Source organism: Pinus tabuliformis, chromosome 9 (assembly GCF_031772625.1).
Source record: "Pinus tabuliformis cultivar Carrire ecotype Pingquan chromosome 9, CPIR1, whole genome shotgun sequence".
NCBI classification, from domain to species: domain Eukaryota; kingdom Viridiplantae; phylum Streptophyta; class Pinopsida; order Pinales; family Pinaceae; genus Pinus; species Pinus tabuliformis.
Genome location: NC_142307.1, coordinates 441,267,854 through 441,412,032, shown reverse-complemented (window position 1 = coordinate 441,412,032; position 144,179 = coordinate 441,267,854).

Genomic DNA, 144,179 nt, shown 5'->3' with positions numbered 1-144,179 from the left:
GCACAACACACATCTGTACCCATCGACACAGGTGGGCGTGCAAGTTGCTCCGTCCTTGCTGTCCGACTCTTGCTCGAAGCTGGGGGCTTCCAAACCATAGGCACATCATCCTTCTACATCTGCGCCAGTCCTCAAAATTTCCTTAATCTGTACCCCACCATCGTGCAGGTGTTGCGCGTAGTGCCCACTTCAAAGCATCGAACCACTGCTATTCTGGTATTGTGCTTTCAAATTTGTTCAAGAATTCATCCACCGCTGTCAATCCATCATATGTCGGTAGCTCTCTTGCCTTTGTTTTCATGTAACACAGTGATCTAACCATCATGTTGCAATTCAACATTGTCACCTCTTGAAACTGATTCTTCCATCGCTCTACTTCGTTTGAATCTAAAGTGCAGGAGCTTTCGCACTCCCACGAGATCCTCCCATTTGCAGTCAGATTCACCCAATCTTTGGTGTCTCGTAGTTATCTGGTAAATACAATCAAGATCATCATCGCTTTCATCGTCGTGCACTGTTTTAGTGTAGCACGCTCCTTCGGCTGGGTCTTGTGGGACTACTACCTGACTTTTTCTCGAAGGTCATTTTGGGCTTCTTTAGATTGATGACTCCATTCATATCGGTGGTCCAGTATATTCCTAACAACACAGGATAGGGATTGTTGTCATCGAAAATCTCTATTACTTCAAAATCCACATGCGCACTTGCGCCTTCAATATCAACTGTTACCCCTTGCAACCTCCCCATGGGCAAAATATTATGTTGGTTCACCATTCGGAATTGAATAGGGAACCATTGTAACACGGGCCTCCCCATGTGTTCCCATGTTTTCTTTGGTAATACATTCGCGTCCGAACCCAGATCTAGGATTACCTGATCCATTTCATATTCACCAATCTGCGCAGTCAACCTCATTTCCCTTATAATACGCGATGCAAGCTTCCCCAATTTCTGGACGACACGCGGTTCCCCTAACCCCATGCACCTAGTGATCAGTTCCTGTAGTCTTTTAACTGCCTTGTTGTTGCGCAGCAGTTTCATGCACGTCTCTACAAAGGTAGTGAGTATTGAAGGATCCATTCCTGGCTCTGGTTGATCCTTACTACCTGAAGTGGAGGCCTCTATGAAGCTCTTCTTAGCTTCCATGAATGTCTCCTTTCTGCGTTCTAAGTCAAACTCAGGTTCCTTCGCAAGAGCCTTGTGAACCCATGTACTTTCCTCGGGTTCCTTCCCCTTATCCTCCCACGTGGTCGCACCGCTTCTGAGCATCATGTTCACATTCGGGTCTTCCTCGCACATCTCAGACCTCATCATTTGTATATTCTGAGTCGAGGGAGGCTGGAATACCCCTTTTTCACACATCTTTGTGATCAACGTAGGAAATTCTATTGTTTCATGATCAAACTAAGAACAATACGAATAGGATATCCTCGCCGGGTTGGTACAATCGCGGGCATAATGCCTGTTGTTGGGAAAAGTATCCAATACGGAATGACCCTATCCCACTCTAAGGGTGATAGTACCTCAGCAACAATCAAAGCAAAGCTATTCGAGATTACTTCTTTATGAGATGTAACAGAGGGGAGAAAGAGATCCACTAACCAATGTCTTCCGCTAATGATTGATCCAATCTTCTCTCATTGCTGCTTGCCCCCAGCTCCTTGCTCTTTCACTGGCCCAGCTACACCAAGATCCTGCAAAATGACAAGAGAGGGAAACTACAAGAAGCATACATTCATAATTGATTCAAGGATTAGAATAAATCAAATACACAAGTATAACAATACACCATTGAGACACATGCATATAGAAGAACCTCAAATGCTTTATTAATGGAAGAAGTAAAGTTCAGGAAGTGATACAACCATAAGAGGCCCAATCCAGCATCACCTTCCCAGCAGAAAGAAATCTCCTCTTCACCTCCTTCAAAGCAAATCAGCCAATAGTTCTAAACTCAAACCAACAGCAATTCTTTACATTCACCAGATTCCAGCCTCCTTAGACCTCATGAGAGAGATCTATATATAGGAGTTTTGGAGAAAGGATGAGTCAGCTTGAGGCTGGCATGAAGCTGACTAGTGTCCTCTCTCACTTCATTTATTCTTCAGTTCTTGAGTCCACTTGGAGGTTCTTTCTTCCACTTGGAGATCTAGAACCTCTTACTCATCACCAGTCGAATTCCCTGATCCAAGTGTCATTTTGGAAGCTTCCTGGGCATTGACACCTTGAGGAATGACTGTGCCACATGTCCAAACTCGCCCAGCGCAGGTAGCCTTCTTTGCAGTTGACATTCAATGCAGGTAGACAGTGGAGCAGTTGACATTCAGCGCAGATGCTCAGTGGAGCAGTTGACATGATCCAGAATTGCCTTGTTTTTGAGTGTTTTCAGGTGGAGAACTTTTATTCAGTGCTGTGGTTTGCTGACCTTGTTCCTCTAGGGGTAGGAACAACATGTTTAGGGACTTTGGATCCCTTAGATTATGGACATTTCATGCTTCATGCTGTAAGGCACAAAAATGTCTCTAACAATGCCCTGGTCCTCCGCAATTGTAACAAATTAACTATCTGCGGCCCCTTCCTGGTCCCATTCCACCTCGTCCTCGACCTCGCCCCTGAAATATAGCATGCACCATCCCTGCATCTGGGTCGAGGGCTCACTTTTCAGTTTGCATCTTATAGGCTGGGGTTCGATCCATCATTAGTTCGTAACTGCGACAAGTGCGCTCATCGTGGCCTACCGACCTGCAGAAATTACAAAACAATTGTTGGGGTGTCTGTGTATACTTCTGCAACAAATGACAATTATCTGTAGTGTGTTTCCCTCTTGTCTGATAGATCGCACACCACAAAGCGGGTGCCGCACTTGGCCCTACCTATGCCTCCGGTCTCAGTAGCATTGGCCCTCCTCCTGCCAAGTAGTTCGTGAACACTGGGTAGTGGTCCTTGTCATGGCCCTAGCCTTTTCACTTTATGCACCATACTTCCTCGTGCGCCTCTGGCCGTGGTGCCCTATCCTGCTTCAAGCTTTGCATTGCCAAACACAAATTTTGTAGTTGTGCATGGATTTGTTAAACTCCCAACCCAGGGTCTTGTATCGGGGTCTCATGCAATCTCATTGCCATTTCCAACGCTTTGGCCTGGGTGGAAAGTTTCTTCTGTGACAACGCCGTCCTCAAGTGCGGTACCAGTGATGCTACAAACCATGTATGATGTTATGCATCTGTCAACATCATATTGGCTTCGTGGATCGTACTGTTCAACCGTTGGTCTAGATCCCAGGAAGTCTCACCCGGGAGCATCATGATCTCTTTAAACCTGATGATTGATTGTGTTTCTGACTTTGGTTTGTTAAATTACCTGTTCAGCGCATTCTGGATCTCTGCTATCCCTGCATTTGGTTAGTCGTTAGAATGTTTGATATACCATGTTAATGTGCAATCCTGCAACGCGCTCATCAATGTGGCCTTCTTAATATTATTGTCTGTGACACCTTTTGCTTCCCATACTGCTCTTACCATGAACCAGAATTGGTTCGGATCCTCATTCCATACTCCTCTGAATATTGGTAGTTTGATCGTGCTCGCCATAGTGAACCATGGAGATGGTGGAGTTGGAGTGGGTGGATATGGAGGTGAAGGAGGTGAAGTGGGTGGCAGTGTGGGTGGTAACCATGAAATCCGTTGCCTTATTAAACTGAACACGCTTCTCGGAGAAACCTTCCCTAGCTCATCCTCGCTCTCCCGTGAGGGTGAAATTAAGGAACTATTTTATAATTCTCCGTTACCTCCGCTTTTGTAGGTCTTTCCACTCCGCGTACTCCCAAACATTAATTTATTCGCATAACATGATTTTCATATAACAACATCTTAATCCAAGTATTCAAAGATTTAATATACTTACCTCGTGGTCCTTGTAGAAAGCGTCGCTCTGCCTCGCTGTAACTGACGGTCGTGTCCACCGCGAACTTAGTGATAAATCCTCCTATTATTTGGTTGAGCCAATGGTCCACAGCTCACACTACCTTATCTTCTAATGCTTCTAGTCTGCATACTAGTTCCGAAGTACACACTATTGGTTTGTCAAGCCTACACCTTCCTTGGCTGTCTGCCAACCTCGTGATCCACTCATATAGCTCTGATGGAAAGGATGCAAAGAAAATCTCGTGGATTTGCGTATACATGTAGCGATCCAACCACTTTTTCTCAGATACTTGCGGAGTTTTGTTTTCCTATATCGTGAACTTATGAATCTTATTGTCCAACCACTCTTGAATTTCCTTCTTTGTTGGGTTCCAGTGGCACGACATCAGACATCCCTTATGAAGATCCTGGTCCTGCCAACGGAACCATTTGTTAGCTTAGTGGGGCCTAACCTAGGTTTGGAAGTGATTTAGCCAAGCAAATCCCGGTACTACTCACCCTTTCGGCAATAGTCTGTGGAGCACGGACTGAGGTCTCACCTGAAGTAGTATGGGAGGGTGCTAGAACTAGGTTTCCACACCCTGGGGATGTCTGATATGTGGTGATTGGTACGCGGTCCAACCTTCACACTTGCTGTGCTACACGCACCTGCGGGCACCCCGCACCCTATGCTACTGTCTTCGTGCGGTTCCAACCACAGTGCAACCCATGTTATTTACCCAAGTCTTCCTTAATTAGTCTCCATTAGCTGATTACTTAGATTAAATTCACATATAATCATTCATAGGAGTATTCAGCAAGTGCATGCAGTAAATAAATAAAGTAAAAGTAATGAATAACATCAACATAAAGATTCCAAAATAGATGCACAGAATAAACTTCTCTTTATTATCTTTCAATCCCAAGTACAAACTCAACTCCGCCCTGCACACTCAGCTGCAGGGGTCCGCACACTCAGCTGCGGACTCTACTAGGCCTCTACGCACTCATCTGCAGAGCCTCTTCCTACCACTATGACCCAGTACACTTCAGATTCCACCCTAGGCTCTGACCATGCCTTCACTATTCTATCCATTGTCTCCAAAAACTTAAGCTCCCTTTACCCTTAGAGCCTCACTCTATTTATACAATCCCATGGTCTGCGGACCATGGGTAGGCCAACACAACTTTACATTAAATTACAATATTTTAGGGTGGACAACCCTATAACTCATCCTAGACTTTGCGCTCAGCGCCCGTACTTCGTGGAGTCTTACAATACAATTGACCAAAACTTGGGCTTTGAGACCCAAAACCTGTTGCGGGGGATCCCATGCCCAACACCAATTCTCCTTGCCTTTAATTAATCTGATCTCAAATTCAAACTCACTAAGAGTAGCCAACCATCTAGCTCTCCCAATATTCAGATTGGGTTGGTCAAACAAGTACCTTAGTCCACTATTATCACTCATAAAAATGAACCTCCTACTGAGAAGATAATGTCTCCACATCTTCAATGCATGAATGTTAGCTACCAACTCAAGATAGTGAGTCACATAGTTTTTCTCATGCTCATTCAACTTCCTTGACTCGTAGCATATACCTATCCTTCGTGCATCAGGACTCCACCAAGTCCTTCCTTGCAAGCATATTTACAAACGACGAACTCCTTATCAGGATCTGCAATCTTCAAAACTGGAGCATTTGTAAGCAAATGCTTCAACTACTAAAAACTAGTTGTGCACTCCTCAATTGATTCAAACTTCTTTCCTTTTCTCTGAAAGGATGTGATAGGATAGCCAATCTTTGAGAAGTTCCTAATGAAATTCTTGTTATAACACGTTAGTCCCATGAATGATCTAACCTCATCCACATTCCTAGGAGTTGGTCACTCCATGATGTCTTTAATATTTTCCATGTCCACTATTATCCCTTCCTTGGAAACAACATGTCCCAAGTAATTAATTTGAGACTAAAAGAACTGCACTTGATGAGATTAGCATACGAATAATTCTCTTTCAACAATCTCAACATTGCTGCTAGGTTCTTTGTATGCTCTTACTCATTCTTCGAATATACCAATATATCGTCAACAATAACTATCACAAATTTTTCCAGATATGGACGCAACACATTGTTTATCAAACACATGAAAGTAGTTGGAGCATTAGTAAGACTAAAAGGAACGACCACAAACTCATAAATCCCATACATGGTATGGAATGCATTCTTGTAGATGTATTCTTCTTTGATGTGCATTTGATGATATCCTTATCTTAAATCAATCTTTGAGAATATTTTTGTTTCCTTCGACTAATCAAACAAGTCATATATGTTGGGTTGTGTTATATTCTTTCCACAACTAGCCCATGTAGTTAACCAGGGGGTTAGAGGGGGGCAGAGCCCCCCATTCGTTGCGCCGATTGCATAGCAGGGGGGTCACAGGGGGTTTGAGGGGTGCAAGTAACCCCACTCTATGGGGTCCGGGGCAGCACCCCGGAAAATTTTGGTTTTGACCCGATGGTTTTTCGATCCATGGTATTTGATGCTTCGGCACGTATAAATATGTATTGTAACATTGAAAGGAACATAATGAAAAATTAAGCTGGTAGTCCCAGTTTTGGGATCCAGGGGAAAATCTCTATGTATATGTGTTTTATGTGTTATGCTCTCGCATTATTTATTTTCTATGTTTTAGAATTCATATGCAGGTAATTTTTGTACGAGGTTAAAACCTACATTTGGTATCAGAGTTTTTTTGGCTTCAAGGGGACGCCTTTGTTGCTGAGGGGTTTTGCTCTGGCCTGTGGTAGACCCTTTTCAGTGGGAGATCTATGAGATCAATTCTGGTGGTGAAAGAAGATGGCGAGCAATGGAAAGATAGAGATCGAGAAATTTAATGGTAAGAGTTTTGAGTTGTGGAAACTCAAGATGGAGGATCTGTTGGTGGATGAAGATCAGTGGATTGCGGTAGATCCGGGTACTAAACCAACGGGAGTGTCCAATGAAGAATGGAAGAAGTTGGATCGGAAGGCAAAGAGCACAATACGATTGTGTCTTAGATTCAGTATTACTAAATGTATCAGGGGAAGCTACGGTGAAGGAATTGTGGGAAAAGTTAGGGACTTTGTACCAATCGAAGTCTCTGGTGAATAAACTATTCCTGCAGAAAAATATATATAACCTGAGGATGAAAGATGGAGACTCGGTGACAAAGCATCTGAATGCATTTAATATTGTGGTAAGTCAGTTAGCATCTGTTGATGTTAAAATTTCAGATGAAGATAAGTGCATAAATGTGTTGTGTTCTCTACCAGATTCGTGGGATAGTCTGGTTATTGCAATAGGTAGCAATGCAACTGCCTTGTGGTTTGATGAAATAGTCTCATCCTTAATGACGGAGGAGATGAGACGGAAAAATATGGAGAGCTAGAATGGTGATGCCTTGTATGTACGAGGACGGTCCCAGAACAGAAACAAAAATAATTCGTCGAGTGAGAGATATAAATATCCGAGAAAACCTGTAAAGGTGGTGTGCTGGAAATGCGGAAAGGAAGGGCACTACAGAAGGGATTGTAAATCTAAATCTCTTGATAGAGGAAAGGGATCTGATGATGCTCCTTCTGCAGAGGCGAAAACCACCTTAGATGAAGGTGGGGATGTGTACTTGGCTTCTTCAAGTACACATGTAGATCATGAGGCATGGTTGATTGACTCAGGTGCATCCTTTCACGTCACTCCCCATAGAGAGTGGTTCTGCGAGTATGAGAAATACGATGGTGGTGATGTCTTCTTAGTGGATAATAGGAAGGCTAGAATCATTGGTTGCAGAAAAGTAAAGTTGAAGTTGAAGGTGGAAGGGTTAGAACACTTCCGGGTGTTCTGCATATTCCTGCATTGGCCAGAAATCTGATTTCTGTAAGCAAGTTAGATGATGCAGGTGTAAAAATAGTGTTCAAGAAGGATACCTGCAAGATGGTTCGAAGAGCACTGGTATTGATGCGGGGAGTTCGAATTGGAACTTTGTACAAGCTGCAAGGTAGCACTATTGTTGATGGGTGCAACAATTATGTGGTTCCTGAAAGTGGAGTAGAAAATCTAGTGGTCTCTGGAGAGAAGACCATGTTGTGGCATCAAAGGCTTGGACATATTGGAGAGAAGGGCCTTCGAATACTTCATGGTACAGGTATGGTAGAAGGTATGAGTAATAGCTCTATGGATTTTTATTTTTGTGAAAATTGTGTATATGGAAAGTAGAATCGGGTGAGTTTCCCCTCTGGTTGTAAGAGGGCGAAACAGATATTAGAGCTTGTGTACAGTGATGTGTTTGGACCTGTGAAGGTTCCATCACTGGGTAAGTTTGTGTACTATGTATCATTTATAGATGACTTCTCAAGGAATACATGGATATATTTCCTTAAGAAGAAATCTGAAGTCTTTGACAGGTTTAAAGAATTTAAGGCTCTGGTGGAAAACTAGACAGAGAAGAAGATAAATGTGTTGAGGACAGATAATGGTGGAGAGTTTTGCAGTAAGGAATTTGAAGAATTATGTAAGAAATGTGGTATAACACGGCATAATACTACTCCATATACACCTCAGCAAAATTGAGTTGCAGAAAGAATGAACAAGACGTTGATGGAAAGGGCAAGAAGCATGCTCAGTGGTGTCGGGTTAGGACAGGAATTCTGGGCAGAGGTGGTGGAGACAGCATGTTACCTGGTCAATAGATAACCTTCATTAGTGTTGGAGGATAAGACTCCACAAGAGGTATGGACTGGTAAGAAACCCTCTCTTTCACATCTGACGGTATTTGGATGTGATGCATATGTACATGTTCCAAAGGAGAAACGAACCAAGTTGGATAATAAATCTGAAAAGTGCATCTTTTTTGGGTATAAGGATGGTTTAAAGAGTTATAAGCTTTGGAACCCAGTAACAAGGAAGGTTGTGTACAACCGAGATGTGGTGTTTAGAGATGTGAAATATGTTATTAAACATGAAGTCCAACCAAAGGAACCTGGGAAGATAGACTTTGAGCTAAAGGAGGAAGAATCAGACTCTATAGTAGAGGAGGAATCAGAGGATGAAGAGCCAGAAACTCCGGGTGTGAGAAGATCAATTCGAGAAAGAAGGAAGCCAGAAACGTATAGTCCATCTGCTTTCTATTAAAATTTTTCTTTATCTATTACTAATGATGATCCCAGAACTGTGAAGGAAGTAGTAGATTTAGAGGATGGAAAAATTTGGAAAGAGGCCATGGTTGATGAAATGGCATATTTGCACAAAAATGAGGCTTGGGATCTGGTTGATTTGCCGGTTGGAAGGAAACCCATTGCCAACAAATGGGTGTTCAAGAAGAATACAAATGCAGAAGGAACGGTGGAGAAATACAAAGCTCGGTTGGTAGCAAAAGGTTATTCTCAGGTGCCGGGAATTGATTTTGGTGATATTTTTTCTCCTGTTTCCAAGGCGACTTCTATTAAATTACTTTTATCTATTGTTGCTGCTTTTTATTTTGAGGTAGAATAGATGGATGTGAAGACAACATTTCTTCATGGGGATCTGGAAGAGGAAATCTACATGAAGCAACCTGAAGGCTTTGCGATGAAGGGTAAGAAAGAACTGGTACGCAAGTTAAAAAAGTCTCTGTATGGGCTAAAACAGTCACCAAGGATGTGGTATCAAAAATTTGATACATTTATATGGGGACTTGGCTTCACCATAAGCAAAGCAGATCACTATGTGTATTTTAAATTAATTGGTGACCGTGTTATTTATTTGGTCTTGTATGTGGATGATATGTTGTTGGTTGGAAATGACAAAGAAATTATCCAGGATTTGAAGACCCAATTGCCCTCCAAATTCGACATGAAAGATCTTGGTGTTGCAAACTATATTTTGGGGATGGAAATTAAAAGAGATCGGGCAAAGAGGAAGCTCTGGTTAAACCAGAGGAAGTATGTCGAGACAATATTGCAGAGATTTAATATGAATGAAGTAAACCGATGAAGGTTCCTATTCCTGTAGGAGTAAAGTTATCTGCTGAATAGTGTCCCAAGATGCAAGAAGAGGAAGAGAACATGTCTCGTGTTCCATATGCAAGTGCAATTGGTAACCTGATGTATGCAATGGTCCATACTAGACCAGACATTGCACATGTAGTGGGAGTATTGAGCAGGTTTATGTCAAAACCAGGAAAGGAGCATTGGGCAGCAGTGAAGTGGGTTTTCAGGTATTTGCGTGGCACTAGTGATTATGGTTTATGCTACAAAGGAAGACCGAGATTGGACAGAGTGTTGGATATTCGTGGCTTTGTTGATGAAGACTGGGCTGGAGATATGGATCAAAAAAGATCTACAAGTGGGTATGTGTTTAACCTATTTGGAGGTGTAGTCAGTTGGATGAGTAAGAAACAATCTGTAGTGGCACTATCAACTACAAAGGCAGAATACATGGCAGCCACTCATGCAAGCAAGGAAGCAGTTTGGTTGCAGAGATTGTGTTCATGTATGGGGTTAGTACAAGGAGCTATAAGGATAAATTGTGATATCCAAAGTGAAATTTTATTGGCAAAGAACCTCACATATCATTCAAAGACAAAGCACATTGATGTTCAGTATCACTTTGTGAGGGATATGATAGAAGAAAAAAAGATGTTGTTGGTAAAGGTGGACACTTTGAAGAATACTGTAGATGCATTCACAAAATCTGTGAGCTCTGAGAAGTTTTCTTGGTGTAGAGAAACAATGGGTGTTGCAAGGCTGGATAAATGACTAAGCTCTCTTTTGGCCCCCTGTTGAAAGAAAATAACATGTGGGAGAATGTTGGGTTGTGTTATATTCTTTCCACGACTAACCTACGTAGTTAATCGGGGGGTTAGAGGGGGGACGAAGCCCCCCATTCATTGCACCGATTGCGTAGCGGGGGGGGTCACAGGGGGTTTGAGGGGTGCAAGTAACCCCACTATACAGGGTCTGGGGCAGCGCCCCGGAAAATTTTGGTTTTGGACCCTATGTTAGGTTGGGTGGACCCACCTATGGTTTTGCGCATGATTTTCACACATGGTTTTGGATGCGATGGTTTTTGGTCCATGGTTTTGGACGCGATGGTTTTCAGTCCATGGTATTGGATGCTTCGTCATGTATAAATATGTATTGTAACATTGAAAGGAACATAATGAAAAATCAAGCTGGTAGTCCCAGTTTTTGGATCCAGGGGAAAATCTCTGTGTATATGTCTTTTATGTGTTATGCTCTAGCATTGTTTATTTTCTGTGTTTTAGAATACGTATGCAGGTAATTTCTATACAGGGTTAAAACCTACAATAAATTCGTGGAAATGGATACTTGTTCTTGATGTTCACCTTATTAAACTTCCTATAATCAATGCACAATTTTATAGTACAATCTCTTTTCCATACAAACAACAATATTGCACGCAAGGCGATACACTTTGCCTTATGTATCCCTTATCAAGAATTTCCTTAAGCTGCAACTTCAGTTCCACCAATTCCGGATTGCTCATCCTTAAGGTTTCTTTGATGTTGGTGTTGCTCCTGGCATCAAATCAAAGAGAAATCCACTTCCTTATGAGGTGGAAACTCTGGGATATTTGCGGAAAAGACATCCTGAAACTACTGTAAAATAAGATACTTATTTAGGACTCCCTTATCCTTAACATCCTTCTTGCTGATGTAGGCTTCTTCTTTCCCTACAATATTCTCCTTCTCCATAATCATATAGACACTTTATAACCTTATCATAGCAATCCACTTTGGTCTTGTGAATGAATAGTCAGTCCATGCCAGCAATCATAATATATGAACCCAAAGGAAACACATTTAGATGTGTTTAAGTAGGCATACCATTCAAATCAAATGCACAATATCTCACCCATTGATGAACTATTTTCTTGGTCCCTGTGTCCAATTGCACCAACCAAGATTCTGCATGCACTTCTTTACTCAAGCCATACTTGTCCACTAGGTTAGGACTGATATAACTATATTTAGATCCAAGATCAATCAAAATGGAAACAACTTGATCACACAACTTACCTTCCATATCGATAATGGATGTCCAGTGATCTGCCTGCCTATTATCCACTGCTACATAAATCTGAGAGATGCTCTAGCTAACATCTCCAACTGTATGTGCCTCCTGAGCACCATAAATTTGAGGCCTGCCACCCTCGTGTGATGGGCACTCACTCTAGTGATTCTCTCCACCCCAAGTCCAACACCTCAAATGTTTCCTGCCATTACTTTTATTCTACTCCTTGGGATAAGACCCATGTCCTTTGTCAATTGCATTAAAATTCTTATAAGATGCCACATTCTCCTTGTCACCTACATCCTGAAGTATTCCTCGCTTCTTAGCCCACTTTCCTTTAGTATTCTCATTCCCTTTCCAATCTTGTTTAGGCTCAAACTTGCGCTTTGACTGTTCACAACAATGCTCTAGCTTTCTGACGGATTCCTCAAACGACTAAGTCTCATTAAACTCAATATGATATTTGAACACTACTAGCAACCCACTGATGAACCTTTGAATCTTTTCTTTCTCATCCTTAAGATAAGACACATACCTCAACAACTCCAATAATATGTTAGTGTACACATCATCTATCATAGAACCCATCTTCAGCTCATAGAATTCCTTAGCCCTGTCATTATAGTATCTTTTGGACAAGTGTTTCTTCTTGAAGAGTCTCTCGAAATCATCCCAAATGAGCTCCTCTTCTTTAATTCCTATAACATTCTTCACATCTTCCCACCATCTTTCCCTTTGATACTGAACATGGCTATCTTGGCTTTCATATTCTCTAAATAGTCATGCAATATGAAGAACTTATTCATTCCAAGCCTTACAGTATGTTGTATTCCTTGTCCTTGATGGCTTGGTCATGAAATGTGGCAATTTTGTATTTTCTTATGCTTTAGCACTTATAAAATATTTTGCATTCATGAACTACTTCGCACTTATATATTACTTTGCAAAATTACATTCATCACTTAAACACATCATAAACATCCTTAAACTTCAGAGTACTGAAATAAAGTGCAAAAAATAATCAAATCAACACATGAAGACACAGATCTTACCGTGGTTCATCCCAATGTCAGACTACGTCCACAAGAACTGTTGCTTATAATAGAGAATTTGGTACAAAAAGTAGTTCTACACCTGCACACAAAACTACAGGTTGTCTGAACACTAAGTTGCAGACCCAAGCCTTTGCACACTCAACTACGGATCCTTGCCCCCTTTCTCCGAAGTATAGATCACAAAAATACAACCATAAACATAGATCTGGATCCAATTCATAGATTCCTTCCTTCTTTATTATTCATCCCTATATATACTATTACATTGAGGGATTACATCACTACATTACCATGGACCCAATACCATGGTTTCCAAAATACAAGGGACTATGGTCCAAAACCATTCAACTTTTACAATATTATATGCTTTTACAAAAAGGGAGGGGCTTCACCGCGAAGCCCATATACTGCGCGATGAATTTATTGTGACGTTCTCATTGTGCTTTGTTGTGTGGTCCACTTTGCACTATGCGACATCCTTTCTACTGCGTGCTCTATCCACAAAATTCGGATTCCTTACCCAAAATCTAGCCAAGTTAGGCTTCTCCCAACATGCCCCCAACACTCACATGTGACTCGTCCCAAGTCACTCAGTTACTTTTCCTCTAATCTTGTCTACAATGTTGTTGTATTCCTTTTTGAATTATTGCAGAATCTATGCCAGCTACTTTTTCGTGTTGCACACTTCTTTTAATAATTATTTTGTGACATGTTCTACAGTCTTCTTTACCAATTCTATCTCCCTTTATTGAAGTTGTTGAAGCTTATCATCCACTGCCTATGATAGCTGGAGGGCCTCATCCTACCAAGGCTGATTCCTTTCTTGCAATCTCTACTCCTCCTTCTTCAACTCTTCGATTTTCTTTTGTAGCTCCTTTGACTCATTAATTTTTGCGAGCCTCTACGAGATTGGCAAAGTATTCATAGCTGCCCGAGTCTCCTCCAATTGATGTTGCCTTTGCTGCATTTCCTCCTGCAATTTTTGAACATTTGGATCTTCCTGCAGCAAAGTCCAAATTTTCATGCTCTCATCCAGCAATTTTCCACAACCTTCCAATCCTGCAGAGATGCTGGCCATCCAAGTCTTTAACTCAACCTCCCTCTGTTCGCACACTTATGGTGGCTTGGTTCGCTGCAAATTTAATTTTAGCTCACTGATATTTACCTCATATTCGAACTGTAGATCTGTAATTTTATTCTTGGATTCCTTGACTACAAGGCCGAGCTTTGCGACCTTATCTTTCGTGGATTCCTCTTCGCGAAAATCCATGTCTGGAACTAGCTAGGTCATTCTCGAAGTTTACAGCATACAAAGCTTCTCCTCCATTTTGAGAAAACCTGCCAGAAGAGGTTCAATGCATGTTTTCATATCAAAACCCACACTGGCAGTGCTAGGTCAAAGAACTACAACCTGCCATCAACATGGGCAAGAAGTGGAGAAAAGAGTATTGGTCCTAAAATTTAGGGTTTTAGTCAACCTTCTCCAGAATTGACTCAGGGCAGTTTTTCTTCCATTCTTTGGGGATGTTTCAGTATGTGTTTCATGATGAATACACTTCACAGTTGTCAACATTTTGGCACTTCGGGATGTGGAATAGGAAGTGAATAGGAGGTGTGACAAAATACTGTGTAACACCCACCATCTAGCATGGAATACGTGTCCCATGACCTTGGGCTTATTTTATTTACATGGAAACTCAACCAAGGGTTGTTACATCCCACATATTCAAGAACTCACATCAACCAAAATGCTTCATAGGTAGCTTCAAAGCTTTATACTCAGCTTCAATTAATGAAAATGAAATAGTTGGTTGCTTCTTTCTACTCCATGCCATAATCCTATATCCAAGGCTAAATGCATACCCCGAGGATGATCTTCGGTCATCAAGATTTCTAGACTAGTTTGAATTGGAATAGTCTTCCAACTCAACATCAAAGTCATCAATATATTTAATTCCCAAAGTTAACAATTCCTTTCAAATATCAAAGGACTCTCTATGTTTCTTTTCAATGGATTTTAGGAGGCTTGGCCATGAACTAAATTAGGATGCTAATGAATATGCTATACCTGGCTTGGTTGTATTGAGATAGTTTGGACTTTCCACTAGCTGACGATGTAGTGTACCATCCACCTCCCATGGTACATCATTACTGTAGAGTTTCACATTCTATTCTAAATGTATTGGTATTGCCATACATTGGTCCATTTTAAACCTTTTGAGTAGCTCCCTTGTATATTTTCTCTGTGTAACCAATGTATGAAAAATTTCTCTCAGTATTTCAAGACCTATGCAATAATGAAACTCACCAAGGTCTTTCATTTCAAACACCTAGGATAGTTTTCCTTTAACTTCATCAATTAACTTAAAAGCATTGCATGTTATAGTAAGATCATAAATACACAGAGAAATCATAATGACATTCCCCTTTTGATTTGACTTGATATATGGGTTAGGGTCACTCTTGTTTTTCATAAAGCGTTTGTTAAGAAAGAAAGAGTCAATCTTCACATACCGAGATCTTGGTGGTTCTTTTAATCCATATAAAGCTTTCTTTAATTTTCAAACAAGGTGATATTCACCCTCCTTTATGAATCCTTCAGGTTGAACTAGATATACTTCTTCTCTTATCTCCCCAATCGGAAAAGAATATTTAACATCTAACCGATGTAGTTTCCATTTATATTTTGTAACTAATGCAATCATGAATCTAATTGTGTTTAACTTAGCTACTGGTGCAAAAGTTAATCAATTCCCTCATTTTGCAGGTAAACTTTTGCTACCAACATGGCCTTATATTTATCCATGCTTCCATCAATGATAAATTTGGGCTTTAATAACCATTTGGATCCTAGGTGTAATTTTTTTGAGACAATTATGTTAATTTCCAAGTATCATTTTTCATTATGGACTCATATTCTTCCTTCATTGGATTTCACCGTTCTTTATGCTCATTAGCTTCTTTGAAATTCAAAGGTTCTACGACATTCATCACTTTAGTCATTAATAAATAGTCTTTAAATATTATCGGTGATTGAGTTTAACTTGATGGCCTTCTTGGTGCGTCATTGCTTTCAACTCTTCTCCTACTTTGTGGTGAATCATCTCTTCCTCTTGGCATGTTGTGGCTACTATAGGTGTCCATGACACTTGATTTTTTCTCCTCTATTTGTTCATTCTTATCATTTTCTTCCTCTTTGACATCATCATAATCATAAGGAATGTCCCATGCATCATACATGTCATCCTTATGGCCTTAATTTGCATGCTCATGAAATAACACATATCTAATTAGAAAAATTGTATCTGTGTAAGGATCAAACAAACTATATACTTCAAGATCATAACATTAACCAATGAAAATGCACTTCATAGCTTTTGTATCAAGTTTTCTCCTATCTTCTTTCAGAACATGAGAAAATTATTTGCTTTAAAATATTCTTAAGCAAATTATTGTTGGTTTATAACCATAAATAGCTTCAAAAGTAGTCTTATAGTCTAAATTTTTAGTTGGACATCTATTTTTAAAATAAACAACAATGTTAAAAACTTCAACCTAGAAGGCGTTGGTAATATTTTTACCTTTCAACATGCTCCCGTGTTGAATTTGTAACTATGTTCGGTCTTTGTAATGTATATTTGGTCACTTTATGTACTTGTATTTATTATGATAACGCATGTTTAAAATGCCACAGTCAAAAGAAAAAAAATTCATGAGTCAAAGTCCCATTGCAACTTTTAAAAGAATAGAATTTGAATTTTTGAATTGTAAATTTTTGGCTCCAAAAGAAGTCAATTTGGCATCCCTCCAAGTCAAATCGGACCTGGAAAATGACACCCATCTTGCCAAGACAAATCACTATATAAAGGCATCTCGACCTCCTCCTCAAAGGAAATTCCGCATCTCTTCACAAGACATCATCTAGGTAAGCAAGCAAGGAACAATGAGGATGTATAGGATAAAGAAGAAGGTGAATTGGCTCTCTCTTTCTCTCTCTTGCAATTGGAACACGTGAATACATTCTTTTCTTTCTACTTCACAATTTTTTGAGAATTCTATTGCAGGAGGCTGAACTTTTAGGAAACTATAGGGGCCGAATTTATGGAACAACTGGAAGCTGCAAGAGGGTTAAATTTTTTGGGGAAAATCAAGCAGAGTGAATTTCTGGATCAGGCTGGGAGATTTGACTTGGAGGGAAAACCAAGTTTGACCATAGATCTAGGCATGTTACTTGTTGAAAAGTTTAATTTATCTATTGAAAAGGTTGTTTGGTTTTTCCCCTTAGTGGGTTTTCCCAAGGTAAATATTGTCTCTTCTTTGTGCATTGTGATCTCTATTATTCTATTGTTCTTTATGGTTGAATTTTTGAGGTATAATTACTAAATGATATATTTGAATAAAAGTAAAAGAAGATATACATCAAAAGTAACTATCAAATTTTCAAAAATACTATGCTAGTTGGTGGGCTCCAGTATTGTAGCAATAATGCTACAACTCCTGGAGCTTCCTGTCTCTTAATTTTATCAACCCGGTAGTTCGTACAAACTTGGAAGCGACGGTGTTGTATGCACAAGTACTAGCTCTTGTCGCAGTTGTCACTTGGTTAGCTGGCACAAGTCCGCTAGGGCTCAAGCCAACTTATATAGGCTCACAGAAGAAGCTTTATGAATGATGGACGAAAGCTAACTCAAAGGAGACTAGTCTAATTGCAGAAAGTAACTGGAAACCAATAAAGCATGAAAACCCTAATAAACCCTAGTTTGACTAGCTAGACCCTAACTATGCAAAACTGTGAATGAAACAACTACCAATGATGCCATTACTTGCAGTGAACTGAAATACATGCATCTAAGCTACTTGCATCTGAAAAGACATGTTTTTGTATTTTTTCATTAAGTGGTTGGATTTATTGTGATGATGCTTTTGATTAGGGTTTGGTTGTGCAGGAGCGGTTGGAATGGAAGGAAAGCATGGGCAAGGTCAGGATGGCTAAGGGAGGTCCCAGAGGGTCTCCAGCATCAGTCCACAGAAGCCTACCACGTTCGGATGCTCAGCAACCGAGTTTGCAGGTTTCTACAAGAAGTCTGCAGGGGATCCTACAGGAAACTCAGGGGTTTCTACAGGAAGTCTGTGCAATTCTACAAGATGTTTGGCCGTGGAGGTTTTGGGAGATGGAGAAGTGTTGGAGTGGTGTGGAAGGATAGGTGAGATGGAGATGGAGCTGGTGATGGCTCAGGAGCAGAGAAATCAGATGGAGGAAGAGTGTATGTAGTGGTTTGATGGTTGGAAGGATGGGATCAACGAAAGTTGAAGTAAATGGAGCTAAGTGAATAATGGATGAGTTGGAGGGTAAATGAGCTGGACAGAGGCTGAGTAGGGCTTAAGGAAAGATCAAGAAGAAGAAGAAGAAAGTGGAGTGATAAGGAGCAGCGTAAATGAAACAAATGACTTATGCACCAAAAACGAGAAATTCATTAACCTATGATAACTGTGCCATGAAACCTATGAGCAACAATGGAAAACCAAGAAATGAAACTTATGCGTGGAAGTGGAATGTAGAAGTATGCTTCAATGTCAAAATGCATGGATGGATCTTCAACGAAAATGTCTATGTTGCAGCTTGCATGGAAGTGAGAAGAACTGCGTTTCTTCTTGGTGGTTGGTTATGGACTGCACCCCAATCCCTAACAGAGATGGCAGTGAGCCTTTACAACCTTTTTGCTGGAGCTCCACTAATTTATAACTATCCTCCTATCGAACTTAAGCAACTGAAAGCAAATCACCATAAACTAATCCTATCTAAGCTCATGAAAAAGACTAAATTAACAAACTGTAAATTCGAATTGCATGTAAAGTAAAAACTCAAAGTGCTGGAACGAAATGCAACAACATTACAACACCGAGGAGATCTATTGCTCTCAGGTTAGGCCCTAACCTGAGAGCTATAGCTCCCTTAGAAACTCAGAATGAAACCAAAATCTGACTGCCTTTATTCATAAACGAAAGTCTGATTACATGACAAATTGGCTTACAAAAGGAACAAAAACCCGAGCTGTAGCTCGTACTTCCAAATTACAAGAGTAATGCCAAGGTTCAAAAAGCTTCTATCCAAGGCTACGGCCTCAGTATTTATGCAAAATGATCATCCAACAGGTGTCCTTGATTTTAGGATCTCGGCTGTCCAACTGAAGTTTAAACTGCTGATCCTGTAGGACAGTCATAACTGTTGTTCCTGTAGAACAGTTATAACTGTTGTTCCTATAGAACAGCTGGCTACTTCTAAGCTCGATGGGGAGATGGATTGGAGCTCGGAGCTATGGTGGGAATCACGAGGAAGGTCCCCAAGACCATGGACATCCTCTCCTAAAAACCAGCAGTGCCATCTCATTGTCTCCTTGTCTCCTTTTTCATGATCTTTGCTCCCTCTTAATGCCAAAAACCTGAAAGCATCGTGCATTAGTCACGTAGATAGAATGTCTACCCTTCTTCCTATAAACAACACGAATAAACCAAGAAATGAATGCATAAGCAATAAAAAATGAATGGTTTGAGCAGAGCAAGTAGGCCAAATGAACCCAAATTGTGCCAAAAATTGGGGCTCATCATCACCCCCCAGCTAAACTATTTGCTCATCCTTGAGCAACTTAGTCCAAATCTTCATCCTTCATTGCTTTCACTGCTTCCCTTGTATCCCAAGGCTCTGTGGTGGTGTCTTCTCTGTGGATATGAAACCTTGCTTTCCTGTCCACCTCTTCCCATTGTTAACTGTTATCTTCCTCTGTATTGCCTTCAGTCAGTCCTAGCAGTAGTGGTGGGCTGAGTTTAAGGCCAATCCAGCTGGCCTGGAGGCTTTGCATGGATTTCTTGTAAAGTTCAACCCTTTCCAAAGCTTCCCTCATCCGAATGGGGGTATGGTACTCTCTGATTTTCAAGCTGTGTGCCAGGGTATTCCATCTGCGTGCACATGCTTGGGCAGCACTTTCTCCCAACAACCTTTCCATGTCTTCAAAGTGGGCTATGGCTTGGGCCTGTTGATCCATAAATCTCAAGGAAGCTGTGGGATCTGTAGCCAATTGTTGGTGGGTTGAGATGAGTGCCACCGGGTCCTCTACTTCTGGTCGAATGAACAGGGGTTCACTCACTTCTCGGTTCATGACCGATTTTGCTTCAGCTGCTCTCTGATCCTCATGGTTTAACCATGAGGCGAACGCCATCAATTGCATATCACCCAAGGCAACATTGGGATCCCAGGAGACTTCATTAGGCAAAGCCAAATTGTGGAGATAAAACTCTGCTAATTTGGCTTTGTCCTCAGATGAACTAGTACTGCACAATTCAGAAAATTGTTGTGGGCTTTGGATATGTGAAATACCTCTTTGTGCCAAGGTGTTTATTTGGAACTGCAGCCATTGATCTTTTAAGAACAATCCATAGGCTTTTGCAGGTGTTCTGCACTGAATTGCCTCCATGGCCCAACTGGCCATGCAGGCCAATTGTGCTTCCTTTTGTTGCAGCTGTTCTCTTAGGGCTTGCACTTCAATTTTTGTTTGCTGCTCTGCTTCCTGTAGAAGTGTCATTGGCCCTTCAAGGCTGGTGGCCAGCTCCTTGTTGCCTTGTTGTTCATTTGTGATGTCCTTGGAGGATGTTCCTTCCCCTGCCTTTAGTTCCTGTAGCTGCAATCTTAGCTTCTGATTTTCTTCCTGTAGAAGCACACGTTGGCAATTAGCCACATGTTTAGCCATGGTGAATTCACTCCTGACCTCTCTGAGTTGATCTTGTAAAGGGCCTATGTCCGCCACACCCTTTGATTTGGCGATCTGCATCCATGTGTGGGAACGGACTCTTTCCTTCTCTAGTTCAAAAAAATAGAGGCACAGTAAATTTCTGCGGTATGATTTTGCCCGCCTCTAAAAAGGTGTAGTATGAATTCAGATTAGGTGAAGGGCTAGGGTCTGGTATATGTTCTCTTTGTATCTCTTCAGGTGGTTCTACCTCACCCTCCCTTGGTGGTGATGAGAGTCCTTCTCCTTCCTTCTTTTCTGTTTCCTGTAGCCGGGCCAGAGTATCCTGTAGAACATTTTCAGCTTCCTGTAGCCGCGTTTTTTCAGTCAACAAGTCTAACCTTTCTTGCCACGTATTTTTCTTTGGACTCCCCTTCTCGTAGGTGACTGTGATCCTGGAGGGTGACTTTTCTCTGGGAGAAACAGATGTATCTTCGATGACAATCGGGCTGCTGGATTGGGCCTGTGGCTTGCCCGTTTTTATCCTAACACTTCTTCGAGCCTTAAAGTATAGTGGGGTCTCCCTCTTCCTCTTTCCTTTTGGCTTAGGTGGCGTGCTGAGGCCAGCTAATACAGCTGCTGCCTCCCGTGCCAGAATATCCACCTTTCTCTCCTTGGGTTTCACCTTTTCGGGGCTTCCTGTAGAAGCCTGTTTCTGCATTTTTGGGCTTCCTGTAGAAACCTTGGTCTTTGCTTTTGGGCTTCCTGTAGAAGCCTGCTTCTTACTGATCTTCGGGCTTCCTGTAGAAGCCTTTGTTTTTGTTTTTGGGCTTCCTGTAGAAGCCTGTTTTTCAATGATTTTCCGGCTTCCTGTAGAAGCCTGTGTTTGTGTTTTCGGGCTTCCTGTAGAAGCCTGCTTTTGCTTTCCTGTAGACACAGGTGTCTCCACTTCCGCTTGCTTGCCTGCCTGAATTTTGCTTTTTGCTTTGGGTGCAGGTGTTGTTGAGGTACTTGGGCTGACGTGGACCACCTCTGCTTTGTCCATTCTACTCTTCATCCTCTTTTCCCTTGCTGGCAGGATAGGTGTGCCACCCTTTTCTTTGTCCTCCTTTTCCTCATGCTTCTTCCTCTGTTCTCCCTTCTGTACTGTTGTCGGGGTCTCTTGGCCTTCTTCTCTCTGTTCCTCGGCCACTGCTTCGTGTTCCTCACTGCTGGAGGAACCCGTTTCTTCGATCAACATTTTAATGTCCCCATCTTTTGTCAAATTCCGGAAGGATTCCCATGAGAGGGGAACCTTATATGAATACAATGCATCCTCCACAAGAAGCTTGATCAGCCCATGATGGGCTATCTGATCTGGTATTCCCTCTTTCAGCTTTGTAGCACACTCCATTAGAGACTGCAGGAGGTAATAAGGGATGCTCAGTTTTTGTTCTACAGGGAGGTCAATTCGGTGCCTTAACTCAGTGAGCAGCCGAAAGTGATATGCATACACGATGCTGAAACGACCTTCACAAGTAATATATTTCATGATTTGCAAACTGACTTCATTCCAAGGTGGTGACAGGTTCGTTCTTCGCACCCCGTTTTTGTCCTCCGAGAATTCTTCCTCAGGTGGAAAGAATTCTTTCTTTGCCTGCTGACTCAGCTTTCTCTCCTCTTTATCCCACGGCAGACCCATAGGAAGTTCTGTGATCCGACTGATATGTTCTGGGGTGAGCTTGAGGCTTAGACCTCTGAAGTTTACTGTGGCCAGTGTCTGAGATTTAGGCTTTAGAGCCTGCAAGAATTCTTCGGCCACTTCATCATCGTAGCCCTGCAGCTTATCACAAAAAGGGATCCATTGTGCTCTGGTGAAGAGCTCTACCACTGCCGGGTTTCTCCTTAGTTTAGTTGAATCAGTGGGTTCCCGTCTTATAAACCCACCCGGCATGATGAACACGGTCGTTTTAATTAAAGGTGGCAAATGCAAAAGAGATTTGGTCTATTAAGACAGAGCATGCACATACAAAACTCAACACAGTCTACTTATACCGACATCCTGTAGAACGGTAGCATAGGCACAACAAACAACAATTCCACCAATATCTTTATGACCCGACTGTGGACGATGGTCTTGCCACTTATACTAACCAGTTACATGAAGAGTTTCAGGGTTACCTCTTTAATTGGCCACCTTTTTCGTGAGGCACCCGCTTTCCTGTAGATGACTGTGTTCCTGTAGACTACGTTCCTGTAGACTGCGTTCCTGTAGACTGCGCTCCTGTAGAACTGCGTTCCTGTAGAACTGCGTTCCTGTAGAAGCAGTGCGCAATTCTCGGGGAGGACTGTAGTTGGCCCGCGCTCGAGGTGTGCATTACCGGCATTCTGGTAGCCAACAGCTCGGCGTATCAAAGTGCAGAGGAGATCATAATAGCCACCCGAGTTTGAAGTGTTAGATTATAAATGCATGCGCATGATCTAGCCGATTAGATTTTGAATCGGCGCAATCCGTGGCGCGGGGGATGAGCTGTCCCCGTCGGACCGTTGGGCGACGTCATCCATCATTCGCCTGCGTATTCACTTGCTGCTGCATTCATTCCCACAGATTTGCTGCCGCCTTTTCCTGTTAAACTCATGCTTCTGACGAGAGTGTTCTCACGTGCGTGCAGTTCATTCTCTCTGTCGTGGCCGCCACCCAAACATCCAATTACACTTTAACTAGCCGACGTGGCCAGTCGACTGGCCATACGGCCGCTCAACCATTCAATTTTACGCCATGCAAACAATTTCAAAGTAAGATTCATGCGATTTGATGGAAGGAAGGGTTGAGACACTTACCTGCGTGGCTGCACACGATTTTTCCAGTTCTTGGACGATGGTGAGTGGATCTACCTGCCGCATGCGACTTACACAGACCCGGAGGCTCGTGGTTACAGGCTGCCGACGATGGAGTGGATGTTTTGCTTGCATGCGCCCGCGTTTCATTTCAGATGGCGGTGCTGTGAATGGTATCCACTCGAGCAGGTTGAACTGTTACAGGATTCCCGCGAGGGGTCTCGTAACAGTCCTTTCTCCTTGGGTGCATGCTGCACGATGGAGGTTCTGGTCGTTCAATCACGTTCCCGGAGCTCTTTGATGCCTGCGGTAGGAGATCCAGCATCTGTTTAACTTTGAAAATGGCTTTTCCCGCGAGAACTCATCGATCTTCTTTGTTGGTGCAGGGAACTTGGCCGCATGTCGACAAGGATGGTGGAGCAAGGTGACAGCAATGTGCAAGGGTGCCAACAGAGGCTTGCATGCATCCAAACCAATCCATAGTCGCGAAATCTCTTTTTAAGATGAATTCTGGCCGTCCAAAACTCCTACAGGAAGTTTCCTGTAGAACACAGAGCTTCCTGTAGAAAGTTCGGCCTTCCTGTAGAAAGTCTGTACTTTCCTGTAGAAAATCCGCGCCTTCCTGTAGAAAGACTGCATCTTCCTGTAGAAAGACAGCATCTTCCTGTAGAAGATTCAAACCATGATAAAATTGCACATACCTTGAAAAAACATGGGTACTCTTGGAGGAGGTGCTGGTGAGGTTCCTTGATAGCATGATAAGGACCCTTGGCTGTGAGTTGAAGGGCTTCCTCTTCTCCATAGAGCATCTGCAACCTGCATGCAATTTTACCATATTTTGCTTATTTTTTTTTTTTTTTTCTTTTTTCTTTTTTCCCTTTTTTTTGAAAGATAACAGGGGCACCTCACAGAGGTTTTCACCCGTGCCATCTGCCCTGAGCGCCTCAGAGAGGTTTTCACTCAAGGATCTTTTCGCCTTTTCTCCTTTTTTTTTAAAGACAATAGGGGTGCCTCAATGAGGTTTTCACCCCTACTACCTGCCTTGGGCGCCTCAGAGAGGTTTTCACCCAAGGATCTTTATTTATTTTTTTTTTTTTTTTTTTTCAGATATTTTTTCTTAAGGGTATGCCAGAGGCAGAACCCTTCTCTATGACCAATACAGATTTCTCTATAGTCTTGATGAACTCTTGTCTTGAGAGAGGTCTCCTGTAGATCTTCAAACGATGCCCATTGACAAGCATGGGAATGGCTTCCTCATCAATGGTTCGAATGAGGACAGATCCATTGTCATGGCATTTCTCCACTGTATATGGTCCTAGCCATCTGGTTCTCAGCTTCCCCTTGAAGTCTTTGTATCTTGAGTCATACAACAAAGCCCAATCTCTCGGCTGAAATTGCTTGTCATGGAGATGTTGGTCATGCCACACCTTTCTCTGAAGTTGAACCACTTCTGAGTGAAGGAGGGCCTGCATTCGGTGCTCATCCAGGCCATTCAGCTGCAACAGCCTTTCTTGTTGTGCATGGCTGAGATCTAGATCCAGCTGAGCTGCCATCCTCAAAGTGTTGTATTCAAACTCAATGGACAACAAAGCTCTCTTCCCATAGACCAGCTCATACGGTGTGAAGCCGGTGGTGGTCTTCCAAGTGGTGTTGTAAGCCCATGTGGCTTCAACCAGGAGATCTGCCCAGTCCTTTCTGCTGCTGCTCACCACTTTAGTCAAGATCCCCTCTAATGCTCTATTGGTGACTTCCACCTGCCCATTTGCTTGAGGGTGATAAGGGGTGGAAGTCCTATGCTTGATCTTGTGATGAGCTAGGAGATCTTCAACCAGGTTGGAGGTGAACTGGCTCCCTTGATCGGTGACCAGCTCTCTTGGATAGCCAAACTTATAGAAGATGTTCTCTCTTAGGAACTCGGCCACCTTTTCTTCTGTTGCTGCTTTGATTACTTTGGTCTCGGCCCACTTTGTCAAATAGTCAGTACACACAATGATGTAAGTCCTTTGCCTCGAAGAGGGGTTGATTGGGCCCACAAAGTCCATGCCCCACTTCTCAAATGGCTCAAGAGTCACTTGAGGTTGGAGAGGCATCTCATCCCTCTGGGTCGGTTTCCCCATTCTTTGGCATTGGTCACACTGACTGACATATCTTCTGACATCTTGATGAAGTGTGGGCCAATAGTAGCCTGCCTGCAGGATCTTGAAGGCAGTTCTCTTTGCTGCAAAATGCCCTCCACAAGGCACATCATGACAAGTGAGGAGGATATCAAAGACTTCCTCCTCCCTTACATAACGCCTTAGGATCTGATCGGGGCCAAGCTTGAACAGATTGCCCCCGATCCAAGTGAATGAGGCACTTTTTCTGATGATTCTGCTCTTCTCTCTGGAAGATAGGTGTGGAGGGAACTGTGCTGAAACAAGATAGTTTGCTATATCAGCAAACCATGGAGAGAGTACTGAAATAGCAAACAGATGTTCATCAGGCATCTGGTCGTCCACTGTTCCATCCTCATCTGCAGACAAATCCAATCTAGATAAAAAGTCAGCAACTACATTTTCTCTACCTGGTTTGTCAACAATGGTCAAATCAAACTGCTGCAATAAAAGTAACCATCTAATAATACGAGCATTCACATCTGGTTTATTCATTAAATATCTAATAGCAGCATGGTCAGTATGTACAAAGGTCTGGTAACCAGTAATATAATGTCGGAACTTGTTCAATGCATGGACCACAGCCAAGAATTCTTTCTCGGTTACAGTGTAATTCAGCTCAGCTTTGGACAAGTTTTTGCTAACAAAGTAAATGGCATATGGAAGTTTCTGCTCAACTTGTCCTAAAGCTGCACCTATGGCTTTGTTCGAGGCATCAGTGTGGATGTGGAAAGGTAGGGCCCAGTTTGGACCTCTCAGGATTGGGGCTGACACCAACTTGTCCTTTAATTCATTTAAAGCCCTCTGACAATCGTCAGTCCAATTAAACTCCACAACTTTTGCCAACAGGCCAAACAATGGCGAGGCTAGCTTGCTGAAATCTTTAATGAATCTCCGGTAGTATCCTGCTAATCCCAAGAAACTCCGGACATCCCTGACCTTTTGAGGAGGTGGAACCCTCTTGAGGAGAGCAATTTTGTTAAGATCCACCTGCAATCCTTGGCAAGAAATGGTATGGCCTAGCACGGTCCCTTCAGTCATTAGGAATTCACATTTTTCAGGACTAAGGGACAAGTTCATCTCGGTGCATTTGGTTAGGACTTTTCCCAGGTTGGACAATGCTTCCTGGAAGTTGGCCCCATAAGGAGTAAAGTCATCCATATAGATTTCTACTGCATCATGGACCAGCTCCGAGAAGATGCTCAAGATAGCTCTCTGAAAGGTAGCAGGAGCATTGCATAGCCCAAAGGGAAGGACTCGATAGGCAAAGGTACCCCAAGGACAAGTGAAGGTGGTCTTATCTTGGTCTTCCGGGCTGATTTGGATTTGATTGTACCCGCTAAACCCATCCAGGAAAGAGAAGAACCTCTTTCCTGCCAGTCCATCCAACACTTGATCTATGAAAGGTAGAGGGAAATGGTCCTTCTTGGTAGCTTTGTTCAGTTCTCGGTAGTCCACACAGATTCTCCATTTCCCATTTTTCTTGGGAACCAACACTAGAGGGGACACCCATTCACTATCTGAGATGGGGTAGATGAATCCGGCATCCAACAGTTTTTGCAATTCTTCCTTGACAATGTCCTTAAGGGCTGGATTCATTCTCCTCTGAGGTTGCCTAACCGGTTTACAATCCTCTTTGATGTATATATGATGGGTACAGACCGAAGGATGGACTCCTTTCATTTCCTTATAGCTCCAAGCGAAAGCATCAAGGTGGTTGGCCAACAGACTACACAGCTCCTTCTCCTGGGAAGGAGATAGGGAGGAGCTGATCTTCAATGCTTTCTCGGGGCCGAACTCCACATTCTTGACTCTGGGAGTAACAGGGTTGGTTGTACAAAGATCCACTAAGGTGCTAGCTTGGGCATCCTCCACCAACTTCTCTAAGGGTAGTGCACTGGAAGGTGGATTCTGGATCAAGGTCTCGATTAAGTCATCCTCGGTTGGGGGGTCTCTTCTAGTTGTATCTAAGGTGCACAGAGGTGCTGAGTACACCTCGTCTTCCTCTCCTTCTTCCAACCAGAGTGGTAAGTCATGCTCTAAGGAGGGTTGGGCAGGAGGGTATAGGACTAGCTGCTTGGACATGGGACCATTTTTGATGGTCATGTTTCCTGCACGACAACTTATGTAAGCATCTGCAGTAGCTAACCAAGGCCTTCCCAAAATGAGAGGATATCCAGTAAGCTTGGCCTTTGGTTGCAGAACCAGGAAGTCTGCAGGGTATTCCCACAAGTCAATAGAGACCAAGACATCCTCCACAATCCCTTCGGGAGTCACGGTGGAGCGATCTGCTAGTTGCAGTACTGTCGAGGTCTTCCTCAAGGAACCCTGAAGATTAAGCTTAAGCATGGTATCCCTGGTCATCACATTAATGGCGGCCCCCAGATCAATCAAGGTGTGAGGTATAATGGTGCCATTGATGTGAACATCTACTACAGGACTTCCAGGATCTAGGTACTTAGGGCAGATGACTTGTCCTAACATAAGGTCAGACAGTTGTCCTATGACATTGATAGTTGAGGCATCTTTCTTCCGTCTGCCTGGGTGTTTGAAACACTTCTCCTTAACCAGCTTGTTGTATATTGGCACATCCTTGATGGCTTGGAGAAGTGGTATTTTTACACACAACTGCTTGAGCTCACCCAAAAGCTCTTCCTCCTCTGGGTTGGGTTGTGTGGTGGCTGTTAGTCTCTCAGGAAAGGGTGGAATAGCCTTTGGTTCACTTTCCTGTTTATCTTCCTCATCCTCTGGGGGAGGAGGTTGGCGATCTGGTAGAGTCTTTCCAGATCGAAGATTGATCTCCTAGATCTCCACAGCATAGGTAGGGCATGAGGTTTCCCCAGTGTATACCTGCTGGGCCTGTCTATTGTTGGGGTTCGGGTTTGGTTGAGCAGGCATTTGAGGCTGCCTTGGAGGAGCAGGAGGTAATGGCTGAGGTTGAACTGGTGGTGGAGGCAAGATGGCGGGAGGAGTGTTGTATTGGGGCCTCCACCCCGACTGAGGTGCATTCCATTGAGGCTGTGGCTGGGCATGTGAGTGATATGAATGAGAAGTAGGTTGAGTGGGGTACTGAGGTGGATAAGACCATGGAGGAGGCATGGACCATGAAGGATGAGCAGGGGGACCCCAGGAAGGCATAGGAGTCGATTGGTTGGGGTTGTAATAAGCTTGAGATGCCCCTTGCATCCCCTGCTGATAAGGTCTAGATCCCTGTGGCCTCCTTTGGTTGAGGTAATAGAGAGGCTCTGTGGGAGCTTTTGTCCCTTGGTACATGGCTTTGAACCCAGGTAAGGTTGGACACTGATTTGTGGGATGGTCCTCCTCACAAACGAAACACACTTCAATCGAATGCAATGGACATTCGTTCTTAGGGTGTCTCCTTGTGCACCTAGGGCAGAAGACAGCCAAGGCTCTCTCAGCCTCTTCTTTCTTTTGCTGAATCCTGAAGGTGTCAAGCTGCATGGAAATGGTTTGTCTCACCTCACTCTTAAGATCTTCTAATTGATTTGCAAGCTCATGTTTGGAGAAAGGGACACTAGTTGAGAGGTGGTTTCCTCTACCTCGTTTCCGAGCTGCCCTGGAGTGGTTTCTAAACACTGTCTTGATGTCCTCATAAGGCAGTTGGTAAATGTCCCCCCCAACTAACATGTGAAGGGTATCTAAAAGGTCTTCAGGGACTCCTCGGAGCAGGACCAACTTGAGGGATTCAGGGTCAAGTGTGCACCTGGCCCGCTTATAGCTTAGTTGGAACCTCTCCTCATAATCCTCTAAGGACTCATCATTTCCCATGGACATCCGAAAGATTTCCCCCTTTGTTTCCTTGGACCTACAGTAATCCCGGTACTTGGTGTTGAAAGCTTGCTGCATTTGAGCCCAAGTGGTGATACTATTCCTAGGTAAGCCCATGAACCAGCGTAGTGCTGCATCCTTGAGAGTGGAAGGGAAAAGTTTCAACTTTTGCTCATCTTCAGTATAGTCATAGGTTCTACAAAGGACAGCAAACTCAAACAGGAAGGTGTCTGGATCTTCAGTGGTCAGCCCATGGAAGTGAGGTAAGGCGGAGGGGCTAATGTTCTTCATTTTCATCTCTCCATTAGTCTCTCGGATGGGGAAGGCACCTTCTATTCTCTCATCTTCTCTTCTATTGTCAGATATAGCTTCAGATGGATTGGTCTCTAACTCTTCTTCTACTATAGGGTCTTTGGATATCTCAGGTTGCTCACCTATAGGTTCTTCTGGGTCACTGTCACCAAAGAAGAGAGAAGGGTGACTCAGTGATGTGGTGGGGGTGTTTGGTAGGAATTTGCCTGATCTATCTCGGTTCCTACGAGGCATGAAATGGAAAAGACTTTCTTTTTCTTTTTGATTGCTTTTGCTTTGCTTTTCTTTTGGTACCTGCAAAACTGAGACAGATGGATCTACAACTAACTATGAAAGATGCAAAATTAACTGAAAGCAGGAAAGAACTAATCTACGTTGCTCAAAGGAAATTGCAAGAATGGAAATGCTAGTCTACGCTTGCAGAAAGGAAATGTTAATCTAGGAAAGCAGGAAATGCTAATCTATGAAAGAAGGAAATGCTAATCTATGAAAGCAGGAAATGCTAATCTATGAAAGCAGGAAATGCTATGCCACTTTTGCAGAATGGAAATGAAGTAAACTACTTAGCAGAAGGCAAGAGTAAGGAAGTAGAAGAAAAGCAACAATTACTAATACTCTGACGCTTCCCCGGCAACAGCGCCAAAAAGATGGTGGGCTCCAGTATTGTAGCAATAATGCTACAACTCCTGGAGCTTCCTGTCTCTTAATTTTATCAACCCGGTAGTTCGTACAAACTTGCAAGCGACGGTGTTGTATGCACAAGTACTAGCTCTTGTCGCAGCTGTCACTTGGTTAGCTGGCACAAGTCCGCTAGGGCTCAAGCCAACTTCTATAGGCTCACAGAAGAAGCTTTATGAATGATGGACGAAAGCTAACTCAAAGGAGACTAGTCTAATTGCAGAAAGTAACTGGAAACCAATAAAGCATGAAAACCCTAATAAACCTTTAGTTTGACTAGCTAGACCCTAACTATGCAAAACTGTGAATGAAACAACTACCAATGATGCCATTACTTGCAGTGAACTGAAATACATGCATCTAAGCTACTTGCATCTGAAAAGACATGTTTTTGTATTTTTTCATTAAGTGGTTGGATTTATTGTGATGATGCTTTTGATTAGGGTTTGGTTGTGCAGGAGCGGTTGGAATGGAAGGAAAGCATGGGCAAGGTCAGGATGGCTAAGGGAGGTCCCAGAGGGTCTCTAGCATCAGTCCACAGAAGCCTACCACGTTCGGATGCTCAGCAACCGAGTTTGCAGGTTTCTACAGGAAGTCTGCAGGGGATCCTACAGGAAACTCAGGGGTTTCTACAGGAAGTCTGTGCAATTCTACAGGATGTTTGGCCGTGGAGGTTTTGGGAGATGGAGAAGTGTTGGAGTGGTGTGGAAGGATAGGTGAGATGGAGATGGAGCTGGTGATGGCTCAGGAGCAGAGAAATCAGATGGAGGAAGAGTGTATGCAGTGGTTTGATGGTTGGAAGGATGGGATCAATGAAAGTTGAAGTAAATGGAGCTAAGTGAATAATGGATGAGTTGGAGGGTAAATGAGCTGGACAGAGGCTGAGTAGGGCTTAAGGAAAGATCAAGAAGAAGAAGAAGAAAGTGGAGTGATAAGGAGCAGCGTAAATGAAACAAATGACTTATGCACCAAAAACGAGAAATTCATTAACCTATGATAACTGTGCCATGAAACATATGAGCAGCAATGGAAAACCAAGAAATGAAACTTATGCGTGGAAGTGGAATGTAGAAGTATGCTTCAATGTCAAAAATGCATGGATGGATCTTCAACGAAAATGTCTATGTTGCAGCTTGCATGGAAGTGAGAAGAACTGAGTTTCTTTTTGGTGGTTGGTTATGGACTGCACCCCAATCCCTAACAGAGATGGCAGTGAGCCTTTACAACCTTTTTGCTGGAGCTCCACTAATTTATAACTATCCTCCTATCGAACTTAAGCAACTGAAAGCAAATCACCATAAACTAATCCTATCTAAGCTCATGAAAAAGACTAAATTAACAAACTGTAAATTCGAATTGCATGTAAAGTAAAAACTCAAAGTGCTGGAATGAAATGCAACAACATTACAACACCGAGGAGATCTATTGCTCTCAGGTTGGGCCCTAACCTGAGAGCTATAGCTCCCTTAGAAACTCAGAATGAAACCAAAATCTGACTGCCTTTATTCATAAACGAAAGTCTGATTACATGCCAAATTGGCTTACAAAAGGAACAAAAACCCGAGCTGTAGCTCGTACTTCCAAATTACAAGAGTAATGCTAAGGTTCAAAAAGCTTCTATCCAAGGCTACGGCCTCAGTATTTATGCAAAATGATCATCCAACAGGTGTCCTTGATTTTAGGAGCTCGGTTGTCCAACTGAAGTTTAAACTGTTGATCCTGTAGGACAGTCATAACTGCTGTTCCTGTAGAACAGTTATAACTGTTGTTCCTGTAGAACAGCTGGCTGCTTCTAAGCTCGGTGGGGAGATGGATTGGAGCTCGGAGCTATAGTGGGAATCACGAGGAAGGTCCCCAAGACCGTGGACATCCTCTCCTAAAAACCAGCAGTGCCACCTCATTGTCTCCTTGTCTCCTTTTTCGTGATCTTTGCTCCCTCTTAATGCCAAAAACCTGAAAGCATCATGCATTAGTCACGTAGATAGAATGTCTACCCTTCTTCCTACAAACAACACGAATAAACCAAGAAATGAATGCATAAGCAATAAAAAATGAATGGTTTGAGCAGAGCAAGTAGGCCAAATGAGCCCAAATTGTACCAAAAATTGGGGCTCATCACTAGTTTCTATTGCACTTAGAAAATCAACATCGTATCAGAGCTTTGGTGAAGAATGGAACTTTCATAACACTTCTGAAAAAACCCTAATTTGTGATCATCATTGTTGAATTCCTTCTTGTTTATTCACATCCATGGCCTCCTCTATGAAATCTGAGAACAAGTTGGAAGGAGCATCCAACTTCATAGCTTGAAAACCTAAGATTTATCTTATTCTTAAATGAACAAGGTCTTAGATATTGTAACAGGAAAGGTTGTAGAACTAGCAAAAGCTATAGGAAAATAGAAGTTCAAGGAAGATGACATCACTGCCATGGGTCTTATTGTAGACTCTGTTAGAGATCATCTAATTCCCTGCATTGCAAAGCTTGATACTTCCAAGAATATGTATGAAGCCCTAACTAATATGTTCACTATGAAAATTGACGGCCAAACCATGAGTCTAAATAATGAACTTTGTGATGTAAGAATGAACGATGATAACACCATGGCTTCATACTTCGTAATAAGTTCACAAATAAGAGATCAACTTTCAACAATTGGAGAATCTATATCTGGGAGTGAGCTTGTGACTACAACACTCAATGGTCTACTTAGATTATGGGATGCATTTGCAATAGGTATAAGCAACTAGAAAGAAGCTCCTACATTTGAACAACTATGGACCTCTTATGCTCAAGAAGAATCAAGGATCATATTAAAATATCTAGGAAGGAATAAGCTACTCAAGCATTTGCAACTTGCTTCATGAAAAATAGAAGGAAGAAGAAGGGTGGATCTCAAGGCAAAGGATCGGGAAAGAAGAAGGACATGTCAAGAATTCAATGCTATGGTTGTCATAAATATGGTCATTTCAAGAAGGATTATCATGAATTGGATAACAACAAAAAAAGAAAGGGAAAACAACATGCTTTTGCAACTGATGTTGAAGGTGAACACCCAAAGAAGCCCAAAGGTGACAAGGGTTTCTTCTACTTTAATGTGTTAACATGTTCTATTATAGATAATGATGATATATGGTAGGTAGATAATGGAGCTTCAAGGCATATGACTGGAGTGCATGGAAATATTTCTAGAATAACAATAAAGAGGTTGTCCCAAAGGGTGGAGCTTGGAGACAATCCCAGCTATGCAGTTAAAGGAGTTGGAAAGGTGTCAATAAAGTTGGAATCTGGTAAGAATGTGCATCTCAACAATGTTATATATGTACTAGGTTTGAAAAGAATCTTGTCTCTATTTCATGTTTATAATATCGAGGAGATAGCGCAGCTTTTATGGATGGAAAAATATTTGTATGATCAAGGGCTCTAGTATAGATGATGCTAAGGTTATTGGGATTCATGAAAGGAAGATTGTGTGGGATTGTGAGTTAGCCAGCTAAAGCCCTAGTTCATGATGAAATTCATCCAAGTTATCTATGTCATAGAAGGTATGGATGTCTTCATTATATAGAATTATCTAAATTTAATCAAATAGTTTTGAGCATCTCTGAGTTGTAGATAGGTCATGAAGGTGTCTATAAAGGTTGTACTCTTGGGAAAAATATTAAGAAACAATTTCCAAATAATGATAATAGATCTAAAGAAGTCTTGGATTTGATACACTCTAATGCATGTGATTTGATTCCTGTAAGATCACTTGGAGGTTCATTGTACTTTGTGACACTTATTGATGACTTCTCGCACAAGTTATGGATTTATATTTTGAAGACTAAGGATGAAGTCTTGTGAAAAGGTTTCAAGAATTCAAAGTTGAAGTACAAAACTTGACAGGTTAGAAGATAAAGATTCTAAGATTTGAAAATGGAGGAGATTACACCTCAAAAGAGCTTGTGGTTTTCTATAAGAAAGTTGGGATTAAGAGGGAGTTGATTGTTCTCTATAATCCACAACATAATGGTATAATAGAACAAAAGAATAGGTCCATTAAATAATTTGTCAAGGTGATGACGCATGACCATGATTTGACATTGTTCTTATGGGGAGAAACATTGTTCACAACCACATATATTCAGAAAATAATTCCTCATCATGTTCTAGAAGGTATGACTCCTGATGAAGCATTCTCTAGAAGGAATCCATAGGTTGGTCACATGAGAATATTTGGTTGTCCTATTTATATCCATGTTCTTAAGGGTAAGAGGAACAAATACTTGAGTCCTCAGTTAAGAAAGATATATTTTTCAATGACAGTGAATCATATAATGCCTATAGAGTCTATATTCTAGAGAAGTGACGGATTGAGGTCAATGGGGATGTCAATTTTGTTGAGAAAGTGGCATATTAGAAGTCAAAGGAAGTTTTCATGGATTTCCTTGATGAGGTGAAGCATGAGGATGAGAATGTGAGTAAAACAAAAGGTCATGTAGAGCTAGAAGGGCATCATAAACCAGTAAAACTAATTGTTGTTCCATAGATTAGAAGAAAACCAACATGGCCTGAATCTACATTGGGAGAAACAGAATAACATGCAGATCCTAATGGCACATCCAGAGAAATTAAGAAACCTAAGAGGCTCTCTATCTATTAAAATCTCATGACTAACCTAATTCATTCGAAACATTCCATTTATGAAGAAGCAACCAACCAACAAGTTTGGAAGGAAGCTATGAATAAAAAATATCAATTGATCATGAAGAATGATGTTTGGGAAATTGTGCCAAGGCCTAAAGAGAGGTCAATGGTGACTTCCAAATGGATATACAACATCAATCATGTTACACAAGGCACAATTCGTGGCTAGAGGGCTCTCCCAGAAAGAGGGAGAATATTATGAAGAGACCTTTGCTCTAGTTGCTAGGTACACCTCCATTAGATCTATCATTTCTCTTGTTGTTTCATTGGGGCATGAGATAGATGTGAAGACTTATTTTCTCAATGGTGTAATTGAGGAAGAGGTGTACATAGAGAAACCTCAAGGCTTTGAGGTAAATGTAAAGGAATCTTATGTCTATAGGTTGAAGAAGGCCTTGTATGGACTCAAGCAAGCTCTAAGAGCTTGGTATGGTTGTATTGAAAGTTATTTGATGAGGTTGGGATTTACCAAGAGTGATGTTGATCCAAACATTTATTTTAAGGTTGTAAATAATGCACCTATGATCCTATTACTTTATGTTGATGAATTTATTCTAACAAATGTTAAGCCTCTTATTATTCAGTGCAAGAAACAATTGGCTTCTGAACTTGACATGAAAGATCTTGGGTTGATGCATTATTACTTGGGACTAGAAGTATGACAATAACTTGGAAAAATGTTCCTTGGTCAAAGAAAGTATGTAAGAGAGATCCTTCAAAATTTCACCATGTTGGATTGTAAATCCATGACTACTCCCATGGTGACTAACTTGAAGAAGTTGAGAGGCTATAAATCCAATTTGGTAGATCCATCAATGTATCGACGATTGATTGGCTTATTGATGTATTTGGTTAAAACCAGGTCGGGCATCTACTTTTTTGTGAAATCCTAGAGTCAGTTCCGTGTAGAACCAAGATATGAACATTGGATTGTAGCAAAGCACATTATGAGATATCTTCATGGTACTATGAACTGTGGCCTCAGATATGTTGCAAACAAATATGTACAATTTAAGGGATATACAAATTTTGATTGGGTTGGTTGGGTTGGGAGAGTTGATGATAGGAAGAGTAATTTAGGGGTATGCTTCAGTTTGGGCTCCGCTATGATTTCTTGGATGGGAATGAAGAAATTATTTTTGCAATCAACACCACATAAACATAATATATTGCATCCAATGAAGCATGTACAAAAGTAGTATGGCTTTGGAAGTTGTTTCTAATATTTTTCGACCAAGAGTTGGAACCGACAATAATATAATGGTGCATAGCAAAGCGGTGAGGACCAAGTACATATCCATTGATGAGAAGATAACGAACATTTTGATGAAGTTGTTTCCCCAAGAAAAGTTCATGTACTTTAGAAAAAATTGGGGATTGTGGAGATTACCCCTCTCATTGAGAGGGTTGAGTGAGGTCTAATAGCATCTAGACTAGATCACTCCCCAGGAGAGGTTTGAGTGAGGTATTTAAACATTAAGGCCTAGAGTGCTCCCTAAGAGGGGTGACGAAGCACTCCCAAGAGGGGTAAGGAAGTACTCCCAAGAGGGGTGAGGAAGTTCTCTCCAGGAGGTTTGAGTAAGTACTCACCAGGTGGGTTGAGAAAGTACTCACCAGGTGGGTTGATTGAGTGCGTGTTAGTACTCTCTAGAAGGGATGATTTTAAACTTCTAGGACCAATCATTCTGGACAAGTGAGTCTTGATATGTTGATGGTGAACCATGGATTTGGTACCACCCAAAATATGGCTACTAGAAGATGTTGAAGATAGATGATGATGTTGATCTTAATGATGATTTGAGATAACCTTTTCTTAGACAAATTTTCAACTTGAGAACACCTATGATAGTGATTATGAATACCTCCCTAGTTAAGAGGGAGTGTTGAATTTGTAACTATGGTAAGTCTTCATAATGCATATTTGGTCACTTGATGTACTTGTATTTATTATTGTAAAGCATATTTTAAATGCTAGAGTCAAAAGAAAAATTTATCTTGAGTCAAAGTCCCATTGTGACTTTTAAAAGAAGAAAATTTTAATTTTTGTAAGTCAAGTCGACCTCCCTCTAAGTCAAGTCATCCTTGGAAAAAGACACACCCATTCGACCAAGAAATATCAATATATAAAGGCATCTCAACCTCCTCCTCAGACAAAATTTCACATCTCTCTCATAAGACATCATTTGGGCAAGCAAGCGAAGAACGAGAGCAAGAACAGGACAAAGAAGGAGACAAATTATCTCTCTTTCATTTCTTGCAATTTGCATGTGTGGAAATACTCTCTTCTTTCTGGTTCATAGCTTTTCTAGGTATTTTGTTGCAGGGAGCCAAAATTTTGGGCAACTGTAGGGACTGAAATTTTGGGGCAACTGGCATCTGTAGGAGGGCTGAAATTTTTGGCTCAAATTAGGCAGAGCAAATTTCTAGATCAGATTGGGAGACTTGACTTGGAGGGGAAGACTAGGTTTGACCATATGTTTAGGTGTGTCTCTTATTGAAGAAAATAATTTCTCTATTGAAAAGGTTGTTGGGTTTTCCCCTTTGCGCGTTTTACCAAGGTAAATCATGTCTCTTCTTTGTGTTAGTTTTTATAGCACCAAATAGGTGTTCTAGTCTTGACTTATGTTAGAGAGGTTAAAGAACAAAATATATCCAAAACCAAGAAAATGTTTCGAGAGAAAAAAAACCTAGAGATGTATCAATTAATTTAATTAATCAATAATTAAAAATGCCTAAGTCTAACTTAGGAAAATTAATTAATTAATAGAAATCAATTGAGAAAGATCGAGAAAGCTCTAGAATCTCACACGAATTGAGTTTGAGATGATCTTAGTCATTGATAACAATTTATCATGGTCATTAGTGCTCCAATGGGAGATTATAAGAGAAAATCAATGGGGATGGAGACAAAAACACTTGAGCACATCGAGCAAGAGGGAGAGTGAGTTCCTTGAGCAGATCGATCTATCAAGTTCAGTGATTTAGTAGGAAGAAGAGCTCAAGAAAGAGAAACAATGACATGGAATAGTAGAGAGAAATTCCTCCATTACAGAGGAATTTCTTAGCGATTTCTAGTTCGAGAGAGAGGTAGAGAAGACACTGAAATATTATATAGAGAAGCCATCCAGGAGGTGAGAATTAGCCAGTCCAAGTGGACAAATTGTTGAGAAGAGGTAGGATCAACTGCTGGAGGCTAAAAAGTCAATTTGAAAGGTAATGCAATTTTTTCCGGTGGCAGGAGAGGGCTAGATGGCCTAGTTTGGAGTAGTTTCAGAGGTCGTACAAATTGTGCAGGCTAGGAGCCTGAGCAGATAGTTTGGAAGTGTGACCAGGCTAGAGGGAGGCTCAATGATATTACAGAAGGGAGAAATTTTCTCCATTATATTTTGTCAATATTATTGTTGGAGGATTGCTAATAAGGTATCTAGATTATTGCACTCAGATTTTACTGCTTCAAAATAATGAATAAAACCTCATATGCAGCACTAATTTTCCCTTCGGGGTTTTTCTGAGGATGTTAGTCCAAAAATATTGGTGTCATTTTTAATGTGTGTGTGCATCTATTTTTTAGTTCAAATTTTATTTTCCACAATGTAATTTTGTTGTGAAGAATTGAAGTGTGATTTATTCATTATTTGTTGTAACAAATAAACTACTAGTTAATTAGTTAGGAAGATAAATTCCAATTGCTACAATTTGAGGAAATTTCACACTTTGTGCATTGTGATCTCTATTGTTATAATGTTCTTTATTGTTAAATTTTTGAAGTATAATTACTAAATGATAATATTGGAATACAAGTAAAAGAATATCTATATCAAAATTAATTATCAGTTTTTCATAAATACTATGCTAGTTTCTATTGCACTTAGAAAATCAACACCATGCCCATTCTACTAGGGCTTTGTTATTCATTTTAGCTACTCCTTTCTATTGTGGAGTATGTGGTACTGTGTATTGTTGTAAAATTCCATGGGATTTGTAGTATTTGATGAATTCACTTGAAGTGTATTCCCCCCTTTGATCTAACCAGAGGATCTTTATGTATTTTCTTCTTTTCTTTTAAACCAGATTTTTGAACTCTTTAAAATATTCAAATACACCACTTTTATTTCTCATGAAGTAGATATGCCGATATTTTGTACAATTGCCTATAAATATCAAGAAATAATATGCTTCACCTAATGATCTTGTTTGCATATGACCACATACATATGTATGCACAAGTTCTAGAATATCCCTTTTTCCTTTATCTGTATAAGGAGGGAAATATTCTCTATGCATATTCCCTAATGCACACCCTTCACATGCAGAATATTCATTCTTAAGTATTGGAAGCCCTTCTACCATTCCTTTTTTTGAAGTAGCAATAAATCATAATAATTAATGTGGCCATACCTTTGGTTCCAAAGAAATTTTGTTGTCATTTTTGTGGATGCCAATGTTTGATGATTTTTTCTTGTCACACTAATATTATATAAACCTCAAATTCTAACTCATGTTGCAACGACCTTGAAGTGATCCTTCATATCTTCACCACATTGTGAATTTACAGATTCTACCTTCAAAACTTGATTTGTTATAGTAAAAACCAAGATTAGATTCTGCATAATACAAGGCACATACATCACATTGTGAATTTTTTTAACACTACCATTTGGTAATGTCACAAATACATCATCATACCCTTTAATTTCATGTGAATGATCATGCACAAGATATATATTTTCACCATTATTAGTTTCATGAAAGTTCTCATACCAATGCTTATTATTGGACATATTGATGGAGGTTCCAGAGTCAACAAACCATGTATTTGGGTCATCTATTTCAATAAACAATGCAACATTTGTAACAAAGGGTCTACAATTTTTGACACAATCATTCATTGTTTCTCCTTTATTAGCAAAATGACCAGTGTGACTTTTGTTTCTATGTTTGGACGCATGATGCTTCCTTTTCGTGCAATCTCTAGAGTAATATCCAAACCTACCACAGTAATGGAATTTAACATCAACCTTCGGAAATGTCATACTTGATTGTGCTTTGGCAATGATGGCTTGTAAACTGATGGCTTTCCATGTGGTGGCTTTCCTCCTTTATTACTTTCCCAAGGCCTCCATTTTAAAGGTTGTTTCCTTTTTGTTGCCAATGTCAAATCAAAACTTTAAGGTTTAATGTCCTTTCACGTGTCTTCCTCCTGCATGAGTATACCTGCCAACTCATCAAAAGTGGGAGCCTTCTCCCTTGCTGCAAGACCTATGATGAACATTTGATACTCATCTAGCATTCCATTTAAGGTTATAGTGACTAGATTAATGCTATATATTGTTTCACTTATATCTCAAAGTTATCTATAATGTCTTTAATTCTCGAAATAAAATTATTGATGCTTTTATTTTCTTTCCTTTTAATAGAAATAAGCTTATTCTTTAGAGACAAGAGTCGATTTTTATTCTTCAACTCATACAAATATTTCAGCATTGTCTAAGTCTCATTAGATGTCTTGCAGTATCTAGTACGTTGTATAATGTTGTCTTTTCATAAATTCTCAGCAATACATTTGCCTTAGTCCCTCACCTCTCCCAATATTGAATTGATGTAGTTGTAGCTCCTATAGTAGCCTATGGCTTCACTTCATCACCACATGCTATCGTCCAAACATTGTAACCTTCCATCAATGTCTGCATTTTAAACTTCAAATTCACATAATTGGTGCCAATCCAACTTGGTTGTTTCATTTAGATATGATTTTGCAAGAAGATTAGCCATTTTGAAATAGAATTTTCTTCAACTTCAAACCAATTAATATTTTTTAAGCCACTTCAAGGGATGTAAAACAAATTTTAAAAAAATCAAGTAAATAGTGTAGTGTCAAACCAAGTCTACACAATTCCATTATAGTGAATTCTATAGCAGATTTATACAAAAAATCCATGTAGCATCCTTGTTTCACAATCAAACTTTGGCTAATAATTTAAATTATGCCTTGCTAATTTTGTACCAACCTTTATACAACAATTCCAACTCTATAAAATAACTTTGATGGTTCTATTCCAAAGTTTGTTCACAATCAAAAATGATTTATAATTGTAACCAATGTTGACACTCTGGGGAGTTTGTGGTATTTCACAGCTCCTTCAACGAATGTTTTTCAAATGGTTGACAGTTCTAAAAACCATTGGCGGCCAACAATAGACGTTTCGAAACCCTCAATCCCTTGGAAATCACAACTTGGCATGTGGTATTCACCTGTTATGGCCCTTGTTGTTGGGAGGGTGGTCCAAGTAAAATAATGTCGTTATTTCTATGCCTTGTGGAAAAGGGCCCAACTTTCCCACAATGTTAGAATCTTCCACGCAAATTCTACATTCTTCTATCTAGAACAAACTACGACAACGAAATAAAAAATCTCATAATATGATACACGACCATAGTGTTCCACACAAGTTCCAAGATTTTCCACAACACGTTTATGCACAGTCTTGAGGTCTAAGATGTCCATATCTACTCCACGTGTAGCTTCATGACACTCTTCCATGTTGGTTCTAGGTTCTTTCACAACAATTATATGCACAAGCTTCACGACTTGAGATTTTCCATCTCAACTCCACACATAGGTCCCATTCTTGATTACCACAATTAAAATGCACACAGTAATGAGGTTTCACACAATCTAACTATATAGCATAACATTCAGGCCTCAGCCTTTAATACACAACATAACAATCATTCCATAGCTCTGGTGCCTCCAATGCACATGTAACAACCCTAGTAAAAAAATCCATGTAAAAATTAATAAAGGAAAAATAAGACCTTGGTCATGGGACACGTATTCGAAGATGAATGTTTGGAAAACATCCTATTGTGGGTATTCATCTGGTTTATTAATGGCTATGGAAAAGGCTTTGGAAAGGCGAAGAGGCATTATTTGGAATTTTATTTCCGAAAATGATGGAAATCATGAGAAAAAAAGGTGAAAGGTCACAGGTTGCATGTGAGGAGGAAAATGAAAGAAAAATAATGGAAAATGAAGAAAATAGAGGCCCCATTAATAAAAAGGCTTAGGAGGATCAGTTCATGGCTTTTGATCAGTTCAGTTTTGGAGCTTTCATTTTTTTTTCTCTCTCCCTCATACTCTTTGACACTTGTAGTTTTATGGGAGTACTCTTGGAGGAGTGTGGCATAATTGGGATTTGGAGCAAGAGGGCAAAGGAAAAGTAGGAAAGTGCAAGAGGGCATCGAGATTGACAGCTACAATGAATTTTTATGCATGTATTAATTTGCATGTATGATTTCCTTGCTATCTTTGGCATGCATGGCATATGCATGTGGTTATTCAGTTATGATGTGTCATTGGCATGGAGGATTGCATGGATTGGCAGTGGTTTTTCCTAGCCTTTCCATTTCCTAGATATCCATAGTGTTGTGTATTTTATCTTTGTTTTCTATTTGGTGTTCATGTTCCTTTGGATGTGGGTTAAGTTATTAGTCCCTGGAAGCCATGGTTGGACAAACTCTCTGAAATCTCTTAGTGGGTTGAGTTACTAGTCCTGGGAGCCCTTGTTGGACAAACGCTCTGGAAGCTCGGCGAAAGTTGTGGGTTGAGTTACTAGTCTTGGAAGCCCTGGTTGGAACAAACGCTTTGGAGCCATGGACAAATTGGGTAGAGACGAATCTGGTGATGGTTAGTGATGTATGAGCATGAAGTGGAATCATTGGTTGAGGGTTGAGGTGGTTTGGCCTCTGGAAGCCCTAGTTTGGTTTTGATTGATTTGTTTTATGAGATCCCACAATCACTCTTGGAATATGGCACGAGGGTGACTCGCTGAAAGAAAGATTTGGTTTAGCCTATTCTATGGTCAGGTGGTTCGAGGAAGTACCATACCTGGTCGACTTATGCAATAATCAAATAAGATCTCTTCCTCCTTTGTATTTTATGGGTAAATATACTTGTTTATATGTAGCTTATATGGTCGTTATATCCTTGATATTTATATTGGTTATAGGTTTGTTATGAGTGAGTTTTGTGACAGTGAAAATGTATGGCTTTCATAATATTTTAGTTAATCATTGAATGTACAATGAATATATGGCTTAATAGATGGTAATGCAGTTATTGTGATGAGCTAACAATGATTCTTAGTGATTCTTAGATAAGTGTGAGACCCTTATGCTTAGATCTATTGTTTAAACCATATAGAATGCATATTTGTGACATGTTTGAAAAAATGCCTATCATGACTAGTAGGGGTCCAATCAAGTCCTTTTTCAAGCATTTGAATTTTTATCATTGCTTTGATGTTATTTTTAATTTCTAGAAGTTTCATGGATTTCTAAGCAATAGCCTGAGTTCTAGCCCTTAAAAAGTGGCACAAAATCTAGATTCGTTGGGACAGAACTACCTAGGAAAGTCCCTAGTTGTAGGCATGCCTTACTGTCGGAGCGACTCAAGGTTCCCAGTCACATGCATGCCCATGTCAAGGGATAAAATGAGGCTTTAATGCATTAAATGTCAGTTTGTTTCAGGGATTGGTCACTTGGATGGGTTGGATGGCTCCTGGGGGTTTTGTTGCATGTGTAGAAGGCCAGGTTAGTTGTTTTTTGTCGGTTCCACTTTCTTAACTGATACATAGGGAGTTGAATCATATCATAGTAACTCTTCGTCACATGTTTACCAAAGTTGGATGACTACTTGGGTAGATGTGGGAGGAGGGTGTTACAGAGTCGTATCAGAGCATGGTTTCTTTCTCCTTGGGCGATGTCTGGCTTTTTTTTCCCTTGGGTATGTTGGTTGCATATAGGTCCTTGTGCTTGTGGCCTATGTTATTTTTGTGTATGCATGGCATTGGTCATGATTACAGTGGCGTCGCCATATGAAAGTTGATGGTGTCATTATTGAATGTATTTTTTGTGAGTATATGTCAGTCATGCATTGGTTATGTGTGTCAGTGTCTATATGTTGTTATGCATACATTGGTTGGATGATGGTCGTTGTGCATGAAATCATGGTATGTGGTCAGCATAGTCAGGCATTGATAACTGGATAATGGCTGAAAATATGCTTATATGTTGATCTAATTATGTTTATATATGTATTGTGTTAATCTGGTTGGTCTTCCGGACTAGACATCCTCCCTGAATTATACTAGGGTATGCTAGTTTGTTTATGATTTGGTTTAGCTGACATGATATACCTTACAGGAAGAAGAGATCAAAGATGACTAGTAATATGGTAGACTACAAAGATTCTCTCTACGAATGAGATGAGCAGTGTGGTTTTGGGCACTCTTATGACTTAGAAAACACACTAATGAGTTTGAAGGAATAAATAAGGAGTTGAAAAGTAGACAATGATAAGAACATACAGGCACAAGAGAAACAAGTAGAAGTCAATGCAGTAATTCTTCAGAGTTTGTCGGAATTGCAGAGACAAGTACCACTTCAAATCAGATTTGGACAAGAGGATAGGACTAATGGGGCCTATGGAAGTAGACCCCATAGTGGGAAAAGGTCAGATAAAGATGATACGATCAGGGATGACAGGTTCTTGGATACTCCGGATAGGAAGGGTGATGGAAACATGTACTATTCTAGATATGGTTCTGATAGGTACCATGGTCATCATCATTATCATCCTTACAAGAGGAGTGATAGGGGATATTTTCCATATGAAAAGCCACCTACATTCAATGGGGAAATGAAGAAAAGACAGGATGCAAAAGATTGGTTGCTTGGAATGAATAATTTCTTCAGATTACATGATTACTCAGAGAACAGGAAGGCGAAAATAACTACATTCAGTCTTAAAGGTAAAGCAAATATCTGGTAGGAATATGTAAAGAATGTCAGAGATATTTATGAGGAATATTTGACTTGGAGTGAATTTGAGAGACTATTCAAGAAGAAGTATGTATCGTAGAGGTACTATGACAATAGGGAAAAAGAGTTTTATGAGCTAAAGATGGGCTCTATGACCGATGAGGAGTACACTAATAGATTTCTGGAGTTGTTGATATATGTTCCTTCCCTCAAGGAGGAGAAGTCTAAGATTCAGAGATTCAGCAGTTGGTTGTTGATAGCATTAAAATATAGGATTGAGTTTGATGAGCGTAGATCATTGGAGGAGGCCATTTGGAAGCTAAAGCATCATTATGAGCAATCAAAGAGTAGATATGAGATTAAACCAGACTGGAAAGGTAATGCAAGGAATAAAAGGAAATGGGATAAGAAGAAAGCAAAGCCTCAAGACACAGGTAACAAAGAGAATGCAACACTGCATAAGAAGTTCAATGCATCTGAAAAAGGGCAGGGATTTTAGTTTGAGGAACATAACAAGGGTACAGGTTAGAAGTCTATATAGTGTTGGACTTGTGACAAATATCATCACAGGAGAGATTGTCCATAACATCAGGGTGGTAGACCGCAAATCTACAGTGCTCAGGAAGCGCAGATAGTGGGGTATGTTGGACACAGTGTTCCTTAGATTTATGCAGCATTGGATAACAGGCAGTCAGATCATCGAGCTTCTATTATTGAGATGGACAATAAGATTTGTGATCAATTTTTTTCTATTTTGATTGACCCTGGATCTAATTATAGTTATGTTAATCCTGACCTCGTGGATAAGTGTGGTTTGAATAAAAAAGTTCATGCAAAATCTTAGTTAGTATAGTTGGCTACATGTACCAAGAAGTGAGTTCATCATTGGGTAAGAGTTTGTGCATTTGAGTTGGTAGGTCTACATCAACACATTTGAATATATTTCCGTTAGGTTCATATAGCATGCTTTTGGGTATGGATTGGTTGTATCTCCACAGGACCAAGGTGGATTGTTATGACAAAGCTGTGGATGACAATGGAGAACAAAGAGTCTTGCAGGGTAAGAAGAAGGCAACATCAGTTAGAATGGTGACAACTATGCAGGTGAAGTGTAGTTGCAAGAAAGGGTGTATGTTATTTGTGGTACATATTTCTAGTGACAAAGGTAAGGAAGTTGACGATGCAGATGTTTTGAGCGGGTACTCGGTTTTACAATAGTTTCAGGATGTATTTCCTGTAGATATTTCAGAGTTTTCACCTCACAGGGAAGTGGATTTTTCTATTAAGTTGGTACCAGGGGCAACACCAGCATCAAAAGCACCAACCAGGATGAGAAATCCAGAGTTGGTAGAGCTGAAGTTGTAGTTGAAGGAAATGTTTGACAAGGGATACATTAGGCTAAGTGTATCACCATGGGGAACACCAATATTTTTTTGTGAAGAAGAAGGATGGTACTCTTACGTTGTGCATTGATTACAAGTAGTGTAACAAGGTGACCATTAATAACAAGTATCTGTTGTCAAGGATTAATGCTTTTCTCGGTCAGTTAAAGGGAGCAGAATTGTTCTCGAAGATTGATTTGAGACCAGGATATCATCAGGTACACATTGATTAAGATGGCATTCATAAGAGAACTTTACGAACTAGGTACAAACATTATGAGTTTGTTGTAGTTCCATTTGGTTTGACTAATGCTCTAGCTACTTTTATGTGTTTGATGAATAGTGTGTTACATCCTTATCTAGACAAGTTTGTTATTGAATTCATTGATGATATATTGGTATATTTTAAGAATGATGAATAGCATGCCAAACATTTAGCAGTAGTGGTGAGATTTCTAAGAGAGAATCAGTTGTATGCTAAGCTTAGAAAATGCAGTTTCTTTTAGACATAGGTACATTACTTGGGGCATGTTATTTCCAAGGAAGGCATAGCATTAGATCCAAAGAAGATAAGGGCTATCATGGAATGAGAAGCTCCTAGGAATGTGGATGAGGTAAGATCATTTATGGGGTTAGCAGGTTACTACAGGAGGTTCATCAGGAACTTATCTCGTATTTCATATTGTTATCACCTGGATTGAACCTCAGGCTGAAGGAAGGCAAGCCAGGGTAACCACAAACCATGCTTAGCCAAGTAGCTAGCCCTACTAGGCCAGGAGAGGGCTCTCTCTATAAGGATCTCAGCTAAGATGACTAGATCAGGTCAAGGATTTTAGGCTAGGTATAGTAGCATGAAAGTTTTGATTGGATTTTTAAAGGGTTTTGCCGGATCAGGAGGAGTTGGACAGTTTAGGTCTAGGGAATTAGGTTAGAATTGTAGGGTGTTCAATGAGGCAATGTAGGCATAGGCTTTAGCACTCAAGGGTTTGATGGGATGAGATGTTTTAGACTGGTGAGAAGCTAAGAAGGGCATGTGAAAACCATGGATCCTTCCTAGACTGCAGAAAACATGAAATGGTGAATGGTTTCCCAAGGCAAAGCATTGATGCAATGAATTCGACCTATCAAACTTGAAAACATTCAACTAGAAGCAATGAAATGATTAAAAAATCATACAAAACACATTAAAATATGAATACAAAAGGAGAAACTATACTAAAACTCATACCACATAGCTGTAATTCTTATTAACTCCTGCCAAACTGCTTACAAAAGGTGTACAATCAAGATCTGAGCCTCCAGCTGAGTCCAACCCTTTACAATGAGAAAGAAGAAGAAGATATAGACATGATTTCAACCTCATCCCATCCTTGTGGTCGAATCCTTAATATGAGGAGCTAATCTAACTAATACTAAACAAGAAGCAAGAATATAGGCATCATGAACAACTTGCCTCTAAAAGTGAAAAACTGATTCATTTGAGCTAAAACTAACTTCTAAAGCAATGAATATACCCTCTATCACTATTTATCTATCATAATTACATACCAAGTCATCATTTACAATGATAAATCATCCACCATGTGAGAGAATCCATTATTACAGTAAAAAAACTGGAAAAATAGCAACCCTGAGCAAAACTGCCAAAAGCGCAGCGCCACTTTCAGGTCCCTTTTGGAGGCCTTCCCGGCATCCAAATTGAGCTCATGATAGCTCATTGGAAAGGTATTCAAGTAGAATTTCCAAAACACCTAGAATTTATGAATTTGAAGCTCATTTGGCCCCTCAAAACTTGATTCTCCCAAGACTTCTTTTGTGTGTCCAAAAAGTGGCAAAATGGTCATTTTTAGGGTGTTTTTTGACCTTTTGGTGGACCCATTCTGCCCCAAAAACTTTGAAACTTTCTAGGGTGCATGTCCTCATCACTCTGAATCCAAAAATGCAAACCATTTCTTCATTGGGTGCCCCTAGGCAGTTTTTCTGTGTATTGAAATCCAAAATTTGAAAATGACAAAACTTGCTCCAAATTTGCCCAAAATTGGTGAGAAGCACCATCATCATGTGATATGATGAGCCAAGGAAGCTTCATCTAGCATCCTAAGTCTATCCTCCTCCCTTTTTCCTTTCAAGGCCCGCCTTAGCCTAGTTTTCATTCTCTTGACCCTCATATTGCAAATCTTGTTTCGGGTCCTATAATGATAGGCCATGTGTCTGATCATCTGATTGTCTCTGTTGGCCTTCTGTAGCAGCTTCTCAAGGTGCAAGTTGACTCTCTCAAGCCAAGTTTCTCTATCCTCTTCAATCTCCTTCTCAATAGGAGTCAAAGTGACAGGTGCCTCTTTGCCACTTTGTCGTTTCAACTTGAGCATTTCTAGCTCCATGAGGACTTGTTTGTCACTCAATTGTTTGTTTTCTTGCTCCAAATATGTGATGACATATTTGGCCCTCTCCAAATTTTCCACCAAATCTTTCACTTGAGCCTCCCTTTCCCGTATGATGATGTCTTTGATGGTTTCTTTGTCCTGAGCCTCTAATTCAATGATTTCAACTCCATGACAAGTATAACGCTGCTCTGGCTCATCATGCTCAGTCAAGTAAAAGTCCCTTTCCTCCTCATCATCCAAACTCTGCTCTGGCATTTTTTCCTTCCCTTTATGCAGCTATTGCGCCTATACCTAATGTGCCAAAGAAGAAGGCAAAGCCCCTTCCACATCTTGTGGAGCTAGCATTTGCCTATGAGCTGATGAAGAAGGCAAGGTCCCTTCCACATCCCGTGTAGAAAACACTTTCCTATCTGTTGCAAATAATATCCTTGTTCCCCTCTAATATGTCATATAAATGGGCACCTCAGTATTTCTTGTCTCCTTTCCCTCCTCATCTATTTTCACTTGGCCTGAAGGTTCTCCTACTTCTTGAGACACTAGCGGAGGAATTTAAGGACCCCTGAAGATATCATGAGAAATAAAGGTCTCCCAAGAGATGTTAAGGAGACTGAGATGATGAAGCACAATTACCTTGATCAAGGAGTAATGATAAATACTACTCATCTAGTGAGGTTATGGCTTCCTTTGGACAATATAAGCCATCTTCTCAATACTCCTGAAGAAATAGTAAGGGAGGTTTAACATCCTCACCTTAGTAAAATGCATGAGGAGCCTGATGTGATAAGTGTATAGCCTGGAGAATCTACCCTCACAAGTGAAATGCTTCATGATGATTTTCATCATGGGGACATATTTTCTTTCAAGAAATTTGAAAGGAAACAGTCTCTTCACCTCATTTCTATATCGAGGTTTTTTATAAGGCTCATAATAATGCTCATCCAGGTCTTGGCCCTTGAACCATTTCTCCCCTACATTAGGAATCCTGGTGGCATTTGAAATGATGGAGGATGAGATGGTGAATGTTACCCCAGCAAGAGTCACCATGTTGTCCTAAAGATGGGTTGCAAAAAGTCTAGTGAGCTCCAGGTGTATTGAACTCTCTCTACCTGTTCACAGAATTCATAGTAGCCAAGGTATCTGAAACATGTGACAGCCAACTCGGAGGCTTGCAATTCCCTAAGGTTTGATGGCTCTTCTCTGATAATCCTGCCTCCCTTGTGTGGTTTTCTCAGTGTCCTAGATCTATCTGCTGAAGTGTCACTGTCTGTGTTCTCCTCCTCATAGTCTCGGTCCTCTTGGTCCATGTTTGCAAGGTTGAGGTGTATGAAGGGAATGAGTGGAAGTGTTTTTAGGAACGAGGGGATGGGAGATGAGCTTGTGACTATGAAATGAATGGAGGAGTAGGAAATGAGGGGGAGGGCCTATTTGCTTGAGAATTTGCTTTTAGGGAAGAGGGTTAAAGGGAATGGGAATGATATGGAATAAGGGTAAAGGGAAAAAGGGATAAGGTGATAGGGGAATAGGGATAGGGGAGTTTAGAGCTATAGGGATAGGTACTAGGATGAACAGTGAGGATTTAGGGTTTAAGTATCATTAGAGAGATTTTAGGGTTTCATATTAAACATGGAAAATGATGCTTATTGATTGGATTTACAAATCAAAACCAAAGTGAGGGATGGCCACTTACTTGTAATGATGAAAGGAGAGAGCAATTTGGAGTTTCTTTGAGGGTTTGGGGGTTTTTAAGCTCTCCTACCAAAAGCGCAATGCCATCGCTCAGAAGTGCAGTGCCAGTCTAAAAGCACAACACCTGTGTAAATTTTCACTATGAAATTCGGCCAAAAGCACAACGCCAGTTTCCAAAAGTGCAGTGTCGACCTGCCTTACACAAAAGCGCAACGCCACTATGCCAGAAGCGCAGCGCCAAGCTTCCTTCACTCAAAAACTCACTCAAGCTTGCCCTTTTTCCTCACCTTTTGACTCCTTGCTTGGAAAATAAGGATAATGAATTTGAAAATGAAATGTGAGGGCTTAAATAGGAGTAGAATTTGATTTTTCACTTGAAAAACCCACTTTCTAATGTTTCTTGTCCTTCTTCAAAACTCTGTTTAATGTCTTTTTCTTCTTTGTTCCTTTGCAAGTGGATAAATGCTCAATTTGACATGATTTTTGTAGTGTTTATTTGTCTTGTAGCAAGGAGAGATACTCTGGTGCAGCTGGGATTAGTTATTACATATAGTGACTTAAAATTACATATGAAATACAAATAAACTTAAAATACTCTGTTTTCACCCTAACAACATATTTTTGAGGTGAAAATTACATTAGGTTAAAAGATAATAATTTTGGTAGCTATGACTTATAAGCCATCATGCTTGATTTATTGATCATCCTCATGCCTTTGCTAACCTTTATTTTCACTTTAAAATCAGGCTCTTGACCTTGGTGATGAAACCCTAAGACATAATGAAATCACACCATATGACCTAATGAAATGATGACTGCAGATTGACCATGAAACCGTAATTGAAGACAACCTGAAGAAGGGTCAGAAAGTATACTCTGAGGAAAAAATTGTACTTTTTGAAGAGAAGACAACCATTAGAGGATCAGTTTGACATGACCTAATGGAATGATGCAAAATTTTCAGAATGAGACCCCTAAAATGACAATGCAAAGAGCATATTTGATCCCTGATGGAAGTATGCAGATACTGACACTAACATTGACCTTATTGGGGATGGTAGCTCCTTGGAGGTGTCAAGAACACCATATACCAAGTGCCTCATCCATTGGGCAATACAGTCAAAACAAAAAAGTGAGAAAAAAAATGACTCAATACAAACTGAAAACTGACTCATAACCAATCTAACTTTAAACTTGACTTAGAAACCAAATCAATCAAACTTGACACTAATCATTCAAACTTTATAGCCTTCACTTTGGGCCCCAAGCTTAGATGACAGTGTACTTGAAACCTTGCAATGGAAATCAAACTGGTATATACAATGAAGGTGAAGTAACTTCAGGGAACAATCTCAAAAGCAGTAGTGCTTCAGGAGCCTACCATTCACTAGCCCTCCTGAACAATCTTGACCATCCATTTCCTTAAAAAAAATGCATTTTGCCCCCGATAAGCTGAAATTTTGTACAGTCCTTTCCATATATTGTCAAACTTACCATGCTTTCCCTTTTCCTCATTCCGTGCATCCCACCACAGAACTACATCCTCCAGCTGAAACTTTTCTGCTTTGGTTTTGCGGTCATAAATCTTCTTTATTTTCTCTTGCAACCAGAAAGTGTTTTGGGAAACCTCTTCCCTTGTTTGCTGAAGGTGAATCATTTGATTAATTCTGCGCCGAATATCATCCTCTTCGCTACCAGCTTCCTGTAATAATCTCATGACTGGGACTACAATTGATGTAGGAAATACAGTATCAGTACCATAAACCAACTCAAAAGGTGACATACCTATGGATATCTTGTTGCTCACTCGGTCGACCCACAAGGCATTAACAAGCTTCCGATGCCAATTCTTCTTGTTTGCCTCCAACATTTCCTTGATAATATTCACCAGTGATTTATTTGATGATTCATCCAGCCCATTGTCTTGTGGGTAGTATGTCGTGGAATAACGAAATGTAATATTGTACTTGTGGAAAAACTCCACCATCTTCTTGGACTTAAATGTTGTTGCATTATCTGTTATAATCTTGTGAGGGAACCCAAAATGAGACAAGATATTAGATTCTAAAAATTGGATAATTACTGTATCCATGGCTTGCCTTGTCAGAATGGCCTCAATCTACTTGGTGAAGTAATCAGTAGCTGTCAAGATCCATTTGTGTTGTACTGACGATGTAGGATGGATTTCCCCTATGAAATCAGGTCCCCATTGCTGGAAAGGTGCATTTACTTCGACTGGTTTCAAAGGAAGAGGAAGCAACTTTCTTTTTCCTTGAAAAACTTGGCATTCATCACAGCTCATCACTGTCTTACACAAATCTAAAAATAAAGTCGGCCAATAATATCCTGCTCTCAACACTTTGTTAGCTATTGTTTTCCAAAACAAATGACCACCACAATCACCTCTATGAAAATCATTCATTACCTTCTGAGCTTCATCTTCAACCAAACAATTAAGAAGAACTCCTCCTGGATCTTTCCAATAAAGAGCACTATTTAAAATGCAAAATTTTGCAGACTTGAGTTTAAGTGATCTACCTTTACTTCTTGACATTCCAGGAGGAGGCGAAAGATGTTGAAGAACATAAACTATATCAGAATACGAAGGTGATTTGAGAAACATTTCCGATACTTGAATGAGTAAGCCACCATATTCATCCTTTGACATTGTTGCAATAAGATTTATGTCTAGAGCATGCAAATTTGATTCGGCCATCAACTTTGCCAAGCCTTGTCCTTTGATCAGTTTGGTAGGCTTAATCTCAAGATCATATTCCAACATTGTTGCAATCCACTTACCTCTTCTTCCCTCTGGATCAGTTTGCATGAGAACATCCTTGACTGCTACATTAGGAACATATGCTATAGTATGTGAATGCAGAATGTATACTCTGAAATCCTTCAATGCTTTTATAAGAGCCAGTGCTTGTTTTTCAATGATATTGTACCACAAGGCAGCATCTCGAATAGTCCTACTGAAGAAAGCAATAGGTTTCTCCACTTGATCCCTCTTTTGCATCAATACTGCAGCCATGGGTATAATCAGGACTAATCAAGACTAGGGTTGTAGTCAAAGCAAACTTTACCAGATTGAATGACTTCATGGCATCCTCGGTCCATTTTACAGCGTTGTCCTTCTTCAACATATTAGTTATTTCACGTAAATGTTCAGCCAAATTTGGTATAAATCTGTGTAATAAATTCATCTTACCATTGAAAGCTTGGATCTCCTTTTTATTGCATGGAAAATCTATATGCTGAATGGCCTCCACCCTTGAAGGATCAATGTGAATACCATCTTTAGAAATGATATGACCAAGGAGCTTACCCTCGTCCATGGCAAAAAGACTTTTCTTCGGGTTGAGAGAAATCCCGAACTTCCTACATTTCTGAAAGACAATCCTCAAGTGGTGCAAGTGCTCATCATCAGAACCAGAAAATACCGTCAAATCATCTAAATAAACAACCAAGAAAACATCCTTCTCATTAGAAAAAACTATGTCCATCATTCGTTGAAAATTGGCTCCAACATTCTTCAATCCAAATGGCATTTTGGCATACCTAAAAGTTCCCCAAGGTGTTGTGAAAGCAATTTTGTCTTGGTATTTTTCATGTACCAAGATCTCATTATAGCCTGAGCAACCATCAAGTAGTGACATCTGTGATGCTCCAACTACTCTTTGCAGACAATGGTCCATCTTAGGAAGTGGGTAATTATCCTTTAAGGACACCTTGTTAAGGTTCCAAAAATCTATGAACAATATTATCTCTCTGGTCTTCTTTCGTACCGGGACCAAATTTGAAATCCAACCAGAAAATCTAATTGGAACAATGATGCTAGCTTTGAACAATCTATTTACCTCTTTCTGGATTGATGGCAGTAGCTTTGGGTTGATCCTTCTCAACTTCTATCTAAAAGGCTTTTGATCCGGCTTGATAGAAATAGTACGCTGAATGATATCCTTGTCATATGCCTTCAAATATGAATAGTCCCAAGCCTTCAAATATGAATAGTCCCAAGCAAAGACATCATAAAATTCATAAAGTAATCTAACATACTTAGCCTTTACCTTGAGAGACAATGCTTTCGATAAATTTACAAGCTTGGACTTATCAGCTGTCCCAAGATTTACATCTTCAACTCCTTTGTCAATAAGAACCAAGCTCGATTTTCTTGCCACATCATCCTGATCAAAAAACTCCTCTAAAGGTATGAGACTTCTAGGAATAATGTTATCCTTCAGCTGTAAAACCTCCACCTGATTTACCTCAATCCCTTGGTCATCAAAATCACAATCATCATCAATGGAAGCATTTTTAAACTTTCCTTCATTCCGCAAAAAGGCATTAATTTCATTATCATCCCAAAACACTTGCCAATACCTCAAATTATCAAGGACAACAAGCCTATGTTTGACATGGATTTCAAATTTGTTGCTAGAATTCATTGGAATCTTCAAATTGTTGGTTGTAGTGGCAAGTGAATCTACAATGATGTTTTGAGTCCAGGGTACTGCTGTCAAGGTATATTCAGGAAACATCCTCAAAATATCCAAAACTGCATTTCTATAGGCCCTCATACGTGGATGCTTTGCTTGATATTCTCCTTTTACCTGTTTAATGACCAACTCTAAATCTCCATAAACTGAAATCCTTTTCACATTGAGCTTCTTCAAAATTTTAAGACCTATAATCAAAGCCTCATACTCTACTTCATTATTAGAGCAATCAAAATCTAGCTTGTAGGAACATACTCTAACATTACTTGGAACTTTAGCAGGCTAGAAAGCAGGGCTTCGAATCCAAATTCCAATACCAGCACCGTCCTTACCCACAACGCCATCAAAGTCCATGCTCCAAAGGCCAGCTTCATCTTCTAGATGCTGAAATTTTGTTTCCTTCTCTAACTTACCTTCGCTGATCACTTCATTTTTCTGATCTTCACTGTCCTTTTGCTGCTGTGTAGGCTACTCAGAAGAACTTGCTATTTTTTCTTTTCTTGATTAAGGTTTTCTCTAAAATTCTCGGAAATTTCTGGTACATCATCTACTTCTATAAGCTGAATATCTACATCATTCAATCCACTATCAGAGTACAAAACAAAGGACTCTAAATCAATATGTACAACATTTATTGGATGATTCACAAGCTTCTCTTTGCTAGTAATCATGTACTTCATTTTCTTTTCCCGGTAAAAATTCTACAATTGACCAAAAACAGGGATGATAGCATAAGAGAAGTCAAGTTGTAAAGTGCCTTTGAGCTTACCACCCCACGATCTAGATAAGAGCATACTAAATCGAGGCAGTATATCAACAACTACCACATCCATCAAGAAATTTTTGGTTGGGATTTGATCTAAAGACACCACCAAATCTTTGATGAGACCAATGCAACGAACTATACCGGAGTCAAAGGAGTATAAATCATGATATTTCCAGGTAATATCAAGGCCCAACTTTTCCATAATGGCTTTAGGCCTCAGATTATGAGAAGCTCCGGAATCTAACATAACATTATGGAGAATGTACTCATGCAGTCTAAGACTCAGATAAAAGGGAGGGACTTCACTACCTTCGGGTTGACCTTCTATAGTTGGACCAAAAATGAGTTCAGGATGATCATCCTCGACATTCACCATGTTTGACAAAGGATCAATTTGCCATATTCTAGATACATGGTGTTTATAATTGTTATTCTTAACCAACTTAGTCAAATGAATGGACAGTTTAACTTAGCAATTTCACTTTCTAAATTAAAGGATGAAACTTTTTCTACCTCTTTGACACCAATGTCCTTCTTATCTACTTGCTCTTTCGCTGCACTATCTTTTTTCTGATTGTTCTTCTCATTTGCAGTGACACTATTGATGGTACTTTGCTAGCACTTGGATCAGCGAGCTCTTTCCTTTTCTTCTCAGTGTTTGAGGAATCATTTTTTGATTGCACATCCTTTCTTTTCTGAATGGGATTGACTGGTACATCTCTACTCCTTAAAGAGTACTGCCTTTACTATGAAGACAAAGCATTCATATAACCGCATTGATAATCATCAGATTCAACCTCCAAAACCACATCATTTGCTAAGATGTAATCTTCATCCCTTTGTATGTCTGAAACTTCTGCATATTCTTCATCTTCGATCAGAAATATAGGCATACCATCAACAACAAAAAAAAATGATTTGTTTCAATTATCGTATCTTCATCATCTTCTTCTTCCATACCTTGAACATAATTTTGCTGTAGGGGAGTTCTGATCTGCTATTGTTGTGTTGGTTGCTCAGGTGCTACTGCTTGATTCGGAATTGGGGCTGCTACTGTCCTCTAAAATTTAGATTCCAAATTGGAGCCTCAGGTCTATCTGTGATGGTTAATCGTTCAACCATCCTTTCTACTGTTCGAATCAATGTATCCATCTGAAGGAGATGCTTCTTCTTTCATGGTCACTTTTTTCTCTGATCTCATTCTTTCTCTTTTGGCCAGCAAGTTCACTTCTATACTCACGACATTCTTTTGCATGTCCTCTAGTGTGGTAGGATCACGTTCCCGCAACTAATATGCCATATCAACATTGAAACCGTCTGGAAACTTGAGCAAAGCCAATCCCTCAGTGGTTTAATGTTGGCTGGAATAGCATTGTATACTGCATTAAACCTCACACAATAATCTTGCACACTTTCACCAGTATTTATTTTGATGTTCTCATACTCGGAAAAAATCTAAAGTGGATTCTTCTTCACCTCCCACCGACCCAGGAATTACCTATGGAGGATTGGTAAAGTGGTGATAGAAGTAGTTGGTAAAGCTTTGAACCATTTTCAAACTTCACCTCCAAAGCTTTGTACAAACAATCTCATCGACACATCTTCAATTTCTACTTCATGAAGGTCAAAGAAATCATTCATTCTATCAACATGTTGCTGCACTGAAACGGTTTGAGTAGCATCAGAGAAAGGTATCTTGGTTTGATAATCAATGGGCATGGCACCAAGATTCTGAGGCAAAACAAGGGGTGCATACCGAGCAGCCATAACTCGAGGTGGATTTAAAACAAGGATTGGGCTACTAGGAGTTGATAGAGTAGTTGATGGAGAACTGGGAGGAACAGGTGAGTGATGGGGAATGATAGGTTGATGGGGAAGTGAAGGTATGAATGGAGGTTGGGAATGAATTTCATATGTTGAAGGGAATAATGATGAACTGAGGGTAGTGGACATTGATTAAGAAAGCCTAGGGATCTTAGCAGTAGTGAGGGATGATTGAGGGGAATTTAGAAAATACTCATCAATTAACCAGTTTTCCTTTTAGACTTCGAGATCTAAAAAAATTTCGGGTCTAAAAATATATCATCAAGTGCACTTTCAGACTTGGTTCTGAATAGGGAAAGGTCAAATGATAGATCAAACTGGAGGTCTTCTAAAAACAACCACTCGTCGGGGCAAGAATCTACTTTTATCGAAGGTGTGGGATTGACTGAACTTTCTTGTTTCTTGAATCTTCTTGAAATCAGATTAGGATTATCCACTAGTAGGGCAGGATTTGGATCGAGATTGGCCCTCGTGTACTTTCTTGAAGCCAGTGTGCTCAAATTTCGAAGTTTTATATATTTCTTTACAACTTTCCAATTCAGCCTAGTAAATTCTAAAACTCATCATCCATAAGCTTAAGATTTCAAATGAAATATATTACTGGGGTGATTAGTCTTTCGTTCCCCAGTATGGTACCCACTATGTTATCACCTAGATTGAACCTCAGGTTGAAGGAAGGCAAGCCAGGGTAACCACAAACCACACTTAGCCAAGTAGCTAGCCCTACTAGGCCGAGAGAGGGCTCTCTCCATAAGGATCTCAGCCAATATGACTGGATCATGTCAAGGATTTTAGGCTAGGTATAATAGCACGAAAGTTTTGATTGGATTTTTAAGGGGTTTTGCCAGATCAGGAGGAGCTGGATAGTTTAGGTCTAGGGAATTAGGTCAGAATTGCAGGGTGTTCAATGGGGCAAGGTAGGCATAGGCTTTAGCACTCAAGGGCTTGATGGGATGAGATGTTTTAGATTGGTGAGAAGCTAAGAAGGGCATGTGAAAACCATGGATCCTTCCTAGACTGCAGAAAACATGAAATGGTGAATGGTTTCCCAAGGCAGAGCACTGATGCAATGAATTCCACCTATCAAACTTGAAAACATTCAACTAGAAGCAATGAAATGATTAAAGAAGCATACAAAACACATTAACATATGATTACAGAAGGAGAAACTGTACTAAAACTCATACCACATGGATCCCATAAAAATAGCTGCAATTCTTATTAACTCCTGCCAAACTGCTTACAAAAGGTGTACAATCAAGGTCTGAGCCTCTAGCTAAGTCCAACCCTTTATAATGAGAAAGAAGAAGAAGATATAGACATGATTTCAACCTCATCCCATCCTTGGGGTCAAATCCCTAAGAAGAGGAGCTAATCTAACTAATACTGAACAAGAAACAGGAATATAGGCATCATCAACAACTTGCCTCTAAAAGTGAAAAACTAATTCATTTGAGCTCAAACTAACTTCTAAAGCAATGAATCTACCCTCTATCACTATTTATCTATCATAATTACATTCCAAGTCATCATTTACAATGGTAAATCATCCACCATGAGAGATAATCCATGATTACAGTCAAAAAACTGGAAAAATAGCAACCTTGAGCAAAACTGCCAAAAGCACAATGGCAGTTTCAGGTCCCTTTTGGAGGCCTTCTCGAAATCAAAATTGACCTCATGATAGCACATTGGAACGGTCTTCAAGTCTAATTTCCAAAACACCTATAATTTCTGAATTTAAAGCTCATTTGACCCCTCAAAACTTGATTCTCCCAAGACTGCTTTTGTGTGTCCAAAAAGTGGCAAAAAGGTCATTTTTAGGGTGTTTTTTTACCTTTTCGTGGACCAGTTCTGCCCCAAAAACTTCGAAATTTTCTAGGCTGCATGTCGTCATCTCTCGAAATCCAAAAATGCAAACCATTTCTTCATTGGGTTCCCCTAGGAAAAGCGCGGTGGCACTCCACTTCTAGGCAGTTTTTATGTGTATTGAAATCCAAAATTTGCAAATGAAAAAATTTGCTCGAAATTTGCCCAAAATTTGTGAGAAGCACCATCATTATGTTCTCTGGTGAGCCAAGGAAGCTTCAGCTAGAATCCTAAGTCTATCCTCCTCCTTTTTTCCTTTCAAGGCCCACCTTAGCCTAGTTTTTATTCTCTTAACCCTCATATTGCAAATCTTGTTTCGGGCCCTATAATGATAGTCCATGTGTCTGATCATCTGATTGTCTATGTTGGCCTTCTATAGTAGCTTCTCAAGGTGCAAGTTGACTCTCTCAAACCAAGTTTCTCTATCCTCTTCAATCTCCTTCTCAATAGGAGTCAAAGTGGCAGGTGCCTCTTTACCACTTTGTCATTTCAACTTGAGCATTTATTTTTCCATGAGGACTTGTTTGTCACTCAATTGTTTGTTTTCTTGCTTCAAATATGTGATGAAATATTTGGTCCTCTCCAAATTGTCTGCCAAAGCTTGCACTTGAGCCTTCCTTTCCTGTATGATGATGTCTTTGATGGTTTCTTCCTCCTGAGCCTCTAAGTCAATGATTTTAACTCCATGACAAGTACAATGCTACTCCGGCTCATCATGCTCAATCAAGTCAAAGTCCCTTTCCTCCTCATCATCCAAACTCTACTCTGGCATTTTTTTCCTTCCCTTTTTGTAGCTGCTGCACCTGTACCTGTTGTCCTGAAGAAGAAGGCAAAGCCCCTTCCACATCTTGTGGAGCTAGCATTTGCCTATGAGCTGATGAAGAAGGCAAGGTCCCTTCCACATCCCATGGAGAAAACACTTGCCTATCTGCTGCAAATAATCTCCTTGTGCCCCTCTGATATGTCATGTAAACAGGCACCTTAGTATTTCTTGTCTCCTTGGCCTCCTCATCTATTTTCACTTGGCTAGAAGGTCCTCTTGCTTCTTGAGACACCAGCAGAGGAATTTGAGGACCCCTAAAGATATCATGAGAAATAAAGGTCTACCAAGAGATGTTAAGGAGACTGAGATGATGAAGCACGATGACCTTGATCAGGGAGTAATGATAAAGACTACTCATCTGCTGAGGGTATGGCTTCCTTTGGAAAATATAAGCCATCTCTTCAATACTCTGAACAAGTATTAAGGGACGTTTAACATCCTAACCCTGGTAAAATGCATGAGGAGCCTAATGTGATAAGTTTACAACCTGGAGAATCTACCCTCACAAGTGAAATACTTCATGATGATTTTCATCGTGGGGACATTTGTTTTCAAGAAATATCAAAGGAAACAGTCTCTTCACCTCATTTATGTATCAAGGTTTGATATAAGGATCATAATAATGCTCATCCAGGTCCTGGCACTTGAAACATTTCTCCCCTACATTAGGAATCCCGGTGGCATCTGAAAAAATGGAGGATGAGATGGTAAATGTTACCCCATCAAGAGTCACCTTATTGTCCTGAAGATGGGCTGCAAAAAGTCTAGTGATCTCCGGGTGGTGTTGAACTCTCTCTACATTTTCACAGAATTCATAGTAGCCAAGGTATCTGAAACATGTGACATCCAACTCAGAGGCCTGCAATTCCCTAAGGTTTGATGGCTCTTCTATGATAATACTGCCTCCCTTGTGTGGTTTTCTCGGTTGCCTGGATCTATCTTCTGAAGTGTCAATGTTTGTGTTCTCCTCCTCATAGTCTCGGTCTTCTTAGTCCATGTTTGCAAGGTTCAGGTGTATGAAGGTAATGAGTGGAAGCGTTTTTAGGAATGAGGGGATGGGAGATGAGCTTGTGACTAGGAAATGAATGGAGGAGTAGGAAATGAGGGGGAGGGCTTGTTTTCTTGAGAATTTGCTTTTGGGGAAGAGGGATAAAGGGAATGGGAAGGATATGGAATAGGGGTAAAGGGTAAAAGGGATAAGGTGATAGGGGAATAGGGATAAGGAGTTTAGAGCTATAGGGATAGGTACTAGATTGAACAGTGAGGATTTAGGGTTTAAGCATCATTAGAAAGATTTTACGGTTTCATATTAAACATGGAAAATGATGCTTATTGATTGGATTTACAATTCAAAACCAAAGTGAGGGATGGCCACTTACTTGTAAGGATGAAAGGAGAGAGAAATTTGGAGTTTCTTTGAGGGTTTGAGGGTTTTTAAGCTCTCCTGCCAAAAGCGCAGCGCCACCGTCGGTCTGAAAGCACAGTGCCTGTGTAAATTTGCACTGTGAAATTCGGCTAAAAGCACAGTGCTGGTCTCCAAAATCGTAGCGCCAACCTGCCTTACCCAGAAGCTCAACGCCACTATGACAGAAGCGTAGTGCTAAGCTTCCTTCACTCAAAACTCACTCAATCTTGCCCTTTTTCCTCACCTTTTGACTCCTTGCTTAGTAAATGAATATAATGAATTTGAAAATGAAATGTGAGGGCTTAAATAGGAATAGAATTTTATTTTTCACTTGAAACCCCACTTTCTAATGTTTGTTGTCGTTCTTCAAAACTCTGTTTTAATGTCTTTTTCTTCTTTGTGTCTTTGTAAGTGGATAAATGCCCAATTTGACTTGATTTTTGCAATTTTTCTTTATCTTGTAGCAAGGAGAGATACTATTGTGCAGCTAGGATCAGTTATTACATATAGTGACTTAAAATTACATATGAAATACAAATAAACTTAAAATACTCTGTTTTCACCTCAACAAAATGTTTTTGAGGTGAAAATTACATTAGGTTAAAAGATAATAATTTCAGTAGCTATGACTTATAAGTCATCGTGCTTGATTTATTGATCATCCTCATGCCCTTGCCAACCTTTATTTGCACTTTAAAATCAGGCTCTTGACCTTGGTGATGAAACCCTAAGACCTAATGAAATCATGCCCAATGACCTAATGAAATGATGACTGCAAATTGACCATGAAACCATAACTGAAGACAACCTGAAGAAGGGTCAGCAAGTATAATCTATGAGGGAAAAATTGGACTTTTTGAAGAGAATACAACCATCAGAGGATGAGTTTGACATGACCTAATGGAATGATGTAAAATTTTCAGTATGGGACCCCTAAAATGACAATGCAAAGAGCAGATTTGATCCCCGATGGAAGTATGCAGACACTGACACTAACACATATCATATCATGCTCAATGGATAGAAGAATGTGTAACAATTTTTGAGCATTTGAAATAATTGTTGACAAATTCTCTACACTACGGACAAAGAGTTTACGGTATGCACAAATGCTTGCAAGAGAGGAATTGGTGGAGTTCTTATGTAGGAAGGATAGGTAGTATGCTATGAATCACAAAAACTTAATGAGCATGAGTAGAATTATCCGACACATGATCTTGAGTTGGCAGCAATCATCCAGGAATTGAAGATGTAAAGGAATTATCTTCTTAGCAGGAGATTTGTACGATGAATGATCACAGTGGATTGAGGTATCTATTTGACCAAGTGATTTTGAACACTAGGCAAGCCAGATGGTTGGCCACAATCGACAAGTTAGAATTTGAGATCAAGTACATTAAAGGTAAAGAGAACAAGGTTGTAGATGCTCTTAGCAGCTGGATACAGGTGAGCCACATCACCTCTATGAGTTCTTATGGGACAAATTTATAGGCTCAGATCGTACAGGAAAGTCACCAATATAACAGGTACATGGATCTTAGGCATAGCTTACAACATAGTACAGGTACAGGCACATGTACAAGTACAAGTATAGGTGCATAGTGTTGTTGGGAAAAGTATCCAATTCGAAATGCCCCTATCCCACTCTAAGAGGTGATAGTGCCTTAGCAACAAACAGGTAAACTTATTTGAGTATTCTTCTTTATGAAATGTAAGTGAGGAAGAAGGATCTAACTAACCTGTATCTTCCGCTAGTTTGTCGATCCAAATCACTCCTCTCTTCAGTAGCTCCCAGCTTCTTGCTCCTTCATCGGCCCAGCTTCACCAAATTCCTGTAAGATCACAAGAAAGAGAGACTACACAAAGATACAGATATACATTCATAAAAAGCTCAAGATCAAATTAAGCTAAACATGTAAGCATAACAAAATATCATTGGTACACAACATGTAGTAGAAACTCAAATAGTTTATTGATGAAATAAGAAAGTCCAAGAGGAGATACAACCAAGTGAGTTCCGATCCAGCATCTACCTCCCAGCAAAGGAATCCCTTCCTCTCCTCCAACAAAGCATAAATCACCCAATGTGCTAATCTCAATCTCAAACCAATAGCAATTCTCTGCAAAATACAAAATTCCAGCCTCCTGAACCTCTGGGTGAGAGATCCATATATAGATGTAAGCAGAGAGGATGAGTCAGCTTATGTTTTGACTTGTGGCTTCTCTCTGTCAGTTCTTGCTTCCACTTGGAGGTTGAGAACCTCTTACTCATCACTAGTCGAATTCATTGAGGCAAGTGTCATTGGAGAAGATTCTGGAAGCTTCCAGGGTCTTTCCACCTCGTTGAATGAGCTTGCCATTTGTCATTTCCCATTCAGCGCACCCTGGTAGTGCTTCTACCTGCATTGCAGTGCACCTAGCCAGTGTAGACTTTGCATTTCAACGCAGGCAGCTAGTGGAGCATCTGAATTGATCCTGAATTGACCATTTCTGAGTGGTTTTTGGTGGAGAACTTCTGGGAGAAGCTGTCATTGGTTGACCTTGTTCTTTCAGGAGCTGTAACAACATCTTTAGGGACTTTGGATCCCTTGAATTATGGACATTTCATGCTTGTAGCTGTAAGGCACAAAAATGTCTATAACAGTTGCCCCCTAAAGTATGAGGCCGTTTATCGGGTGAAATGCTTTATTAGGAGGATTCGAAGTTCATTCAATGCTGGGAGGAGACCTGTAATAAGATACAATACAATACATTATTTTTCATACTGTTTTCATGATCTAGCTGAGGCGGGCACTCCCATGCTCAGCTTTATAAATTCATTTTTGTGTACATAGGACAGGCAATTGTCTGATGATAGACTGATGATCCTGCTGAAATCATCATCCTTTGGTAGGATGATTGTCTGTGCTGCAATGTTGTACATGTCAATGTTTTTATTTTTCCTGAATATATATCGCAGCCTGGATGGATGAAACTAGATCCGGGGTCTTCAAACTCGTTCGATCTTCACTCTAAGTACAAGTCGATCCATGTGAGAGATGTTCTGAAGTCGAACATGGAAAGACATCGCTTGATTACCGGTCAATGAGGTAAACCGTTAACAAGCGCGAGAGGAATCACCGATAATGATAATGACCCTCAAGGTATTGCAGTACAATTCATGTGGTGTGAATAAAGGACTTGGCGTCGAACACCACGCAAAATCTTTCGGTCGAAGGTCATTGATGTATACCTGTCGCCGAAAGTGAGAAACTTGCCATTGAGGCATGCAAGCTTCAAAGTACTGAAGGGGTTGTTCCTAGATCAACTTCTTGGATAATGAGCTGATGTCGACAAGAAGCGATCCGTCAAAGGAGGGCCTTAATGTATCCCACATTAGTGACATAGAACGGAGCAAATGATTTTGATGGAGGTGAAAACGATCTGATGATATATGGTTCAGGGTGGCGGTCATGAAAGAATGAAGGATAATGTATGGTAGTGGATGGGACACGGTTGACTTCTCTGGATGACTTCTCTTGAACATATCGGCGACACTTGTGTGATGGATTGGTAGCATTTACCCCAAAGGTGGATGGTATGGCGAGACCATGGTGATGTGACCGGTGAATGAAACAACCCAACCCGACTCAGGCACGGAGTGGAAGTGTCATGCTCAAGAGCGACTTGCTACCAATAAAGTTCTTTGAGCTTCTTCCCAATTTTTCCCCAGTCATTGTTGACCAGTACCTCTTTATTTTTTTCAAGCTTGAGGAGGATAACATGTGCTTGTTCTATAATTTTCCCTTCGGGCAAACCCATCGCTATGTTTTAATGAGCCTAGCGATAGTGAAGCTCGTTCTCGTCTAAAGACAAGTTTGTCGCTATTTAATGCTTTTAACGAGTCTAACGACAAAGATAACTCGGTCCTTTTCATTTTTAGAGAGTCTAAAAAGGTACGTAAAGTCAACTCCGAAAGTCCTTTTTCGTCATCTAATCCCTTAAGTCCGAAAAAGTATAAAACAATACAGAAGGGATGAGTTTTCGATAGTTTTAACGAGCCGAACAAAACAAGCGCTCGATCTTTTTGTGCAATAATCCCTCAGGTCCAAAAATATTAAAATCTAGAGGAGGGATAGCATTTCCGGTTGCTTTAACGAGCTGGAAGGCCAAAACTCGGCAATCTTTTCATTTTTTACGAGTCAGATGAAAAGAGCTTAAAGAAGACTCGTCTTTTGAGGAACGAGTGATGAAACGGGTTAGCAGCTGATTCCAGGTAAGGGTTGGAATTTTCTAAGCACGGCAGTGTCACAAGGATGGCTTGTGAAATCACTCTTCGCAGCTGTTCCTCAAAATGGGTAAACAATCATATGGAGGTGAATGATCGGCCAATGGAAAAGAGGAGGTGACGGTGCAAACACGACGAAGGCTTTAATGGCTGATAATGTTACATTCACGGTGGTTATTTACCGGAAGATAGTTCATTTTTTAACGAGCTTAAACGCGGAAAAACACTGCTCAGTCTTATGTTTATTTTTTAACGAGCATGAACTACGTGCTAAAACTGCTCAATCTTATGTTTATTTTTAAACGAGCATGAACTATGTGCTAAAACTGCTCGATCTTATGTTTATTTTTTAACGAGCATGAACTATGTGCTAAAACTGCTCGATAATCCAATCATATGATAAGAATGTCTCATGTAAGATGCCATTTTTATGGAGCTTGCGCCTTACCAAAGCTATGCCCCGCATCCTTTCGTTATGCAAGTTCGGAAACGACTAATCCTACGAGTTTAAAGGGTTAGACCTACAGGTTTAAAGGGAGGACCTAAAAATTTAAAAAATAAATAGTCGCCCCTTGCTTGCACTCCAAAAGGTTTGCATGCCCCCAGGTATAAAGTACGATTTCAAGGTTACCCCACAATTTGCAGATAAAACATTTGTTCTACCAGGAAAGGTCTACCTCTTTCAGGTTACCAAAGATTGTCTCATTTGCGCAGCAAACAAAACATTTCCTCGGCGGTGTCTACCGAGATAGACAAAGGTGAGTGACAACGAGTGCCAAACACATAACTTTGACAAAAGAATCTTATTCTAGAATAACCCCTCTTCCAAGACGGACGGGGTACAGACTAGTCATATTCTCCCGCGGAAACCTACTCTATACCCAAGGTTTTCCTGCCGAAGCAGACCAGGACGCATGCCCCCTGGGTTCCAGTCATATCCTTCCTAATCACTCGCGCTCATCGGGAGGACGGACCGTGGGTTGAGACATTTCTTGCGTGAAGAGACCATTTAGGGAAGGTATATGACTATTTGCGATGCGTGATCCGGGAAATGAAAGCTGGTCCACGATCTTGACCACTCTTCCTTCGTGCGGAAAACACATTACTCTAAAGAGTGAGGAGACGATGGCTCCCATGCAATATATATAGTCTCGTCCAAGGAGTAGGTTATAATCCAAGGGTCCTTGAACGACCATCACGTTCATTTGAACGGTCTTCCCTCTCAATGTTATGGGCACATTGGGGAGGATCCCTAAAGGTTGACTGGTTCCTTTATCAAAGCCTGTCAGATTTCTCATTTCAGGCAAAAGCGCTGGCGAACCAAGCGCTTTCCAAGCAATAGAGGAAAGGATACTCACAGATGCCCCCTCGTCAATGATGGTGCTAGCCATGACCATTCTGTATATTTGGACGATAATTCTGAATGGTATGCTTGCTGGCAAACGGGGTCTGCCTAGTTGGTTACAGTCGAAGGAGACAACTAGGTTGCTTGGTGGTGGGACCGAGTAAACGGCCGGGTATCGCTCTGACGAACTTCCTTCCTGCGATAAAGGAATGGGGGGAGTGCCCCCGTGCTCGTCGGAGTCTGTGCTGATGAAGAGAATTTGGATGGTGTCATCTTTATCCTCTTCAGTGACTGTATCATTCGAAGATAAATCCTCTGAAGGCAAGACCGGATCAACTGCCGCCTCGACCTTTTGACTTTCATCGGGTATGGATTCAGCTGGTTCATCTTCAATGACCGACGCTTTAGCTTACCACTTGAGCGGGCCAGCTGGATTTTCAACTAACGAAGGACTCGGAAAGATTTTTTTATATCCAGGGGGAAGTCGTAACGGTGAAACCGGACGATCATCCAAAACTCTTTTCGCTTCATCTAAGAAGGGACAACGGTGGATGGCGTGGTTGCCTTCGCACAGTCTACAGGGAGATCTAGCTCTCCCTTTTTGTCTAAGGACTTCACTCTCGCTAGTTGACGATATGCATTCAACATGGCTATCAGAGGTTGATTCCACCGGATTGTGCAAATGGGGAGACCAGTCCCTTAGTATCCGAGGGATGCAGGGACAATCTCTGTGGAAGTGATCTCCTTTGCATATGACACATGGCGATTTAGGCCTAGTCAGTACTGTGTGTGGATTTTTGTCAGACGACACTTGTTTGCCCCCAGTCGCTTTTGGCTCCTTCTTCTTCTTCTCTTTCTTCTTCTTTTCCTTCTTCTCCTTAGGAACTTGGTTCTTTGTTTTACCAGTTCCGTCAAACGAAGAGGAAGGAGGAGAGGAAGAATTAGAGGAAGTAGAAGGCTGGTGGGCAATTCTGGACTGGTCTAACTGTTGATTCGACTGTTCAGGAATAGTGGTGTTCTGAACGACATTGGTTGAGAGGAGCCAGACTGGCAAGCCAATTGTCAGTCCTGGAAGCGACAATGTGGCCATATGGGGTGCACCAACATCTCCCCAAGAGGAGAAGGGACTAGGATTTCCACCAAGGGGAATTCCTTGGTTGGTGGGTTCCATTTTCTCAACCTAAAGATCAACGCAGGAAAAAGGGGTGATTGTTCCATTTAAAATAAATTTTAACGACGCTTTAGACACAACTTGCTTTTTCAGTTTTTAAAGAGTCGAGAAAAAGCTAAAGATGACTCTAGTCTCCTTCGATGTTTTAACGAGCCCGAAGTGACAAATGCTCGGATGGAATTTTTCCGTTATAGAGTCTGAAAAAGGCCAAAAGGAACTGCTCTGGAGTTCTAGGTAGAGGGTGTGCCAAACTTTTCGCAAAACCGCAGAATAATTTTTAAGGTACGGGCGGTCAGTCTTCCCGAATGCTGTGTGTTAACACCCAGGTTGTTCCCTATGACTCCCAAGGGAATACGGCCGGGGTAACCACTAACCAGTCTTTGGATTTCAGCTTCTAGCCAAGCTGTCATCAGAGAGGGCTCTCTCTTTAAAGTTTAGCTCTGTTTTGATAGTATTTTAGGCTAGCTATGATGTTCAGGTTTTGTTTTTGAAATGTGTTTGGTGATGATTCCTAGTTAATACATATATAAGTATTTACTAGCATGTCTTAGTCCATTGGGCATGGAGTCAGTGGTCCTTTAGTTTGTCTGATACTGTGTGATACCTTAGTGATGCTGCAGAGCCAGGTTTGTGTCTGAGGAAAAACGTTCATAATAGTTATTAAGTGGGTGTATTCAGTTTATGTAAGGCAATTAAGAATCTCACAGAAAAACTGCTGAAGAAAAGACAGTGGGAATGTCAATCTAGAAGCAATGAAGAATTTCTAGTTAACATTAACACATATAGAATTAATAGACACATGAGCAGTTAAGAATTCATGTATATCGTTAATCCTGAAGACAAACATTCACAGCAGTAAAAATTGAGCACAAGGTGTAATGAAACAAATCCTGTACTATTCTTTTTCTTTACTGCTAGCTTAGAACAACCTAAGTATGGTTTGATAAACATAAGAAAGACAAGAAACAGAGATTTGAGAAAAACTTGTTATTTCATCAGACAGCACAGGAATTCTGCATCAGCACATCTAGCATCATCCATACATCAAATACTTCAGGAAATCACTGAGCTGGTCCAGCCCTCTGTATTAGATAAAACTGAAGGTATACAACAGATTCTCCTTGGAGTCAAAAATCACCAACCCCTTATGCGTTACTAAGGGGAGTATTTATACAAAATTTACATGTAAAAAAATATCAAGAAGAGTAGTTAATGGCTCATAAATGTTTATGCCAACTCCTGGAGCTTGGTAGCTGAGGAAGTAAAAGCTGTAGTAACTTGTTATTGCTTTAGCTGCCAAAAATAGTCAGAAATTGATGACTTGGTGGGTGTCGAAGTCGGCTGAGGCTAAGCTGTCCAAATATGCGCATTTGCTTATCCTTTAGGCTAGCTGTCATTTGTATTTATGCTGAGTCACCCTTTGAGCTGCCTTTATTTCTAACTTTGTCATGCTATTTGTCTTGTAGTGACCTGGAGTTGGCAGTGGCCGAACAACTGAGGCTACCGTGGCAAAATCTGAAGCATCGCTTGCCACCAATCCTCCTTAGGCATTTGATGTCTCCGAATTTTAATTAGGGTCTCATCTACCTCTGTATACCTATAAAAGTTAGGAGGAGTTTCAAACAGATGATTTACCTCATTTTCAATGAAGAACAGGCCTTCAAGTTTTTCATACAAGCTCTGTCCTGTGGGGGGGCATGTTTGCTCAGATGTACTGCCAGATGCAATAATCTGATTTTCAATAGTGGTTGCCATTCTGTTGGCAAATTGATCTCGAGAGATCAGTCTTCCTGCACCACTTAGGAGGCTGGGCAGTCCCTTTTATTGCAGCACTGCCATCTTGACTTTATATTCCTTCACCTCAGCTTGTATCTCATAGCACTTCCTCTCCACAGTTTGTACATAGTTCCTGAGAGTTAGTACCTTTTTAGCAGTGAGGACAGCCTCGGTTCTGTTGGCAATGCCTATTGCTGCCAGTTCCTCCTTTTCTTTCCTGTTCAGGAAGTCTATCATCCTGTTGGCCTGTTTTGGCTTGTCTCCCAGTGTTGTCTTGGCCTTGTGGATTTCTACTTGTGCTTGGCCCATTAAGTCCATCTGTTCATGTATTGTTTTGATTGACCTCCATTGTTGATTGATGGAATGGCCAATTTTGTTCCATAGAATCCTCTTTATGTCGGCTATGGCAGTCTCTAGATTCAGTTCCTTCTCTAAGGCCTTGATCTTGTCTTTTAGGGCCTTTATCTCTCTGCCCTGCTCCGCTACAGTTACCTTTGACTTGTCATATTTAGCATCCAGTTCTGCCAATTTTTCCTTGGCCTTCTTTATTTAATTGGCCTGGAGCTCCATTTCCTTGATGGCCTTAGTCAATTGTTCTACACTTGTGCTGGCATCTGGAGCTGCTGTTGTTCCTGCTGCTTCTGTTGTGGGGGCCACTGCTGCCCCTGAAGTTGTTTCTGTTGTTGAAGTAGTTGGAGGAGCTTGGGAAGTGGATTCTCCCTATTTATCCTGTAATGCTCCTTCCAACTCTTTCTCCAAATCCCTGATCCTCTGGTCTTGCTGCATTAGGAGGTCTAATTGGTCATCAACCTGTTTTTGCTTTTGAAGTTCTGCGGTTTGAGGGTGCTCTGTGGGCTGCAGCTTCAACCTCTTCTTTAATGCATTCAGGTCATCATCTTTCTTCTTCATAAGGGCCTTCACACCCTTTGGATCACTAGGATCATGTCCTAGATCAATTATCATGTCCTCAAGAGACTTTATTCTATTGTCTTTGGCCAAGGAGGACATTCTCTCAAAGTCCAACTGTGTATTAGTGTTTTTTAGGGACTCTTTCAGCTCATGGGCCATGGTTGCCCTCTCCACCAAGGTTGCATAAACCATTTCTCCAGCTTGCTTGTGGAGTTCTATTTGGTCCATGGGATGAATGTCTTTGGCCATGACCTCCACCCTTGTCTTCACAAAATCTGCAGCTGACTTAGGCTGCGGTATTGTAGGCTTGAAGTGACTGAGGATTATTTTTTCCTCTTTAATGTCATACACAGACATTAGCCTTTCTTACTGGGCTGGTGTTGCATCTATAAATTGCTTGTAAACCTCAGCCCTCAGCAGATCATTCTGAGCTTTTATCTGTTTGAAAGAAGCCTTAGTGCTCTTGGGCTTCTTGCTCTGCTGGGAGGAGGAAGACACCTCCAAACCAAGTTGCAATCCTTGCTCCTGCTGAAAGGAGCTTGTCCCTGTGTGCTGGCTGCCCTCCCTGTTTTTCCTTGAGCTGTCAAGGAATTCTTCAGTGATGTCTTCTACCTCTGGGGAGTCTAGCCTTTGCCTTTTGGCTCCTGGTTGTTGGGAGGATCCACTAATTGGAGTGGACTCTTCTCTATCTCTTTTCATACCCCTTTCTTCATGTGCTGGGGTCTGCAAACTAGGAGCAGTCAATGGCTCAGTCTGTGGAGGTGGAGTTTGCATTACTGGAGCTGCTGGTAGCTCCGTTTGTTGAGGGGCAGTCTGCTCTTGCTGCTGTTCTGTTTGCTGCCCTTGTTGGGGCTCTTGATGCTGCTCATTTGCAGGGGCAGGCTTTTCTTTCACTGTTTCCTCCTCTGCCCCCATTATCCCTTTGCCTTTGTCTGCAGCTGGTGCTGCTGTGGAGGGTGCTTGTGTTACTGGTGCAGTCCTTGAGGCCGAGGTCCCTTCTCCTGTTGAATAAGGTCGCTTGAAAGGTACCTGCTGCACAGAGTCTAGGTCAATGGTTTTTTCAAGATCCTTCATATTTTTTACCATTATCTCTTCTTCAGTTAGCTTTTCAACTAGAGTACCCTGCAGCCATTCTTGTTGGTTGGCATATCTCTCAATGTGTGGGTATTGGCAATGCCTATAACCTAGAAGCCTGTATTTGTTTCTCCTGGCAGTAATGAAGCCCTCAGGGTCATAAGGGACCCACCGGAAACTGTATGATAGTTTATATTTGTCCTTGAGGATGAGGTCAACATCTTCCCATCCTTCTTTTTTGTTCATGATGAAGGGGCCCAACTGGTGTTTGAACTTGAGGTGGGCCTTCTTTCTGGAGCTGTGGAAATGGGTGAGGTCAGACTGAATCAACTGCCTATAATATTCCAAGGCAAATATCCTCATGGGCACATACTTTGGGAGTCTGTAAGGACAGAGCTCACAGCCATAGACTCTGATGACTGTGTGATCCTCATATAGGTACCAATCACCTATTTTACATTTTTTGGAAAGCTGCAGAGCCTTCTGTATCTCAGTTGACATCCTGGGAGGAGGGGACCTCATCAATAGGCAAGAGACTGGATACACAAATTGGTCAACAAACTCACAATAGGAATAGGGTGAGTTTGTGACTTTGTGGTAGACAGAGGTCCAGAAGATAACAGACCTTCTTTCCCCTCTATAATCCAGCTTTTTGATATAGCATGGAAAAGCCTCAGACTGATAGTACATAAAGAGGTGATAGATATAGGCCGAGTATTTGAAGACCCCCTGCCTATCCACTGCACCCAACTGATCGTGGATTTTGTTAGCAATGAACTTGGCAAAGTTATATTTGCGGGCAGGGGGTTGGCCTGGGCTGTAAACAGCTAGTAATACTAGCATTGTCTCATCCACATGTTCGCTGGTTTTGTATCCCAGCACATAAGCAATCATGTCCAGGAGCAATCTGCCTACTTCAGTGAAGTAGACATCCAAATAAGGAGGTGACCCTGCAGGCTGGCACTCAGGTCTCATGAATGTCCTGGTGACCTTTTGAATCTCCTCACTGGTCATCTTGGCACCAGTGTCCAGCAGATAGTTCATGGAGAATGGGATTAGCAGCTCTGTCTGATCAAAATGTAGCATTTTGTTGATGGACTCTGGATTAATGTAGAAGAGGATCCTCCCAGATGGGGTGCTGATGGCTCTGTGCTGCACATCATAGTTTTCAGCACATAGGCGAATGATTTCAGGGAACACATTTACAGAGGGGAGACAATAGTATGGCAGGTTGGACTCCCATATGCCATATGTATCATGACCATTCAGGTAGTCCTCTCTCAACTGCCTGAAGGTCTGCAGAAAGTCCCTGTCTACCACACAGTCTTCAATAAGGTAGTCCTTGTCAGCAAGAGGCAAGGACTGCAAGTCTTTGTTGGGTGGATTTAATGGAGCAAAACTGAGAGTTGTGGGTGCAGGGGCAGCCATTGTATGATTTGATTCTGAGTGAGATGAGTGCAATGGTTTGCAAACCTCCTAAGAGCTCAAATGATAGGCCAACTGTGGACAAGGTCTGAAATGTTTCTTTAAAGTGGAAAAGCAGGCTTGCCTCTGCAGATTTTGGTAAATTCACAGGGGTCGTGAATTGCTGGGGGTATGCGAGGTTATGGGAGGTTTACTTAGGAAAGCAGCTGCAGCTGGTCTACACCCGGCAAAAGGGAACAATGTCGGGCCCCTCGAGGACAAATTTAGAATCTTGGTCCGCGTTTTAACTGTTTTTAGTGTTAAATTATGGTTCCGGGGTAATGCAGGTTAACTTAGCTCACTTTTAGGTAGTAGGCAGAGCTTGTATGGAATTTTGACAAGTGCTTTAATGGTGATTTTTACAGAGAAATGGTATGCATGGGCCAAATGGAAGAATTACGGTGAATACCTGGATAAAACGCTTGAAAAGCCTGCGGGCCGAACTGTGGAGGCAGAATTGATGAGTTGGTACGGTTGCAAATTTGAATTTGGAGGTCTGGAGGCGCTTTGGCAGTGAACCAGCTGCAACGGCTATGTCTTCTTTTGCGCGAAAATGACATAAAAACGGCTTAAACCGTGATTTTAACGACAAATTCGGAAAAAAATAGGTAATTGGCGCCTTCCCGCCGATGACGTCAGCATGACGTCATGGCGGGCCCAGGTACGGGGGTGACGTGGCTGCTGAGGTGTGGGCCAGGGTGGCAGGACACAGTGGCGAGTGGATAAGGTGGCAGGACTACGTGGAGGGCCACACGGTGCGGGGGCGGGGAAGGGCGCTACGTCATGATGACATATGCATGTCGTAAGGGGGAGGTGGTAACGGGATGGTGGTAAGAGGTTTCCCCGCACCACCTTTGGGGAAAGGCGGTATCGGGGAGGGGGGCTCTGAACAACCCCGTCGCCTGCCACGCGTCCCGTGTACAGGGCGGAAAACCACCGTTCCCCAGACACTAAAGGTCGGCAGATCCGACAGTGAAAATGCCCGCCCACCGTTGGATCATGGATGGCAGACGATCGACGGCTGGCGGGGCTTCCGACGGATCGTGCAGGTTTGGGGGGGGGTTCCGCCAGCATATTAAAATATTCGTTTAAATAATCTGGGCAGAGAACCTTAGGTTTAGTGCTTTTTGTGGGTTTTTTCGGGGCAAGGTTAATCCAAGGGGGGAAAAGAGGTTTAAGAGTGGGTTTTGAGCAGAGGGAGGGGGTTCTTGTGGAATTTATTGGGCAGAGGTGAGGTGATGGCTTAGGGGAAGGCTGTCACTCCAACCTGAGGTCAGAGCAATCCCATGACAGGGTTGACCATGGTCCCTGGTGGACTAATGTCTCCCTTGACAAACTTATTCAGCTATAGTGCTAAAGGGAGGATATCTATACAATGCTGGGATTTATACACCATAGTGTTATTATAGTAGGGAAAGGGGGACATAGGGGATTTAGATAGTAAAGTTAAGGGTTAATATGGATAAAAAGAGGTGAATGAGGAATGAAATCACTAAGTTTATTTGAAAACCACTTAGTTTTAGGGAGTAGATCAAAATGAAAAGATTTTTAGACAAGAAATGTGGCTTTTTAAAGGAATAAGCACCAGCATAAAACCTCAAATTCTCTTATGAACACAACTGTTGAAGGGATGTTAGTTATGAATGGGAAAAGGGAAAATGGAATGTTAGGCATGCTCCTTTGCTTTGCTGCCATCTGATGGAGAAGAAGAGGTTCTCAATCCATTGATGCTCCTTGGTGAATAGGTTAGCACATTTTCAATTGTAAGGAATGACATTTCTGCAACCCCATCTGCTTACCCATCTATTTGCCTAGCATTTTTTGTTTCTTCATGGAGGGTGCACTTAGACTTGCAGACCCTTATTTGCCTTTTCTTTTCTCTTGGCCTTTTCTTTTGATTTCCTATCTAGAACTACCCTTATTGCTTCCAAGGTCCCAGATTAAGCAGTTGGGAACCTTAATTCTCTACCTAAGCTACTGGCCTGCCAAGATTAAACAGTTTGGATAGACTTCTGTCTCTATTCTACAACTGAAAATTTAAAACATGGCATGATCCATCTTAGGCTGTTGGACCATCCATCAAAATTGAGTACACATCAAGCTATATACACACAGTGTCTTCTCTTGGAAATATGGGATCTTTGCATCATCAAAGTAGAGCATATTTGGAACTTTCTTTGCCAATCATGAAATATGAAACCTATTGGTATAGGTAGCTAACACTGTGTTCAGTGCATTGCGATCAGTAGGGCGGCCGACACGGCTTCCTAAGGATAAAGGTTTTATGCCTATAGGGGTCTCCCAATATATACTCGACGGTACGTGGGAGCACAATCCGTACTGGCGCTATCGTCTCTCAGGAGGAATCACCCAACCATCAGTGAGATCGACAGTCACCAGGTTTTACGATGCCGGAACACGTCTCTAGCCTAGACCTCTATGTTGTGCGTTAAGTTACAAAGCGTTGTTAAGTTCATTCAATTTATTTTAGGTTGATCTTTCTTAGAAGTTTGCCTTTTTGGATCACCACAAGATGTATGATACAATTCCTAAATGCAGTCTAAAGATGATAAGCAAGCTTTTATATCTTTTCAACAATGAAAATCCTAGCTACAAGGGGAAAAGGAAGATACAAACTTTTCTCAAAGAGCATAGAGCACACTGTAATGCACTTTTCCTAAATCAAAGCATGCAAACTATCAAAATGCAAATGCACCAATGCATGTATTTGTTTTCGCTTCCTTAATATTGATGCCTAAAAAGAAAGCTGTTGTACAAATTTGAATTCGATTTCAAGTGAAAACATAAACAAGTTCTTTTTTCAAAATCAAAAAGACGATTACGACACTTTATGATTTACTTGTTTCAACACTAGAAATGCATAAATTCAAACCAAACGACAAAAGTAAAAGCTCAATCAACTGTGAACAGCAAACAAACTCACTCCTAAGATCAAAACGACACTTATGACAGGTCTAGATCTAAGGGCGACAGTATGACTAGTTTACTTTTGTAATGGGAAACTGCAAATGATGTAACAAATACACAAAGAACAAATACAGTTTTTTTATACAACTGAGGCGGAATTGAGGCAAAGAAAAGGGGTTTCAGATAGGTACACTGACTGATAACAGGCTGCAAAAAACAGAGATAAAACTGAGCAAAAGGAAGCAGGGAACCACAGCTGCACAAGGCAAAGGCTGATCAGCGCACCCTCAGCACAGAGAATCTGAACTTCAGCGTAGGTATCCTTCACGGGACCTGCGTTGAAATGCAGAACCTCTTCACAGAGTCTGCGCTGAAGCAAAAACGAGAGTTGTTTCTAGGTTCTGGGTCACGGTTTGCAATTAAATCTACAGTTTTTGGCCGGATCGAAGCTATCAATTAGGTACAATTAGGAGGATGATTTAAAGGAGGACTAAGATCTATCACAAAGGGCTGTTAGAGCACTTGTGGATCAGTTTGTTCAAATCATAAAAACAGGCCCAGTGAGGGGACTAGAGTGGCAGATCTCTACTTTGCATTTGAAAATGGCAAATGCATTTCGATTCGGCACTCCTGAGTTTATGAGAAGAACAACAATAGAAAAACAAATAAACTAACAAGATAATCTCCCCGGTGGAGTCGCCAATTTGTTGTTGGGAAAAGTATACAATTCGGAATGCCCCTATCCCACTCTAAGAGGTGATAGTGCCTTAGCAACAAACAGGTAAACTTATTTGAGTATTCTTCTTTATGAAATGTAAGTGAGGAAGAAGGATCTAACTAACCTGTATCTTCCGCTAGTTTGTCGATCCAAATCACTCCTCTCTTCAGTAGCTCCCAGCTTCTTTCTCCTTCACCGGCCCAGCTTCACCAAATTCCTGTAAGATCACAAGAAAGAGAGACTACACAAAGATACAGATATACATTCATAAAAAGCTCAAGATCAGATTAAGCTAAACATGTAAGCATAACAAAACATCATTGGTACACAACATGTAGGAGAAACTCAAATAGTTTATTGATGAAATAAGAAAGTCCAAGAGGAGATACAACCAAGTGAGTTCCGATCCAGCATCTACCTCCCGGCAAAGGAATCCCTTCCTCTCCTCCAACAAAGCATAAATCACCCAATGTGCTAATCTCAATCTCAAACCAACAACAATTCTCTGCAAAATACAAAATTCCAGCCTCCTGAACCTCTGGGTGAGAGATCCATATATAGATGTAAGCAGAGAGGATGAGTCAGCTTATGTTTTGACTTGTGGCTTCTCTCTGTCAGTTCTTGCTTCCACTTGGAGGTTGAGAACCTCTTACTCATCACTAGTCGAATTCATTGAGGCAAGTGTCATTGGAGAAGATTTTGGAAGCTTCCAGGGTCTTTCCACCTCGTTGAATGAGCTTGCCATTTGTCATTTCCCGCTCAGCGCACCCTGGTAGTGCTTCTACCTGCGTTGCAGTGCACCTAGCCAGTGTAGACTTTGCATTTCAACGCAGGAAGCTAGTGGAGCATCTGAATTGATCCTGAATTGACCATTTCTGAGTGGTTTTTGGTGGAGAACTTCTGGGAGAAGCTGTCATTGGTTGACCTTGTTCCTTCAGGAGCTGTAACAACATCTTTAGGGACTTTGGATCCCTTGAATTATGGACATTTCATGCTTGTAGCTGTAAGGCACAAAAATGTCTATAACAATAGGATGTGGACTATCGTTTCATAGTATATGGCTTGGTCAGATTTACGGAAAGGATATATGTGCCAGATGACAACGAGCTCAAGAAGGTTATCTTGAGAGAGTTTATGTGAAACTATATTCAGGTCACCCAGGATATCAAAATACATTGATAACGGTGAAGAATTTCTACTACTGGTCGAACGTTAAGAAAGAAGTGGCAGAGTTTGTGGCGAGATGCTTGGATTGTCAACATGTAAAGATAGAGTGTAAGCACCTAGGTGGGTTACTACAAAGGATCTCGATTTCAAAGTGGAAATCAGAGGTCATTTCCATGGGCTTCATCATAGATTTGTCGAGGACATCTAGACATCATGTCTCGATTATGGCTTTGGTTGAAAGGTTGACAAAGGTAATGCACTTCATTCCAGTAAAGTCTACCTATTTAGCCATTGATGTAGCCCATGCTTTCACCAGAGATTTAGTGTGGTTACATGGTGTCCCGAAGAAGATTGTGTTAGACATGGATGCTAAGTTCACTTCTAGATTCTAGAAAGAGTTATTTATAGGTTTGGGTACAGAGTTGGTCTTCAGCACAACTTATCATCCATAGAAAGATGGACAAACAGAGAGGGTCAATAGGATATTGGAGGATATGTTGAGGATGTATGTGATGCATCAACAATGAAAGTGGGAAGAGTATCTTCCACTGGTAGAGTTCACTTACAACAATGGGTATCAAGAGTCTTTGAGGATGAGTCTGTTCGAGGCACTCTATGGTCGGAGTTGTAATACTCCTATTAGTTGGAGTTATCCATTTAACAGGGGATTGATAGGACTAGATATGTTGGAAGAAATGGAACAGGGAATGAAAGTAATCAAGAAGAATCCAAAGGTAGCACAGGATAGGCAGAAAGGTTATGCAGATCAGAACAAGTTGTTAAAGGAGTTTCAAGTTAGGGAACATGTGTACTTGTGCATCAATCCCAAGAAGAGCTCCTTACGGATTGGATCACGTGCCAAGTTGGCACCTCGATTTTGTGGACCTTTCAAGATTATTGAAAGGATTGGACTAGTAGCCTATCGACTTGCACTGCCTCTGACCATTAAATTACATGATTTTTTTCATGTATCATTTCTTAAAAAGTATGTTAAAGATGTTTATCATGTGATTAATTGGTATGTATTGCAAGTGGATCCAGAAGGAGAATTTTGTTAAAATTGGAAACCAGGGCAAAACTTCATGTGGGTCATCTTATTCATGGCTAATAATATTTTTATTAGATTCCTCTCGTCGAGAGGTGTAGGATTGATATAAATATCATCCAATTCCGATAAGTATTCATGGAGATATGAATTTATTTTGATTATGGAATTATTATCAAGCCGACCTACAACTCATGTAGGCTCAAAAGCCCAACATTCGCATCTATTCACCCACCAACGTTGTGTATAAATATAAGAGGACTTTTCCTCATTTGGACTCACTCATCTCATCACATCTCTCTCTCTCTACTGCGCAGATATGAGTCTCTTCTCTACTGCGCTGAAATGGGTCTCTCTCTCTCACACATGTGAAGCCGGAAGCTGTTGAATTTGAAGCTGCAACTGCAGAAGTAAAGATTGACTTGCGTGGCCTAGAAGATCTCCTCTTTGGAACTACACTGTAGGTTCATCTGAACCTCCTTTGAAAGCCGCAACTTTTGGTGGTGGAATGAAGTCAATCCGACGAACGGTTTGCAAGATATCAACTGCCCTAGTTTGAAGCCGGAAACTGCTGAAACTGAAGCTGCAACTGCAGAAGTAAAGATTGACTTGCGTGGCCTAGAAGATCTCCTCATCTGAACTGCGCTGTAGGTTCATCTGAACCTCCTCTAGAAGCCGAAACTTTTGGTGGTGGAATGAAGTCAATCCGACGGTCGGTTTGTGAGATATGGTCTGCCCTAGTTTGATAATGAAGCCGCTAATGCTGATGCTGCTGATCTAGGGTTTGCTACTACTGATATGAATCAGATTTATTGTACTATTTCTCTCTGCTGAATTATTAAAGATAAAAGAAGATTTGATCAAAGGGTTTCCCCACACATTGTGGGGTTTGTCCCTGGCTAGGCGCCACATCTTGTGTCTCTTGTCTTGGCTTGTTTTCTATCGATCGTTTAATGTTCTATCTGCACTTTACTTTATGTACATGTGATTGCTAATCGGTGGAATATAATAAGAAAAAGAAGTAAACTGTTATAAGCATAGAACATACCATAACTTAACATGGTATCAGAGCTGAGGTGAAGGCAAAGCCCGAGCAAGAGCAAGAGCAATCATTGAAGAGAAGATTGGCAAGGCTATCCTAAAATAACTATGGGGTCCTCAACACTCTTTCCTGCCGAAGACAAGCTCCGTGAGAAAGCTGACTATCACGGATGGAAGATGTCTATCGATCTAACCCTTGAAGATCAAGGAGTGCTAGACCATGTAAGAGGCAATATTGTTGAGCCTTCATCAAATGCATCCGTTGCTGCCTGGAACAAATGGAAAAATGGAGAAGTCAAAACAAAGAAGATCATCTGGGACTCTATCGACAAGCACTTGGTGGCCTACATCTTTGAACTGGACACCTCCAAGGAAATCTACAATAGACTAGTGAGTTTATTTTAAATTTAAGATGCAAATCAAGTTTTGTTTCTTAGAAATAAGCCGAGGGAAATCAAGAAGGGTAAAGATGAGAGTATGCAAGCATACTTCTTAAGGATCACCGAAGTCAAGAACGATCTCCTATCTATTGGGGAGGCTATTACTAACAGTGAAATGGAACTCATGATTTTTGGAGGATTACCATCTGAATGATACGTGTTCAGGACTACTCTTTTGAACAATAATGTAATTCCTGGTTTCGAGGAATTAATGGCTAGATGCATTCAAGAAGAAACAAAGGTAGAAGAGCAAGAAATTCCCTTGCCTAAGATCCTCCTGTTGCCTTTTCTTCTCATGCTAAGAAAAGAAATAATTCTGGGACTAAATCAAAAGGAAAGGCTGGACCTAAGGGTGGAAGAAAAGGACGATGTTACATTTGCGATAAAGCAGGTCACTATGCAAGGGAGTGCCCTGATAGAAAGGACTTACACCGGGACGATGATAAAAATCCCTCTGATGGCAATCAAAGGAATGAAAAATTCAATAGCAAAGGTAAAAGGAGAGCTGGGAAACAAGGAAGAGGACAAGCATTCAAGAAGGCTAGAAATTCCAGGATGTACTAAATGCACCTGAGCTCCGAAAGAACCTGGTGTCCATCTCGGCAATGGAAGACAAAGGCTACAAGGTAACCTTCAACGATGGCAAGGTACGTATATGGAAAAATAATGTTAAAGATGCCTTTATTCTTGGGTTTCGTGTCGATTCATTATATCAGGTCGATGGAAGTCTGCTAGGTGTCATGTCTTATGACACATCTCTTTAGTCTGAACTTTGGCATCGGAGGTTTGCCCACCTTCATTACAAAGCTCTACTCTATGTAAGACAGATGGTAACAGGGATGCCCGAATTCCAAGTAGAGAAAGAAGGTGTATGTCTGGATGTGCTGAAGGAAAGCTAAAAAGGGGACCATTCCCCTCAAGACCTCATATATATTACAGTTGGTTCACTCAGGCATATCTGAGGCTGGCATTAAGAGGGAGACTACTACATCACATACTCCTAAGTAGAATGGTGTGGCGGAAAGGAAGAACCCTACGATTGTGGACGTTGTCTCTATGGGTAGATGATGTAACAATGCCTGATGTGGAGAACCCATGGATCCTATTTATCCACCTGAGCCTCCCTCTTCTAGGAAGAGGCCTTCATGGCTTAAGGGGATACTTGATGATGCTGAAGGACATGCTGCACCCCGAGGAACCTTCCGTGGAAATAAGAAACCTAACAGGTATCAGGAATACCTGACCATCATGAGCACGATTATACAAAATGAGCCTTCATCATTCTTAGATGCCATCAAGCATCAAATATGGAAGGATGCTATGACCTAAGAACATGAGTTTATTATGAAGAATGATGTCTGGGAAGTAGTTCCCAGACCCCCAGACGAGAAAGTTGTCACTTCTAAATGGCTTTACAAGATAAAGCATGCAGCAGATGGAAGTACGGAAAAGTATAAGGCTCGTTTTGTTGCTCGTGGTTTCTCCCAGAAGGAAGGTATAGACTATGATGAGATATTTGCACCTGTTGCCAGATATACGACCATCCGCTCGATCATAGCCCTTGCCGCTTCACAAGGATGGAACCTACATCAGATGGATGTCAAGACCGCATTCTTGCACGGTTCGATCAAAGAAGAGGTCTATGTGGAGCAACCCGAAGGATTTGAGATTTATGATTGAAAATCTCATGTATGCAGGTTGAAGAAGGCTCTCTATGGGCTGAAGCAAGCATCCCGAGCATGGTATGAGAGGATCGATAACTACTTGATGAAGCTGGGATTCACTAGGAGTGAAGCTGATCCTAACCATTACTTTAAGGTTGAAGATGACAAGCCTCTCATACTAGTGTTGTATGTGGATGACCTCTTTCTAACAGGTGCAAAACCTCTCATTCACAAATGTAAGAGGGAGATGGCTTCTGAATTTGAAATGAAGGACCAAGGACTTGAAGTGTGGCAGAAGCCAAGGGAAATTTTCCTATCTCAAGGAAAATATGTGGTAAATATATTGAAAAGATTCGGTATGATGGACTGCAAGCCTGTGACTACCTCGAGGACCTCTACTTTTAGAAGTTATATGGTAGTGATGTCGGACCAGACTTGGGAAATGCCTCTGAGTTTCAAAAACTCATTCGCATTGATGTTCTTGGTGAACCTCCGTCCGAACATATGTTTTGCAGTTAGCATTAAGAGCTCATATTTGGTTGAGCCTCACTGATTGATGCCAGGAATCTTCTGAGATGTCTTCAGGACACAATCTCTCATGGATTAAGATACACTGCCGGAGATGTGAGACTACTTGGATATACTGATGTTGATTGGGTAGGCAGTGTGGTGGACCGTAAGAGCACTTCCGGGTACTGTTTCACCTTGGGATCTGCTTTGATATCCTGGATGAGAAGGAAGCAGAAGTCGGTGGCTTTGAGCACCGTCGAAGCAAGATATATTATTGGTAGCATAACCTCGTGTGAGGCAGTCTGGTTGTGAAAGCTCTTCAGTGAGCTGTTTGGATTTACATTGGATACCACTATGATTCTTTGTAACAACCAGAGGTGGGATTCGATTATTGAGGAATCCCGTATTCGTCAATTGCTCCAGCAGATAGACATCATCTGGGATATGGTAAGTCGATGAGCAAGGAAGCTCCATCACATTAAGATGATGTACAGGTTGATACACCTTGTCAAAGCCCCGAGGAAAGATCTAATCTGTGATTTTCCCAAACGACTTGGAGTCGGCAACAAACCCTTGTACAAGGGTCCTGCATGTTGCATACATTGAGCTCTGGGAGCTCTGAGGGCTTGTGGTTCCTACTAGAGCAACATATGACCACAGGGTGACTCACCCTCCCCTGGTGGTGCACACTGGAACAAGATGATTCGCTCTCTTGTGGGACAAGATGATTCGCTCTCTTGTGGAACAGGATGATTCGCTCTCCTGTGTAGCAGGATGATTAGTTCTCCTGTGAGGCCTGGATTGATGTGTTCTCCACGGCGATTGTAGCAGGATTGATGTGTTCTCCATGGCAATTGTAGCAGGATTGATGTGTTCTCCTGTGAGGCCTGGATTGATGTGTTCTCCATGGCAGCCTGGATTGATGTGTTCTCCATGGAAATTGTAGCAGGATTGATGTGTTCTCCTGTGAGGCCTGGATTGATGTGTTCTCCATGGCAATTGTAGCAGGATTGATGTGTTCTCCTGTGAGGACATGATTGATTATTTCTCCTGTCGAGGCATCCTACCCATGCAGTCTGGGACTCATGGGAAGTACCTCTCATCTGATCAATGAGCAGGGAAATGAAGTTAGGGATCATAGTAGTACCGATGGATGCATCGTTGTAACTATCGTACTCCCTACGCTAGGATGACCTCCATTGATCTGGGATCAATGATACTGGTCTGGGACCAATGGTAGGAGTTGTACCATACTATGACGCTGACTTCGGGTCGGTTGAGACTGGTCTGGGATCAGTGGTACATACTCTGAGACTGACTTTGAGTCAGTGGAGGATGATATTGGTCTAGGACCATTGGAGTTGTACTCACTATGACGCTGACTTTGGGTTGGTTGAGACTGGTCTGGGACCAGTGGTACATACTCTGAGACTGACTTTGAGTCAGTATGATACATCCTCGATCATTTCTTCTTCTTCATAATTCAGACAAAAGCAGAGTAGAACAGAACAATGCAAGAGCAGAGCAGAACAAAACAAAACAGTACAGATCAGTGCAGGGCAGAACAAGACAAAGCAGAACAGGTAAAATAGAGCAAAGCAGGGCAAGGGTTAGGCTGTACAAGGCAGTGCATTTGATGGATGAATAGTAACGACCGATAGACAGATTACAGATGAAGTTCTCCATGGTTGAGAGGGAGTGTTAAAATTGGAAACCAGGGTAAACTTCATGTGGGTCATCTTATTCATGGCTAATAATATTTTTATTAGATTCCTCTCGTCGAGAGGTGTAGGATTGATATAAAGATCATCCAATTCCGATAAGTATTCATGGAGATATGAATTTATTTTGATTATAGAATTATTATCAAGCCGACCTACAACTCATGTAGGCTCAGAAGCCCAACAGTTGCATCTATTCACCCACCAACGTTGTGTATAAATATAAGAGGACTTTTCCTCATTTGGACTCACTCATCTCATCACATCTCTCTCTCTCTACTGCGCAAATATGAGTCTCTCCTCTACTGCGCTGAAATGGGTCTCTCTCTCTCACACATGTGAAGCCGGAAGCTGTTGAATTTGAAGCTGCAACTGTAGAAGTAAAGATTGACTTGCGTGGCCTAGAAGATATCCTCTTTGGAACTGCGCTGTAGGTTCATCTGAACCTCCTTTGAAAGCCGCAACTTTTGGTGGTGGAATGAAGTCAATCCGACGAACGGTTTGCAAGATATCGACTGCCCTAGTTTGAAGCCGGAAACTGCTGAAACTGAAGCTGCAACTGCAGAAGTAAAGATTGACTTGCGTGGCCTAGAAAATATCCTCATCTGAACTGCGTTGTAGGTTCATCTAAACCTCCTCTGGAAGCTGAAACTTTTGGTGGTGGAATGAAGTCAATCCGACAGTCGGTTTGTGAGATATGGTCTGCCCTAGTTTGATAATGAAGCCGCTAATGCTGATGCTGCTGATCTATGGTTTGCTACTGCTGATATGAATCAGATTTATTGTACTATTTCTCTCTGCTGAATTATTGAAGACAAAAGAAGATTTGATCAAAGGGTTTCCCCACACATTGTGGGGTTTGTCCCTGGCTAGCCGCCACATCTTGTGTCTCTTGTCTTGGCTTGTTTTCTGTCGATCGTTTAATGTTCTATTTGCACTTTACTTTATGTACATGTGATTGCTAATCGGTGGAATATAATAAGAAAAAGAAGTAAACTGTTATAAGCATAGAACATACCATAACTTAACAATTCCAGTTGGAACCTCAGTGTATATTGTAGAGAAAGATGTCCATGCACAGGAACCAAGAAATCAAGCAGGTTAAAGTGCAGTGGAATCACTTTGGGCCCAATGAAGCTACATGGGATATGGTAGATCAAATGTGGGCTATATATCCTTCTGTATTCACTGGTTGAGTGAATGTCCATGATGTTGAAGAAAGTGTAACTAGGTTTGGTCTTCATAAATGTAATTTTGACATTTGTATTTATTCAAGAAAAGAGAAATTATTTTTATATTGTATTCACTGGTTGAGTGAATGTCCTTGATGTTGAAGAAAGTGTAACTAGGTTTGGTCTTCATAAATGTAATTTTGACATTTGTATTTATTCAAGAAAAGAGAAATTATTTTTATATTATTTGTTAATGAGTTTCTTACTCATTGAAGTAGGTCAAGCACATGTTTAAGTCAATATGAATATGTAGAATATTGTATAAGGTCAAATGAATACCTCCAAGCCAAGTACAAGTCCTCTTCAGGCACAAACGTCCTTCAAAAGAGGCTAGACAATGAAAATTGATGAAGAAAATGTATGTTGGCCTACAGTGATAAAGTCTGCCTAAAGGAGGGACAGTTCTCTATAAATAGAGGTTGTCCACTCCCTCAAAAGACAACAAAAAACATCTCTGAAATTAGTGAAGTGAAGTAGCTGAAAAAGAGAAGGGAAAACCTTGTCTAAAGGGTCTCCTAGTGTAGTGAAGGAATGAGGAGGAAAACCAAAGTGAAGAGGATTGTTTCTAGGACTAGAAATAGTCACACGTGTGAAGAAAAGGAGTTCAAGTCTGCGGGTATGACAACAGGGAAAAAACAGTCCATGAACTAGTGTTGTTTGGGGCTTGAAACTATGTCTATAAGGCCTCCCAAGTCAAGCAAAGAATCCTATCTCTCTAGCAAAGGAAAAGGATCCTAATTCTCTAGGGTTCCTCCCATACATGGAAAAACTAGGGCTATTATTCAGTCACATCAAGTTTGCAGACTTCCCTCAAGAAGAATCTCATTGTATCAAGAGAAGGGTGTGTCCTTAAGTGAATAAAATCTCTAATAAGGGAAGAATAATATCTCATCAAGAAGCTAACATATCCAAGGTATATCTCTAGACAAAGCAACGAAGAAAAGGACGAAGTGTTGGGGAGAAAAGTGTTGGAAGGAGGAAGTCCATGCACCATGGAATATGGTGCAGAAAAGAGGAAGGACTTGACTTGTGCTTGGAGGACATCCTAGTCAAGGGTCTATGGTTTGGAATTGATCAATAAGAAGCTTCAATAAGAGAAACTTACCGAAGGGTCTTCCTCTCTAAGAGAGAGAGGTTTTGGCCCTAGCAAAGAGCCAAGATTTGTTTTCTTATATTTTGATTTTGATAGCAGTTTGATCAAACACACACTATAATAATAAGAATAAAATCAAGCTAAGATAATTATATAAGTGCATCAAAAATTGTTATCAAGAAGTGAATAATCCTAATATACAGCATTACCCTTGATTCTTCAACATGGTATCGGAGCTAAGGTGACACATCAAGGAAAGGGAAAGTCAAGAAAACTCATCAAGGAAGGAGAACTACAAAAGTTGAAGCATCTAGCCAAGAAGGTCTACCATCTATCTTTCATCAAGGAAGACTACCAAGCAATAAGAGCCTTACATAAAGGCACCTACAAGAAGAGCAAATAAAAGAAGGACCTACATCAAGCTACAAGTCATCAAGCAACTCTCATCATCAAGTCAACTCCACGTGGAGAAAGCAACTTGAAGAACATCAAGATCTAAGGAAGGCAAGCCATCAAGTCTTCAAGGAAAAATCAATTCTACTACATCTCAAAATATATCAAGTAAGTATATGTCCCCTTCTGAATATACATCAATGACTTTTTGCAAGGAAAGCAATAAATTGGTAAGTACCAATAACTTTCTTGCATGGAATAAGATGATTGATTTACTTCTCAAGGAGAATGAACTCTTAGAACACATCAAAGGGAATGTTACTATTCCTTCTAAGGAACAAACTCAAGCCTTAGCCAGGTATAATAAGGATGAGATAAGATCTCAAAGTATTCTAATAGAATCCATCAAAGACTTTCTCATTCTTTATGTCTCCAAGTTGGAGACATCCAAATAAATCTATGACAAACTAGTAGAGATATTCTCTGTAACCACAACTGGAGAAGTGATATATCTACTAAATGAATTATACAAGATGAAGATATCAAAGGAAGGAATAGATCCCTACTTCATGAAGATCTTTGAGATGAGGGATCAAATTCAAGAGCTATGGGAATTCATGTCTGACAGAGAAATGACAACCGTAGTACTCAATGCTCTACGTGAGGATTGGGGAAAATTCACATCAAGCATATATGCCAAGAAGGAAGCCACCCCACTAAGTGAAATATGGTTTATATGAAAGATAAAGGAAAGAAGACTTGAAGCAAAGGAAGATGTGGGATCAAAAGAGCAAGCATTTGATACCATGGCCAAGAGAAGGGGAAAATTTGGCAAATTTGGTCCACAAAGAAAAAACAACAAAGCTATGTCCAAAATCAAATGTTATGGATTCCAAGGATATGGAGAATACAAGATGAATTTTCCAAAACTAAAGAAGGACAACAACAACAAAAGAAAAAGGGAAGACACTCATGTGACTCAAGAAATGAAAGAAGAAGACAAGAAGCAAAAGAAGGAAGATCCTTTGGATCTCTACTATGACTAAGTCTACTTATTTACTTAAAGTCTTCTTTCGAAGTTTTGAGTAGGATAGAAGCATGTAGGAATAGAATAAAATTGTATGACTATAAACATATTCTAGAATCTAGAAGCATGATGTAGATAGAGTTCAAAATACTTATGTAGAAGGAGCATTTATAATAGAACAAAATGCATGGTTAGAAATATCTTCTAGAATATAGGAGCATGGTAGATTCTAGCTCAATATATTCATGTAGAAGGAGCATACCTAGAATAGGACCTCATCCACAATGAAAGATTGATCATGATTAAGAATCTTAGAATACCTCCATCATCACAAAGAAAGAAACATTTGTAGGGTAAGGGTCTTCAATATTCTATGATGGAATCTTCAAAAGAAGATTCATAAACAAAATAAGATGTCTCATTGGGAATCCCATTCATGGCTTCAAGAAAAGGATGATATGCAAGAAAGCTACGATGGAGCAAGAAGGGCCAATCAAGGACAACCAAATGAAGCTAAGATGATCAAATGAGAATCGAGATGAGGTATGTATGCATCAAAGTTTAGTCATGTTATCATATGTATATTATTGTTTCATGGGAATAGTTCTATAACATGATCAAGAAGAAAATAATATCTTCATCCAATGACATGCTCGAAGGCATGTACTACAATGTAATGAAGGTCTACAAAAGGAAATACTCATATAAGGAGTATAAGATTGATGACTAAGAAGAAAGTGAAGAAGGAATGCCGACTAGTCCTAGAAGCAAACAATGATGAAGTGCTCCCACAAGGAGTATAAGGCGGTTAATCAATCTATCCATGAAGAAGAAAATGAAGAAAGAGATCAAGCATGTGAATAACACCATGATCACAAAGAATCACTATCTGACAAAGATCCAATGAATACATCTCCCAAAACAAAGGCATGACAACTCTAACTAAGAATGGAAAAGATCAAAGGACCCTTGACACCTATGAAGGCCTTGGAGATATGAAAGGTGCAACTAATTGATTCTACTCTATGAAGATGTCTTGATAAAGAAGCCATCCAACAAAAGCACCATTTAATGTTGAAGAAATATCAGGTTGAAGTCATGAAGGACAACTAGATCAAGGCATGGGAACAAGCAAGTACAAAGAAGCATCCATGTGAAGAGTAGTCCGAAGCATAGACAAGATGACGATGGATAATTAGATGACAAGAGAACCTAATATGTGATAAGAATGCCACTTTCCACGAAGGAAGCAATGACATGAAAAAGAAGGAAGGAAAGTGATCGATGGATGGTGCCCTACCAAGAAGAATTTCGAACAAAGACTTCATGACATCAAAGGAAGGAAGGAGATCAAGCAGTTGGAGGGCCCACAAAGAAGAAGTTTCTAATGAATGGAGAAGTCCCTAGCAAACAGGGAGTTATAACAAGTTCCCAATTACAAAGGAACTTAGAAACGTACCTTTTCAGAGGATACTTGGGCATGTCTTCCTGAATTGAGAGGAAGTCATAGACACAACATTCTTGTCTTCACTTGGGAAGAAAGAAAGGGAGGATTGGGTAATCATCTGGAATCTAATACTCTTTGAGGTTGTGTAGGGAATCCAAGACGAGTACGCAAGAGGACTGATATTCTTTGAGGTTTGGGAACCCAAGACAAGAATGGTCCTAGAAGGTCATACTCAGTGAACACCCAGGTGGGTATGTACCTTGAGAGACAATGATGAAGTTGTATACAAATCATTGGTCTCACCAACATTGTAGCTCATGGTCGCACGTAGAGATGGATTTGTTAATCAAGGCATTGCACTATGACAATGTTGATTGATATGATGGTATAACAAATGGATTGCAAATCCGGTTTCTCTTTTGTGAATTCTTCAATTTTGAAAAATAGTCAAACACCTTGTAATGATTTAGAATTCCTCCCTAGTTAAGAAGGAGTGTTGAATAAAGTGTAACTAGGTTCGGTCTTCATAAATGTAATTTTGACATTTGTATTTATTCAAGAAAATAGAAATTAATTTTATATTATTTGTCAATGAGTTTCTTGCTCATTGAAGTAGGTCAAGCACATGTTTAAGTGCTTCTAGGAAGTCAAACAGTCAATGTATTTATGTAAAACCCTTAGAGGGAATGTTACACTATGTAGAATATGATATAAGGTCAAAGGAATACGTCCAAGCCAAGTACAAGTCCTCTCCATGCAGCAACGTCCTTCAAAAGAGGTTAACCGATAAAAATTGATAAAGAAAATGTATGTTGGCATATAGTGAGAAAGTCAGCCTCAAGTCTGCCTAAAGGAGGGACAATCCTCTATAAATAGAGGTTGTCCACTACCTCAAAATACAACGAAAAACATCTATGAAATCAGCAAAGTGAAGTAGCCAAAAAAGAGAAGAGAAAACTTTTCTAAAGGGTCTCCTAATGCAGCGAAGGAAGGAGGAAAACCAAAGTGAAGAGGATTATTTCTATGGCTAGAAACAGTCACGTGTGTGAAGAAAAGGAGGTCAAGTCTGTGGGTATGACAATAGGGAAAAAGCAGTCCATGAACTAGTGTTGTTTGGGCTTGAAACTAGGTCTATAAGGCCTCCCAAGTCAAGCAAATAAGGCTATCTCCCTAGTGAAGGAAAAGGACCCTAATTCTCTAGGGTTCCTACCATACATGGAAAAACTAGGGATGTTGCTCAGTTACATCAAGTTTGTAGACCTACCTCGAGAACAATATTATTGTATCAATATAAGGGTGTCTCCTTAAGTGAAGAACATCTTGAAGAAAGGAAGAAGAATATATCATCAAGAAGCTAACATAGCCAATGTCTCTCTCTAGACAAAGCAGTGAAGAAAAGGACAAAGTGTTGGGGAACAAGGTGCTGGAAGGAGGAAGTCCATGTGATGGGGAACATAGTGCAAAAAAGAGGAAGGACTTGACTTGTGCTTGGAGTACATCCTAGTCAAGGGTCTAGGGTTTGGCATTGATAAATAAGAAGCTTCAATAGGAGAAACTTATCAAAGGTTTTTCCTCTCTAAGAGAGAGAGTTTTTGGCCCTGACAAAGAGCCAACATTTTTGTTCTTGTCTTTTGATTTTGATAGTATTTTGATGAAACACACACTATAATAATAAGAAGAAAATAAAGCTAAGATAATTATATAAGTGCATCATAAATTGTTATCAAGAAGTGAAGAATCCTAATATACATCATTACCCTTGATTCTTCAATGCTTGATATATGTCTTTGGTATATGCTTGGTATGATGTTTTGGTATATGTACATATGTATATGGATATAAATACCACCACGAGATGTGTTATAAATCTCTAATAAGCGTTATAGGTGTCATGTCATTATGGTTGTCATGTTGTTATGTTGTCATCTTGGTTTGATTCTCAGTGGGTTGATCATTGTAAATACTACAATGAACTAAATTATAAAGCTCCATGGGCAGTATGTTTTTCTTTTCGTATTCTTGTTGGTTGTAGGTGTCATTGAACATCAAGGATGATGTTCCCTCAAGGGGGAGGGTTCTGTAACAACCCTAGTAAAATAAAATCCTTGTAAAAATTAATAAAGGTAAAATAAGACCTTGGTCATGGGACATGTATTCTAAGCTGAATGTTGGGAAAAATATCCTACCGTGGGTGTTCATTTGGTTTATTAATGGCTAAGGAAATTGGCAAAGGAAATGGAAAAGGCTTTGGAAAGGAAAAGAGGAATTATTTGTCATTTTAGTTATGAAAATGATGGAAAATAGGAGAAAAGGAAGGTGAAAGGTCACAAGTTGCATGTGAGGAGGAAAACGAGGGAAAAATAATGGAAAATGAAGAAAATAGAAGCCTCATTAATAAAAAGGCTTTTGAGGATCAGTTCATGGATTTTGATGAGTTCATTTTTGAGCTCTCATTTTTCTCTCTCTCTTTCATACTCTTGGACACTTAGAGTTTTCTTGGAGCACTATTGGAGGAGTGTGGCATACTTGGGATTTGAGAAAGAAGTCAAAGGAAAAGAAAGAAAGCGCGAGAGGACATATGGATCAATAGCTACAACATATTTTTCTTGCAGGGACTAAGTTGCATGTATGATTTCCATGCTAGCTTTGGCATGCATGGCATACACATGTGGTTATTTGATTATGGTTTGTCATTGGCATGGAGGATTTCCTGGATTGATAGTGGTTTTGCCTAGCCTTGCCATTTCCTAGATAGCCATGGCGTTGTGGGTTTTATCTTTGTTTTCTGGTTGGTGCTCATGTTCCTTTGGCTATGGGTTTTTTTATTAGTTCCTCGAAGACTTGGTTGGACAAATGCTCTAGAAGCCCTTGGTGGGTTTAGTTACTAGCCTTGAAAGCACTAGTTGGAAAAATGCTCTGGAAGCCCAAAAATAGTTGTGGGTTGAGTTACTGGTGCTGGAACCCTAGTTGGAACAAACACTCTAGCATCCTAGACAATTTGGGTAGAGACCAATCTGGTGATGGTTAGTGATGTTCGAATTTGAGGTGGAATCATTGGTTGATGGTTGATGTGGTTTGGCCTCTAGAAGCCCTAGTTTGGTTTTGATTGATTTGTTTTATGAGATCTCACATTCATGCTTGGAATATAGCACGGGGGTGACTGGTTCAAAGAAAGATTTGGCTCAGCCTAGTCTATGGTCGGGTGGTTCATGAAGTCCCATACCTAGTTAGCTTATGCAACCATCAATAAGAGCTCTTCCTCCTATATGTGGCTTATATGGTTGTTATATCCTTGATATTTTTGTTGGTTCTATGTTGGTTATGTCTGAATTTTATGACAGTGAAAATGTATGGTTCTCATCATGTTTTGGTTAATAATTGAATGTACAATGAATATATGGATAATATATGGTCATGCAGTTATTGTGATGATGCAACAATGCTTCTTAGTGATTCTCAGATAAGTGTGAGACCCCTACACTCAGATTTGTTGTTTAAACTTGTAGAATCCATATTTGTGACATTTTTGACAAAATCCTTGTCATGGCTAGTAGGGTTCCAGTTAAGTCTTTGATCAAGTATTTTAATTTGTATCATTGTTTTGACATTAATTTGTATTTATAGAAGATTCATGGAGTTCTGGGCAGTATCCTAAGTCATGACCCTGAAAAAGTGGCATAAAATCTGAAGTCACTAACAGAGAACTACTTGGAAAATTCCCCAGTTGTAGGCATTCCTTTCTGTGGGAGAAAATGGAGGTTCCCAGTTGCATGCATGCCCATGTCAAGGGATTGACTGAGGCTTTAATGCAATGAAATGTCATTTTTTCTCAAGGGTTGGTCACCTGGATGGGTTGGATGACTCCTAGGGTTTTTGTTGCATGTGTAGAAGGTCAGGTTGGCAGTGTTCTATCGGTTCCAGTTCCTTAACTGATACATAGGGAGTTGAATCATATCATAGTAACTCTTTGTCATATGTTTACCCCATTTGGTCGATTACTTGGGTAAATGTGGGAGGAGGGTGTTACAGCACAAGCTTCAACACACCAAGGAGGTTTGCACCTCTTCCATTCACCTTCTCAACACACAATGATGTCAAAGAACTATCCTTCACACTGCACAAGCTCGACCCTCAGCCACTAACTCAGAATTTATTTTTCATGCAGCATCGACAACACGCCTCTCACACACATCTCCACAATGCAACACTTTCTTGCGCACACAATTCATATTTCTTCACACCACCCACACTCAGCACAACAATAACACCCTTGGTTGTGATACCAAATCATAAAATATGGAAGAAAGAATATTGAAAGAAGGGTTGTAGCTCACTGGTGAGATAATCACTCACACAAGATACTGCACCACTCACTTGCATTCACAAAGTCAACAACCACATACTTACATAGTATTGTAGTATAGGTGAACAAATTCATAGAATATAGGATCTAATAACTAACAACGACTAATTAGGAAATCACTCAAAAAAGAAATATAACATGTTCTAATAATAGGAGAATCTTCTAGATTTCTCCATTATCTTGATACTTTGTTTATTCTCTTTTTATAGATTTCTCTAGGATGCAAGAAATTGAAGTTTGTTTCAATAGAAAGGCTAAAATTGTTGTAATTTAGGTGTTTCAACAACATATATTACCATTATTAAACTATTATATGTTTTGAATTTTTTGGCCGAAATATGGTGAAACAAGTTTTGGTTAAATTGTGATTATGGAGAGTCGTAACAGAAACATGTGATTCCAACAAATCCCTACCAGCTTCTAAGAAAATTCAACCAAAAAATATACTAAAAAACTCAAAAATATATAACAAATAAACTATGACCCATTTATTACAACCATGTTGATATAAAAATCTTACATTGTTCTCTTTGACTTTTACAAATCCATTAAATAATTGTAATATCCCCGACCAACTAACTGTTGGAAGATGACACCTTCATTCCCCTAGGCTAACAACAATGGGGAGGTTTGGAAGAAGGGGCTCTGGATTTATAATTTAAAAAAATGGGTAACAAGGGGATTTAAAAAAAAAATAGGAAGGACGTCGTATTTTCCCAAAGTATTTTTTGGTGGTATTTGCTAGTGGTATTTGTCGATGGTATTATGGTCAATTCTCAAAACTTGGAAAATCTAATCTAAGGCTATAAAGGAAGAAGGAAGAAGAAAGCAAGGACAGATTTGGATTTTTCTCCCTTAACATTTGATTTGGAAGCTCAAACAATTTTTCTGCAAGTGAGGGTTTTAGATGAGATCCTTAGGCTAGCTTTGGTGGGATTCAGCCTTACCCTAGTTGGCGACCCAACTTAGGTGGCACTAGATACCACCCTGGTTGGTTAAATCCTTCCCAATGGTTCAATTTCACAGCGGGGCTATAATATTTGTCCTTTTGAGTTACAAAGGTCGAAATATACTCATAGGTGCTCAGTGGATCTTCCAAAATCAACGTTCATTGAGATCACATCTCATCTCAGTTAATTTCTCCATGATCAAGTTGATTTCAGGGTGGAGACTCCATTTTTCTTTTCAAAGTCAAGGTAGTGTGTTGCAAATTTTCTCCTATATCAAGTTGTTTCAAAGAAAAAGTTTAATTTTGTCTCTGTTAAGGTAACAAATATGTGCACACGAAGATCACGATAGGTAGAGGGCCACATGTCAGAGTCCATAATAAGTTCCTTAACACTCAAGGAGCTAGTATTATTTTTGATTTAACTGTTATTGCTATATCTACACATAGGGTAAAGATGTGTCACTGTTTGAAGGCCGAGGGGTCCCATATATTTGTATGGATCAATATTGTAGTTGTTGAAGGGTTAAAAATTCACACATTGAAGGCCACAACAAATGTCTTAACATGCTAGGATTCAACACCACAATTGATGTTGACCATTGTTACCAAATCAGTGCATAGGGAGGTGCGGATGACTAGACCATTGTGACATATTTGTGCTTAGGGAGGTAACAACGTTCCAATTTTTATTTTCTCCTAGTTGTCTTTGGATCATGTGGTTTGCATGAGGAAGTTGGTCCTGTGCATAGTTGTTCAAAATTGCACTTTGAAACCATAGATATATTTTTTATTTATTTTTGATGGGATCTAGTACATATTATTTATCATGGTTTGTAATGGGATTCAAAGGCTAATGCCATTATTAATATAATAAAGCCATTGTAGAGGGTCAACGTAATCCATTTCATGTCAGTTTCATTATATGGATTATTTTGTATTTTACATGTTAAAGTAGTTTCGATTTAAAGTGGTTAACTTCTAAGGCATTTTCATTGTATGATTCATGCCTATATGTTGGAAGTAGTTTAATTCCCAAAGTAGGTTTTTTTTTAAGTTTTCTTGGGATTCTTAAAGTAGTATCAGAGCCACAATCTTGGCTAGTTTTGGGATGTAATTCCAATAAAATCCAGAGGGACATCAAGAGGTATTTGCATTGGGTGGAAGGTGTGAAGAGCCAAAATCCAAGGCATAGGAAGAATACTCAAGGCTAAAGAAGATATGGAGGCCATTCTTGTAAAACAGGACAAGGTAATGGAAGACCGAGAGGATCCAAGACTTGGAAATGCTCTTGATAGGATTTTCTCCACTCAAGAAGAATTCATGCAGCTTCTCACCAAAATGCCCCACACTCACCTAGGAAATTATAACCAACAAAGAAATTCACATTCCAGTGTGGGTGGCCACACTAATCCCCAGAATAACCTGAACATTTATGATAGCAGGCTAATAATGCCACCATTTTTTTACTGACTCCTCAAAGGGGCATGAATCTTGTAACAACCCTAGGTTAAAGTTTCATGTAATAAAGGACATTATAAAGTAAAAATAAGTAAAACCAAGGTCATGGGACATGTATTCCAAGATGAATAGTTGGCAAGCACTGTCGTGGGCATCACTTGTGGTTATTATGGAAAAGGAAATTAGCAAAGGCATTGGAAAAGGAAAGAGGCAATAAATGGTATTTAATTATGAAAATAAGGAAAATAGGAGAAAAGGGAAATGAAGAGACACATATTTTCATGAAAAGGAAATTAAAGGAAAAATGAAGGAAAATAAAGAAAAAAGGAAAATCAATAATAAAGTGGCTTCAAAGAAACAATTCACATCTTTTGGTCAGTTTTGGCTTGGGTCAGTTTCAGAGAGAGAGAGAGAGAGCTCCAAGACAAAAAAGAAAACAAGAAAAGGAAAGCAAAGGAAGGAAGAGGACAATAAAAGGAAAGAAAAGGGAAAGTAAAGGAAGGTTGGATCAACAGCTTCAGCAGAAGGATTTTGTAGGTAACATGTTGCATGTATGATTTCTTAGCTAAGTTGTGAATGCATGGTACATGCATTTGTTCATTTAGTTCATTTGTTGTCATTGACATGGGTTTTGTCAGGTTTGACAGTGGTTTCAACCTTGCCTTGCCATTTCCTGGATAACCATGGTGTGATGGGAGTCATTATTGGTTAAGCTTTGGATTATCAAAAGGTTTTGGATTTGGGTGAGGTGGTCTCAGTAAAATTCCCAAGGGTTGGGGGTGGAGATGGTTTCCTCTAGGAAGCCCTCGACAGGTGGGTGGAGACAGGAAAATTCCTCAAGGAATGGTGAAGGAATTATGAGGCATCCAAGCTTGGTTTGGTTTTGTGATTTAGGGACCGATTTAGGTGAAATCATGGTAGCATGAGGGCAGAGGTGGTTTAACCTCTGGAGACCCTCATTTTTTATGTCTTGGTTTATCCCATGAGATCCAACATTCATGCTTGGAATATGGCATGATGGTGATTGGATGAAAGAAAGATTTATTTCAGCCCAATCTATGGTCGGATGGTACGTGGAAGTCCCTGACTTGGTTGGATTTTGCATATGTAATTAAGAGATATTTTCATAATGTGATTAATGAACATATGCACACGTTATTATGTTGATTACATGGAAGATTTTTCATGGTTCTTATTATGGTTGTATGTTGGTTACAAGCATGGTTTTATGATATTATCTAGATATGGCTCTTACTCATGAATTGATATGTTAAGGAATGGTTGATGAATGCATGGGCTAACAAGTGTTATTCTAGCTATTATAAGAGGGAATTATACCTTCTTAGTGATTCTTAGATGAAGTTCGGACTCTTAAGATCATATATGCATTCATGACCTGTAGCTTGTATGTTTTTCATATGTTTGACGAAATTCCTATCATGTTTAGGCATGTGTAGGTTAAGTTCTTGTTCAAGTTCTGAATAATTAGCATTGTTAGCATCCTATTTATGCTTCTGAAAAAGTTACAGGAAGTTATGTGAAGTGGTTTGGAGACTAGCCTAAAAAGGTGGCTCAAATCCTAGTACCTCGGCACAAAATTGGAGCTTTTGGGCCATAACCACATGGAGGCAAGCCTGTGAGTGCGTTTATAGCCTCATAACCGCATTGATGCAATGTCAAGGGTGTGGTTATGGGTCTATGTCTATGAAAAAGAGTTTCAATTCAAGGATTGGTCACCTGGGGTGGTTGTTTAGCTCCTAGCTAGTCTGTAGCCCCATAGGAAGGCTAGAAAGTTTTTAGTTCGTAGGCCCCACTTCCTTAACTACAACTTGGATTTCAAGTCATGTCATAGTAGCACTTAACTCATATTTACCTGGAGGGCTTATGAAAGCGAATAAATGTGGGATGGGTGGTTACAAATCTCTCTCGCTCATAGTAGGAACAATAAAAACTTGGATGAGTGAGTAATAGACACTACCTTCTAAAATAAAGGAAACCTTAACCATATGTGATTAGTATTTTATATGGAGAAAGCAACATAGGAAGACAAAATATTTTCGGGTGACTGTAGAGAAGGAAAAGTAGGATTTTGTAAGAGAGACACCAAGAAACAATGCATTGTCAACATCCATTGTAAATGATGTTCATAAAGAAGATTGGATCACACAAATATCAATTGTGGGGGAAAACGATGGGATTGTGACCAAGGTAAATGATCATAGGGCCAAAAGACTGAAGGTTAAAAGGAACAGATAATTAATTAATCATAGGGCCAAAAGACAGAAGGTTAAAGGGAGAGATAATTTGAGATACAATTTAACACCATATTCCTCAATCATGATGGCCAAGTACACGTTCTTGTAGAAGATATTCCATAGGCTAATCAAACACAAGAGCCCTTGATTCTTGTAGAAGATAGTCCAAAACAATATCATGTGATGCTTGAAGAACTGGAGTCAAAACCAACAACTAAAGAAGTAGAGGTGATTTCTCAGACCAAGAAATCTATTAATTTAAGTGCAGATCATCATGCTTGTAAGAACAGCGAGAAGGGTGATCTAAGCAAAGATGGAAATATTGAACGGGTCAATCATAACCACAACCTTGTTAATGCTTCCATGTCGAAAACATGGATTGGAAATGACGTTCTTCCTTTCCAAAGGAAAGGTACAAGAATTAAGAAATCAAACCACTGCTTAAAAAATATAATGAAATCTTCTCATGATCAATTATCTGTTATTGAGCAGACTAATGCAGCTTTAAATGTTGCACTTTACAATGTTAGATCCCAGAGTGTACATGTGATCGTTGTCTCTTTTAAACACACCCAAACAGTTGTAGGGACAATTTTTAGTCCTGTTCAAAAAAATTCAACACAGCTTGTTGTCCGCTCTCAAACGTTGGCCCTTTCCATTCTGGCTCCCGTTTTTTTCAAATGAGGCCTAAAATATTAAATGTGTTTCCAAATTAGAAAACCTAGAGAGTTAAAATGAAAAAACTACTCAATTACTCCAAATAGAGGACAATTCAAAGGGGAAAAGTGTGGATGCTGCATTGGCTTCTTGATATAATCCACAAGAAAGGGTACAACAACCAACACTAAGGGAGGGGGGTTGTTTTATTCACCCATTGATGAAGCTTAAATTTGAAGGTACAAAAGGAACTAATGGAGAGTAAAATTATAATTAGGGTACACAAAAACCAGACATGCAGATGGTACAACCTCCAATTATTAGTAGTTTTCCAGCATCAGGTGTCTTTGGACCCCAATTTACATTAATTTTTACTAGCCTCCCTGTGATACGTTTTCCTATGGAAAATAGATCGAAACATTTATCAAATGGTAGCATATTTAAACTCCCACAAGGTGAAGTTATATCTTATTTCGCTCTAAAAGGTCCTTAAACTTTGATTGCAAAATGAAGTATTGAGGCTGCCATGTGCAGGGATCACCATCAACTATTAAGATCAACAGTCATTTTGAGTTTTATTCTAGTTGAGACAATACTTTCTCAAGAGTTCTTTAATCAAGGTGAGTTTGATCTCCATTCATATATTCAGAGAATATCTAAGATTAAAGAGTCCCAGTTAGCAAATCAAAACCCAATTGATGTTATGACTCTGAAAACTGTGTTATATTCACACATATGCTTTTCTATGAATCTCGTCATGGGATTAGGCCTCACACTATTGAGCTTTCTAGTAGAAAGAAATGAATAGTCTAAATGGAGCTTCAAGGGCCTCATTCAGCGCTAACAAAAGCCAAAGCTGAGATGGTGGAATTGTAGACTCTCCAGCATCTTGTTTTCTCATACAAGAAAATTTGGGTTGTTAACTATTGCAAGGAAAGCACTAATTGTAATGGCTCATTAAAGTGGCTAGTAATGAGATATTCACAACTCAGACACACGATTTTGCTTCAATTAATCCTATGTTTGAGTAGGAGTGGTCTTATTTCCACCATGTGGTCTCATCATCACTTTATGCTACTACAGAGACATATGAGGTCATGATGGAAATAAGGCATTGCTTCATACCCAAGTTTCGCTACCCTCCCATTGTATTACAATGTATGAATTCAAGCACACATACTTTCCCTCTTGAGGAAAAATTGAAGCAAATATGAGTTTTTCAATTAACATTAAGCTAGAAAATGATATTTGTATTTAGGGTTCATGGTTGACTCAGGGTCCTTGAATACTTCAATTGTAGTAAATGAGCCTATAAGAATTATCAAAGAGATAAGAACCCAATGCACACAAAAAATTCTTTTATATTACAAAGGACAATATTTACATGAGAAACCAACAACTATTGCACCTGTTTGCAACTTCTTTTACAAGGAAATGTGTAAAAGGAGGACTAATTTTCTTCTCTCACATACTGAACATGCTAAATGTGAAATCCTCCTCCCACATCCACCCAAGTAACTATACCAACTGGGGTAAAAATGAGATGAGGCTATTATGATCAGATTCAACCTCCTAGGTGACCTTAAGGAATTGGAATTGATGGAACATCACACACAGTCATCCAACATCATCAACATAACCCTCAGGAGGCTCGTCTGCCACTCAGATAGCCTGTCCCTAGGTCCCATTGTTGTTCTAGATATCTTATTCCATAGTCGCTCTCATGTGATGGGCAAGGGAGTGACTAGATAACTAAATTCACTCTCATAGGCCTTCCTACCAGCGACTGTAGACCAAAGTTACCAGTTCTATGCCAACAATCCCAAGATTTAAGACACGTTTTCAGGCCCAGAGCCCATGCCACTTCCCATAATGGAATGAAAGCCTGAAATCATTAAAGTACAGGGAAACAATGATGCAGAATCAATAAGTTGATCAAGACCTTAACAAGATCCCTACTAACCATGACAGGCATTTTGTCAAACATATTGTCAACATGTAACCTACAGGTGTAAACAATAGAATTAAGTGTAGGCCCTCTAATACTTATCTGAGAATCGTTATAAACCATTGTTTCCTCATATCATTAGCCACATTATCATCTATTACGTCATAGATATATTATCCATTCATGTACAAGTAAAAACATGTTGAGATCCATACATAGCTACTATCACAAAATGAACATATAAACAACATAATATGAATAGAAGTACCATAAACATATCAGCCATCAAAATCCCTATATACACCATTACATTTACACATGAAAATCAAGGGAATGAATTTCTCATTAATCAATGCAATGAACCAACTGAAGATGGGACTACCATGTTCCACCTGACCATAGAATGGATGAGCCAAATCTCTCTTCATCCATTCACCCCCGTGCCATATTCGAAGCATGAATGTGGGACTCAAACCAAAAGAACTCAACCAGGGCATATTGAGGCTAATTTACCTCACACTCATCAATAGAAACCAAGCTTTACCATAATCCATCCCATATCACTAGGCCAACACAATTAACACATCATTATAGGTTTTACCGTGATCTCCACCTGATCGCTAGGTCAATAAGCATGGATGCCACCGAATTTCTCTACCTACAATGTGAGGAATTTTCCTATCTCCTAGTCTCTCAAGCTTTACCGCAAGCCAAACTTGGATCACTAGGCCCTAAACCGAGACCCACTCTCCAGGCTTTACCGCATATCCCAAACTTGTGATTACTAGGCCCAACGAAGAGAAGACCACCTCTAGGCTTTACTGAATATCCTGTTATTCATCGGCAAGGATTCCTAGGCCATCTGAGGCAACAAAAAATATGGCTTTACTACAACCCACAGTCTGATTCAAGGATACTAAGCCATGTGTTCTATCATTTCGGAGATCCAACTCACTCAGCTTCAAATCCATTCAAAAATCTAGCTCAACCAAACATGAGAACTCCATCACACCATGGCTATCCAGAAATGGCAAGGCTAGGCTGAAAAACACTGTTACACCTGGAAAAACCCATGCCATGATAGAAAAGAACCACATGCAATACCATGCATTCTAGATCTAGCAATGAAAATACACATGCAAGTCAATACTTGCAATGAAGCATGGTGTAGCTGCTTGATCTTGCCTTTCCCTTCCTGATCCTTGCTTCCTCTTTCCTTCTTTTCCTTTCTTGCTCCAATGCCAAAGTGCTCCAAGAAAAAAGCTCTAAGTATCCATGAGTAGGAGAGAGAGATAATGAGAGTGCTCTGAAACTGAACTAACAAAAATATTACCAACTGATCCTCAGAAGCCTTTTTAGGAATGAGGCCTCTATTTTCTTCAATTACCATTATTTTTCTTCATTTTCCTCCTCACATGAAACTTGTGACCTTTTTTCTCCTAATTTCCATTATTTTCATAAATAATTGTGCCAAAAAGTCCATTTTGTCTTTCCAAAGCCTTAGCCATAAACAAACAAATTAACACCCCCCTAGGATGTCTTTCCCAACATTCAACTTGGAATAAGTGTCTCATTCATCCTTGGTTATTGTTTTTAACTTTTATTACATGAAATTTTCACCATGGTTGTTACACAACCCTCCCCCTTGGGGGACACCATCCTTGGTGTTCAAGCACTCATATAAATATGCAATCTGCTGAAAGAGGACATACTCCTCATGAAGCTTTATAACACATCTCGATGCAGTATTTACAATGAAAGAACAGCTCAAAAGAAAAACATCATGACAACATATTAACATACTGCACAGTGGAGCTTTATAACACAACTCATTATAGTATTTACATCCATACATAGGTGTACATATAGCAACATCATCAAAATGTATATACCAAAGCATATGCTACATTATATACCAAATCATATATCAGAACATATATTAAACGCCATATCTAAACATATATCAAAAAATCTTATAGCATATATAAAACCAACATAAGAAAATACCAAACCACCATGTCAAGTTTTTTTTCCTCAACCAATAAAAAAGGAAGGATACATGGCCTGCATCTAATCTGTCATCTCCCATGTAGCTTCTTCGGGCCCAAAGTGCTTCCATTTCACTTCAACTTGCTTGGTTCCAGAGCATGAGCACATTTTTCTACAATATACATTGAGGCTCCGATTGGAATTCTCCATTTGGTTCTACCTACAATACAGACCAGTCAATTACATGATCAACAGCCTTAACATACTTCTCAAGAAAAGATGCATGGAAAACATCATGGACTTTCACTATCAGAGGTAGTGCAAGTCGATAGGCTACTAGCTCAATCCTCTCAAAGGTCCACAAAATTGGGTGCCAGCTTGGCACATGAGCCAATCTGCAAGGAGCTCTTCTTTCGTTTGATGCACAAGTACACCTATTCCTGAACCTGGAACTCCTTGAATAACCTATTCCTATCTACATAAATATTTTGTCTAGCTTGTGCTGCCTTTAGATTTTTCTTGATCACCTGCATTTCATGTTCCTTGTCTGTCAAAATATCTAGTCCAATCAATACCTTGCTAACCGGATCACTCTGACTTATGGGAGTGTTACAACTCCACCCATACAATGCCTCAAACGGACTCATCCTTAAAGACTCCTGATAACCATTGTTGTATGCAAACTCGACCGAAGGGAGATATTATTCCCACTTCCTCTGTTGATGCATCACATACATCCTCAACATGTCCTCTAATATCCTATTGACCCTCTCTGTCTATCCATATGTATGCGGCTGATAAATTGTGTTGAAGGCCAACTCAATGCCCAAACCTGCAAATAACTCCTTCCAATACTTGGAAGTGAACTTTACATCCATGTCTGACACAATCTTCTTTGGAACACCATGTAGTCTAACCACATCTCTGATGAATAACTGAGCTACATCACTAGCTGAGAATGTAGACTTCACTGAAATTAAATGTGCAACCTTTGTCAACCTGTCCACAATTACCATGATGGAATCATGTCGCTTCACTATATTTGGAAACCCTGTGATGAAGTCCATGGAAATGACCTCCCATTTCCATTCTGGAATCACAATCTGTTTTAGCAGTCCACCTGTATGTTTACACTCTGCTTTCACTTGTTGATAGTCGAAACACCTCACCACAAATTCTGCTACATCCCTCTTCATATTCGACCACTAGTAATATCTCTTCACTGCAGTCAATGTCTTCTGATAACTTGGGTGACCTGAATATGGTTTCACATGAAACTTTCTCAAGATCACCTTCTTGAGCTCACTGTTATTTGGTACATATATCCTATCTCAGAACTTGACCAATCCATCTGTTGTAAGACAATAATCCATGCCCTTTGCACTTGCACCTATGCTTGTACATGTACCTGTACCTGTATTAACACCTATACCTATACCACTACATGTACCTGTACCTACACCTATACATGTACTATCACCCTACTGCAACATGTGCACAATCTCCATATACCTGACATTATGTTGTCCTACCTACCACATCCTATCCTATAAGTCCGTCCCATAGGAGCTCACAACTTCAAAGTGATGTACCTGTACCCATCTGCTGAGAGCATCTGCCACCCTGTTCTCTTTATCTTTGATGTACCTGATCTCGAAATCAAACTCACTAATCATGGACAACAATCTAGGCTGCCTAGCGTTCAGATTCGGTTGGTCAAATAAATAACTCAACCCAATGTGACCACTCATAAGCACAAACCACCTGCCAAGAAGATAGTGTCTCCACATCTTTAGTGCATGTATAATCACTTCTAGCTCAATATCATGTCTTGAGTAGTTTTTCTCGTGCTCGTTTAGTTTGCAAAACTCATAACATACCACCTATCCATCCTGCATAAGGACTCCACCAAGCTCTCTCTTGCAAGCATCTATGCATACCACAAACTCTGTAGTTTATGGAAGAAATAAGGAGTTGTAAGGCAGATAATGACCGGATCATACATGCACAAGAGAAGCAAACAAAGGTGAATTTTATACTTCTTTAGATTTTGTTAGAAATGCAGTGAAAAGGGTCTCTTCAAATCAACCATGGACATGAGGAGAAAACTAATGGAGCATATGGAAGTAGATCTCCTGGTAGACATAGGTTGGATAGATCTGACACAGTGAGATATGGCAGCTTGTTGGACACTCTAGAAAGGAGGGGCAATGAGTACATATATTATTCTAGTTCTAGTTCTAATAGACATCATGATGATCGTCACTATCATCCTTATAGAGGAATGATAGGGGATACTTACCGGATGAATTCTTTGAGTTGCATGAGTACACAAATAACATGAAGGTTAGAATAACTACCTTCAGCTTGAATGGTAAAGCAGATATCTTATGGGAATATGTTAAGCATGTTAGAGACATCAGGATAGATGACTTGAGTTGGCAAGAATTCAAGAGACTTTTCAGGAAGAAGTACTTATCAGAAAGGTACTATGACTGTAAGGCAAAATAATTTTATGAGCTAAAGATGGAATCAATGACAGATGAAGAGTACACGACCAATTTTCTGGAGCTATTGAGGTATGCACCATATCTTACTCATGAGAAGGCTAAATTTCAATGTTTTGTAAGTGGTTTTCCATTAGCATTTAGAGATCAAATTGAGTATGATGAGCCTCGGTCACTTGAGGAAGTTATTGGGAAACTCAAGCATTGCTATGAACAATCAAAACGTAAGAATGAATCTCAACATGGATGGAAGGGAAAGGACAAAGGTAAAGGTAAATGGTAGTGTAAGAGGACAAGGCCTCAGCATGCATATGAGAAAGAGAATGTGGCACTACAAAAGAGATTTAATGCAAATAGTGTTGGTTTAGTGGGTCTTGACCGACATTCAGAGTTAGTTTCACCAAACAAATCCCTACACTAGTGGCCCTTTCGGCATCAATCCACAGAGTGTGGATTGAAGTCTCACCTGAAGCAGTGGGGGGACGCTGGAACCAATTTTTCGTACCCAGAGATGAGTGTGATGTTGTTTTATGGCCTAAATATTCCTTTGCGCAGATCGATAAGCCTTTAGGCTTATCGATAAAACTATCATTGATCAACTTCTATACCTCCGCGAACATTTACAATTGTCTTTCGTGGACCCTGAATAGGTGAATTCACTACTTAAGCACGTCAAAGATTATGTATAACCCAGTAATTATTCAAATTAGCTTAAGTGTTCGATAACTTCAACATACAACAAGATAATCTTCGCGCAAACTGTTAACAGTAATTGCGTTCATATAACAATGTAAGTCATGTAAAGTTGTGCATCAATACATCATTATTTCATAAACCCATTATAACTTAAGGCACATTCATATAAACATAAGTAAAGAGATAAACACAAGTATTTATGCAATAATATTCTTTATTAATACTTAGTTCTGCTTACAGACTCAAGACTTCCCTGTGCACTTAGCTACACAGGTCCACACACTCAGCTGTGGATTCTACTCTAGGCCTCTGCGCACACAGCTGAAGAGCCTTCCTTCTACTCTAATATTCTTCGTTCTTTCTCTTACTGACCCATTACATTCCTCTTTGTCTCTATTTCTTTCCTTAGACATCCTAACACACACCTATTTATACAATTCCATGGTCTGTGGACCATGGGTAGATCTTCACAAGTTGACTCAACTTACATAAAATAAGGGTAAAACCCTTTATGACATTTTAACTCTCTACACACTCCGCGACCACAATTTGCGAAGACATTACATTTTGTACATCAAAACTTGGGCTTTAACCCCAAAATTGACCCTAGGGGACCCCATCCCAACAAGCCCCCAACACAAACATCATGACTCGCCCTCAAGTCACTCTACTGGTGCGGAGATCTTACTGTGAAGATACCCCAGCTCCGCTCATGCCACTGCTACCTCAGTCGCACTCTACATGGATGCCTGCTTGATCTGCTCCACTAACTACTATGTCGCCAGTCCTGCATTGGCCTCCTTGATTTTCTGTTGCGTGCTCTGTAAATTGGCCAATTTCTCCTGAACATTGGTGGAGACGATGTAGGCCTCATCCAACCAAGGCCCCAATCTAGCCTTGAGGACTGCCTCTCTCTTTTGCGCTTCTTCCACCTGTGTAAATAGTTGTTTCACCTCCTACATCATAGCAAGGCGTTGTGTAGCAACAACGGTGCGCGTCATCGCCCTTACTTCATCATATTGTTATTGGAGTTCGCGAGCTTCTGTATTCAAGGACTACATGGTGGGATCTTCCTATAGAGATGTGACTACCTCCATTGCTTTCTCAAAGAGCGTGGTGCAATCTACCACCGCGAAATCCAGCATCACGACTCCATCCTTCACAACAGCTCCCCGTTGTTCCCTTACTTCTGGCAGAGCTGAAGGTTATGACTTCAACTCTAATTCTATGATCTTCAAGTTCAACTCAAACTGGACTATAGCCACTTCTGTCTTGGCGGCCCGCACACTTGCATCCAACTTTTTGATCTTTGCTTCCAACGATGCTTCCTCTGGTATATGCAGTTAGGGCACCCTTCTACAAGCTTCTACCACTGCAGCTGTAAGATGGTCGTTCTGCACCTGGATTTTCTTCTATGCCTCCAGTGCTTCTAACTTTTCAATGAACATATGTTCGTTGTTTACTCTATATTCACTTATAAGGCTTAGTGTGTGTTGCTCCCAAGCTGTGAATTCTGCGATCACTCTTGCCTGTAGTGTGTGCAGGTACTCATTTGGAAGTGTAGCTAGGTTGAGGCCAATTTTCTTCAAACAACTAACAATATTCTTGTCAGTGGCCACCTCTGCACTCAAGGCTCCATCTGGCAACGTGGCTATCTAAAGATCCAGTGATCGAACCATCTCTGTTGCCTAAGTGGTCCCCAGTGCCAAACTTGTTGATGCAACATTGGTCTGCCCTATGCCCACCTAGATCCTATTAGTCTAAATCGGCAGCTCATGCAGATCCTTTTGAGCGGTGCTCAGTGCCTTCTTTTGTTGCTACTCAAACTGCTACATCAGTTCTGTTGTAGTATCTCGCACCTTGTCGCCTATCTCATCTAGGTTGTCTTTTGTTAAATTGATCGGATCCAATGAAGGATTTTTCACCTTGGACTTATTTCGCGGTCCTTCCTTGCCCTATTCTTTGTATCTTTTGACCCGAAAGGGAGTGCTCTCGTGCTCCCCCTGACCAACGCAATCCTGGTCTGACTGCTCTTCCTCCTCTATTTGGGGGGAAGGAGACTTATCACTCTGCTTGGAGACTCACTCCTCCTATTTGGCCACAAACTCTTAGCAGGAATTCAAGAGAATTAGTTTGTGGTATGCACAAATATTAAGTCTCTTAAATTCCCGCAAACTCAAGTCATTTGTCCTAATGTCTCTAACACGCTTAACATCTTCCCACCAGATGTATGCTTTACCTTTCAAGATGAAGATAGTTATTCTAGCCTTCATGTTATCTGTGTACTCACGCAACTCAAAGAATTTGTTCATCCCAATTATCCAAGCCTTTGTATCTTTCGAATTCTTAACATCTCCCTCAAAAGTAGGTGGTTTTACTTTCTTGAATTCATTTGGTAAGTATTCCATATCATTCCTCTTGTAAGAATGATAGCAAAGATGATAATGATGTTTATCAGAACTAGAACTAGAATAATATATGTACTCATTGCCCCTCCTTTCCAGAGTGTCCAAAAACCCGCCATATCTCACTATGTAAGATCTATCCAACCTATCTCTACCAGGAGATCCACTGCCATATGCTCCATTAGTTTTCTCCTCATGTCCATGGCTGATCCGAAGCGGCCCTTTTCGCTGCAATTCTAACAAACTCTGAAGAAGTATAACATTCACCTCTGTCTGCTTCTCTTGTGTGCGTATGATTCGGTGACTATCCACCTTACAACTCCTTATATCTTCCTTCAAACCTCTCAATGCAACTGCCAAATCTGAAGAGTTCCCAACACCATACTACTCTTCGGATTCATAGGGAAAGTCCTTGCAGTCAACCATCTTGCTAGCCATTTTATATTTCTCTTCTTGCAATGCATAATATGTCAGATAAACAAAATCACAATAAACCAACGTACCTCAGTATATCTCGGGGAGTATTCCTTGTCTACAATGTTAGGGTCCTATAAATTATAGGATCTCAAGGTGATTGAGTATTTTGTATTTGTAATTTCATATTATACATAAATTTAAATATTCAAATGATTTCCAAAAAATATGAAAAAAGAAAATGAAAAGAGGGTATGTTAAGAAAATAAATAAATAAAAAGAGGAAAATAAGAACCCCACAAAAGAAAAATAGAAAATAATATGGAAAGTGTTGCAAGTCAAAATGCCACCACTGATAAGTTATTTCTTGTAGTATATTTTCAAATAATATTGTGTGCAAATTGTTTTGGAATGCCACAATGACTAGAATTCTATTCAAATCATATAGTTTAATCATGAGTGAACACATTTAAATAGTACATTAGTGAATGAAGATCTACCAAACAGTTTAATCTTGGTAAATTAGTGGCTAGGTAGAAATAAAATTGATTCAACAGTTTAATCTAAATCAATGGTGAAATAAGTGATAGGATAAGGTAGATTTCCATAAAAGAAAAATGATTTGGGTCTGGTAGTTTAAATGCACCCTGCAAAGCAAGAAGAGAAAATGTTAGCTTAGAAAAAGAATTGAAATGAGAAGGGTAGGTAGAAGCACTATGGTGATTAAAGGAAAAACATGAAGATTTTAGCCTAAGTCAAATGTTAAATATTATTATCATGTGAAAAAGAAAGGAAAAGGGATTAAAGATCTAAGGTTCATCATATCAAATGATTTTTGGTATATCATCCCCTATCCCTAAAGTTTCAATACCCCAAAATCACCCCTCTGCTCATAAAGCACTCCGTCACATCACGTTAATATCCCGTTATTTCTCCCCTCATCCACGCCCCCCTCTTGAAATCCAATGGCCTACATTACATTTCGACCTCCCCTCACCATCCAAACTTTACTGTCGGGGGGGGGGGGGGGGGGGTCCGAAATGGGCAGTATTCAAACCCGTGCCTACCATAATGTGTCACCACCTCAGGATTTCGCACCTCCCTTGGTCGAAACCATTAACCACCTCCCCCCGCCCCCCCCCCCCCCCCCCCCCCGAAAAATGGTTTCTCCACCAAGCAAAACCACTACCCTATCCATTATGCTCCCACTAGTCACCCTTCGCCACATCATCCGTCCGTTGCTCTGCCAATCACCTCCGCTCCATCCAAAATTAATATGTTAAGCGATTAAATTGCTTAATTGTTAATCTAACAGACCTGCGCCACCATCAACGCGAAAGCCCAAAAAATTATAAAATCCTTTCTTTCGCTCATTCATCGATTACTGAGTTTATACACTGCCATTTCCATTGTCATGTTACAGGTGTGCTAGTACAAACTGCAACAATTTCACCTAGCCAGGGATATTGCTAGATAACTAAAAATCAAGCCAATACCTTTGTTTTCCTATCTGCAAATCCCCAGTCCTCTCTGCAAACTGTAAGCCTGTACCATCCAGATTTCACCAGTGTTCTCAATTTAGCCAATCATGCCTCTGAAAGACAAGGGACAAAAGGAACCCATGAGTCCTCTGATACACCCTTCCATCTATTTTCACCACATCCCTTTGACAGGCAGAGACTATAAAATTCATGAAACCCTGTATGAATTTGATCTGTTTGAGTTGTCTTGTTGGTTTGAGGACAAGTTTATGGATAAATATGATGATATTCAACTGTGGGAATCCAATTTTCCCCACTATATCTTTCCCCGTACCCACAACACCCCTGAATTCATCATGAAGTTCCATGCTTGCTATCTACCTAGCCAAAGAGCTATTATTGCCCCATACTGGAGAAATTATGTTCACTATAACTCCCCAAGCTATAGACCAAATGATGAAATCTCCTACAGCAAAGAATTCCACCCCTTTTCTTCATGAAGCACTTGTTGAATTATATCAAAAATTGGACTTTATTAAAAGAGCCAAAACCCTTGAGCTTTTCTTGATAGAAGATGCCCCATTACCCAAGAAAAATCCTCCCTATCCATCCTCTTTTTTCCCTAAGAGAGCCAAGCAAATCATCACAGTCATCTCCTACCTCCTTGGCTATTACTTAGAGCAGTGGGTAGATGAAGCAATCATAGGATTTTTTTCTATTTTCTATGCAGATTCCAAGCCTTCCATCTTGTTCAACTTTAGCCAATTTCTTGCAGATTCTATCCATGAACAGTTTATCGAATTCCAGAATGAGGAGGTATTTAAATATGCTTCTATGTTAGTGTATATGTTTTTATATTTTCAGGGAGAAAACTTCAAGATTGCTCTGAAAAAGTTGGATGAAGAAGGAAATAAAAAATCGGTCATCTTCTAGACTATGTTGGTGATGAAGGAACTAAAGGAATATCATACAAACAATTCATAGAGATGTTTGTACATCCAGCACTCAATATCCTAAGCAGTGGGTCAGAGCCAAGAACCAGTGAAGAAATCAAAAATATCTTGCAGTTATCAGACCAAGTCCAAACAGGGGATTGGTACCTTCATCAAAATTACACAGAGTTGAGGATATTTGGGTGTGAACTTGCCCCTTACAAGATGCCAAAATTCCTCCCAATGAGGATTTTTTCCTTAGAATACATTAGGCAAATGCTTAATATGGACAAGATTCATTTTGTAGCTACCAAAAAGAAATTCCAATTCAAAATCAAAACACAAATAGGGCCTTTTATTTGTAACAACGGAGCAACAGAGGACGAGGTAGACAAATTGTTGAAAGAAATGCAATTTAGCCTCAGTTTCACCTAGTCATATGATCCATTAGGGGTCATCTCCAAGTTAAGGGCAGAGAATAAATCTGCTGCTTATTTTCACACATCCAAACCAAAGATTGAAAAGTATAAAAACCAGATAGAATGGATTGAGAACACTCTACAAGAGGCAGAGGAGCAATTGGTATCATCTTCAACAGTACAAACTCCTATCACACAGGAGAAAACAACAAAGAGGAACATAGAAGAAGAGTCACCTTCAATGACTGAGATTTCTAGTGAAGGCTTCAAAATCATGTACAGGAAGAAGGCCAAGCTACATTCCAAAATAAGCCTAAGCAAAGATTTAGATCAAGAGAATATTTCCGCCACCAAAGAGCCACTTGTTTCCTCACTAGTAGGTGATCACACCACACTTTATCCTACTACCTCGATAACTTCACAAGATCAACAACAGGCCATATAGACCAACACATCTACTATAGGGGAGACAGAAAAGAGTATATTTGATATGTTCAAGGAGATTAAAGTAAGAAATAAGGCCTTGAAGATCAAACATACAATCAGTTCTGGAACAAGACTTCCAATTCTCAAAGCAAGTTGTTGTCAGCCTTTGATTCAGAGAGAGGAAAAATGCAAATGGAATTCCTTCAAGCACAGATTCCCCAGCCCAAGGTAGCATCTGATTACAAGAATACATCATTTGAATTTTATGTGAAATACATACATCCCATTGACCAAATGGAGATGCACAAGTAGACTGGGAAAATGATTTCATCTACTCTCACTAACACTGCTATGCGTTTGTCTAAATTGTAGGTTACATTAGCTAATGTTCAATCACAAATGAAGATGGAGAAAGTATTTTCACTTGCCAAAGACATAAGGATCAAAGCTTTGGAGGACTTGGCGATCAAAGTAGGTTATCACCCTGCAAATATCAATGCTGCAGAAGAGCTTGTAAGGAAAAAGAATACTGACATAGTAGCGTTAAGAAAGCAGTTGAAGTTACTAGCCATAGAAGATCCTCTGGCCAAGGACATTGAAGAGACAGACTCACAGAAGGCATACATGATGAAGCTCATCATGGAGCAGAGTGCATAGTTGAAAGAAATGGAAACATAGATGGAGAAAATCATCAAAGAAAAGGAGCAAGCTATCAGGATGTCTATTTCCCTTTGCAAGCAGTGCCTCTTACATCAATTCCTACAATTACATCTTCTACAATAGACACATGGAATGTTGTAGATCAGTTGGCAAGTGCAATGCAGAATATGTCTCTCCAAACAAAAGAAATCAAAATATTGTAGGCTCAAGTCAATCTTCTACAAGACCATAAGGCAAAGACTGAAACTTTCCATGCAGCAAAGCTACAAAGAGCTCAAAACCAGATAGAAGTATGGAGGAAATCAGCAATTGAGTCCTCTATTGGCCACACACTGGCCCAAGTTAAAGAAATTATATGGAACAATATCATTGAAGTAATGGATGAAATATGGCCATGTATCCAGATTATATTTGAACAGAAAGAGTTGATTGAGAAAGCCAATCAGGCCATTTCCAATATTAACAATGAATAGGAAAATATGCCTACCATAACCAACAACATCATAAAGTTTCTCAATTCCAAAAACAGATATGAGCTAGATGATTTGGGAATAGATGACAGGACAGAAACAATCTTAGAAGTGAAGAAAGTTCTGACAAAGAAGAACTTGGTTGTGCAACTTATAGAAAAATGTCACAGTTTGGAAATAGGAGTCAACATATTTTTCACCAGAATAGAATAATTGAACAAGAAGAGCATGCCTTCTTTATTTGTAATCAATGAAAAATTAATGACCAGGGAATATTATAAGAATAAGCTTCAGGACATGCAGAGGATACTACCAAGTCTTCCCACATTAAAGGTGCTATGACAGGGAAAGATTTTTTCGAGGCTATTAACAACATCAGTTGCATCTAGCATGAGATAAAGCATGTTTTTGTAGTAAAACCCACATTTTCTTGGTATACTGAGGTAGATGAGATCTATCACAAAGAAACAAAAATTGCCATTCCACATGAGGAGCGGTGGGATAAACTGTGTGAATTCCATGATTAAAGAAAAGATTAGCTTCACTAGCGCAACACCCAAATAGTAGCCACTCAGCAACTGTTCTCCACCAAAGCAATGCCAAATTTCCAGATCATTTCACCAAATTCACCTCTTTTGGTTGCATTATTTCATTATGCTAATTTTAAGTTAATAATAGAATGCCATGACGATGAGGCATTAATTGTAATATCTTTTGTAAATAATGTTTAAATACTTCATTCATTCGAAGTATTGAGGGTTGGTTCTTGATCATTGTAACTCTTTTATCAAACACTGTACTTTTTCCACACTACTGGAGCACCATTAACATAAAGACTTTTCACAGGATTCTTGTGTTGCGATTTACTGGTGATGTTTTTCTTATTGTATCTGTTGTTTCCATTGTTATTCTTTGTATTTTTATCATCTGAAATCTAATTGTAAAATAGGAGATGTGAAAAATACGATATGTTATTGAACACCTTATTTAGACTGTTTTTACAATCTGTATGTTTTTTTTTTTTTCTGAAGATTGATGAAAAAATTATTAAATGCTTTTCAATCACTACTGAAACACACTTTTTCTCCACTTCAAAATTCAATTTAAAAGATCCAGTAAATGTAACTATCTTGCCCTGTGATTACTCTTTTAAACATTTGGTGCAGCATCCATCTTAATTTGACTCCATAGCCCAATGGAAAGAAAGCAATTTGAACAGATCAACTAACCAAACCAATCAAATAAATTCAAATAAACAACCAAGAATAATCATAACTAGCCTAAAATCAACTTAAAAACCAAGCTAAATCATAAAGAGAGATCCCTCTCTGAAGCTGGTAGGGCTAGATCCTAGCTTCAAAAGTGGTTCGATGTTGTCCAATATATTTACTCCCTCAACCTCAAAAATATAGAACAATAACATGCAAGATCACCAAATCAGTGTGATACATGTATAATATAATCATAACAACATATCGACATACGCAATTAAATGTATCAACTCATAAACATTACTCTAACTAAGATCTAGTCATAAATGCAAGGCCATATCAACAATGCATGCTATTATTTCATGCATGAAAACAACCATTACTCCATTATAAACATTGCTACATGCAACCAACAATATGCATAAGCAATGCCAAATCAACTACACCTACACATAAATGTGTGCAGTTGAGCATAATCGATCAATCCTTGTAATCAACCTACAAGGTTGATACATGTAATCAAAAGACTCAAGGATGTAACCTAACATACAATGATATAATTAGGTGACATAAAATCAACATGTAAGTGACATATAATCCATATGAAATCAATCACGTACTTATGACCAATACATTCCTAAATATCAACATCAAATTCTCCATGATAACCATACTACAACCCTAATCCATCATCAAACATATGCAACAAGTATATAAGTGTAAAAGACACACATGCAACTGACATGCATGCATGACCAACACATTGAACCCATCCAGTCCGAGAGTTAAACCATGCTCTGATACCACTTTGTAACACCCTCCTCCAACATCCACCCAAGTAGCCATGCCAACTAGGGTAAACATGAGTTGATATGCTACTATGATCATATTTTACCTCTTAGGTGAACTTAAGGAAGTGGAATCGACGAGACATCACACATAGTTATCCAACATCATCAACAGAACCCTCAGGAGACCAGTCAGCCACTCAAACAGCTTATCCCTAGGTCCCACTGTTGTTCTGGACCTCTTAGGCCACATTCGCTCTAATGCTATGCACAAGGGAGCGACCAGAGACATAAATTCACTCTCATATTCCTTCTTGCCAGCAACTGTGGACCAAAGTTGTCAGTTCTGTGCGAGAAAGCCCATGATTTAAGCCACATTTTCAAGCCCAGAGCCCAGGCCACTGCCCATAACGGAATGAAAGCCTAAAATCAGTAAAGTATAGGAATACAATGATGCAAAAGTAATAAGTTGATCAATACATTAACCATACCCCTACTAGCCATGACAAGAATATCGTCAAACATATTGTCAACACGTAATCTACAGGTGTCAAAAACAGAATTAAGTGTAGGGATCTCATACTTATCTAAGAATCACTATAAACCATTGTTTCCTCATGTCATTGGCTTCATTATCATCTATTAGGTCATAGACACATTATCCATTCATGTATAAGTAAAAACATGTTGAGATTCATACATACCTACTGTCACAAAATGTACATATAACCAACATAACAGAACAGAAATATCGTAAACATATCAACCATCAAAATCCCTATACACTAGTACATTTACACATGAAAATCAAGGGAATGAATTTCTCATTAATCAATGCAATGAACCAACTGGAGATGGGACTACCACATTCTACTCGACCATAGAATGGCTAAGCCAAATCTGATGGTGACCCCAAGACGGTTGCGTGGCAAGACTTACATGGCAGCTGGCCTGTCCTTGGTCCTTCCCGCGCTGGCACCCACCAAGGTTTGGTGAGGGTTTATGGCGCCTTCAATGCGCATCTGGCCTGAAGTTAGTCTCGTTTTGTGTGAGCACGACGTCTATGGTATGGCTCAACCTGGGCTCATTTGAGTTGTTGTTCATTTGAGTTATGCTTCTGTTCCTCTGTGGTTCATCAGGTTCGGCTCTGGAAGAAGATGGGTCTCTGTTGCCTGCTATCCTCTTGGTCCTTTTCTGGTTCCGGTCCTCTATCGTTGCTAGTTATATGAATGTTTTTTGTTGGACCTAGTGGCTACTGTACACCTGGTTTTCTGTGGAGGTCTTAGGTTTGGTTTGTCATTCTGGGTATGCCTTATTTCAACTATCTGTGAATGATTCTTTTACAACTTGCAAGTGATGTTTTCTAACTGGGTTTTGGTCGAATTTCACAGGCCCTCCGCCTGTTACTCTCATTGATGGCTTGGCTGCTTATTTGATAGGTAAAAACCCTATTCTGATGCCACTGTTTTGCCTTCCTATATTTTTTATTAACAACCTTGCTCCTGGTGAGCAGGCTATGGTATCATGGCACTTCCACTGTTGGTTGCGCTCAGGTTGGGGTTTCAACTCATGGCTCAGTTGTGGAGTCCGGCCTCCCCTTCAAGTATTTGTTGTGGGCAAGTTCCTTGTATTTTCTCTGGTAGATCAACGCCTTAGAAATAAACCTCTTCGAGGGGGAAACCTCCTTTACATTACACAAATGAAAAATTCTTAGATGATACAAATGACAAGACCTCCTTTCTATATATAGGAGTCTAAGGGGTCATAATATAATCAGAGCCGACATAACAATAATAATGTAAGGGCAAAATAATAACAATAGTGGGCTTCTATGGGGCACAATAATAAAAATATGGGGACTACATGGGCACAAAAATATAATAAGGGGGTTGTACTAATAACAATAAGGGGTTACACTAGTAGTATAGGGACCTAACATGCCCCTCTCCTTCAAAAAGTGTTGTCCTCGATGCTTGAGTAGTTCTTGATGCTTTTGTATAAATTCTTGTCCTCCCATGTGGAATCTTCAATAGGTAAGTTCTTCCACTTGATGAGATACTTTGAAATTGATCTATTTCGTAGCATTTGATTTCTTGGTTCTGTGACTGCTTCAAGTTCTAATATGATTTTTACTTCCTTGTCAAGTTCTCGCAATACTGTTTGAACTGGGATCTTCTACAACTTTTGAATGAGTTCCCACTCCTTTGGGCATATGGATATATGTAAGGCCTGAAGTTTGGAGTAACACTTTGTGGAATCAAAGGAATAGCATGATCATGATCACAAATAGGTGGGAGGCCTTTGGGTGTCCCAAATACCTTGGAATGATTGTCCAAAACATTTTGGAGATCTGGAGAAATACATGATTTCGATGTGGGATCCTCTGGTGAACATAATTGTGCAATTACACCCCATTGTTATTTATTTAGAAGCTTTGTCATGCTGTTAGAGTTTATTATGTTTCCAAGTTTTCCTTCGATACCCCTCAATTCAACTTCCTTTCCTTCCCAAAAAAATTTCAAGAAAAGTTCTTGAAAATTAAAAGCTATCGTACCCAAAGATGTAGAAATTTTGAATAATATGACACATATTCAATGGAGATTATCCTGATCATACAATTATAAGCGGAACATGTATAATACATAATCTCCTCTACGTTGATCATCAATTTACAGAAGCAGAAACATTCACAGGCGCACATAGAAGCATCAATCAAACTCATTAACACAGTATGTATCCCGGGGAAAGCATCTCGCTAAAAACCCCACACTATCTGTATATTATATTGATTGAATCATGTAACATTACAAAGTACAATGCTTATCACAAGAAATCCAGTACCAGCTCCACCTGTTACACACAATACAGCTCAGATCTGATCTCCAAATCTCTCCCGCTGCTTGCCTGCCTCCACTGCTCAATACCTGCTCAAGAACTGATGAGAATGACTTCCCAAACTCGTATTTCACCTCAAAATAATCACTCACACTTTGTTGGACGTGAGCAAAGGCTACAATACTGGGAAAATACGTGAGCAAACTCATTGGCATACTCAATCCCTTGATTGTGCAAGATCTGGTGCACAACTATAGTCACAAATGATAGCAATCTGATTCTCTACCACCTGTCCCTGCTGAACTGAACATGCACTGACATGCAACTGAGTTAACTGATGTATTCTATAGTTGTATTATGAGTTAATAACTTGTGAATTAATTAATAACTAATTCACCCAACTCATCTCTAGTCTATTGATCAGTTAGACTAAATACAACCAGTTTAACAAAGCTAAACTGAACACAACTCCATCAACTGCACCTCCAGTCCACTAAACTCAACTCACTTGAGTTCTAACTGAAGTCCTGCATGAAAATATTAGTCGTCCCATAGGTAACCACGTATTTCCCTCTGGGATCTGCATGTACCACATCCGTAGCTCATCCTGAAGTGCTCCAAGAGAATAAGATCAAGTTTATAGTCCAAATATTATTATGAGACAATAATATTTGACTTTTCTATTTTTTACAGCCAGTCTAAAAATAGACTTTGATCACTCACACTGTGATCACTCACACTTTGATAAAAAATAGAAGTCCATCTATTTTTCCCAACTTGACCAATCATCCATAAACAGCAACCTGCAATCCATAGACATGATCCATATGTCTAAAAATAGACTTGCGCCAAAAATAGCCTGCGGGCCCACTTAGTGAAGGCGACTCTTTTCACTAAGCTCCATCATCTTGTTGCACTCTCAACAAGCATTTCTTGTTGCACACTTTTCAACACTCCCTCTCAACAAGAAAGGCTTCCTCTCAAACCCAATCCTGTAACTCTGGAATGTTCTCCATGCAACACATCTGGCTGGTCCACTTGCTCTGTCATCAAAGTCTCTGACTGCTATTACCTCTGTCGACTGAAACTCTGCATCTCTGTGCTCTTCAGTATCTGACTGCTCTAGCCTCTGTCACTTTGATCTCTGACTGCATCCGTGCTGCTGCTGGTTTTATCTCCCAGCATTGCATCCGCACTGCACCTCCCAACTGACCTCCCTGTTGGGATAGAAACACCCTCTGATGCTGAAGCTCTACCTGCTGCTGACAAGTGCTCCCTCTCTAAAATCTGCACTACTGCAACATCCATGCATCTCGCACCATTGCACACCTCTCTGTGCCACCTAGCACTGTGCAAAACACTTGTGCCTCTCGCATTGCTACAGCCTGCTAGCTATGCGCTGTCCTGGGATTCCCTGCACTGTCGCTCTCTCTGCCACTCCATCCGCATTTGTCTCTACCCAATTAGTCAGTTCCTGCTACTACACATCTGGGGCTCCCATAGCAAGGTCTCATCCAAGAGGTTGGGTACCTCAAGGATCCTGCCCCTCCTCCTTGGGAAAATCAATCCACATCACCCCACCTCCTACCTGGAGGTATGGCTGCATGCGATCCCTCAGCCCACCTGGCTCGAAGTTTCCCCCTACTGGAGGTCTCTGGATGAGTAAATGTCTTTACTCTATCTCCTCTCAGCTTCCCCTATTGTGGCTCCTCCACAACCTCCTGAAGCTGCTGCACCAATCGTGGCTCCTCCACAATCGTCTGAGACTTCTTCTGGCTCTGCATGTTGAGAGGTAATATACGCTCCCTCTCAACCACCAAGTCTCCATCAGTTGCCTCACTGCTCAAGGCTTCGCATGCATCTTGAACCTCAAGAGCATACAGGTTCCTGACCCATGAACCAATCTCATGACAACGAAAGCATCGCACCTTCGACTTGTCAACTTTCTTCCCATCACTGGAAGAACAAGATTCAAAAAGAGAAACCTTCTCCTTCCCCTTCTTCACCTTACTCGCTAAGGCACAGTTCTCCTCATCATGCGTAGATGAAGAAGTGTCTCTGGTGCTCCGTCTAATCTCCTCCTGCACAAGATCTGACCAAAGTCTCTCCCATCCTAGCAGTTTCTCCCTTCCATTCACCGAGTCCTGGTAGTTATGCCAACTCTTAGGAAGGTCAAGGAGTGCTAGACTCACCATCCTCATCCGACAGTTACCCCCACACTTCCCAGCTCATCCCGACATTGGGTGAACTTTGTGAGATACAGGGGCATACTATCTCCATTCTAACACTGAATGTTTCTGAGTTTTATCTCTTGCTTTGGAATTAAATTCGAATTCCACCAGCTTAAAAACTCAACCACTTCCGATCTAGAATTCGTGAGAACAAAGTATTTCTTGTATAGAGATTGACTGTTTGGGCATTCACCGGATATCTCACCTTCCAAAAGAAGGATTAATCCAGAGGCTACCTAGCCTGATCACATACTCTGCCTGAAGAAATAAAATGTAAACACTTCCTGAATAATAGATCGGATGATCAATCCTCGCTTGATATCCTGTAAAAATCTCTTCTACAAATCAAGCAGCTCCGATACCATGTAGAAATTTTTTTACAAATAATCTAGCTCTGATACCATGTAGAAATTTTGAATAATATGACACATATTCAATGGAGATTATCCTTATCATACAATTATAAGCGGAACATGTATAATACATAATCTCCTCTACGTTGATCATCAATTTACAGAAGCAGAAACATTCATAGGCGCACATAGAAGCATCAATCAAACTCATTAACACAGTATGTATCCTGGGGAAAGCATCTCGCTAAAAACCCCACACTATCTGTATATTATATTGATTGAATCATGTAACATTACAAAGTACAATGCTTATCACAAGCAATCCAATACCAGCTCCACCTATTACACACAATACAGCTCAGATCTGATCTCCAAATCTCTCCCGCTGCTTCCCTGCCTCCACTGCTCAATACCTACTCAAGAACTGATGAGAATGACTTCCCAAACTCGTATTTCACCTCAAAATAATCACTCACACTTTGTTGGACGTGAGCAAAGGCTACAATACTGGGCAAATACGTGAGCAAACTCATTGGCATACTCAATCCCTTGATTGTGCAAGATCTGGTGCACAACTATAGTCACAAATGATAGCAATCTGATTCTCTACCACCTGTCCCTGCTGAACTGAACATGCACTGACATGAAACTGAGTTAACTGATGTATTAATTGAATAATTTAACACATATTCAATGGATATTATCCTGATCATGTACTATTGCGGAATACATACACAATACATAAACTCCTCTACGTTGATCATCAATTTACAGAAGCAGAAACATTCACAGGCATACATAGAAGCATCAATCACACATATCAACACAATATTTTCCTGGGGAAAGCATCTCACTAAAAACCCCAACTATCTGTATATTATATTGATTGAATCATGTAACATTACAAAGTACAATGCTTATTACAAGAAATCCAGTACCAGCTCCACCTGTTACACACAATACAGCTCAGATCTGATCTCCAAATCTATTCCACTGCTTCCCTGCCTCCACTGCTCAATACCTGCTCAAGAACTGATGAGAATGACTTCCCAAACTCGTATTTCACCTCAAAATAATCATTCACACTTTGTTGGACGTGAGCAAAGGCTACAATACTGGGAAAATACGTGAGCAAACTCATTGGCATACTCAATCCCTTGATTGTGCAAGATCTGGTGCACAACTATAGTCACAAATGATAGCAATCTGATTCTCTACCACCTGTCCCTGCTGAACTGAACATGCACTGACATGCAACTGAGTTAACTGATGTATTCTATAGTTGTATTATGAGTTAATAACTTGTGAATTAATTAATAACTAATTCACCCAACTCATCTCTAGTCTATTGATCAGTTAGACTAAATACAACCAGTTTAACAAAGCTAAACTGAACACAACTCCATCAACTGCACCTCCAGTCCACTAAACTCAACTCACTTGAGTTCTAACTGAAGTCCTGCATGAAAATATTAGTCATCCCATAGGTAACCACGTATTTCCCTCTGGGATCTGCATGTACCACATTCGTAGCTCATCCTGAAGTGCTCCAAGAGAATAAGATCAAGTTTATAGTCCAAATATTATTATGAGACAATAATATTTGACTTTTCTATTTTTGACAGCCAGTCTAAAAATAGACTTTGATCACTCACACTTTGATAAAAATAGAAGTCCATCTATTTTTCCCAACTTGACCAATCATCCATAAATAGCAACTTGCAATCCATAGACATGATCCATATGTCTAAAAATAGACTTGCGCCAAAAATAGCCTGTGGGCCCACTTAGTGAAGGCGACTCTTTTCACTAAGCTCCATCATCTTGTTGCACTCTCAACAAGCATTTCTTGTTGCACACTTTTCAACAAAAGATTGTATCCATTTGACTCCTAGTAAAACATCAACACCACCCATTGGAATGGAAAGCATTGGGCTATTCAATACATATTCTCCCATGGATAGCTTGATATTATGGCACTTTCCATAGCAATTTATGGTTCCTCCACTTGAAGCCATCACTTGACACTCTGGTGCTAGATATAGGAAGCAATTCAATTCCTTAGCTATCTTACAATCAATAAAATTATGGGTACTGCCCGAATCAATCAACGCTCTTACCTTTTTCTTCTTGATATGTCCTTCTATATTTATAGTTTGAGGAGTGGTAATTCCGACCAATGCATTACAAGATATGGTCAGATTCATTTCTTCTTTCTCTAGGGTTGGTTCCTGGTGAGTATCCTTTTCTTTTGATGTTTCTTGATACTTTTCTTCCTGATATTTCACTGCTTCAACCTTCTTCTTCTTGATATGTCCTTCTATCTTGAGAGTTTTAAGAGTGGTAATTCTTGCCAATGCTTTACAAGATATGGTCAGATTCACTTCTTCTTTCTCTGGGGTTGGTTCCTTGTGTATATCCTCTTCTTTTGATGTTTTTTTATCCTTTTCTTCCTCCTCTTCATAATCTATGTAAAATAATTTCTTCTCAGCACACTTATGGCCTTTAGTGTATTTGCTATCACAATTGTAACAAAGCCCTTTTTCTCTTTTTTCTTCCAATTGTTGTGGTGTAAACCTTGTAGGTTGTGGAAGACTAGGAGAAAAAACACCTTCATAATTATAGTCGTGAGTGGTGGGATTCCTTGTTTCCATAATTTCGCTTTCAATTTTTTTTACCAACCTGAATGCCTTCCCCAGTGAATCAGGTTCCCAAAGACGAACCTCATGTTGAATGTTATCCTTTAAATTCTCTATGAAGACATAAATCCTTACTTCTCTGGAATATCATTTACCCTTATATTCAATTTTTGAAAATCCTCTATGTGCTCTGCCATTGAACCCTTTTGTTTGAGATTTATCAATTGGCTAAAGAAGATGTTTCTTTGTGTCCTCATAATGTGCTATCATTTCCTCCATGAAAATTGACCACATGACAAGTGGTTTACGAGAAAAAAAGCCCTTTATACCATAAAAATTGATTTGGTTCTAAATAATTAGATGCAATACTTACCTTTTGTAACAGTGGTACACCATGTAGATCAAAATATTTCTTCATTTGTAGTATCCAATTTACCAGATCCTTGCCATGAAACTTCCTCATATCACCTTTTCTTGATTTTAGGAACTTGATCTTGAAACGATTGTAACTTTGTAATATTGGATCTTCCAGTTTTGAAATCACGATCTATAGTAGCCCTCTGTGTCCTCCTTCCAATGCCACCAGTCTGATCAAAATTAGATTCTCCAAGAAAGAGTTATGGACAATCTCCCAAGATGACTTGATTATATACCTTTTTCAGAATAGTGAACTTGTATGAAGTGCCATGTGTCACTATTTTGACCTTCGGATCTGAAAAATATACACAGTAAACTATATTCCGTCCTCTTTCTGTAACTTCTTACGAAATTTCAATCTGATGCTCAGAGAGATAGTTATGACAATTTTCCCAAGGTCACCTGTTTAAGATGTAATTTTGGTGTCTTCCAAAACCCTAACATCCTCAAATCATATATCCGCAAATATAGTGAAACAAGATCTGAAATTTGGACCCAAGGTTCAGATCGATTTCTTCGCAAATGGGTTTTTATTTTAGCTTCTGAAACTTTGTATCAACAAAGTTATAGTGCACATTCCACGATGACCTATTTTAGATGAAATTTTGGAGCTTGGAAAAATCCTAACTTCCTCAGATCATATCTATGCAAATATAGCGAGACAAGATCTGAAATTCATAATCGAGGGTCAGCGAGATTTTGCCTCAAATGGGTTTTTTTTTTTAGCTTCTGAAACGTCACAGAAGAATAGTTATAGTGAAAATTCCATGATGACCTATTTTGAGCAGCGAAACCCTAGAATCCAAAGCTCTGGTACCAAATGTTATGAAACCAATTCACAGAAAGATAGAAAAGATAGATCAACACCTTAGAAATAAGCCTCTTCGAGGGGGCAACCTCCTTTACATTACACAAATGAACAATTCTTAGATGATACAAATGAGAAGACCTCCTTTCTATGTATAGGAGTCTAAGAGTTCATAATATAATCAGAGTCGACATAACAATAATAATGTAAGGGCCCAATAATAACAATAGTGGGCTTCTATGGGGCACAATAATAACAATACGGGGACTACATAGGCACAACAATATAATAAAGGGGTTGTACTAATAACAATAAGGGGTTACACTAGTAGTATATGGGACCTAACATTATGCTTCCTCTCTGACAATATTCTTGTTACTGTGCAGGTATCCCTCTCCTCTTTGTTGTGGCTGCAAGGGGCTGGCTCCCGGGGATGAAATGCCATGGTCTAATCCTTAAAGATTTGGGCCCGATGTTCTTAAATCGGATAGGGTCCTTCCTTGACTACACTCTGCGATTACATTTTGGTTTCGGGCTATAGTTGTTTAACCCTTGGGGTTTCAGTTTGTTGGTATGTCGATACTTGGTTGCCTCCTGTGCAACAAGCCCATCCTGTCGATTTTGTTTTCTGTTCGGGGAATGTGTTTCGGCCTTTTGTTGTTGGTTTTCATGTCTATTGTTTCATCTGTGTACTACTTTGGTCTCCCTGGGTTGTGGAAACCCTCCTCATCCTATCTCGTTTCTATGAAGGACTATTGGTTACTTTTTTGAGGGCTCTGTGTCTTGAGGCCTGTGTGGAATCTAGAAGTTTTGTCCTGTACTTCCATGAATCTGATGATATATATATATATATATATATATATATATAGATTGTAAATTTCTAATTTAAATCAAATAGCATGTATTTGTTAGTGTACCTGGATGGTTTGGCTCTGTCTTATTTGATCCTTTCAGTCTCGATGCGCAATTTGAATGTTAATCACACAATTTGTTGTTTAATTGCTATGCACAATAATTTATACTTGTTGCTTCTGAAACAGTGAATACCGGTAAGCTTTCTTTAAATTCATTAAAAAAAAGTGTAAAAATAAAACTAACTAAAAGTGAACATAATCAAAACAACTTGTCCAATTGTCTCCTCCCTAGTCGGATGCTACTGCATCAAAATCTCTCTTCATCCATTCACTTCCGTGCCATATTCCAAGCATGAATGTGGGACTCAAACCAAAAGAACTCAACTAGGGCATATCGAGGCCAAGCCACCTCACCCTCATCAATAGAAACCAGGTTTTACCATAATCCATCCTGGATCACTAGGCCAACACAATGAACACATCAGAATAGGATTTATCGTGATCTCCACCCGATCACTAGGCCAAACAAGCATGGATGCCACCGCATTTCTCTACCTACACCATGAGGAATTTTCCTATCTCCTAGTCTCTCAGGCTTTACCACAATCCAAACCCAGATCATTATGCCCTAAACCAAGACCCACTCTCTAGGCTTTACTTTATATCCCAAACCCAGGATTAGAAGGCCCAGTGGAGAGAAAACCACCTCTAGGATTTACCCTATATCCTTCCATTCACCCGCAAGGATTCCTAGGCCATCTGATGAAACACAAAATTCGACTTTACCGCAACCCACAGTCCAGTTCAGGGGTTACTAGGCCATGTTTTCTATCATTTCGAAAATCCACCTCACTCAGCTTCGAATCCATTTAGCAATCCAGCTCAATCAAACATGAGAACCCCATCACACCATGACTATCCAGAAATGGCAAGGCTATTTCGAAAAACATTGTTACACCTGGCAAAACCCATGCCATGATAGAAAAGAACCACATGCAATACCATGCATGCTAGATCTAGCAAGGAAAATTCACATGAAAGTCGATACCTGCAATGGAGCTTGTTGTAACTGCTTGATCCTGAATTTCTCTATTTGATGCTTGCTTCTTCTTGCCTTCATTATCTTTCTTGCTCCAATGCCAAAGTGCTCCAAGAAAAACGCTCTAAGTATCCAAGAGAATGAGAGAAAGAGAATAATGAGAGTGCTTCAAAACTGAACTGACAAAAAGGTTACCAACTAATCGTCAGAAGCCTTTTTATGAATAAGGCCTCTATTTTCTTCATTTCCCTCCTCACACACAACCTGTGACCTTTCATCTCCTTTTTCTCCTAATTTCCATTATTTTCATAAATAATTGTGCCAAAATGTCATTTTTCCTTTCCAAAGCTTTAGCCATTGCCTTTGTCAATTTCCTTAGCCATAAACAACCAAATGAACACCCTTGAGGATGTTTTGCCCAACATTCAGCTTGGAATAAGTGTCCCATTCATCCATGGTTATTTTTTTTAACTTTTAATACATGAAATTTCACCAGGGCTATTACACTAAACAAGCGTTGTTAAAAAAAAATGGACGTTGGAGGGATGCCAAAATGGAAAGGAATAAATGTTCACTCCTAATATTCAAGCTTCAGAGGTTTCAGAATATAAAAATTGTGTTGAAGATAAAATAATTCTTGCAATACCACTAGTAAATCTCTTGGTTGATGTCAAAAAACATAATAAAAATTACATTCTTGTCTTAAGAAAGTCTAACTTTTTCTTCTCTCTATATCTTGCCTTACATTATGATCCAAGTACACTGATCATAACTACAATGAACTTAAAAGGATAGTGCACATGGGTAGGATTTGTTGTTGGCATGAACATGTACACATTATATAACTTGGATGATGAAATCCTATGGGATATTGATCGTACATAGTTTATAAGACGTACCAGCATGCCTTGGAGCAAAGTCCAATGCATTATAGGGACAATAAAATATTTTGGCATGGATGAGGGATTGGAAATAGATCTTATAAAGATATTCTTTGACCCTTTTGTTGTTGCACTCAATACATGTGATCTCAATGATATTCAAATAATTTTGATAATAAACAACAAGAAGTATGCACAATTATGGGTAAGAGATTGACAAGGTATTGTTTTTTTTCTTGATAGTGTCTATTTCATCTGACATTGTGATATGTGCATGCTATCCTACAAAATTGGAGGAAGATCTCCACTATGGTGGATTGTGTTGCAGCATAACAAAAAATGGTAACTAGGCAGAATTCAATAGGGCCAAGATGATACCACACTTATTCAAAAAAACATTTGCAGCCTTTGGGACCCTGGCATTGACACATAGACTCTTAATTGCTTCAGGACAAGCAATTTTGGGCAGGGAGGACTGTAATATTCTCTGTCAACTAACTGTTGGAATATGAGACCTTCGTTCTCTTAGGCTAGCAACAAGGGGAGGTTTTAAAAAAGGGGACGTTGGACTTATAATTAAAAAAAAGGGCAACAAGGGGAATTAAAAATAAAAAAATAAAATAAAATAAAATAAAAAATAAAAATGAGATGGTATTTTCCCAAAGTATTTGTTGGTAGTATTATGGTCAATTCTTGAAACTTGGAAAAGTCAATCGAAGACTATAAAGGAATAAGGAAGAAGGAAGGACGAATTTGGAATTTTCTCTCTTATCATTTGATTTGGAAGCTCAGGTGAGTTTTCCACAAGTGAGGGTTTCAGGTGACATCCTCAAGCTAGCTTCGATGGGATTCAGGCTCACCCTAGTTGGCAACCGAACTTCGGTGGTACCAAATACCACCCTAGTTGGTTCAATCCTTCCCATCGGTTTAATTCACAATGGGATACGAGATCTGTCCATTTGAGTTGCGAAGGTCAAAACATGCTCTTAGGAGCTTGGTGGATCTTCAGAAATCAACGCTCATTGAGGTCACAACTTGTCTCAATTAATTTCTCCAAGATCGGGTTCATTTCAGGGTGGAGACTCTATTTTTCTTTTCAGAGTCAAGGTAGCATGTTGTCAAGTTTCTCCTAGATCAATTGTTTCATAGCAGAGGTTTAATTATGTCTTTGTCAAGGTAACAGATTGGGCACAGGGAGATCACCACTGGTAGCTTTCGAAGTGGCTAGAGGGCCACATGTTGGAGGCCATAATAAGCGCCTTAATACTTAAGGAGATAGTACTACATCCAATTTAACCATTGTTACCAGATCTGCACATAAGGCGAAGTTGTGTCACTCTTAGAGGGTCAAGGGGTCTCATATATTTGTACAAATCAAGATTGTAGTTGTTGAAGGGCCGAAAAGCCACACATTGAGGCCAAAAAAAAATGCCTTAACATGCCAAGGTCTAGTGCTACAGCTACAGTTGTTGACCACTATTACCAAATCAACGCATAGGGAGGTGCAACTGACTAGATCATTGTGACAGATCTGCGCTTAAGGAAGTAACAAAGTTCCAATTTTCATTCGGTCCCATTTGTCTTTGGATCGTGTGGTTTGCATGAGGGAGTTGGTCATGCGCATAGTTGTTCACAAATGCACTCTAAAACCATAGATATATTTTTGGTTTGTCGCTAACGAGATATGGTACATCTTATTTATCATGGTTTGTAATGGATTCAAGGGCTAATGCCATTATTAATATAATAAAGGCATTATGGAGGGTCAACGTAATCCATTTCATGCCATTTTCATCGTATGGGTTATTTGGCATTTTACACGTTAAAGTAGTTTGGCGTTAAAGTGGTTAACTTCTTAGCATTTTCATTGTATGGTTCATACCTATACATTGGAAGTAGTTTAATTCTGGAAATAGGTTTTTTTTTTTTGAATTTTCCTAAAAATTCTTATAATAATTTTACCATAAATTTATAATACTTATAAATATAATTTTGAATTCATTCTTTGCAATGACACATGTTTTACCTATCTTTGTAATCATAATTATACCATCATTTATGTTTTAACTTTGTAATTATAATTATACATATACATCATTCTTACCCATCTTTGTAATCATGATTGTACACATACCATCATTCTTTTCTATCGTGATCGAGAATTTTTTTCCCATATCTTCACGTAAAGTGATGAAATGAATAACAAGCATGGTTTTTGTAGGTCTGGGTAGCTTTTTTAATGGGAATCACCAATGTCCAATGTGGGTCTAACTTAACCTGTTATTTCTAATAGGTTTCACTATTTTTATCCTTGATGTAACGATCATTTTGACCAGGATACTTTGCCTTTTTACAAATGTTTTTATCTGCTCCTTGCTGTAACCAACACTTTAATTGGAGATACTTTATTTTTTTACAAAGTTTTTGATTAAAAAAATATACTTTATGCTTGGTTGACATTTGTCAATTGTATATTTTAAAATGTCCGGTTTAATTAAAAAATGTTTTGGAACCTTTTTTTTGAATTTGACAATATAATTTTGTGTAATATCCTAATTTTTTCTTGTTTACAACACATTTGTAAATGTATAAATGGATTTCATGCTTTACAATGCATTTTTAAATGTATAAATGGATTCCACGCTCCGGAAAACCTTCGGGCACATGGCCTTTGCAGATTCCCAAGTGTTGATACCTAATCTTTGGGATTAGGAAATTCATGTAAATAATGTAAATAGAAAATAAGGAGATTAGGAATATGAAGAGACACTGGGAGGTGAAGCCCAAGAGTCTCTCCCACCATGTATATATCCATGAGACATATTAATGCAAAAACACAATTCACATTGTGGAGTTACCTTCTGGCCTGACATGGTATCAGAGCCAGCTCCCAAATTAATTTATGTGTTGTAACTCCTATCAGTTCTCTGCCATATTCTCTGCAAGATTTTGTGCATTCAAATCCATTAGAGCTACATTGAATGTCCACTGAAAGAATTTTATCCATGCATAATTTTTGTTCTGGAAAACCTTGGTGTGACTATGACCAAACCGTGAACTGTTGCACTGCTTGTGAGTATCTTAGTTCTTTGACTGTGCGTATGATTTTTTATTAATCAATATGGTGTGTAGGGTGTTTCATTTTGTGTGAAGGTGTTCTGATGGGCGTTGAAGTGAAAACCGTGATTGTTGTGTATAACTCCACAGTTTAGTGGTTAATACCTCCCCTCACACCGCTCCATACCCTGGCTCCTCCGCACAGTTTATACCCTCAATGAGTCCTCGCAACCCAACTGTGCTCCGTTGCCACTCCCCTTGCAGTTTGAATCCACACTATGTTTCCCTCTTGTTAAGTCCGCATACCATTGTTCGACTCACACCACGCTCCTCTCGCACTGTTAAAAATCTCACACTGGTCCTCCATACCACCAGGCCTCTTACCACTGTTTTTCCATCGATATCACTGTAATACCGCCTTGCACACTGGTTTCCTCTTGGCATATAACGCTCCACACCACCGGTTGGCTCCCATCGATCATATGTTGACCCTCCTACCACCGGTTCACAACTTTGTTAATACCGCTTTCCCAATTTATATAATATCGCTCTCCCATCATATAATACCTCTCTCCCAATTCATATAATACCACTCTCCCATCATTCATATAATACTGCCCTGCAATTATTTACCAGTATCAAATTACGTTGCCATATAACTCCGCCCTCCCCCATATAAAAACTACCCCAAATAATAGTTGTGTCTTGCACATAAAGAGAAGAATCATGCACAAGATTCTTCTAGAGTAAGAGGTGGCCAAAGTGGTAGAGGAAGAAGGAATTTTAGAGGCACGGGGAAAGACAGTGCCAAGGAGAAAAGTCTAGTCTTCATTACATACGTTGCAACAGAGATGGACATGATGCATCCACATGTAAGTTCCCTTGGGACAAAATTGAGTAGGAAAGAAATGAAGCCAAAAGTAAAACCCATGACAAAGAGAAAGGTAAACCACCCGAATCCACTCCTTATGTTGTGGCACATTGCAATATTGGAGTAAATGAAGACTTGTTCAATGCTTCATGGAAAAATCACTGGTTGCTTGATTCAAGAGCAACTTGCCACATGACTTTTAGGAGAGATTTTTTTTAAGAATTTACTGACAATGTTAATGGAGCAGTATATTTTGTAGATAAGTCAAAACTCAAACCATCAGGGCTTGGCACCATCAGGCTCAAATTACCTGGTCTTCCAAACTTTCTTCTACATGATGTTATATACCTCCTCGAGCTGCGGAGAAACTTGTTGTATTTGGTCCACATCTGCCAGCTAGGACACTCCATTCATATATTTGATGGCAAGGTCGAGGTCAGAAAAGCATCAAATCACTGACTTGTCACGGCGGGGAAAGAAGAAGAAAGACTTCTGAAGCTGCAAGGTACCTCTACTCGTGCACAAAACTTTGCATACAATTCTTACTATGATGAAGGTACATTTCCATCAAGTCTTTTATGGCATGCTATATTTGGACACTTGAATTATGACAACCTCTGCTTGTTGAAAAAAAATGGTGTTACTGGTTTGCCTACAATTCCTATGAAACTTAAGAAATGTGATGCTTGTATTCTAGGAAAGCATAGCAAACAATATTTTCATGATTCACATTCTAGAGCGCTTAGAAAACTTGAACTCATTCATTCAGATTTATGTGGCCCAATGCATGTTCTTTCTCCAAATGGAAATAAGTATATGATGACATTTATTGATGACTACGCCAAAATGTGTTGGGTTTATTTATTGAAGAAAAAATCTTATGCTTTTCAAACATTCAAAAACTTTCATGCATGGATTGAAAATGATGCACAATCGCATATTAGCTTATTCGTACTGATAATGGAAAAGAATACACTTCAAATGAATTTTAAAACTATCTTCGCCAACATGGGATCAAACGTCAAACAACGGTGCCTTATAAACCCCAACAGAACGAAGTAGCTAAAAGAATGAACAGGACAATCTTAAATATGGTACACTCCATGATGTTTTCCAAGAATGTTAAACAGATGTTTTGGGGTGATGCAGTTCTATGTGCAGTGTATATAAAGAATAGGTGTCCTTCTAATGCTATTAGAAACAAGACTCCTTATGAAATGTGGTATAGCCACATTATTGTGGTAAAACATCTGAGGGTCTTTGGTTCCACCTGTTATGACTTGATACCTAAGGAAAAAAGAAACAAACTTGGTGTAAGGAGTTGTAAGTGTATCTTCTTGGGGTATTGAAATACCTACAAAGCATATCGTCTCTATGGTGAAGTTAATAAGAAGTTTGTTGTATCTAGAGATGTGATCTTTTTTTAGTCTTCTAAGGCTGACAATGTTGTTGAGTGGAAGCTTGATCGCTTGGATAGATTTGGACATGCAAAATCATTTCAAGAATTTGATAATCAAATTCCACATCTTGAAGGGGGGATTCCTATACTGGATCAATGTGTGGAATTTTTCTTCTGAAGCACTCTGTCCCCCACATGAAGCTCCAGTCACTGATGGCACTTTGAGTGAGGTGGTTGATAGAATTGGGAGATTAGATCTTGATTCAGCCCCAACTCCGTCAACTGAGTGGCATAGGCCATCTCAAGAAGGTCCTCCAAAATGGCTGACAAAGACACTTGAAAGAGTTCATCCTGGTGAGGTTGGAAATGCAGGAACAAGAAGTACAACCAGGGAAAATGGTGGTGATGTAGACGATTTTGATTCACCTGTTGATATGGATGTTTCTTATGATTGTGAACTGAATTTGTCTACAAATTTTGAACCAACTTCCTTCAAAGAAACCACTTATCATGATGAATGGAAAGAAGTGATGCAGAAAGAATATGTTGTCTTGATAAATAATTACACTTGGAAGTTGGTTGATCCTCCATTGAGAACCAAACAAATTCGCTGCAAGTGGGTCTACAGGAACAAGTATAAATCTTATGGATCACTTGACAAGCACAAAACCATGCTTGTGGCAAAAGGTTTTGCATAGAAGGAAGGGGTCGACTATGAGGAGACTTTTTCCCCCACAACAAAATGGGCTACCATTTGGACACTCTTTGCCTTGGCAGCTCAGAACGGTTGGAAAGTCCATCAAATGGACGTAAAAACTTATTTCTTGAATGGAGATATGAAAGAGAATGTTTTTATGTCCCAGCGAAAAGGATTTGTTGTGAAGGGCCAAGAACACAAAGTATGCAAGCTTGTAAAATCCTTGTATGGTCTCAAGCAAGCACCGCGAGCCTGGTATGAAAAGTTAACTGAGAATCTTCTGAAAATCAACTTCAAACATTATGATATTGATGATGCAACTTTGTTTGTCAAGAAAGTTTGCAAAACAGTTGTATATCTTGGTGTGTTTTTAGATGATATTTTGATGACAAGGAACAACGAGAGCTACATTACATCCATAAAGAAGGAATTGAGGAAAGGTTTTGAAATGATTGACTTGGGCTATGTCCACTACTATATTGGTATTGAAGTAACCCAACATCCGAAGTTTGTGTTCCTCTCTCAGAAGAAGTATATTGGAGATCTGTTGAATAGGTTTGGCATGGCTGAGTGCAATCCTTTAACGACTCCAATGGAACAGAACTTGAAGCTCACATCCATTGATGGAAAAGAGTTTGAGGATGCAACTAGAAATCTTGTAGGAAGTCTCAACTACCTGACTACTACCAAACTAGACATTTCATTTGTTGTTGGAATCCTCTCCGGGCTTATGCAAAAGCCTTGTGAGGTACATTGGTCTGCTACAAAAAGAGTTCTAAAGTACTTGAAGGGAACTCAAGACTTTGGACTCAAGTATACACAGGTGGGTGACTTTAGTTTGATTGGATACTCTGATTCAGACTTCGATGGAGACAAAGAAGTCGGGGTTTCTATTTCAGTTTATGTTATGAGTCTTGGACCAGGAGTTGTCTCCTAGAGATCATGCAAACAATGAGTTTCGACAGTGTTAAAATTGGAAACTAGGGTCGGCTTCCACCTTAGGACAGCTCATATGATGGAGATTATTATTGCATTGGATTCCTCTTTTAGAGAGGTAAAATTTTGATATAAAGACCATCTCAGTTTGACAAGCAGAAATGGAATTATGAATTTATTTTTCTTATGGACAAATTGTCAAGGTCAGCCACAGTCAAATGTAAGCTGATGAAGCCCAATAGATGGGTCTCCTCACCCTCAACGAATTGTATAAATAGAGGTGACCTTTTCCTCATTTGGACATCATCTCATCACATCATCTTTTCTCTCTTGATTGGTTCATACAACTTGGAGATCTCTCTCTCTTCTTCTCACGTATGGCAAGAGGCCGAGTTTTTCTAGGTAAAACAGGTCAAAGTTTTTAGGGCATTGACCAGCGTTGAATTAGGGTGATTTGACCAACATTGACCTCAGTTTTTGGGCTAGAAGTTCGATTTCTCTAGGGCGCATTCATTGGCACAAAAATTGAGAAGTTTGGGATAGCTTAACCAACATTGACTTCAAATTTGACTCCTGAAAATTATAGCAATGTTTCTCTCTCCTTTGACTAGGTTTGAGCAACTTGTTTTGGGCTAATTTTGACTCTCCTGGAAGGCCGAATCGGACTGATGTTGACTGCGTTGATTGGAGGACATTTTGGGGCAGATTTGACCACTGTTGACTTTCTGGTTAGCGTTGATTTGACAAATCTGTTTTGGGCTTGTATTTATGATATTTGTACTCTCTCTTTGTTGAGCTATTGAAGAATAATAAGAAGATTTGATCAAAGGGTTCCCCACATCGGGGTTTGTCCCTGCCATCTAACACATCTTATGTCTTTTTTTCTTGGCTTGTTTTATGCATATGATTTTATGTTCTATTTGCATTTACCGTCAATGCTTATAAGTTAATGTTATTGCTACTGGATATAATTGGAATTTGTCATTGGGTTGTTAAAGAAACATTGAAGTAAATTTCCTTAAGCATAGAACATACCATTGTTATCTAAAATTAACATGGTATCAGAGCTAAGGTGAAGGCAAAGCCCAAGCAAGAGTGAAGCAAAACAATCACTAAGGGATGATGTTGGACAAGGACGAAACTAGTCTCAATGACTACTACATCTTTCTTCAAATCCGAGGACAAGCTTAAGGACAAGTCAAACTATCATGCATGGAAGATGACTTTGGATTTGAATTTGGAAGAGAATAATGCCATGGACTATGTCAAAGAAAGAATAGCAGAGCCTCCTTCAAATGCATCCGCTGCTGCTCAAACCAAGTACAAGAAAGGTGAGGTAAAAGCTAAGAAGATTATTGTTTATATTATTCATAAGCCTTTGCTTGCATACATTTCTGATTTGGAAACATCTAAGGAGATGTATGAAAGGATGGTTGGGATGTTTATAGTGAACAATGCAAATCAAATTCTCTTTCTCAAGAACAAGTTGAAAGACATCAAGATGGATAGAGGAGAATCCCTTGAATCCTACTTCATGATGATTATCAATATCAAGAATCATCTCCTATTTATTGGAGAAGTCATTGGTGATAGGGAGCTCACTCTTATTGAATTGGAGGCCTTAGAAGAGAATGGGATGTGTTCAACATTACATCCTCAACAATGACTAGATTCCAGGATTTGAGGAACTATTAGCCATATGCACTCAAGAAGAAATAAGGATGATGGAAAGAGACAAGCCCTCAAATGGAAACAATTTTAGTGCTTTCTCTACTCATTCTAAAAGAAGGAACGATGTTGGTCCAAGGAATAAAGGACAAGGGTTCAAGTCAGGGTTCAAGGAAAGAAGAAAAGGAAGGTGCTTCAATTGTAACAAGTTTGGCCACTTTTCTAGAGTGTCTTCATAAGAAGGTGTTATAGATCTAACTCAAAAATATATGAAAATGCAAATAAACCCCATAAATAATATGAAATGATTATTTATTGATCAAACCCTTAAGATAGGGCAACACCATACATTCACTCCTTAAGGAAAGAGAACACTCCACAAGCCATATGCCCATGGTTCCCTCATACCATTGAACTAATACCATGGGTCCATTACATTATTACTAACTACTTGTAGTCCCTTACATGATATGGGTTAACCACCTTATATATTACTATGGCCCATCCCATTATTACATTATTACCTTGAGTATCTCCCTTTGTACCCCATATTATCCCCCCTAGGTATATAACATTCCACCCCCCTTATCATGTTTCGTCCCCGAAACATGGGAATAACACAAATAATAAGATCTACTCAAAAGAGTAGTCCACTGGTACCATGCACGTGCATCTAGCCATCCAAGAGAAAGGTGAACCTTCGATCTCGCTGGTGCCTCGCTCGCTTGAGATGGAAGTTGACCTTGGTAGCTCTTCTGTGTTGATGTGTAGTAGTTGGATCTTTTCTCCTCTCTATCTGTCATTCGGGGGTTGTTGTCCTCGTGGTTAATTGGTTGCCATCTTGTTGGTTGTTTTTTTGCGGGGTGATGTGGGTGATGATATGTTGAAGTTTTAACCCACGATGTCTTTTTCTTTAATTCACCCCTTACTGGAGGCTAACTGTTATCTGGTGCATGTTGTGGTGCCTGCTGTGGTGTCTTATCTTCCAATATTACTTCAACCACTGAGCCCTCATCTGATGTGTCAGCGCTTGTAACATTTTCTACTTCATCCTCTGTTTGTGTTTAATTGTCAACCATCAACTGCTCATCACCTGATGTGTAAGTGTCCTTAGAGCTTTGTGCTTCTACCTCCATAGTCTATGCTTGGGTCTTAATGGAAATATCCTGCAATGTAATTTTCTTCTTTTTATACCAGAGCTTCAGGAAATTCCTCTGCACATTAATATTGATAGTACCAGAGATTCCATCCAAGGATATCCAAAAAAAACATCCATGTTATCCATATCTGAAGTATAAAAATCACCATGCAACACATACTTATCCATAGAAAGCTTCAAATCCTTATAAACTTGAACATCCTGTGTGTTTTCAATGTGTTTTGCTGGCACTTGCAATTTTTTTGCCAAGTTGACATTTATGAGATTTTGCTTGCAACTTGGATTTATAGACACAATGATTTTCTCCTTTTGAATCAATCCATGAACCTGCAATAAGGAGACACCAGTAGAACATAACCCCTGACGTGTCTCATTCTTTTTTCTAGCACAAGACCATTTGTCCATAAGGAGTTTTTCAAATTCTTCATCCAAAAATTTGGACAACTGTTTGATGCCAAGTGAGTTCCACCATATGTCAGCCTCTTCTTTCAAATTAAGCAGTACTATAGCCTTCCAAAATACCCCATATTTGAACTTTATTCATTGTATGAATTCTTCAATAGTAGGGTTATCATCTTTCCCTGTAAAATTAGGATCCACCATGAAAAATATTTTGAAAAAATTGCGCTTACTTGGCGAAAATTTAAAATGGCCACAATTTCGTCAATATTGCTCAGAATCCTTATTATGACCTGTTTTCGAAAATGGAACAACCATTTTGCATCTACCCATGTGATAGAAATCCTGATCCAGGCACTGGAATTTCAGATCTGCGTTGCAACACTCCTGCCGTCACCAAAAATTCTGAAAAAAAGAGCTGATTTTAAATCAGCGATATCTCCCTCATCCGGACTCTGATTCGATTGATTTTTTTTTGAAATTGGGTATTTTTTCACAAAGAATCCAGATCTACAATTAGATTTTGCAGATCTTGCACCAGGACGTCTAGATCTGCGCCGCAAACTTGCTTCCCCGAAAAATTCTCTTCAACACCACTGATTTTTAGATCAGCGATATCTCCTTTATCCGGACTCCGATTCAGTCGATTTTTTTTGAAATCAGGTATTTTTTCACAAAGAATTCAGATCTGCAATTATATTTTGCAGATTTTTCCCCAAAATGTACAGATCTAATCTGCAAACTCGTCGCCCCAAAAAGTTCCTGCAAAAAAAAAAAAAAAAAAAAAAAAAAAACAATTCTCCACTTTTGCCCAAGAAAGTGCTCCGATACCACTTGTTATAGGTCTAACCCAAAAATATATGAAAATGCAAATAAACCCCAGAAATAATATGAAATGATTCTTTATTGATCAAACCCTTAAGGTAGGGCAACACCATACATTCACTCCTGAAAGAAGGAGAACACTCCACAAGCCATATGCCTGTTCATACAATAATCTTAGACATCTCTCCATGTGGAGTCTCTAGCCTCTATATAGGCCTCATACATACAATACCATGGGTCATTACCATGGTTCCCTCATACCATCGAACTAATACCATGGACACTTACATTATTACTAACTACTTGTGGTCCCTTACATGATATGGGTTAACCATCTTATTTATTACTATGGCCCATCCCATTATTACATTATTACCTTGGGTACCTCCCTTTGTACCCCATATTATCCCCCTAGGTATATAAAAGAAGGTTACTCCAAGAGATGATGACAATAATAATAACAACTTCAATGGCAATGGCAATCGAAGGAAGAACATGTTCAATAACAAAGGATAAATGAATGTTCTTGCTACTCGAAATGGAGGTAGTCGTCCTCCCAAAAAGTCAAAAAACTCCAGGTATGATGAAGCTAATGTTGTAAAGCAAAATGAATATTATCTTATTTCTTCCCTCCACTGCCTCTCCTCCGAATACATTGGACCATTGGTTGATTGATAGTGGTGCCTTAAGGCACTTCACTAAGTACAAAGAAGCTCTCTCAAACTTGGTTGAAAATAAGACAAATATGGAGATTATACTTGGGGATAATGCCACTTATCTCGTAAAATAAATTGGAACCGTTACTCTTCACTTAAATCAAGGTCAAACCCTTCACCTACAAGAAGTGTTATATTTACCTGACTTGAAAAAGAACTTGGTTTCTATTTCTATGATGGAAGACAAAGGTTTTAAGGTGTCATTCATTGATGGGGAGGTTTGTCTTTGGCAAAGGAATTCAAGAGATGCACTCACTCTAGGATTCAAGGTTGAAGGTCTCTACTAGATTGAAGGAAGTCTATTGGGAGCAACGATTTGTGACACATCTTTACAATATGAATTATGGCACCGAAGATTTGTTCACCTTCATTTCAAATCCTTACCCGATGTAAGGAAGATGGTCACAAGGATGCCCGAATTCAACTTGAATCATAAAAGTGTTTGTCAGGGATGTGAAGCTAGAAAACATACAAGGGATCCATTTCCCTCAAGTGAAACTCAAAACACCGATATTCTTCAATTGGTCCATTCTGATCTATCAGGTATGTTTCCCGTGACATCTTTGAATAGATATTTGTACTATGATATTTTTGTGGATGACTTCTCTCACAAGACATGGATCTATTTCTTAAAGAAGAAGAGCGAAGCATTCAAATGGTTCCTCTCCTTCAAAGCCTTGGTCGAGAATTAAACATGGAATAAAATCAAAATATTGAGGACTGATAATGGGATCGAATATGTGTCTAATGAATTCAAAGACTATTGTAGAGAAGTTGGCATTAAGAGGGAGACTACCACTTCATATACTCCTGAACAAAATGGTGTTGCCGAAAGGAAGAATCGTTCTATCATAGAAGCCACTCGGGTTGTGCTTCATGATCAAGGTCTTTCGAAGTTCTTATGGGGAGAAGATGCCAACACCATTGTGTATGTCCAAAACCAATGCTCACATCAAGCATTGGATTTCAAGACACCTGAAGAAGTATTCACCGATAAGAAACCTGATGTTTCTCATTTTAGAATTTTTGGTTGTCCTGTATAATTTCATGTACCAAAAGAGAAAAGAAACAAACTAGATGCATATGGGAAGAAAGAAACGTTCGTGGGCTACAATGAAACTTCGAAAACATATAGAATCTATGTGCCTAGTCAAAGGGAAGTAGAATTAAGTCATGATGTCACTTTCGATGAAGATTTTGCACTTAGAAAGATTCGAGATCTTCCTATTCCTAGGAAGACCAATGATGATGCCGGTGCAGAAAGGCAGGATGAATCTTCATCCAACGAACTGGTGCCCGATGTTGAAGTTCCAATGGATCCCATTGATCCACCTCCTTGTGAGCCCTCTATTACAAGAAAGAGGTCTTTGTGGCTTAAAGATACTCTTTTGAGATGCCAAGAAACACATTACACTAAGGGGGACATTTCATTAAAGCAAGAAGCCAAATAGGTACCAAGGGTACTTAGCTGACATGAGTACCATTGTACAATATGAGCCTTGCACATTCGAAGAATCCATGAAGCAACATGTTTGGAAGGATGCAATGAACAAAGAGTATGAATCAATCATGAAGAATGATGTCTGGGATGTGGTTCCTAGACCCAAGGATAAGTTTGTGATCACTTCGAAATGACTCTACCTAATCAAACATGGAGCTGATGGGAGTGTTGAGAAATTCAAGGCCAAATTTGTAGCATGGGGCTTCTCTCAAAAGGAAGGAGTAGACTATGATGAGATATTTGCACCAGTTTCCATATATACCACCATTCGTTCGATCATAGCCCTTGCTGCCTTGCAAGGATGGAACCTCTATCAAATGGATGTCAAAACTGTCTTCTTGAATCGTTCGCTTAAGGAGAAAGTGTATGTGGAACAACCTGAGGGGTTCGAAGTTCAAGATCGTGAGACACATGCATGCAGGTTGAAGAAATCCCTCTATGGGTTGAAGCAAGCCCCTAGGGCTTGGTACCAGAGGATCGATAGATATATTATGAAGTTGGGATTTACAAGAAGTGACGTTGACCTGAACCTTTACTTCAAGGTTGAAAATGACAAACTTCTCATTTTGGTCCTTTATGTGGATGATCTATTTCTAACAGGTGATGACCCTCTCATTCATCAATGCAAGAGGGAGTTGACTTCCAAGTTCGAGATGAAGAACCTAAGACTAATGCATTATTTCCTAGGGTTGGAGGTCTGGCAAAAGCCAGGTGAGATTTTTCTTTCTCAAGGAAAATATGTTGTGAAGCTACTTGAGAGATGTAGGAGGGTAGACTACAAGTTCGTGACTACTCTGATGGAACTCAACTTCAAGAAGCTATGTGGAAGTGTTGTTGGGCCCAGATTGGTGAACCTTACCTAGTATCGTCAACTTGTGGGGGCACTAGTGTTTTTGGTCAACTCCCGTCTTGACATATGCTTTGTTGTGAACACGTTGAGTCAATATATGGTCGAGCCTCATCACATTCATTGGATCGCTACCAAGAATCTCTTGAGATATCTCTGGGGAACAATCCATTATGGATTGAGATACACTGTCGGCGATTTGAGACTACATGGATATACAGATGGTGACTGGGCTGAAAGTGTGGTGGATCTTAAGAGCACGTATGGGTGTTGCTTCTCTTTGAGGTATGCTTCTATATCTTGGATGAGCTGGAAGCAAAAATTAGTTGCACTAACCACCATCGAGGCTGAATACATTGCTGCGAGTGTGGCCTGTTGTGACGCATTTTGGTTGAGAAAGCTCTTCAGTGAGCTATTTGAGCACATGCTAGATACCACCATGATCTTCTGTGAAAATCAAAGTGGGATTCGTCTATCCGAGAATCCCGTGTTCCACAACCGCTCCAAGCACATTGATATCAGGTACCACTTTATCTGGGATATGGTACAACGAGAAGCAGTTAGTCTCCAACACATCAGAACAGATAAGCAAGTTGCAAACATTCTCACGAAGCTTCTCATGAAGGTCGAATTCTTAACCTTCCGAGAGAGGCTTGGAGTTGTGGAACGACCCTCTTATGAGGGTCCTGTATGAGTTGAACACAGAGTTATGGGAGCTCCTGATGGCGTGGGGTACTTCTTGGAGCTAGCTATGAGAGACCATAAGGTGAGTGGTTCACCTTCTCCTAGTCATGCGCTGAATACAGGATGAGTGGTTGACCTTCCCTTGTGACACCCCATTACGGTTGACATCTGTGTAGAGTGAGTGGTTCAGTTTCCCCTACTCGAACACATATATGTAGAGTGAGTGGTTCACCTTCCCCTACAATTGACATATGCATAGGATGATCGATTCACCTTCTCCTATGGCATATGAGCAGGATGAGTATTTCACCTTCTCCTGTTGTTTCCCTGACACACATCCTACCTATAGAGTCCGGGACGCATGGGAAGTACCTCTCATCTGGCCAATGAGTTGGGAAAAGCTAGTTAGGGACCATAGCACTAACGATAGATGCATCTTGTACTGTTGTACTCCCTATGACTAGGACGCGTGGTGTTTAACAACTTGATCTAAGATCAAGGATGGACCTTAGTCAGTGGAGAGTGGTATGATACAATCTCGATCACTTCTTTTTCATCATTAATTCATGGTTCAGTAGAGCAGAGCATAGCAGTGATGGCAGGGATGGTTCAAGATGACAGGTTGGCATGATGATGGATTGACAGGTGGAATTCTCCCTAGTTGAGAGGGAGTGTTAAAATTGGAAACTAGGGCCAACTTCCACCTTAAGACTACACATATGATGGAGATGACTATTGCATTGGATTCCTCTTTCGGAGAGGTACAATTTTGATATAAAGATCATCTCATTCTAACAAGGAGAAATGGAATTATGAATTTATTTCTCTTATGGACAAATTGGCAAGGTTGACCACAGTGAAATGTAGGCTCATGAAGCCCAATAGATGGGTCTCTTCACCCTCAACGAATTGTCTAAATAGAGGTGACATTTTCCCCATTTGGACATCATCTTCTCTCTCTTGATTGGTTCGTACAGCTTGGAGGTCTCTCTCTCTTCTTCGCACGTGTCACAGGCAACTCTCTCTTTTCTTCCGCACGTGTGGCAGGAGGTCGAGTTTTTTCTTGGTAAAATAGGTCAAAGTTTTTAGGGCATTGATCAATGTTAACTTAGGGTGATTTGACCAACGTTGACCTTGGTTTTTAGGCCAGAAGTTCGATTTCTCTAGGCCGCATTTATTGGCACAAAATCGAGAAGTTTGGGATAGGTTAATCAATGACTTCAAATTTGACTACTGAAAATTACAACAATTTTTCTCTCTCCTTTGACTAGGTTTG